Source organism: Puma concolor, chromosome C1 (assembly GCF_028749965.1).
Source record: "Puma concolor isolate L17-30 chromosome C1, mPumCon1.1.hap2, whole genome shotgun sequence".
In the NCBI taxonomy this organism is placed as follows: domain Eukaryota; kingdom Metazoa; phylum Chordata; class Mammalia; order Carnivora; family Felidae; genus Puma; species Puma concolor.
In genome coordinates, this window is record NC_141674.1 from 152,567,194 (window position 1) to 152,693,654 (window position 126,461).

Consider the following 126,461-nt stretch of genomic DNA (forward strand, 5'->3'; position numbering starts at 1 on the left):
TATCTATAACATACTTACAAGCAATAGTGAAAGCCACTAAAATCAGTCTGCTGTTTTATTATCACTGTCCAGTAATTGTAAACAATGTTAGTGATAAAACACTCCTTCCTTCCTGAAGCAAACCACTGCACTCCCAGTATCCCCCACCCTTGGTATACCATTCCATCAGAGGTCAAAAAGTGCTATCCCAGTGAGAAAATAAGATCAGAGTGAAGGGCCAGGTTGGTCAATAAAATTGTATGAGGTTATCTTTATTTGTGAGAGTAAAAAATGTTGCTGTGTGTTTATTATGCAAAGCATATGAGACCAAGTCTAAGACCTTACAATCCTTGGGGCACCTGGCTGGCTCAGTCAGAAGGGCATGCGACTCTTGATCTCGGGGTTGTGAGTTTGAGCCCCCCATTGGGTGCAGAAATTACTAAAAATAAATAAATAAATAAATAAATAAATAAATAAATAAATAAAAATAAAAGACCTTCCAATCTTTGTCTTGTCTCCATCTGTACTCTCTCTACTCATCCTGTGCCTCCAGTTTGGCCCCTGGTATACTGGAATAATCCTGGGACTCTGCCTACAGGCTTGCCAGGCCATGCCACCTACACAGATTTTTCCCTTCATGAATGTGCATATTTCTTCTTGAGTCTTACTCCCATTGTATATGAGAATTTTAAAAAAGAATTGCTGATAATGCTATACTTTAATATAATGAATATCTTAATGGTGGTGAATTTAGGCAGCTTGGCTGAGTGATGGGAAAGTTATGTAATTTCTTTAAGAAGTAGATCTTAAAATAGTAAAAGAACTGAGAGAGGAGACAGAACTTTTGGTAGCACATTTCTTGTTATTTCATATAGGAACCTACTTACTGCTCTCATGAGTAAGACCAGGTCTCTTCGGTTTTCAGGAGATAAATCCTATGTTATCATGAAAAAAAATCACTGGCCTTGACCTGAGGTCTATGTAGTCTTAAGCCTACACATAAATTTCTTTTTTTTTATTTCTTTAGTAGATGGCATCAGGAAAGATAATGATAGCAAAAGATTTCTGGATGAGGAAAAAAGACATTACCAACACAGGCTCAGGTCCTCACTCCAATGTTATCTTCTCAATGAAGCTGAACCAGTTCATTGAGCATCCAACTCTTGATTTCAGCTTAGGTCATGATCCCAGAAGGAGTCCTGGGATTGAGCCCTGTGTTGGGCTCTGTGCTGGTCTCCGTGCTGAGCATAGAGCCGACATAAGATTTTTTTCTCTCTCTCTCCCTCCCTCTGCCCCTATCTCCCACTCATGCTCTCTCTCTCTCTCTCACTCTCTCTCTCTCTATATATATATTAATTGACCCACTTCAATCTCCAGTTTTTTAGTTTGTCTTTTTTTCCCCATAGATTTTACTACTTCCAAATAAACTATAATATGTATGTATGTATTATTTCTATTGTTTATTCCTCTTTCCCCTACATATACCTCCATTTCAGCTTGTTTCACTAATTTATCTTAATAGGAGCATCTGGGCGGCTCAACTGGTTGAGTATCGACTTCAGCTCAGGTCATGATCTCAGGGTTTGTGACTCTGAGCCCCACATCGGGCTTGCTGCTGTTAGCCTGTCACCACAGAGCCTGCTTCAGACCCTCTGTCTCCATCTCTCTGCCCACCCCTATGCTTGCACTCTCCCCAAAATAAAGAAGTATAAAAAATAGATGCTTAATAAATATTGCTGTCTGAATGAATGAACGATATAGATGATTTGGAGCTCACCTGCTACTCACTGTGGGTCCAAGCTAGATAAGGCTCAAGGAGAACACCTCCAGGTGTGACCAGTAAAAGGTCAAGCTCATTATTGTTAAACAATCGGATATTAACCATTGTTATCTAACAATGGTCATTTAATCCTTGTGCTAGTGCTTAAGTGTGCCTTTCAACATGAATTGCGGTTTTGTTCATTATAACATGGAGCATTAGTAATAGGACACTTTACTGCAGCTATTCAGTCTTTTTTTTTCCTGAGAACTGAGGAAAGATTACGAGAACTGAGGAAAGATTACTTTATGAGAAGTATCTGTTTTATGGATTAGTAAAGTGGAAATTAGCACAATTCCATGTCTGCTTCTTTCTGACATTCTAATTAGCGAAATTTCAATGAACATGTAACCTAATCAATGTTGTGTTCCATTCTGATCATTTTTCCAGTAACTTTTAGTTTAACACACACGCACACACACACATACACACACACACACACGTGCCAGAATTGTGGGTCTATTTTTTGACAAGTGATTTGCCACGCTCATGGTGGATGGTTTGGCATAATAATCAGTTTGAACGGCAAAGCTCAGCTGATGTAGTCAAGGAGTTCTTTGGGTGCCTGTGGCCTCTCGTCAATGTTCACACTGGTGAACTATCATGGTAGAGGGGCTTGTGAAGAAAGATGAAGGAAGCAGTAGGCAGGAGACAGGAAGCGCAGAAGAGGGCAGATTCTGTGAAGTCACACAATCTACCACGGCATTAATTTATTGTCCTACAATTTGATGCCACAAAACTGGCTAGAGTGAGGCACGACCTCAAACCTACAATTTCTCTCTTGCCAAATACCGAAAGCTAAAGGAACTTTTTATGTGATATCGAGGCATGGTCTTTTATTCCTTAGTAACCTTGTTCCTACTATCACAATTTTTGAAAAAGGAACAACATTCTGTTCCTCTATATAAATCTCCATCTCCTTTTTTTTTTTTTTAAGTAGGCTCCATATCCAGCATGGAGTTTGAACTCACAACCCTGAGATCAAGAGTCAGATGCTTAACCAACTGAGCCACCCAGGCACCCATAAACTTCTACCTCTTGATGGAAAGTAAAAGAAAAGTCCCTATGTTGAATGCGGGAGGGGTAATGCTTGACTGCAGAGGGTTTGTTCTAGTTTGGCTTTTACTCAACTAATAGAAATAGCCAATGTGTATTATTAGATATTCTCAAATATATTTTCAGGGTATTATCATGAGATATTATATTATCAAATATATTTCAGGTATTATCATGAGATATTACTTATGCCAGAATCTCCTTATCACTGTGATCCCCACAATATGTCCTTCACTAATTGTGAGGTCTCTCTTTTGAAAAACCCCTAGTCACTGACCTCTCAGTGCTGTGTATTGAGCATCACCACAGTGTCAAACCTACTTTTTCACAGAAGTGCAGAAACTTCCATGGTTTGGTATTTCTAACACAGTAGTATCTTAGTTATATACACAATAAAAATACTTAGAAAAAAACATATTTTTTAGGATTAGGAAAATCAATACTCACCTGCTCTACAATTCTTTTCTACTACTCTTCTGAATTTTACCAAGACCAAAGCATCAGCAAGACGAAGAAAAGAAATACTGTCTTCCTTGTGTAAGATTTTACCCAATCTTCTAACCTGAATGTACAAGTTAGAAAATTTTCCCGGAACACAAATCACTTTTAAACATTATATCGCTACAGTTTATATGACAAATAGTAGAATATTTTAGCTATTAAGCCAGTTGTAAAAAACTTCTGTAGGAGACCAAATCAGGTGGAGAATCAAAGTCTCCTAACTCTCAGTTCAGGTCTAAGAACTTACTACCTCATCTTATTTATGGGACTTAAAATGTAGGGAAATGGGAATGATGGCTTCCTTCTTCCACTTCCCCAGGTTGTAATATATAAAAACAATCAATTATTTATGGCTTTGGAAGATCTGGAACAGAGCCATCAGCCATGCTATGCAGAATTAATTGTCACTAACCTGAATGAGTATGCAGGTATATGTGTGAGAGACAGAGATATGAAGTCACTGAAGAAAGCTAAAGCAGAAATAGTAAACGCCAACATCCTCCAGGAGAATAACCTTAGATGTTTGAGAGTCAAAAAAACTTTATGCGGCAGACAAGCCCAAGTTTTAAAACGAGGGGAAATCTAGATTTCTCTCTTCAAGGAAACTGATTTCCCCTTCTTATGCTTCAACCCAATGAGGATTAATCCCATTTTTTGGCCATACCTTTGACTCAGTTGTCCCTTTGGCCTTCGGGGGAAGTGTTATCTAGAAAAAGAAACATAATGCGAGTGAACAGACATGAAAGAGAGGAAGGTTCAGAGAGAGCTCTGGCCTTGTTCAAGTGTGGGAAAGTAGAGTTATAATACACAGAAATGAACCAGAGTCTGGCTGCTGCTTTTCCCTCTTCTCACTTCAAACACTGCCTGTAATTTTGCTTTTGCAGAAGTGAGGCTACTTTATATTCTCTCTTGGGGCGCCTGGGTGGCTCGGTCGGTTAAGTGTCCGACTCCGGCTCAAGTCACGATCTCACGGTTCGTGAGTTCAAGCCCCGCGTCGGGCTCTGTGCTGACAGCTCAGAGCCTGGAGCCTGTTTCGGATTCTGTGTCTCCCACTGTTTTTCTCTGACCCTCCCCCGATCATGCTCTGTCTCTCTCTGTCTCAGAAATATATTCTCTCTTAAACTGGGTTCCCTGGAAACTGAGATGGAGAGATGCAAATAGGGTTTAGTTTATGGGCGGGGTTAGGGGTCGATAGAGGTTGTTCTCAGGACACAATACCTGTAGAGAAAAGAAGGCAGGCCTGAGCAGAAGGAGACACTGACCTGCAGAACAATTGCAAAGGAAGCCTCATTCTACCCTACGGGGACCTCAGGAGTTGGATTGCTCTTCAGGGTTGTTCCAAATGGAGTAAAGGCGGACAGGCTTGTGTTTCCTCATCAGTCTGTCATTTGGTTCAGGCCACTGCCAAGAAGACATAATCCTAGGAAAGGCAGTTCCCCATAGCTTAGGGTGATACCCACAGAGGGAGGCAGCTATGAGCTGTCAGCAGCCATATCCCAGGCCCAGGGGGATGGGTGCCTTGGCCCTGAGGAGGGGATCTGGGCAGACAGCCATGGTGTTTATTATGTATTCTCACAAGTCATTGTTTTATCATATATAAATATATGCACAACTTTAGAGATAAGAAGACCTCAGGGAATTAACAGAAAGTAAGAGAATTCGAAGTTAGGTAATAACTTGCAAGAAGAAAATTGGAACTTCACGTTTAAACTGTGTTTTCTCTATATCTATCTTAAAAACTAAAATGTCTAGAATTGCACTATTCATCTAGCTACAGGTGTCTATTGACCACTTGGAAACGTGGCCAGTCCTAGGAGCCCGGCTAGCTCAGTCGGTAGAGCATGAGACTGTGAGTTCGACCACGGTGGGCATAAAGTTTGCTTTGGGACGCCTGGGCAGCTCAGCCGGTTAAGCGTCTGACTTCAGCTCAGGTCATGATCTCACAGCTTGTGAGTTCAAGCACCGCATCAGGCTCTGGGCTGACATATCAGATCCTGGAGCCTGCTTCGGATTCTATGTCTCCATCTGTCTCTGCCTCTCCTCCGCTCATTCCCTCTCTCTCTCTCTCTCCTTTCTCTCACCCTCTCTCAGAAATAAATAAACATTAAAAAAATGAAAAAAACAAGAAAATGTGGCAAGTCCAAATTGAGATGTGCTAAAAGTATAAAACACACATCAAATATTGGAGACTTGACAGGAAAGATATGACATATATTATTAATAATTTTTATATTGATAATATGTCAATGTAATATAACTATATTGAGTTAAAATACATTATTAAAATTAATGTCACTTGTTTCTTTTAACTTTTTAAATGTAGCTTTTGGCAAACTTTAAATTAGTTATCTGTTTCAAACTATAGTTTCATTGCACAGAGCTGGTCTAAACTAATCTTAAAGTCTGGAAAAAGGGTCATTATCTCAGGCCACAGCCTAAGACAGAGCATTATTGGAAAGGGCCACAGAATCAGGAGTGCAGAACTCTCCCCATTTTCAGAAACTCACTTCCTTCGCCTACTTAGAATGGCAGCCTCAAAGCACTTTATTTAGTTCTTGAGAGGCCAAGACGGCACCTGAGTCATATAACCAGTTTGCCCCCATTGGTAGACTGGGAATGGATGTAGGAAGTTCTTGGGAACCAGAGCCTCTGGGAAATAAAAATGTTTGATTTATTCACAAATCAAGAGATTCTGACTCATTTTAAACCTTTTCTTCAGGACAAGGGAATTGTATCCACCACAGCTCAGTGATCAGTGTGGGTGGATTAGAAAACAGCTGGGGCCCAGTGAGCGAGTTCTTGGGTGAAATAAAAGAGTTATTCTGTATGCCAGGAATATGACCGCATGTGGAATTAGATGACGACCAAGCAGAATTATGAGTCATATTGAGAGCAAAAAGAAGGTAACCTAAAGAAATTTCTTGTATTTGGTTCTATCACCAACTGTGCTGTACTTTTGTATTTATTTTGTTATTGCCATCAAGTCCGTATCAGTCACAATTTTTCCAGCTCGTGATTTTATTTCAACATCTTCCAGCATCACTCATTGCTTCCACTCTCACTGCCAATGACCAAGTCCAGATGTTCATCATCTCAGACTCAATGGCTCCAACTTCCTTGATCTTTTTCCTTCCAATTTTTCTCTCTTCAGTATGATTTAGCCTGCTAACTCCTCGCAGATTGTCTTTTCTACCTGCCACTCTACTGCTCAAAAAACTAGAATGACTTCATATTGGTTACCCAGTCAATCCCAGATTCAGTTTGGTATTCCAATAGATATACAAAACATGTTCCTTTTTCTTCTTCCTTCTTCCTTATTACCTTCATTTAAAGCATTCTTCCTACTCTTCTTCCCTTTTAAATTATTATGAAATATGAACATCTAATATATACAGAGCATTGTTCAAATTTCTTACTCACTCTAATTCAGAAGCTTTTCTCAGTTCTAAAATACCTGTAATTTGTGTACCACGTGATTATTGTATACTCATATTTTTTCTGATTATTTTGTGCCTATAATCATGGAACACTCCGTCAATTTGTTGATGCCCCAAGGTCAGAGATTACATCTTATACTTCAAATTAGAGAAAGAAATTAATATTTATTAAATGTTTTCTTTGTGTCAGTCACCATAAAATATGTTAAACATTTGTTATCTGGAATTCTCTGTAGCCACTTTTCCTTGTGTGTGTGTGTGTGTGCTTTCTCTTCGCTGTTTCCATATTGCCCTGCCAGACTGCCCTGATGCCAAATAATACCAACTGAAGTATGGAAGTAGCATATTCACTGGTGCTTTGGGACAAATGAGGATGGAATTTCCATTGGTAATTTCTACTTGGGCTGTAGCCTCCTGCTTTGCTCCTGAGACTCCCTCTCTCCAACATTTTCTCCCTTCCTCTTTAGTTCCTTCTAACTGATCCTGTTTTATGCAAAAACAGTTTAGCTATTTCTTTGATTCATTATCAATGGAACTATAAGAAGGTCTCATTTTCAAAAATAAACACACATTAGGGGGTTCTAAAACAAAAGTAGTTCTCTCTCTCTGAGGGTTTTAAATCATTTAAAAAATCTAGTATACAGACATTTTCTCATTTAATCCTCTCAATGTCCATTATGTGGTCTTTCATGTAAGGTGGGAATTTGGGTTCAGCTTTTGGCATTATAGAACTGATGGTTGGGATTTAGAAAATGAAAGTAGCTAATTATAAAATATATTCTGTCTTGTTTCTGAATTGTTTGGTTAGAGAATTGGTCAGATGCATTTGAGTCATTTCTTGTGTAAAATACAATGTCTACACATAAGAGTAACTTGATATTTAAGCACTGTAACTTCTTGTGGACTAATTCCCATATTTCTTTAGACATGATTGCATGAGTGGGTCTAGTCTGGTGACAGAAACATCAGGTAAAATGTAAATAAATAACTATTTAATTATTAGTTATTATTATTTAATTATTAGTTAAAATTTAATATAAATAGTTATTAACTATAATGGGATTGGAGTAACAGAAAATTAATTAGTAAGAAGTAAAAAGAACTCTAGAGAATACGGAAATAACAGAGACATGAAGCAGCTGCTTCCCTTGTGGCTGAGATAGATAACCAAGCATGAGATTCAGACCTTATTGGAGAAAGCATCTGTAGGTTATTGGAAGCAAAGAATTTGCCAAGGGGCCGCTGGAACTCGCTGAAAGTCTGCCTTTTGGAGCTCGCTGGAAATGTGCCATCTGGGTCCCAAGGAAAGCTATTCATGGGGAGGGATTCATGGGGACACTGTACACAAAGCTCCTAAGGAGATACTGCTGGCCACTGCGTACGGCTGGCTGCCATCAAGACCTGGGTGCCCGAGAAAGCCACGTGTCCTACAGGAACTGTATACCGGAGAAGCTACCCACACTTGCAAAAGCTTGCCAAAAGCAAGTGCACCAGAACCAGGAAGCAAAACCTTTCCTTTCTGCATTGTTTCTCCAGAACCCTCTACAGGCAAAGTTTAATGTCAATGCCAGCTGGCAAAGCAAAAATACTTGAAGGTCCCAGCTGTGTGTTTAGAGACCAGATAAAAAAAAAATTGAATTTGGAGATGAAAGATAATAAATTGGTAACAGGCATTGTTATTTTCCATTATTTCAGAGACTAAAAACATGCTAATATGAATATTCACAAAAAAATTCATTTCCCAAAGCATAGGGAAGGTGGAAAACACCATTTGTAGTTCAAGCTTCCATAAAACCAAGGGTAAATGAACAGAGGGAGGAAAAGAAATAAACAAGTAAAATCATGTTGATTTACATTATAAGAGGAGGAATCTGGGAGGAAAGTAGGGGATTTCAGAGGGGATAACAGGATTTCAGGAAGGTAATTTCTGAGGAGTTTTGAAGAGATGTTGATGTTGGGGTTCTTCTAAATACAGTATTGTGCTGAGAGAAGTCACAAACAAGACCAGCTTTATTTGGGTGACCATAACATTTTAAAACTTTTTGAGTCCATCAAACCTTTAAACAGTCTGGTTTTTTTCTTTTACATATCAAAGGATAAATACAAGAAAACTTAGTCCAGTATCCTGCACATTAGTATTTATTAAATGATTAGTTCTATATTTGTTATTTCTAAATCAGCCAGTCCCACTACTGCACGGTAATCTTCTTACTCAGTTTCTGATCAGTCACTTTGCATTCATCGAAGCATGTTAAAAATCTTTATCGCTTTCCTTACTTCCCCATGTCCATCCTCAAATCCAAAACCCAACTCAGTAGGTAGCCCAGTGATTGATGCCAGTAGAAAAACTCCATCAGCCTTCTGCTTTTTTACCTTTACATTAAACTGTATCTTTTTTTCATATTTTCTTTTTTCCCCCTGCTTCAGCAGCAGCAGAGGCAACTATCCTCATCTTTTCCTCTGCTCTTTATTTCATCCACTTCCTTCTTCCGATGCATTTTGTAACACCAGTTATGCCCTCCTCTCTCCCTTTGAGTCTTGAATCTCTCCCTGTTTCACAGCTCTTACTCCTCAGCCCGTAGACAGGTTTGAAACCTTGGATCCCCTTTCAAAAATTTCTCCTCCTCATTTTTTTCCCCCCACAATACCCGTTTAAGGATCGTCTAGGCTATTACATTCATTTCTTCACCTCCTGAAAATCACTCTTTGTTGAGGACTATCTATCAGGAACACTTGGTCTATGCTTTCCTTAGCCTAACCACACGGTGCAATCAGATTGAGCACTCATTACGAAGCATATTTTAAAACTTTTCTTAAAGTATTCTAATCATTGGATATTGTGAACAAAGATGTACAATGTACCAAACTAGCCATCCTTCCATCTGTTCCAGACAAAACTATGCTTGTCTAGGTATTCTATCCCTCAGATGATTACGAAGTAGTGACCTTACCTGGGCCAGAGAATGACTGCTAGGCCAGTTGCTGAGGCCTTTATCCAGGATAATGTTGGAAAAATAGGATTGGGTCTCAAGGCATCTTTAGAAAAGGATGGATGTGACCAGAGCACAGGCATCTCACAATCTTTCTCCCACTCCTGTCTCCATCTAGAGAAGTCTATTTTTTTAATTTTTTTTAAACGTTTATTTATTTTTGAGACAGAGAGAGACAGAGCATGAACAGCGGAGGGGCAGAGAGAGAGGGAGAGACAGAATCTGAAACAGGCTCCAGGCTCTGAGCTGTCAGCACAGAGCCCGACGTGGGACTCGAACTCAAAGACCGTGAGATCATGACCTGAGCCTGGAGCCTGTTTCAGATTCTGTGGACGCTTAACTGACCAAGCCACCCAGGCGCCCCTCCATCTAGAGAAGTCTTGACCTCTTCCCATGACTGTTACATCAGAAGCTGGCATCTTTTTTCACTGGTTTCTTTCTTTCTTGAATCCCTTATTGTAGAGTTGAACCTTATTAAAATTAGTTTAACTGTTTTATGATTACTTGGGTAAACAAAGTTTAGTAATATTTTAAGTCAAATGGCATGTTTATCTACAAGATATTTCAAACTTATTATATGCTTTAAACCAAAAATATTTTATTCTAAATACAGTTAGAGTGAATTTTCTTTTTCTAACCATATTTGATAGTAAAATTTTCTTTTATGGATTATCAGGTGTTCTCCTTTTTCTTATTTCTATGTATGATCCATCTTCAACTCTCCCACTCCCAAGATCGGAAAACTCTAAATAGGACTTGAAAAAAATCTCCTGGACACTCCACAATCCAATGCAGTCTTCTATCTTCCATCCCTGTTGGAAGTAATCTCTCCTTCCCTTCTCTTGTGGCATTGGTCATTGTCTTCTGTACTGATATTTACATACATGACTAATCTCTGTAAGTGAATCCTAAAAGCAAGATCCTCATTTTACTCACTATTGAGTAAAAGATCCTCACCACTGGATAAAAAAAAAAAAATCTCTTGAGCAAGATCCATATTTTACTTTCAGTGCCTAAAATATAGTACCTTACAAATAGGAAGACTTAAAATTATTTGATGAGTAGAAAAGAAACAATTGGTCATTTATTAGATGTATCAATATCCCTCAGTTAAATTTATTTTTTCTTCTTCTGTTCTTATTTCTTTGTCTATGTGTTATCATGTGGCTGTCTTTTTAATTTCTTTGCTTCTGTTTCATTTGGCTTCTATCTATTCCCTTTTTACCTTCATTTTCTCTTCTTTTTCTTCTCTTGCATGGAACACAATGTTTTACATGGAATGACAGGTTTTTGTTTGTTTCTTGCAGTTAGTCATTTGAGGATTGCATTTTATCCCAAAATAAATGAGTGATAACAATAAAACACTGAACCAAGTTGTTCATTACAAAATCTAGGGCCTTAAGTGAGCTATCACCATGAGGTTAGTAGCTTTCAATAGAATAAGCCATTTAGTCTAAACATAAGAAACATCACAAGATTTGAGATACACTTGTCAAATGAGATAAATCCTTTGAAAGTTGTGACTGTGAACTCAACAGGTTATCAAAGTTATTGGTATAAATTGTGCAAAGTAAAGTCATGAAATTATAAACCTGGGTAAAATGCAAAGAAAAAAGTGAATTTAGCAGTAGAAACATTGGTGTGGTACTGAAGTGGTATTAATCTCAGGTGGGCAACCCTGTCCAGGATAACACTAAATCAGTTGTTTTGGGCATTTTAGTATTATACAAATCCTTACAGCTTGATGAGTTATGATCATTGTTATGACCTGTTAAGTGAATCAAAATGAAGGAACTAACCATCCAACAGTCCCTTCATGCTACGTGTTTAAAGTACAAGCTTCGTAAGAGACAGCAGAAGACAGTGTTTGAAGGAAATATTTAAGTTGAAAAAATGCTCATCTTTGGTTCAGTATTATTTTATACATACAACTGAATTAAATACAATTTTTTCGTAAGTGTCAAAATCAAGTCCATTTATGAAATTAGTACGTAAAAACTAATATACTTCATCAAACATATTCAACTTAAATAGTGGCCCAAATGTATTCCAACTGCATGGTTAAATATTACTTCCTATAAAGTCTGTTTCTCTTCCCATAGTCCCACTGAGGATCTGGTCTTTAATTTGGATTTTAAAATTATGAACTAATAGGACTCACAGACAATTTCATCTTCAAATGAGATGCTTCTGGGATGATTAATTTATATAAAGAAGAACTTGGTAATACTCTGTGTGGAAAATATCTAAAAATTACAAAAAATATCTGCAGTGCTTTCCATGTGTATTTCATATTTCATATGCTCCAACTAAAAAGTTTAAGGATTTAGAAACAAATAAAAGACAATCATCATTCGTGTTGGACAAAAAATTTCTGTTGACATGCTACAACCCCTCTCTTGCAATTGTTGGGCAGGTCAATACAGCAACACTATCACATTATTCTTGAAGATAAAGATGGGATCTCATTAAAATTGTACCTACATAATAGACCTAGTGAAGTCCTATAACCACTTAATAAATCAGTGCTGATCTTTGTGTTCACGCTGAAACCTGTTTTTCTGTTGGCCTACAGATATGGACATTAAATCTTCCCTCCACTGACAATGAATAGCACATTCAGAACAATCATGTTTCATTACAGCTACCACTTAGCTCTTGGACAAGCCCTCTAGGCTAAATGTTGGATGTGGGAACTCTAGTCCTGTAGGTAACCTACTTATTATCAAACATAAATCTAAAATTTACTATTTTTATGCTATACCTACACCTGTTCTATTACAACTATTGTTGCTCTTCTGGCCACTCTCGCTACTATGTTCTATACATTAATTCCTACTAAATGCCAAATGCTAGGTATGTTCCATGCAATACCCAAATTCTCATGACAGTCCCTCAAGGTTGGTACTAACTATAGTCTCAGAGAGATCAAGTGACTTGCCCAAGTCACAAAGCTACTGAGGATCCAAACCCAATTATATCTCAGTCCATGCTCTCCCCCACAAAAACAAAGATGTAAAATTCTATATCTAGTATGACAAATTAAGGAGAAATTCACAAACTGAAGGAGACTGAAGAAGCTTATGGTTATTTCATGGTTATTTCAAATTAACTTTATAACTCTTAGAAGGAAATGAAATAATTTTCTTGGTTTTTTGTTTGTTTGTTTTACTTTACTGCTGTGACTAATGTAATTGTTTATCAGGCTTTGGAAACAAGCACTTTGTTATGCTCAGGGTGAGTGAATATTATTCCCCCTGCATGTTCTTTCCATTCTAGTTCTTCTTTTTTTTTTTTTTTCTAATCTGCTTCCTTTTGTTTATTTTTTATTTTTTTAAATATAATTTATTGTCAAGTTGGCTAACATACAGTGTATACAGTGTGCTTTTTGTTTTGGGGATAGTCCCGTGATTCATCACTTACATACAACACCCAGTGCTCATCCCAACATTCTAGTTCCGAAAACGCGAACTGTGCTAGATACTGGGAAGTGCCACATGGGTTTCATCTGTGTGGAACATAAAGGATGTCAGCTGGAGAGATGGCGAAGAAGGGAGAAAGCTTGTAAAGACGCACTGTTGAGAAAGGATCAGGGTGCCCAGAAAAGACTGTAGCAGCATCATTTGTCAGGATTTATCAATAACACCCAACAAGCAATTTACTATTCTCTCACTCTTTATTATTCTTTCCCATCTGCACATAAGTGTGTTCGAATTCTTCACATCTTAAAAGCAACAATGATGGGAAACTTTAAATCCTCTTTGGCTTGATGTTCCACTGAATTGAAAATACCACCAGAAGCCTTCTTTTCCCTAAGGCATAACAAACACTCTGAGATATTAAATTGCAGTGTTTTATGCTTTCAACAACTGCTTGTGACGTGTACTCATGGTCCTTTGAGCAACCATTTCTTATTCACTTACGTGCTGCCTCAATGCCTTACATTCAAATGTTTGTATGAACTGTAAATTATTGTATTTTAATTTCATCGCGTCTCAAGTGATCTCAAACTTTTGGTATAAGACCTTGACATCTCTTACCCACAAAGTTGGTCACTGATCTACTGGCTTGGGAATGCGTGCTCTAAAATCTCCTGACACTTTCAGGCCTTTCCGACCCACTTTGAGATACAGGACTCCAGCCAATGGACCTTTCCTGTGAGACCCCCGCAACTGCCTTTTAGCAGATATGAGTTACTTTCAAATGTGTCATATGCCTGCCAGGTATTTAGCCCACAGCTGATATTACCACAAGTCATGAGACAAGGTCTTAAAATGAAAGCAACCAGGGAGCCAGAAGCATAGAGTATGGTAATGCTAGACTTGTAAGAGACCTTTAATACCATTCAATCCAGTCTCTCATTTTCCAGGAGAGGAAACACAGCACCTGTGAGATGAGGTTGCCCAAAGTGCCCCAAATAACTGAAGGTTTCATGGGGACTAAAACTAGGCCTAGGCCTTCCAACTCCAGGTTGATATCTACATGTCATGAGGCTATCCTGTAAATGATATCCAAATACTCTAAGTATTAAACTGTTCGGTAACGATCGATCAAAATGCTACAATTATTACATGCATCATAATTTGAGTTTTCAGGTATCATCACATATTAAGTTTTATACTATTTGGAACACGTATTTCAAAACTTTGAGGTAAAGATAACACTTCTTTATTGAAAAAAAAATTTACTGGAAAACACAGATGAAAAAACCTGATATTTGTTGACACCTCAAAAACAGTCTACATATGTTACAGTAGTACATTTAGCTATTTTATGCATTTGGTTTCCTGCATAGTTTCCAAAATGTTCTAGAAGACAGCAGTACTTTAAATGGAGTCAGCTGGAGGTTTTAAAAGTATTTTAAGAAAACCACAATCTTCTTTGTCCCAAGAGCTCTCATTGGTTAATATTCATCTTTGCTTGGTTCTTATTAAGAAAAGCTAATGTTAGACTGAATTTAATTAATCCGTCAAAACCACAGAAGAATTTTCTTTCTCATTCCCTCCAACATTTTGTTTCTCTTTAGTCACAGAAGGTAACACTTTCCATGCAGCAGATCATCTGAGTAAGTGTGGGTTAAAATGGTCAATTGTGAATCAGTCTCAATCATGTGGCTCTTCCATGGCAAAAGAGGTTGTTTGTCTACTGTGAGAATGTTCTGAATTCTGCACCTTGTGCCTATCTCTAAATAATCATACTTACTTCAGAAAAACTGAAAATATCACAGTCATGGAGAGGTTACCCTTCTACCTGGTGTTAGGGACAAGTGGAGGTAGATATTTTCTCTAATAACATCAAGCATCTGCTCCCTGCTAACATCCTTTGTGAACCCTAGACATCTCTACTGACATAGGTAATCTTACAGGTATTAATAAATAGTCTGGACTTAGCCACCATTCCTGTGTTTATGGAGGGAAAGCTGAAAAAATAAGACTTAAGCTACCTGATGCTGCTTCTTCATAGTACCTTGCCTTTTATGGTGCTTTAATATTTTTCAAAGTGCTTTTCATATGAATACATATATCACTTACTCACAAAAGCTGAGCAAGTGGTATGAGAGGCAGAATTCTTAGACGGCCTCCAAGATTTCTGTCTGCTGGTGTATATGCCCTCAAAATCCTTGAACTTTGAGTGTGGGCAGGATCTATGAATATGAGATAGTCACTCCTGTGATTACAGTTCAGATTTTATCTTAGCAGACAAGAGAGAGATTGTCCTGCTGGCTTTGAAGAAGCAAATAGCTGTGCTATAAAAGGTCTATGAGCAAGTCACATGATGAGGGCAGCCCTACCTGTTCAGAGTGATCCCCAGTGGACAGCTAGCAAGAAGACAGGAATCCCCATCTTCATCTTCAAGGAAATGATAGCCAACAACTTGAAAGAGCTTGGAAGTGATTCAGTGTTCATCCAGTACACCCAGATGAAAAACATTACTTGTTTCATAACTTGATTTCAGTCTCTGAGACCCTGTGCAGAGGACCCTGTCCAGGCCTCTGACCTACAGAGCATGTGTAATAATAAAGGACTGTTGTTTTAAGCCACTAAGTTTGTGCTAATTTGTTGTGTAGCAGTAGAAAGCTAATGAAAGCAAAGGTAAATAATACTATGACGATTTCACCAATAAGGACACTGGTTCAGAAAGATGAACTGATTTGGATAATTTCATCGTGAGGATTAGTGTGACAGGACTGATAGCGGTACCTTGGATGCCTCCTTTATATGCTAGCATTCTTTCCACAGTCCCGTAATGCTCCATACTAATGCGTATTACTGCTAGGTGTTCTTTACCCCTGCCCAACAACAAGATAGATACTTGAAAGCATAATACATTATCTTCCTCCATGCAGCTCAACACCAAGTAAGGCAATGACTTTATTAATCCTCACATCAGTTCTGTAGTATAGTAAAAACACTCATCAAAATCAAAGTAAATGTTAAGATGATAATATTTTTTAAGGAGTCTCAAATCGAATGTTAGTCCTCATCACTTAACAAACAATATTCTGAATAGTCAAGATCAGGAAACGTGATCGGTAATTCCACCCACTTTTTGTATTGTTTCTTCGGTGAATTATTTTTGAAAACCACTACAAAATTCTTTATTTTGAGACAAGGAAAATCTAAGCCTTTGTGCACCATCATCGTTCCCCAAGCCTAGAAAACAAAAGAGAGTGAGGGGAAAAATTAAATGCACATCCAATTAAGAATTCCCTGTGGCCAAAGTAAACATAAGCTCACAGCACTTTACTCACTTGGCCACATATTTTGCAGATAATCTCGCCATTTGTTTGATAGTCTACAAACTTCTTTCGTAGAGCTTTGTTTTCTCTCACAATGTAGAGTTCCCTAAAATTATCAAGGAGTAAAAACATACCTGAGAATTTGCAACAGACAAATATGCAAATTATGGGTACATGCTGTTGGACCTGAAGCTCAGCCACCTGCATGCATATCCCACACCTTATCCCCCTCTCCTTCCTGCCCCCACAGATCATCAGGTAGACGCTCCCTTTCCGCATACATCTCTCAAGGGCCATGTTGCTTTTGGTGGCCTCTTTAAGTCTGTAGATTATTTTAACTAGACTGAAGTTGTCCAAAAATTTGAGAACAAATATGACTACACACCAGACTGATGCACCTTGGACCAAAATGGCTCTGGGGCTCTCCCTTCTCCCCCCGTGCCTCAGTGCAATATATTTGAAAAAGTCACATTTGAAATAGGGATAGAATATGGGGGCTAAAGGAGGAGAAGTTCTGAAAAATAATGAACCTCATTTGTACTATTTCGGAAGAACATGCACAGTACAACCTACTTCACTTCTTATACAGAAACTAAAAATTCAGTGTTCCCAGACCTACTTGAATATTGGTGTCATGTTGACATGGTGCATCTTCTCAATTACATGGATGTCTTCCCCAGAGCAGGCTACCACACCGCAGTTTTTGCAGAGGAAATTTATTAACGATGGGTTTTCCTTGTAATACTTTGCGATACTTCTCTTGATTTTCATTTTCTTTTCCATTATACTTTGCATCTGTAATTCCAAAATCTGCATTGAGAAAAAAGAATTCAGTGTTTCTTTTTTTTTTTCACAGCTTCACTGAAGTAAGTCTCCTGGAATTCAGAGATCTTAAATAGTTACAAAAATGTACACTTGGCCTTAGTATAGAAAGAAAAATAATGAGGCGATAGCCTCCAAAGAATTTTGCATATAATCCTTTCCTGTAATCATGGAAATGTGTTCAGAAAGCAACCTTTTCCATCTTAGACAAGTTCTACTGTGAGAAAGTCCTTAGTAATATTAAAAAAACAAAAACAAAACAACAACAAAATAACACCTCATCCTACCACCTCTCTCCCTTGCCATTAGTTTCAATTCGGTGTCATAAAATAAGTTTAAGCCTTCTTTTACATGGAATCCCTTTGAAGACCTAAACACTATTATGACATTACCAATAGTCTTCTCTTACTTGTGATAAGCCACCCCCCCCCCCCCGCCACCAATTTCTTTAATCTTTTCTAGACCCTTTGCTATCTTAATCTCTTCCTTACACATTTGTGGCAGAAACAGTAGTTTCCCACCCAGAGTCCATTCTTCCTGGGAACAGAACTATAATTTCATCCCAGGTGAAAATATGCCAGCTACATTACAACATTCCAAGCCAGTGGCCAGTGAGACATAAGATGTTGAGTAGAATTTCTAGAAAAGCTCAAGTATCAGATGGTGGCCATTTTGCACTTTCTGTCTTTTCCATCTTCTTCTTTCTTCCATCTAAAATGAGCATGTGACAGTTGAAATTTGAAAAAAAAAACTCTCTTTGACCTGGATAACAGAAACCAAATACTAAGAGGGCAGATAAGAGAGAGAAAGGTCTTGGCTTCCTTGACATCATGGAGCTATCATATGGATCTAGATTATCCACATTTTTTTTTATGAGAGAATAAGACCTTAACTGTGTATTCCAGGCCCTGTGGCTAGTGGCAAAATTTATGTCATAACAGAAACAATGTAGAGACACAAAACTTGAGATAGGCACTGGCCAGGTCTCACACCTACATAACTTCACATTAGGAAAACTTGTTTCTTAAATAATTTACCTCCAAACTAAACCACTCATAGATAGCAAATTTATATTAAAATGTGCAGGATGCCATTGTTTTCCTGAAGGCTGAGGGGAAGTTTGTAGTAAAAGTAAATTATCAGTGCTGATGAGCAAAGCTGAATGGCCCATCTCTGGCTCTCACCTCTGTTTTGGGCTTTGATTCAAGACAGCCATATTTACTACAGAAAGGAGAACTAAACCTTGTAAGCAGCCCATGGGCCATATAATAGTTTAAACAGACAAGTACAAAGACTAGTGTCATGTGTAAATTATTATAACAATATAAAAAATTGAAATATTATGTTCCCTAAAAGTTTAATTAGGTTGTTCCTGCAAGATACTATCATTCACTGAGCTGATAAAAGATGAATTTGGCATGGGATCATGTACATGGCAGGCAATTAAGAAACACAGGTGCAGGGCGCCTGGGTGGCGCAGTCGGTTAAGCGTCCGACTTCAGCCAGGTCACGATCTCGCGGTCCGTGAGTTCGAGCCCTGCGTCGGGCTCTGGGCTGATGGCTCAGAGCCTGGAGCCTGTTTCCGATTCTGTGTCTCCCTCTCTCTCTGCCCCTCCCCCGTTCATGCTCTGTCTCTCTCTGTCCCAAAAATAAATAAAACACGTTGAAAAAAAAAATTAAAAAAAAAAAAAAAAGAAACACAGGTGCAACAGAAAAGATAAAAATAAATCCAAAGTTAGTGTATGGGTATGTAACCAGGACACCAGAAACTAAAAGATTAGTTTTAAAATAGTAAAGAATAGGGGCGCCTGGGTGGCTCAGTCAGTTGAGAGCCTGACTCTTGATTTTGGCTCAAGTCATGATCCCAGGGTTGTGGGATCCAGTTCCATGTCGGGCTCCACACTGAGCACAGTCTGCTTAAATTCTCTCTCTCCCTCATATATATATATATATATATATATATATATATATATACACACATTAATTAATTAACTGATTAATTAGTTAAAATACTAAAGACTAGTAAGGGATTAGTTCTAAAATAGTGAAAAATAGTAAAGAATGTGAATTGGAGGGGCAACAAATGAAAACAAAGCATCATAAATATATGGGAGGTACAAGCTATAGTCAGTGAAAGTCTAAATAAAATGTAATGAGTTGGAAAAGCTGTTGGGTCATTGCCAGGGAAAATGTTTAAAATCTTCACATTGTTTCTAGAAGTTTGATTCACAGGCTATCAGTTATGTACAGATTCTGTTTATGACATGGAAAATAGACCTCACCTTCTGTGTCAAGGCTCACCATTTACTAGTGGCTGTCTGAACATTGTGTTGATACGGATTCTTAACTCAGAAGAAGGGAGTGCTGGGGTCTACCAGCGATGTCTGCTAAGGGAGCTGCACAGAATAGTAGTCAAATGTACCCCCTGCCATCCTTTTCTGAGTTTGTCAGCCTGGAGTAGCTTTAGGAGGGCAGAGCTCTTAGCCAAAGGAAATCTAAAAAGGTAGCCGATTCTGGGGCCCCCAAAGAGACTGTATCTTATTGTAGATATAATCTGGAAAAAATTTGCCTCATAAATTCCAGAGATGGCCTAGAGTTTACCCAAAACATCTGGTCTTGAAACATCAATCTTTGAAAATATCCACTTGATTAACTTTCCAGTGGCATTATATGGTCACAGATGTTTGATTTGACATTATCAAATGTTTGGTTTGCCTTGTATGTAAAGGGGTTTTAAAATATAAGTTTGTGTAGAAACCTGGCCAGGAAACCTTGGAGTTGGTTATAGCAATGCACACCAATTTAAAAGCATCCCTTTCGTGAAACTCTATTTAGGGTAGAGCCAATTCCAATGTTAAGAAACTAACATTCACACCCATATGCAAGGGTGTGAATTTTCTTCTAAATGGATTGTTTGCTATTATAGTAGTTACAGTCTTTAATTCAGTGGTATGGGGGATTTCCTGAAATATTGCAGAAATGCATTCTTCCTTCACGGCATTCCTCTTGAAGCTCAAATGACTCTACATTAGTAAACTGAGATGCAGCTAGATAACATATTATGTATTTTCTTATCATTCAAATCTAACCTCAATGTCTCTATTTCTAAGAGACTGTCCCCAAACATCCAATCTAAAAAGTACTTATCTAATGACTCGTTTCATGTTGTCTTATTCTAATTCTCTAGAATTTATCCTTATGTGATATATTTCTTGCTTCATTTTTGTTTCTTGTTTCTCCTCTTCAACTCTCACTACGTATACTCTAGAGTATAAGCTTCACGTGGCAGAGATCGGTCCGTGCTGTTTGCTACCATGCTCTCTCTTTCTAGAACATTGCCTGGCACAGAGTAGGCACTTCATAAATGCTTCTACAATGAAAATTTGTGTCTGTACTGATTCAACGAAACCAAAATTACCAGGTTGGCTTGAATGGGTGAACTGCACTAATCTTTCTAAACAAGGGCAGATTAAATTTACATCATCAAAATTTATGGTTGGTTTCATTGGAACGGTGGCCTGACAATTTCTGCTCATGATGGATCTTGATTCTTTTTGTATGTGAATCTGGACTAAGTACAGCTCATCCAACTGGAACTTAAAATTCAAGCACAATTTCTGTCTTGAGACTTAGCCACAAAGCTATCAATGGCAACCACATGCAGCCACTTTAAAGTGAAAAATAAATTCGGAGAGGTCCAAAAACAATACCTTATGAGCATACTCCTCTGGGTTCATATTTTGAACATGGTCTATAGCTTTATACATCATTTTCTCTCGGAAATCATTAACTATCTCACGTTCAATAACTCCTGAACCACTGTGGGCAACCAGGACGTAGGTACTCTCATCAGCTCTGGCTCGACCTCGGGCCTGAGAACATAAAGAAATCAAATAAACGAATGACTATGCCTTCTGTCCACACTCTCATCTTTGGTCTGGAATGGTATTCATTGCTCAGTGTGCCAGCCTTCAAGTAATTTCTTTATTCTCAGTAAAGTTAGCTGTTAACCATTTTTTGAAAATCAGTTATTTGAAATTCAAAATGTGCTTTAATGCAGAAACAATGTTCTAGAGCGATGATGGTTAGGTCACCACACCAACCCTCAAAACCCTCAACTGCACAAGACCATTCTGTCCACTTTTTTTGTTCCCAGGATCCTCCTCTCAACCCTGGGAACCGGCACCATTGACTTAGACTGGAATGGCATTCCGGCCTGGTAGGAGGGATAGATGGAAAGAAGGGGCATCTCTGACCTTGACAGCAGGACTACTGAAAATGCAGTTTCTGCTCCTGGTATCTATGTTGGATTTTGAGCACATTTCCCCATGAAAACAGACTCAACATGGTGATAAATTTCTGTAGTCCTCTTTAGAAAGTAATATTTAGGTACATTTTGAGTAACAGACAATGTTATGGCCTGGCCCAGGAACCTAACTACCAGCTATAATATCTGTATGAAAAATGCATTCAGTGTTACAAGCCACCAACAAATTAACTCTTGAAATTCAATTACTTGCTAATTTGATGGTTGTCTGGTTATCTTAGTCTTCCTGACTTGTCTCCCATGCAGGGATACAATTCAATATATTTAAAAAAGATTTTAAGTTAATTTTATGGGAAGAGTATTATATATGCAAATGAAAGGTAACAATTATATTGTTAAAATAGTGTGGGTAAAAGATAAAAGAAAATTAGGACATTTCACTTTTGTTTTGCATGTGTAACTATGCCTCCCTCAACATTTTATGATGAAAAATTCAAAACATACAGAAAAACTGTAAGAATTGGGAGGAGAATGCAGAAATGGTAGGGATCCTTAAGGTTTGTGCATATTGCTTTGTCAGACATTTTTAAGACCACTGCACTTCAGATTCCTAGTCCAGCTGGGAGCTCTCAGACATCCTAGGAATGAAGAGGCCTCTTTTGACTCTTACAGATGGGGCGGGGCCAGTGTCATGTTTCTGAAGAGTCTTGGGACACAGAAATAACAATCAAAGAAGAGTTGTTTAAAAATGCAACAGTTGGGATGCCTGGGTGGCTCAGTCAGTTAAGCGTCCAACTTCAGCTTAGGTTGATCTCAGTCTATGAGCTGGGAGCTCTGAGTCGAGCTCTGTGCTGACAGCTCAGAGCCTGAAGCCTGCTTGGGATCCTGCGTCTCCCTCTCTCTCTGCCTCTCTCCTGCTTGTGCTCCGTGTCTCTCTCTCTCTCTCTCTCTCTCTCTCTCTCTCTCTCCCTCCCTCTCTCTCTCTCTCAAAAAATAAACATTAAAAATAAAATTAAAAATAACAACAAAAATACAACAGTTATCTGATTGTCATACGAATCAAAAACAGGAGTATTCAGCTCTTCAAGATTTCTTTTTTTGAATTGAGGTGTAATTGACATATAACATTGTATTCGTCTCAGGTGTGCAATATAATGAGTTGGCATTTGTATACAATAAGAACCGATTTCTCTTTTAGAAGAATAGATATATTTTTAAAACTGTTCTGTTTTGCTAAAACAATTAAAATAATAACACAAAATAAAAATTTAACATATTAGAGGTATTAAGTGTACCTGGACCATGGCTATTTCATTAGTGACGAGACCATAACGGATAACAATATTACATTCTTTAATATCCAGACCTTCTTCTGCCACTGTGGTAGCGATAAGCAGATTTATTTTTCCAGTGCGGAATTTACTAATGACTTCTTTTTGTTCATTCTGTAGAAACATTTTAATAAATTAAATTTTGTGATGCTAAACACATTATAATCTTCTAATTAGCAGAAGAAATAATAAATTGCAACTGGTCAGTGCAAATCAAAGGATTAGCTCATACATGGATTCACTGCCATCTGTTTTTGGCATTGAACAAAGACATGATGGTAAGACAACATTTGATTTCCAATCTGGGATTACCACACAATAATAAAAATATTTCCATCATCCAGTCTGGAAGTGGGAAGACCATCATTTTTGCCAAGGAAATAAATTGATGGGTAACTTGGGAGGGAGGAAAAAGGAGATGCTTTCAGTTGAGGAGAGGATAAGGCAATGAGAAACTAGAGTGGGCTTTGCTCTTTACTATGTTAACTTCAGAATCTTTAGTATTCAGAAAATAAGATGCAGTGACACTTTTAAAGATTGTTGAATTTTGAGTCACAGAGAAAATAATACAGTCTATGCCACATTTGGTCACTTAAAGAATCACTTGAGCATGAAACCTATAGAATATTTCTGGAAGGATATGTGAAAAATTGAAAATATTGGCTGCCTCCAGTGAGGGAGCCAGAATACCGGAGAGGAGTCGTGTGCCCTGAACCTTATTAATTCTGAAAGATGTGAATATGTTATCTGTTCAAAGAGAAGATTAAATAAAAATGAAATAATAAGTTATTAAAACATAATATTAAAACTATAATTAAATGAAAAAACTCTGAATTTTGAGTTTTTGAGTATATTAATTTCTTAGTATAAGAAATAGGGGCGCCTGGGTTAAGCATCCAACTCTTGATTTCAGTTCAGGTCATGATCTCATGGTCTGTGAGTTCAAGCCTCATGTCAGGCTCTCTCTCTCTCTCTCTCTCTCTCAGACCGTCCCCCCTCTCAAAAATAGATAAATAAACTTAAAAAGAAAAAAGAAAGAAAGAAAACATGCACTCTGGCCCTTGCATAGGAGGGGCAGGTGAACATAAACCCAGCCCCATATGGCCACAGTGGTTTTACTGCCACAACTACTCTTATCAAAGCTGTTGGTCCAGTCTGCCTCTGGTGCATGTTTATGCTGTCTTTTATCCCCAAACATTAAACAAAAATAACATGTCACACCAGCAGTGTGTTTTCCTATCCCCTTCCTTCTCTTCTTAGAGGCAGTGTGTCTTTATTTGACTCCTAAATGCTAAAGCATTGTGCAGAAAAAGCCTCTCTCCAGTCTTCACTGAGAATTTCTCCCTCTGGCACTCATGTCCACTGATAAAGGCTTACATGTCTTTGGATTTTAGCAGAAGATATCTCTGCTATTCAAGAGTACTTTAATAATGAGAATTTCAGACACAGCATCAAACCCTGAAACAGTAGATGCCAACTCCCTCTCCCAAGGAGTAAGGCCAACTCTGTTCACAAGGGGAGGATGTGGGATGTAAGGAAGGTAATTTGGTATGTAGCCCCCAAATCTGAAAGGACTTAGGACCAAAAAGTAGCTTGATAACATACTTTCCTTTTATACCTCACCTCTTTTCAAAGAGGAGCTGAGGCCACATATACCTGAAGTCATAATACGAAAGCTAATATAATAGAAACTTAAAAACATGAGTAAAAGGATACAGATGTATTACTTGTAAGCATTAACCCAGAGGCTGTGGGACTGAACTTGAGTTTTACCTGTGAGCTTCTGGAAAGGTAAGGCAAAAGGGAAACAAATTAAGAAAACTAGTTCTCATCACAAAGGAGGAAGTAAGCTCCTTACCCAAGGAAAACAGTTCTTTCTTTCTCTGGCATAAATTTTAGAGGGAGCTTTAGCTGAGTATATGTAGTGAGTATATTGAGCATCATCATGTAAAATTTCAAGAAGTATTTTTTTTTCAGCAAACAATAAAACAGATAATTTGCTCCATTGGACTGAATGATGATGACCATAACAGAATTCAAGTCTCCTCTTGTCCCTCAAGACTCAAAGTCAATATGACTTCAGAAGAACATTTTACTCTAACAATCCATGCTTGTAATGTCTACAAGTGCCTTTTTTTAATCTCCCATGGGTTTTTACTGTGCACATGATAAGTAGTATAATGAAATGAAAACAAAACAAAACAAATCTTTAAAAGGAAGAGAAAATCGCTCATAGTCCCAAATCTTTTAACACATGAAATGTCTTAATTTTTCCAAGTTGCCTTACAGATCTCATCCTATGCAAACATATTCTACATTTTTCTAATTATAATGTACATACTTTGGTGGGGATTTGATTTTTCCACTCGATATGATATTGTAACCAGTTTTGCATTTTGTTACTAGGTTTAAATGTCAATCATTTTTGCAAAGGAAACTCAATTTCCAAAGTTGCTCCAAGTATGTGAAAAACGTGACTCCTAACACAATGTTCAGCTTATCAAATACCACAGATTAGACTGCTATTAAACTCACATTTTATCTTAAGAACACATGTTTCATCCCACAAAATTATTTGTGGGGTGTCAAGAGAACAAATGAAAAAAGAAAAAGACTACAATGAATTTGGGAAGAGAAATAACAACATGAGGAAAGAAATACAGGAGATGTTTTCACCTGTGTCATGGGCTTGAACTCACTGCTGTGTCCAGCTCCAATTAGATGATGGGCTTTGACGCCAACTTCAGCAAATTTTTTATTTTCAGTAATCCACTGGGAAAGGGCATATGCACTCTGTCGTGTTTTTGTGAAAATTATTCCTCGGGCTGATTCCTCAGTCCTTGTGTATTGTTCCATTATGGTGTTCCTTAATTTGGTCAGCTTCTCATTTTCATGTTTTGGGTTTTCAGCCAGCTTTTTCAACATTCTATTGTTTTCTTTAAAAAATAATTAGTTTGATTATAAAATATGTGAATAATTACACTGGGAGATTTTATGTAATGAGATATTGAGATACGTAGTTGACCTACAGTTAGTCTTGTGCTATATCTAACAATGAGGCTAGCTTAATAAATAAATGTATTGCAGTCTTGTTGATAATAAAACCAGGTGGCTGAATGACTGATCGTGATTACACAATTAATGGCTAATCTGAGCCCATCAATTAGAAGGGGCCCGATATAGGTGGGATTTCTTCTTTCAAAATGAAAGCTTATTTTAAGAGGGCCTTTTGGAGGGTGCCTGGCTGGCTTAGTCGGTCAAGCATTGGACTCTTGGTTTCAGCTCAGGTCATGATCTTGAGATTCTCGGGATAGAGCCCCATATCAGGCTCTACACTAGTAGCTCAGAGGTTGCTTGGGATCCCCTCTCTCGCTCTGTATCTCTCTCTTTCTCTCTCTATAAATAAATAAATAAATAAATAAGTAAATAATAAATAAATACATACACACTTTTTTTAAAAGAGGGCCTTTTGGGGAGCTTTTGAGAAGCAGTGGGCTCATGCCAAAGAGGCACATGCATGAGCATACACCATAAATGTCACATTGATTCTCACCTATAAATAAATCCATGAGAAATCTATCTGTCTTATCCACTCTCAAAGGCTTCTTGTCATCATCCTCATCTTCGTTACCATCATCGTTACCCTCCTCACCACTCTCATCGCTATCATCTTCTTGGACTGCAAACTTCTTTTCTTTTTCATCATTATAGAAAGCTTCCAGGTGATTATAGGCATCAATCGTTCGAATTGTATCATTAATTTGTAGGGCCTCATTGTACTTCCTCAAATGCTCTGCGCAAACTCGGTCTTTGCGATTTCCTTCTCTTGCAGCTGTGAAAGAACACATTATACATAGTGAAATAATGGTAAAACACACCCCTACAATTGTGCTGTGGACTTGAATATGTCTTTGATACTTGTTTTTGAAATGGGCAAGTTAAGGCCCAAAATGCGCCTTGAGCTCTTAAAGCCTTTCAACCCCTGGACTGGCTATCTGAGCTCTGTTACAGCAAGAACACCTACCTGATTCTTGCTGACTCAGAAGAATAGCATGGAAAACATTTCAGTTCAGTTTGCATTTGGAGACAGAAACGTTAATATTTATCTTAATGTGTTAAACATACAATAAGTGAAAGACTCTGGAAATAAAGACAAAAATGGATAGATTGGAGCTTCTTTCCATCAGTAGATAAGAGATTAGAACATGTACATCCGTGTACTACTTCAGAGAAATTCCATCTGATATTCCATTTGCTTTCAGCTTGCTTGAGAATATATGATAGATCATCTGAAATCTCAGCATAAACATGGAAGTGTTAAGTCAAAAACCCAGTTACCTTTTTTTTCCATTTGAATGGTCCATTGTTCATAGGGTTGAGTTCCAAAATCTGACATTGGACTCATTTCACAAAAACTTTGAATCCTGGTCATTATTTCTACAAGTTTATCTTTAAATGGATCCTAAAAATAAATTATACACTTATTCTTACATGTTTATGTTGTTAAAGAAATAACATTACCTTTGTTAACATAATTTCCATGTTATAATAAATTTGGTTCATAATCTTTGTTGAGACAAAGAAGCAAGTTAATCTCTGACCACTTCCTCGTACATTTCTTTCTTATCCGAAACCCACCCTTAAGCCACACACACACCAACACCATGCACCCCCACTGGAATTCCCATTTTAAAAGTTTTACAAAGATAAAACTAATGAATAATAAGAAATTTGAATGCTAAGAGTAATTTTAAAATATGTAAGTTAAAGCAATACCCCAATTATTTAGAGATTGTGATGTAATTTAAGAAACATTTCCATTTGAAGAACTGGTATGATTTCTAGCAAAATAAAAAGTCAAGAGAGACTTGTGATGAGCACTGGGTGATGCATGGAATTGTTGAGTCACTATATTGTACACTTGAAACTAATATAACACTGTATGTTAACTAACTGGATTATTTTTTATTTTAGAGAGACAGAGAGAAAGAGAGAGAGAGAGAGAGAAAAAGAGAGAGAGAGAGAGTGGGAGAAAGAATCTTAAGCACGAGCTAGCATGGAGCCTGATGCGGGGCTCGATCCCATGACCTTGGGATCAGGACCTGAGCCAAAATCAAAAGTTGGACACTAACCCACTGAGCCATCCAGGTACCCCTCTAATGAATTTAAGAAAAAGTTAAGAGAGTTTAAAAAACAAAAACAAGAAAACCGGAAGAGTGCATACTAAATGATTTCCTTTAAATAAAGTTAAAAATCTGTCAAAACCCATCTTGGTGTTAGAAGTCAGGATAGTAGTTATCCTTGGGGGATGAGTGACTGGAAGGAGAAATAAGGGCTTTTTGGGTGTTGAAAATGTTGTCTAGATTTTGACTATACAGATGTGTTCATTTTAAAACAATTCAGCAATCTGTATATTTATGAATTTGTACTTTCCTGTACGTCTGTTATACTTCAATAAAAAGCATTCCCAAATTAAGTAAGTTAAAAAGTAAGATGGCAGCTTTTAAAAATTTATCCTAGGGATGTCGTGGGTTTTTTTGTTTTCAATGATGATGAGTAGAAACATGCATTTAAATTTATCAAGTAAAAGGGAATAAGTAACAAAACTGAAGGAAAATAAAGTATATTCAAATGTTCTAGTTCAGCTGGAATAGATAGTAGTCTTCTTCAGAATTTCCACCAAAATTAATCTACGGAGATTGGTCACTGACACTGGTTTAGCGCCTACGACATTTCAAACACAATATTGTCTATTATACATATTTCATGTCATTTAATCCTAACATCCTATGACGTAACTTTTCAATGACTACACTTATTATCAAGTACATAGAGCTAAAATTTATCATGCTTTTTATATTTTACAAATGAAAGTATTGACATAACATACTGATCATAATATCCAAAACAACTCAGTTGGTTTTTATAATCAGCAAAAATACTCATTTCAAAGGAACCATTAAAGTAAATATTTTACTTCTTTACTACTGTGTGTACCGTGTGTTTTCTTAAGAAAGTAAATGTGCAAATTAGGAATGATTCCCATTATCATTACCAACTGCAATTTGGTAGCAACAAAATTTTTCTGTGAAATGTCAGAAAACTAGTCCTGGAATTCACCAAGAAAGTTAAATGAATAAAATGAACTATAGTAATCTCTCTAGTTTACTTGTATATAACCCTCTCTACTCTCATCCCCATGGCGTCTCTTCATATAAACTGGTAAACTAAAAGGATGGACAAGAGAATTCACAGCAGTGCTTTATCATCTAATAATACAAAAGAATAAAACTAAGTTATTTTGCTAAAAATTTAAGATAATATTCTTCGGTTTGTATAAAATAACCTTTGCATGTTTCAGTTGAGTATGGTATTATTAATCTAATAAATATAAAACTTTAAGCACATACTTCTCTGGTGTCATCTGCGATTGCAAACTTTTTGCATGGCTCTTTTATTTGGCCTTTGAGTTGATTTATATTTTCTTTCACAGTTTTAATGGTACATGCATCAAGATTGGCACATATCTGGAAAAGAGATTTTTTTCAATATTCAAATATTTTGTTTTCCTTTTCAATTGATTCAATGTAGAATTATTTTTTCATATAATAAAAAAGTACCATGACTTGCTAAATATAGCATTTTAGTATTGCTTTACTGTGGATCTGATTAACCAGTACATTTATCTCAACAGACTAAAAAGAAACTTCTAAATCAGTTGGCGGATAATTCCAGAAAAGAAGTGTATTTATTCTCCTTTCTTAAATTCCATTTGCCAGCTGGAAAAACTGATATGGAAACAATATAGTAAATAAAAGAGATCAGCAGAGAATGGTTATAAGATAACCATATTATATGAGACATTTTAAAGGCCATCTTGACATCCCTGGATCAGATTACCACCCTCTTATACCCATAAAAAGGACAATGTAAAGCTAGGAGCAGTTGAAGACTAGATGTGCCTGAATCTAGACTGATGTTAGTCCTTAATCCCATAATAAATTGTATTTTGGAACAAATAATTGTGCCTTTGTCTGTTGTACGTGATTTTACTGAGTCCAACTTAAAGTAAGGGACTTAAAATATAAATGCAATTGCTTTAGTACCAACATACTCCTTGGGTTTCTCTGAATTCATTTAACATTTGAAATCAACAATAGTACTTTATGTGGTGTTACCATTTGGGGTCAGCTGACAAGTAGTACAACTTCGAACAGAGATTTTTGTATCCCCCTTTTCCCATTTAATTTGAATTACTCAGAATCTGAGAATCACATAGAACAACAAAGGCACAGAAGAAAATATGCAATTTTTAAACTCATGGAGTATTGTGAAAATTAGAAACTTTCATCACTTATGCATATTTCTAAATGTTTATTTATCTTTTTCAGAGAGAGAGAGTGCACGTGTGTGCACAGAAGGAGGGACAGAGAGAATCTGTCAGCACACAGCCTGATGTGGGGCTTGATCTTACCAGTCTCACCAACGGTGAGATCATGACCTGAGCCAAAATCAAGAATCAGATACTTAACCAACTGAGCCACCCAGGTGCCCCTTTTATTTTATTTTTTGTTTTAAAATGTTTATTTATTTATTTTTTGAAAGAGATAGATTGCTTATTTCTATATCAAATGGATCATTAAGTTTAGCAATAAGAGTGGATATTTAAAATTAGGTATTTCATTTGCCCCAATTTTTCATTTATTATATCTGCACTCCATAATTTTTGTGACATTTTTATATGCCATAGTAATCAATTAAGGCATATTACTGTTTTGTAGAAGATTGAATATATTTATTTTAACTAAAACACATTGATTTAACTTAATCAATGATCATGAAATACCTTCTGTTATGTACTCCATGGCATGTGGACCTCAATCTACTCAAAAAGCCCAAGAAGCACTGGCATTTGCTTTAGGTTTTTGTTGTTGTTGCTGTTATTGTTGTTGTTGTTATACATAACATATACATATACATATACATATACATATACATATACATATACATATACATATACATATACATTATGTTATATACATAATGGCTTACTTTTAAAATATGTTCTTTGGCTTCAGCTTGCCTTTTGGCTCCTCCAACACCTGGTGAAGCTGTCAGTCCTAGTATCTGAGGTAGGGGAATCACTGGTTTGCATTCTTTCTTGAGTTTATTGTTTTTCAACTTCTGTTTCAAGTAACGCCTCATGATGTTATTATAGACTGCTTCTTTGTTGGTGTGATGGCATTCATCAATAACGATGAGGGAAAAGTCTTAAAAGAAAATCCAAGTGGTTCATTTGTCCATACCAGCGAGGTATAGTGAAGAAAAGTACCTTTAAGTTAGTAAACTGAGGTGCCATAGTGATGTCTTTTCTCGAGCAGAATTCTGGCACAGACCTCTTTTTAAGAGGGCAATGTGACTATGCCAGTAACCTGTACATCCAGAGGTCCATGTATATTAATCATGAAACTATTCCTGTTAGATATTGCCCCTATTTAATAGATTTGTTTCAGAAAGTTTATAAAGGCACAAAGTGTTATGGGACAGAATTCAATCTCTGCCTATATTCTCCCAAATTAATCAGGATTACACTTTTGTTCTTTAATAACACATTTAATTTTAAGTGGCTGAAGGCTTTTTTTATGCAAATGAGAACCATACCATTTAAACAGAGATAATTCTGCCTTGTTTTAACATTGAATTTAATTATTATCATTATTATGATGAATATATATACTTCTTTCCCTTTCTCTCACTTTTTCTTCCCATTCCCCCAAAATAGAAAGGACTGTATTTTATTCTACGGAAACATGGCAGATTTAACAGTATCCATTAGCATATGAAAATAACTTGTTGGTACATAGAAATAAAAAGTAAATAGAAAGTCCAGTGAGTGCTTGATTTAATAATGTATCCTTATGTATATAAAGGGATCTAATTAAAAATATACCAAAATCTTTGTACTTTTCCCCAAGAAAGTAGAAGAGTTTAATGAAAACTTAAGCAATGAAAGACAATCTAAATCAGAGATACTCTTTTAAATCAGCATTTTGAAGATTATTTAACAAATACAGCCTCTGTTACTATCATTGATATTACTACTAATTCTTCTTTTACCAAAATACAAACACTTCAACCAACCTGACAACTGGACACCATCATCTTCTCCTATTTCTGAGTTTAAAAGGGAGTTTTCAAGGATCTGGGCTGTACTGATGATAACATCATAGGTTTTGACAACTTCTGGAAATGATATTTTCAATTGGGTATCACCACTTAATCCAATAGTATGATACCATTTCTTCAAAAATGGTTCAAACTCTTTGCGGAAGAGCTGTTCAACTAGTGGTACCTTTAAAAATGCCAAAATTTAAAAAAAAGAGAGAGAGAGAGCATGGTCAAAGCAAAAGGAGTATTGATCAAAGACCTACTATGTGTCAAGCATTATCAGAGGTGTTTACATTATCAGTGAATTAAGCATAAAGACCTATCCAATTTGTCAGTAAGCATTTACTGAACGCCTATTAGGTGTAGGCATTGTATCTGAGACACAAAATGTTTAAGATATGGCTGACAACTTCAAGGAACAGTCTAGCTAAGCACATAGACTAAGACTAACCAACAAAAAAGCACAACTTATTAAAACACAATATAATAATTCTCTCATAGAAATATATACAAAGTGACAGCAAAGAGGCAGAAGCAAATGACTGCTCAAAACAAAGGTTTAGAAGGAATTCTAATCAAGTAGGCCATGAGTCAATGACGAGATAAATGAAAACCAAGGCTGGATAAGAAATAAATTTTGAATTCATAGATGAGGGCCAAGCTATAAAGGGTTGTGAATACCACACAGAATTTTAAATTTACTATAGTTCATAGGACCTTATGAGTTGTGTTTAGTGTTGATTTATTCCTGCTGTTTGTTTTGGGATGGGGCCAGAGACAATATGCCTAAAAAATTGAAGACAGCAGAGAACCAAAACTGAGGAGGTAAGACATTGCTTAGGAGAGCAGATGTGTGGTGAAGGGGCAGACCACTAAAATGGCTTTGGTGGCTGAGAAAGAACAAACAAGCAAACAGGCTTGGCAAAATAAGTGGAAATCTTTCAGACTTGACTGACATTGTTGAGTGGGAGTATGCTGGCATTGAGGTTACTCAGTGTAATTGGCAATTCACAGTATCGTTGCATTCACTAGCTGGTCAACATGTCACTCTTTTGAAGACCCTGACCTGAAAGACCATCTGGAGATCAGAATATGGAACCCAGTGATAGATACCATAGGGAACATGAATGCCAACATCCAGGACAAAGAAGGCACCCGGACCCCCGCCCCCCAACCCCCCGGCCAGCAAAGATTCATCCTTGCAGGCAAGGAGCTGGAAGATGGCCACATTCTTTCTGACTACAACATACAGAAAGTGTCAACCCTGTATCTGGTCCTCTGTTTAAGGGGTGGCTATTAATTCTTCAGTCTTGCATTCATACTGCCCAATGATGGCATCACTCTGCATTATAGCCATCTGCCCCAATTTAAGTTTAGAAATTACCAGTTTCAGTAACAGCCGAACCTGGTGAAAGTTTTAATAAAAGATTTATTGCATGGTAGTTAAAAAAAAAAAAGAATCCTTTCAGCTGGCTCTCCATATGTCATAGCATCTGCTGAAGGTGGCTGAGTTGATACCTGAATGTTATGCACTGCCCATCATTCAGAATACCTCCTAGATCAAGGGAAAGGAATAACCAGGCCATCTTGAAAGTTATATGCTAGGAGAATTTATACCATGGAAGCCTAGGGATGTACAGTGTGGCAAATAGGGAATTGGCAGGAAGAGTTTCAAGGGCAAGCATCAAAGAATAAGCGTTATATTCCTCATAATGTGATTACCAGATAATGTGATCAATGGTTATCTTTCTATTGGTCTGCAGAACATGTGTTATTCATCTTTTTTTACTTGAGGTGAGTCCTACTTATGTGTAAAATGAGGGCTGGCTGATACCCCTGGCTGAGAACAGTGTAATGACACTGTCTTGTATCATTATTTAGTAGAAATGATGAACTTGTCCAAGAGTCAATGTGGAGGGGGAAGGGGTTAAAATGGAATCTATGAATTTTAGGGAAACAGTGTGGACCTAAAATCAAAAACCAAGTTTGGTTAGTGGAAGAAAATAACACAAGGTGAAAAGACTAAGAAGAGAAACTTTCCGTTAGTATTTGTTTTTGTTTTTGTCAAGGTAAAAGTCTCTGGTCTACCTGCCACAAAATCACTTGAGAGATTTGGAAAATGAAGACTCCTGGGCCCCACCAAAGAACTACTGAATCTAGGCACCATCTCTGGGGACAAAACATTGAAACCTGCGCTTATATGAAGCCTCTCATGTGACAGTAAGGCTTTAAAATTTGAGAACCGCAGCTCTTCTCTCACTTACACAAACACATTTCTGATACATTTTTCTAGAACTACCCTTTTCATTCTACTTATATGAGACAGGGGAAATGATCTGAGGAAGTAAGAGAGATTCTGAAGAAGAGAATGGAAATTAAGCTTAATGGAAGGAGATAGTAAGATCCAGAGGAAAGAAAGTCAGCTCTGATCTGCTTATTATGTGACCTGGGACAAGTTACTGAATCATCTGAATCATCTCAATTTCCACATCAGTAAAATGAGGATAATGTTAGCCCTACGGTAGAGTTGTTGTGAAAATTAAATGAAATAGAGGCTGTCATTTTCTGGGTACTCATAACTCATAAAAATTTCCTGATATTTTGCTAATCCTTTTATTCTAGCTGTACAGTGAAAAAAGAAGGCCAGTTGGCTTCAGAAGGTAAGGATTCAAGTTTCAGCTCTGCTACTTATTGGCAGGATGATCCCTGATGGACTAATTAAAGCCTCAGAGCCTCAGTTTTCTGATGGGTAAAATGAGGATAATTATGGCTACCTCACAGAGTACCTGTGTGGATTTAATGAGGTATGATAAAAATAATTAATATTGTATCACCAAGTGCAATACAATATTAATTATTATATTGTTAATACACATCTCTAATTTCTTAGATTGTAGATTCCTGAGGACAGGATCCGCCTTTGATTTGTCTTTAAACACCCTCATGCTGCTGAGTGATTTAAGAATCTCTGTACCATGGGGTGACAAAGCGACCTGGGGTTCTGCCCGTAAAGGATGAGTCAAGAACTTTCAAAGAAGAAGCATCTTCTGGTCTACAGAACAAAAATAAGTTTTCACAGGAGGTAGCAGGTGTTGGAAGTCCTGATACTCACTCTGGGTGGCATTGACTTCCTACTGAAGGACACAGAGAAAGCCAGATGCAAGTCTGACATGGCTAATTGGGAGGTGTGTGGTCCTCTTGGAGCCTTTTCCTGAGATGTGACAGAGTGCCTGCCAAGACTAATCAAACCCAACTGCTACCCACTTCTGCTGAATCATATGGGGCTGTATTATAGCATCTGAAGGAACCTGGGATTTATCTCTCGTGATGTTGAAGCCCTAGATAGGAAATAGAAAGTCTGGGAACACAGGTGGTGTTTTCATTTCTCCCTGCATTTGAAGGCGATAACTTTGGAAAGCATGGAGGCAGGGAGATGAAAGTAAACGGTGTTAGAGGGGACAGGATTTCTCTTTTCCAGATCAAGGGTGATAATACCATCTATTTGGTCAAATACAGAACTAAGCTTATTTGACATACGGAACTAGCGATTTCCTGACTCGATCAAAAAGAACTGAAGCTCATGTGCCTTTAAAATGGAAAGAAACAGGGTAATAAAGTAAACAATTATGACATATATGGAAGAACCAGTGGAGGGATTTCTGGTAATTCTTAGGGAAAAACAATAGAGAAGCAGATGATGAATTAGACTTATGTCCTTAAATGTCTACACAACAGGGCAGTGAATATGAATAATTAATGAGGATAATTTAACATTCAAACATGGCTGTAAATGTGGATTCATAAGAATCACCTAGTTGCATAAGATGAATGGTTTGTGATGAGCATACAGCACTGAGAGGGAGTCATTAGTCATTATAAGAAGGAGATACATTAGGTGCATACAAAACCCTGAGACCTGCAATGATCAGTCAACATGCAGAAGATGAAGAAACGAATGTTAAGTATTTACACTTAGGCTCAAAAAATTAACTGCACAAAAATAACTTAAAAGGCTTCTAGTCTAACAGATTTTTGGGTAAAAAGAAACTGAGGCTTTTAGTTTATGGCAAACTCCAGATGAGTCTGTGGGTGCCGGCACCGGTGATAAAGGCAAACCTGCTCATGGCTTCGTGTCACATGGGCTTACTGTCTACACTGATAAGACCGTATCTGTAGTATTTTGCTCAACTCTGGACACTGTATTTTAAGAGGTCTCAAAAAGGATGGGCACTCAGGATGATGAAAAATCTGGAAACCATGTTATATGAAAAAGAGTTAAAGGGACTAGGAATATTTATCCCAGGGAATCAAAAGAAAAATGACACAGGAACCACATTTCTGCCTTCTCTATGTGAAGGGCAGTCACAAGGCAGGAGAATTAATACTTACTGCGTGTAATCACAGAGGAAAGAACTCCAACCAATGAGTGTGGATTCTAGAGAAACAGATTTTGCTAGGGCTTTCCTTCTGAGTCAGTTATTCAAAGAATGGATCAAGCTATCTTATTAAAATGGGGACTTTCTGGATATTCCAGCTTACTCAGCAGAGGTGAGAGAACCACCCTGCAATGGATAAGCACTAGATCTTGAAGTTCTCGTTCAGCTCTAATAGTTTATGACCCTGTGGCCTGATAAGAAAAGGGAATCAAAAATATACCCTAGGTGTTGAGGCTTCATGCTTTGGAGGAGGTGGTGTAACTAACAAAGAGATAGATAGAGAGGGAAGGAGAGCCTGTAGGGAGGGTGATGGTGAGGCTGAGGTTGAGGAAATTAAACTGTAGAATATTCAAATGGTATCAAGAACTCCAGCTGAAGTATCTTCAAATCCAGTTAACTCTGTTTTTTTTCTCCAAACCTGGCATTAAGACCCTGTTCAACTAGTTAAGAAGTTCCATTTACCAAGTTTTGGAGGTGAGGAAGAGGGAGGGGAAGAAAAACTAATATTCACTGAATCATTCCTAGGCTTTAGACAGATATCTAATTTAAATTTCAGAGCAGCTGTATAGGGTACTATTATTTTGTTCGCTTTACAGATGAGGAAACTAAAGTGAGAGAAGTTAGGAATTCGTCCAAGGTTGAACTACTGGTAGGAAGAAGTAGTAGTCAAAGCTAGATTCCTTTTATTCCAAAAGATAATGTCCTTAATAAAGACACTACGTGAAAAGCTATGGGCAAGTAAATTCTGGTGCATCACTATTGTCACAAAAGAAATAAAAGTATTCTAATAATAGTCATTTAAGCATAAAGATCTTTTGACTTAGTAGATGTATATAGAATGCATTTGGAACCACATGATAGAAATTACTCAGATCATAGATTCTGAGTATGTTACTTCAGTACTGAAAAGCAGGTTGCAACTAAAACTTTAAGCGTAACAGAAATCCAAAAACACAGGAAAGCTGTATAGTCTGTTGCTATATTTTTGGTAAGGGTCATGATGAAAACTGAGTTATTGTAAGTAATAGAGAAAAGACTATTTTGGCCATGGAAATGTATACTCAATTTTACTCCATAAAAGTAAAAATTAATCCACTCAATATGCAAATTAATAAATTAATAAACTCATTTATCTGAATAAAGCTCAAAAAACTAGATTTTGTTTTATCATAAAGGGGAATTATACCTGTTTATGAAGATTGCTCTTTAAATATCCCAGGACATAAATTACTAGAGGGAAACCTCAGTTACATTTCAAGTAGCATCTTTGTATAATTATTGAAAGTTAGTCATCTATTTTCCTTTTTAACTTGATTTAGATCAGCCAGATATTCACTTAATTTTCTCTTTATCTTCACATAAATTATACATATTCTGGATAAGGAGGATTTACCACCTTTAACTAAGGGCCAACAGTTAAGGAGACTTCAAAAAACAATATTTGATCCTAGATTCCAGTAATATTTTGAGGTCATTCATGTCCACCTACAGTGATAACTTAAATTAGTGCCAGTTAACCTTAAAGAATATCTGGGTAAATGTATTCTTAATACCTAAATAACAGCTATTTGATCTTTGCTCTGGTCTTATGAAGCAAAATCATTTTAAAAGCTAATAACTTAGATATCATTTAACTGTAAAAGCAAAGATATAAAGTAAAATAAAAGATTACTCTTAATTACACTAAATCCGCGCGATCCATTGTTATAGTATCATTTTACAAATGCGTCAGAATAATAAAGTGAAAATAAACACAGTTGTATTATGTGCGATTTGAATACCTTATTGACAAGGACTATAACCTTTCCAGGTTCAGATGCTTTTTTCTTCTTGTCCAAGTGATCCTTGGCAATGTAAACGGCCACTCTGGTTTTCCCACTCCCTGTAGGGAGGCATATAATGATATTTTTCCCCTCCAAGGCTGGTTGGGCAACTTCCATTTGGTAGGGCCTGAGATGCAGTTCTGGCTCAGGGGATGCTCTTTCTGCCACATTTTCTTCCTCTGAAGGAAATTAAAAGGTAGAAAAGTAAGGGAATGGGCAATAAAACAACTAACGCTAGGAAGTCTAAAACCGAACATAGGCTTCTTGTGGTTTAAATTCCCTTTCATGTGTGGTCCAGCGCAATCCATTTTTCTATTTTTCCATACCAAATGGGTGTCAGCTCTCTTGGCATTTGCAGGATACAACCAGGCACTCCACCATGGAAGTGGCCTGGGGGTGTAGGTTCCTGGGGAGGGAATGAACAGGATGGTGGGCAGGGAGGGGAGGGAACAGGGGAGAGTCTTTTCAGAGAGTGAGCAGAGCCAGGGGAAATTGCAGAAAGGGCTGTAGCACAGGATTGGCAGTAACAGTTCTTAATGCGTCAGACTTTCCAATTCTTTGTTGAGCCCTTATGCCCTACTTGTTTCTTTTTAGACTTTATACCTATGAATCAAAAGGAATTGGGAAAGCAGGAGTCGTTAGTTCTCTTTGTTCTGTATCTGCCACTCCCCAGCCCTTACCTTTAATTGCAAAGAAGATATTATGGCTAATACTACTTTCCTTCATTTGAAAAACTTTATCTGACAACCAAATATCCCAGAGCTTGTTTGTCTGTCTGCCTGTCTGTCTATCTATCATCTATCTATTCCCAAACTCTAAAATGGCAAAAAAAAAAAAAAAAATCCTATTTTTGCCATGTGAGGTAGCTAGATTAAACAAGGGTGAAGGGGTAAAACTTCCCATGCAAGCCTTTAGTTGATAGGTTGTCTTTAAAAGATGAAAAATAATTTTGTTTGTTTGAACTGAATTGTGATAAATTTAGTTTTGAATTTTGGTCTTTATCACTTCCTTATATGTATTCTCCACATGTTTGTATTTTCCTGAAACTCACAAGGCAATACATAAAAAAATATGTCCAGTTAATATAGATTTCTGAATTTAAAATTTAAAATTTAAAATTTCTGAACTAATATACATTAATTCTTTGAACATTAGAATAAAATCATTATAACATATCTTGGTTTAAACATGTTTCGTTTAAAAGTGACCAGATTTATCTATATTAGCCAGGGGAAAAAGATCTAAAAATGTATAGCCTATCATGTGGAATGCAGTAAAATAAATATTATATCAATTTAAAAGCCTGTCTTATGCTTTATATAGTCATAAGGAAAAAATGAAATGACAGCACTTAGTACTTCATTACACATGAAGTGTTCTTTCTCTTATCAATGATTGCAAAAAAACTAAACCAACATAATCCCATTAACTTCACAAAAATTGCTGATGGTTCCATTTCAGCAACTGGATGATTCTATTTAAATGGGTTTTAACTTGTTGTGATAGTCCTATCTGCATAGGTAGGAAAATTCACACCAAATACCACTTAGTAAGAGTCATCTACTAACCTGGCAGGAAATTTGTCTTCTGTATGGATGAGTAAACAAAGATGCAATACATTTAAGTTATCATTGGATCATCTGCCGATTCATTTAATATGATTTTCAGGAGAAACTCATTTAAGATCACCAGCATTTAAAAATATGCATTTACAAGTTTGCTCTCCATGCTTGTTTTGAACTCTACAGCAATCATAATGATTCATCTTCTAGTACATTTATGTAAGGTTCAGATTTATTTAAGAATATCATTACTTCTCTAAGTGGCTTTTATAGATTATCAAAATCCTACCATTCTACCTACATTACCAGCATTGATTACCTAACTTCCAAAAGAGCAAGAATATTTGCAAAGGAAGATGTATTTTAAATTGCATTTAACACCAAGATCCAGTTATTTACTTTTGCTAAATTGATATTTAATTTAGGAAATTCATTAAAAGATATTAACAGATTCCCTTTGTTTAATTTCACTCCAGGTATATTTTTGCATGGATTTTTAAAAATAATAAAATTCTGGTTCCCTCGTAGTAGTTAAATGTACTTCTTTAATCATTTCCCCTTTTTATTTTTCACACTTCCTACTATATCCTTGGGTGATACAAATTAAAAAGAGAAATTAGAGCAATTTTCTGTCTTTTTCCCAAGTAATCTAAAACTTATCAAATGAGCACAACATCAATACCGCTTATGCGTACTAGCTATTTATTATACTGAAAAATGTAAGATGAGTTAGGAAGCTAAAAGGACTATCATGTTCAAGATTTGATTCTAGAGCCAAAGTTGTGATGTTTCCCTGCTACTTACCTCATCATGCACCACTAATTCATTGTGCAGTAATTATTCACTAGGTGGCTCTTATGTGCCATGCAGCCCCAGGAATGGAGTCCTTGTCTTCAAGGACTTCAGGGTCTAAAGCACTATATGCTGCGGCCACTAACAATGTCTGGCTATTAGACAGATAGCTCTATTAGCTTCCATACTTTTGAGTCAACTCTAGGAAACTTGATGGGTAGCCCCAAGTTTAAAAGAGAAACACAGAGTGAATATGGAAAAAATCAGAGTTGGATTCATTGTGAGAACAGCATCCAAAGAAGAGCTGGTGAGTGCTAAATATTCAGCCTGATTCTTGCCTTATCACATCCTCTGACATAGGGATGGAAGAATTTATCCACATAAGCAATGAAAAGAGAATTTTCTCTTCTCTGTCACCAGAAGGAGAGAACTGGGCGGGTGTCAAGGAGCCAGGAGCCAATTTCCTTTATAAAAGAAATGTTTGGGTTTTTGTTTGTTTGTTTTTTTGTTTCTTTTTGGCTTGCTTTGAAAAGCAAAATCAATTAAATGCAATAATGAATGTGGTATTTAAAATATGCACAAGCTTTGAATAACACTGTGCCCTTCCTCTACAACAAATATTGATTGAAGACCTTGAAATTATACTATGCCATATAAATGGTCAAAAAATAAAATCAAATAGGACTTAAATAATAACATTTTATTGGAACTACACCATGTGGCACATTTCATTCTCACATTGATTTTGACAGCTGAGTTATTCTTGGAGAGAAAAGGTCTGTCACTGCATGTGTTTGAAATCGACAAAGTATTCCTTTACCTATAGTATGTAACCACGGAAAAATACGCCATTCCAGCTGGACAAATATTAATAGGTATTACCTCGAAATAGTAAGGAAATACTTTCTACATATCAGGCCAATGCGTATTGCCAAAAACATTGCCACTTTGTGAGATGCAGTGTATCTCTCTAAAAATGAGAAACAGAAAAACAAAAAAGCCTTCCCTAGCATAATTAGAATACTTAAACTTTAGGAGCCTTATTAATCGTGTTTTCCTATGATGAAATACTTCCACAAAGGAACACAATGTTATGGTCTTGGGTCACATCCATGAGCCTTATGTCCCATTATGTAACTGTTGAAGGTGGACAAAGGACATATGAAATAGAGTCCCTTTGCTGTCAGCCTGAAAGGTTAAGATATAATCGCAAACACTGTGATGCTTTTTAGAAATTAAATGCATGTTTACCAATTTGCAATTTATCTAAACCTTTTTTGAACTGATTTCTAATTCACTCTACACGATACACCTGAGGGAAAGAAATCTCATAATTTTATAAATTCAGAATTTTACCACCCACTATGCGAAGTAATTCTTCATTTCTAAGCACTGACCCCATCTAGAACTTCAATGGGTGCCCTTTGAAAATGAGTTTGTCTTCAAATGTATTTGCCTTTGAAAATGTATTTGCTTTTTAAAAGTAGGTTGCGTTCAGATTTATCACGTCTTTCATGCCACATTGAGGACTGAAAATCAGTAAATAGTTACATTTGCTAACAGCTCTAAATAGACAAAATGGCCAACACATAGGGGATGCCCATTAAATATTTATTGAATGAATGAATATTGTTGAAAAGCCCTTACTTAGACAAACAAAAATTAGGATGAGGTCCAGAAGCTTAAAACAACCATAAAGATGTTAAATATTAGCTAGAGCACAGTTTGAGTTCTAACAGCAATAACATTTAATAGAAATGTTAATTATTAAATCTAACAGTTGTTTGCATAGCAAGTATAGAAAATTCAAATACAATCCACAGAACTAAGCATAGGGCAATAACTTAATAAACACTGCCTGCAGTGAACAGAAAATGAATTAACCCTTTAAAAGCTTGGAAAGCTTTTAGAGCAGATGACCATTTTCATGTAAATGATTTTGTCCCTTCAGGACTATTCTAGCTAAATTTCTATAATTCTTCAGACAATGCAGGGTAATCTGAAATACACAACATTTTCCAAGTGTTTTCTACAACTCAATCACAAAACAAATGAATACAAAAGTAATTTGTGTTTCTGAATTTGCCAATTTCCTACCGATTCTTAGCTGGCCACATTGCAAAGCATTTTTTGTTTGTTTATAATTTGTTAATTTAATTGTGAGATACTTCAAACACCAGACGAATATAGAGAGGTGTATAACAAATCTCTGAGGATCTATCACCTATTCTTAGAAAATGTTAACATTTTAGTTCAGTAGTAATCATTGGAACTGCACATTCAATCAACAGAAAGAAGCGATATGAATTTGACCAGACTGACAACATTTAGGCAATCTGATAACAGGAAGTATTGCTAAAGTGTGGCATTGAGAAGAGGCGCTCTCGTTCATTGCTGGTGTGCTACCAGCTAATAGAGGGAGCAGTTAGGGAAACGCCTAATAAAGTTCTCATTTAGTGACAAAAGTGTTTTTGCAAACTCTACTCCTATGCAAGAGATATTTAGGGAAACTGAAACTCTCTTAACTATACGTGTCATTTTTAGTTTTTCATTTTAAAAGGACTCTTGTTATCTGCAGCTAATCTACAGAGTCACCATCATCTTATTGACAGTATTAATGGATTTTTTTTAAAAGTATTTTAATTAAAAAAAATAAGGTTTGGAACACATGTACCAAACTGAATACATCATTTAAATGCAGTCAAATTAACTGAAACAGACAGCATAAATAAAATAGATGACATAATTCTATGGAAGGTGGCATATGCATATTCTTATCGACACCAAAAAGATAAGTACTGGATCAAAAATTAGAGAGCTTGATTCTAAGACTTTTATAAGTTGTACTTTTGAAGAAAGTGAATGGCAAAGTTCCAAAACTACTTCAACTGGAGAAAAGAATTGCTTTAATTGCATAAATACATTAGGGAGGGTATGAACAGCCCCCATGCTTTCCACTATATGGCGTCTTATTTCACACTTTTTAAGGTTTACACAACAGTTAGGCAGTACCTGAATCACTTCCCATGGTGCCTGAATCACTGCCCATGTTGCTGTTATGTCCAAGACTTTCATCTAAGCAGCTGACACTTCCTTCTGCCAAACTTGTGTCTGATTCTGCAAAGGAAAACATTTTAAAATATTTTAAAAATATTTCTGAGAATAAACGTATTTTAACTGCACACCTCTACAGCACACAGTACATACAGTTCAATGCAAGTGGAAAAGGCACACCCAGACAATTATGAATAAAAGGTAAGAGTTCCTGGCAAGCAACATTTAAAAAGTCTACTATGGATGAGCAGCTGTCGGGTAGTGAATCAAACACATATACCTACTTGAAGTATCATACATCCGATTCGAGAGCAAATACGAATTTGTAAACACGTGTGACTTTTGATGTCCCCCCACCATGTAAGTTTTGTGCAAGAAGAGAAGATCTAGGCTTGATGGTGGCATTGAGACAAAAAGTACTACACAGAAACCACCGAGTTATTTTAACATAATATGGCAGGGAATTAATAAAGGATAAAGAATTGATAAACCACATGGTTCTATCGATTGGTTCTGAAAAGAACAGTTCAGCGATAAACATTACTTCAAAATCTCACAAAGAATTTGCTCAAAAAGAATATCATTAAAGCCTGGCACTGCAGTTGTAATGGAAGCTTCTGTGAAGCTGGAAATAAATGTTTTCCTTTACTACAATTAAACTAAGCTTCCATCAAAAAGTCACCATGAGGATGAATGTCAAGAGCGTTCCCTTAACTTGTTAATCCCGATTTTTGGTTTTCAGTACTCAGCATCAATTCCTTTGGAAAATCTTTTTTTCCCTCTAGGGAAGACTTCCCTCTTTACAGTTTATTGCCAAGGATTTGTGCCATCTTATCCACAGGGATCAGAACTATTGCTAAGCTGGGAAAAGTAAATGAAAGATGGCAGCAAACGTCAGCCCTGGAATCAGGACTTGTGAAATTTGCTGTTGAGGTTGCTCTGAGCCTAACTTGCCCTCATTTAAAATGGGGCTAGTACAATTCACCCTCCAGAATTTGATAACCAGTAAGTAATATTAGGCACAATAAACTCTTACCACTGCAACTTCAGTGCTGATAATTGGAAAATGAAATAAAAATCAAGTTGTTGATTAGTATTAGGGCAGGAGTTCCATTAAATACCGTTCTTCTTACAACTAATAGCATTTCATAATATTTATACTTGTTGCATAATTATCACTTCATGCTAAAGCTCCCAAATGCACAAAACGAATTACATAAAGTAGCCGTTAGCTATTTGAAACTAGTGTGAGTGCCACCCATTTAGGGCTAGTAACAGAACCCGTTGAAACACACACATAGTATATTATCAATAAAATTTCTCTGGAAAAAGACCATATACAACTCCTCAAAACTACAAGTATCTTCTTTTTCCTTAACCAGCTTTTTTTTTTAAGTTGGTGTATTAAGGTACAATTTAGATAATATAAAAATCATTCTTTTTAGGTTGTTTTTTTTAGGTAGGTTTAGTTTGTCGACACTGACACATGTATATGGTTTTGCAACCATCATCACAATCAAGATTTCTCTATCACCTCAGAAGTCCCCTCAAGCCCCTTTGTTTTCATTTTCCTCGTGCTGCCCCCTAGCAGTCCCTGATTTAATTTCTATCCCTATAGCTTTGCCTTCTCCAGAAAATCATATAAACGGATTCACACAATACGTAGCCTCTGTTTGATTTCTTTAACTTAGCCTAACACGTTCAAGATGCATCCTTGTTGTTCATATCACTAATCTGTTCCTTTTTATTGCTGACTAGTACTCCATTGAGCATCTACGACATCTGCGACATCTCCCTTCCAATAAGCCTAGTTAGCGGGAAATATAATGGAATTATAACTGATGCCAATCAAATATGTAAGATATCTTTTTTTTTTAAGTTCAAAGAAAGCTGATAAGGAATTTGTGGAAAAATTCTCAACGGACATGCATATTGTTTAAGTATATTAGCACAACACAAATATACTAATTTGAAAATACTGTGCCTACCAGTTGTCGTAGATTAGCTCTCAAACTCAGATTTGAGGAATCCCTTATGACTACATGGGAAAACCTGTATATCTCACTGAGAGATTTTAAATATGGCACTTTGCAATTCCCAGAGGTATGCCTTGTTAGAAGCTTAGAGGCGAGTGTGGGATAGAACTGTCAAGCAGAAGAGCGTTTGGGGCAGATGTACTGATGAAAAGAGAATAAGATTTATAAGGAAAAGGCAAGGTGTAAAATGAGATGGGGAAAATGTCATTGCAAGGATAATTCTAGATCTAGAAATACAGACTAGGATTTCTGAAGCAAAAAAGTAAATTTTGACATGCTTTTCATTTGTTGTTTTAAATAGGGTATTGAGAACTGAAGATAACACCAAAAATACCAAAAAATACTAACAAGTGTTATCTAAAATTAACCCTGTATCTTTGTTTCCCATTAAGTGTAATGCACTTGATTTTCATTTGATTCTCTAATCATTAGCAGTTCAACAACAATCTGAAAACTATTTTGTGTATATATAAAGTCAAAGTTTTCCCCAAGCTCTGTTCTAACATATGTAAGTTTGGGGAAGCTATTTAACACAACGTGCATGATTAATTTATAAATATTAAAGAAAGTTGTGACCCCAAATAGGGTATTATTAATTAAGTTTGTTACCTGGATTATTTTGATCTTAACAAACAAATCTGCAGTGTGTTAAGAAAACACTGAGCTCAGTACCTTCACAGATGTAAATTACATTTTAAACCTCAACATTCTGTGTGGTAGATATCCATTGTCACCTCAGTTTTATAGATGAGAAACCAAGGCTCAGAGAAGTTAAATGATTTATCCTGACCACACAGCCATAATGGGGCCGAGCCAGGAGGCCCCAATTTCTGGATCCGAGTCCAGTCACTATTCCAGTGCTTTTTATTTGATAGCACGCAATGGCTGATGCTTTGTGTGAAGCTTTGTAAACAAGCAAACAATCCTATATCTAATAGTGTTAAGTGAAATGAAAGTTGGTTTTTGTTGTCGTTTTAAAGCATATAGACATTTTCATTGTAACGTCGAATTTTCTAGCAATCTTGAAACAGTTTATCTTCTCAAGGGGAAAAAAAGCTAGAGAGATCGTTTTATTTTGCTCACATTTCTGATTTCATCGATAGACTTCCGTTTACTTTACATTTAAACATCCACACTTATTTTTGAAATTTTCTTTTCTGCACATATATAAAAGAGGAACACTTCCATCCTTGTTAAACAAAATTAATTGGAATAATTCTGCTGGAGATAATTATGAAAATGAAAGTGAATATATAGAGGTTTATTTCTTTGTCATTTTGAGGATATATAAAATCTCTACTTTCTCAACACAAAAATAATTTTGTTTCCTAGGCAGCGAATTTTTATGCATTTGATATATATTTTTTTATTTCATAGAAAGAGAAGTACTAGAGGAAATAACTTGAACAATAAAAGAAAATATATTGAAACTCCCATAACATTAAAAATGCCTTTCCCAGAGATTCTCTTCCTGCAGTCACTTAAGAGAAATCATGTTTAAAAAAATCACACACACACACACACACACACACACACACACACATAAGGTCAGATCAAGTGATTGTGTGATGCCAAAATTAAACCAAGCTATTGAGTTTATAAGCCAAGAATTCCTGTAATTGATTTATATAGGATTATTTTGTTTCATCTTTCGTACTTTTCACAGTACGTCAATCTGGACTTATGTCCTGATGAGTAAAGTCATGTGTCTATGATTTTAAAATAGATCAGATAAAATAGAGTAGTCAATTGGAGGCAGGGTGTTGCCATGAAAAGAACATGTGCTATGGAGTCAAACAGATCGGTCTCCAGATCTGAGCTCAGCCACTGCTAACAAGTGACTTAACCTTTTTTTTTCTTAAAATTTTAAAACAGATAGTAGTTTCTATTTTCTCATTTATTTTGAGAATGATTATGTTAGATAAAGGAAATGAATCTTGAAGAGGAACAAATCTTAAATTCTCATGAAGTTGCTACTTAAATGGGCTTTTGAATATTGGAGTTACATTATATAATAAGTTTAGTTAACTTTTATATAGCTGTCATTTCCTCTAGGGAAAATATCAAAGCTGGCTACAAAACAGATTAGAAAATGTTGGTAATTCCTAACTGTTAAAAAAAAAAAAAAGAAAAAAGCAGTTATTTATATCAAACTTTTTTGGAATGAAAGAAAATGATACTCATCCAATTAAAAGATAGGATTTTCTGTAATAACTTTGTAAACAGCACAAAAAAAGAACAGCTCTGAGTACAATGATCCTAAGACCAGTCCGTAAGCCATGGAAAAAATGCCTCATTTTGCAATCACAACTTGAATATTTTACTAATAAAGCAGAAATATTACCTGGAATCTGAGAAATTTCACATTTAACATCTTCTAGACTTTAAATACTTTAAAATATTTTTAAACCATTTAGAACCAAAAATATTGAAGTTAAAAAAAAAATTCATATAAAAAAACCTCTTGGTTGAAGGCCTTTTTAGATCTATTTCAATGTAAAGTATGCCCTCTACTGGCCAGTGCTATTATAACAATTAATTTGTAAGGATATTGTTTATTCAACCTAAGGGCTAAGCTTCATTAGGTAAGATACAGATTGGTTCTTACTTCTATTCCTGACAGGTAATGCCCCCACCCCCACCCCACCCCCATTTTCAATCTAGATGTGTTTCTCACCCCACAGAATACTTCTCTTTTTTTTTACCCCTGGCTGTCATACATTCTCTTTGCCAAAAAGTGGTTTTGTGTTAGAGCAGGAAGCAGTGCAAGGGGCCAGGGCCTGTACTCGTTGAGAAAGAAGGGCACCAGCAGATCCCATTCCCCCTGAGAGGTAGTGCTTACAAGGTCTGCAAATAATCTAATTTCACTTGTCACAGTACTTTGATGTTTATTGTAGTTCTGACCTTGTGGTGCATTTTAGCTTCACCTCTTTAGCTCTTCCCCTTTGCCTGGTTTCATAACCCACGCACCCTGGAATGTCGAAGAGTAGCCCTCAAGATTCAAACACATGTGCATGTATGGGCATGCCCAAAACTACTGCGTGGGCTTCCTAAGTGTGTTTATTTTCATACTACTAATAATACTTATTTAGTTTTTCTTTCTCTCTCTTTCTTTCTTTCTTTCTTTACTTCTTTCTTTTCTCTTTCTTCCCTTCTTTCCTCCCTCCCACCTTTCTTTCTTTCTTTCTTTCTTTCTTTCTTTCTTTCTTTCTTTTTTTCTTTCTTTCTTTTCTTCTTCTCCGTCTCTCTCTCTCTCTCTCTCTCTCTCTCTCTCTCTCTCAGGGTCCTGTCTGTTTCAATAGCTCTTACTGGTACTTAAAAATGAACAACAGTTGAGTATTGCCCATATGGAAAAAGCAGGCTTTTTGTGATGTGTACACTGGGGACTAAGATGAACCTTTATCACTTTCTTTCTTTTCCCTTCCTCTTCTTTGAGGAGCTATACTAGCCAAACCCCTCAAGACCACCAATAAAGTTATTCTGGACTCTCTTCCCACTGTGGGTTCCTTTGACTCTGTGCTTTTCTGTGGGCTCCTATAATTGGATCAGACACATTGCTAAGACCTCTTGTCTTTTTTTTTTTTTTCTAAAATGCAAAGTATCCTAACACTCAAACACTCCTTTTCTTTTGAAATAACTTATCCTTAATCTTTTTTGAGAGGAAATAGATGACTTTTATTTTCAGCTCTATGTATATGGATTTGTGCGTGTGTGTGTGTGCACGCACACACACACACACACACACACACGCTCACATTTTGGTCTGTCAGATTCTGCTCTCCGTGCCAGGGAACATGTGTTCCCGCAGAATGGAGAGAAGCCACCTCCACCCACCTTGCATATTCTCTCCTGGATCCAAGCTTCTAGGAAATGAGTTCCCCAAAGAGAAAAAACTCTCCTAGAGCCACAGGCCCACATGGCTATCCACGGAGCTCCTTGCTCCTGTTTATAGAATTTATACTGCCGAAATGTTTCCGTCAGAATTACATTTGAATTGTGTGTAAGTAATAGTGTTGGCTTAAATCATCTAGACCCTTTAGCCTTTGGACTTGAGTCTCAATCTATAAAGACAGTTATTAAAATACAGGGTTGTGGGGATAACCATATCCACCAGACCCATTCATTCACTGCCAGTCAGTAACAGAGGCAAAAAGTCCCAGAGTGAAAAAGTTATGAGTGAAAAGCTAGATGACCACATGGGAAGTAAGTCTGGGCAGTAACAAGGTTTAGGGATGGCAAGCTAGAAGATGAATTGGAAACTAATTCGGCTGGTAAGCACCCCTTAGGAAGAAGTATTCAAGTTAAGCAGGCTTAAGCAAATGTGAGGAAAGTATGGGGAGATACATTTAAGGTTGTCCCGATAAATGCTCAATGGTCAGGTGTTTGGGGGGAAAAGCCACGATATAGAAGCGTCTGTTAATTTCCATGGTGTAAATATTCCTGCCAGGGCTGATTTCAAGCTCCCAGCATGATGTCACAGAGTGGAGCTGAGGAGAGATGTGTGCATCTGGCTCGTGCAAGCCAGTGGGAGCCGGTTCCAGCTACCCAGAGGATTCATTCCTCCGATTAAGGACTCTCCCACAAACATCATCTAAAACGATCAGGCGTGCATTGTGCTAATATTTCATAATTGGCCAAACGATGAATGATAAACTTGTAAGAGTATTTTTTTTTTTGCCTTAGAAAAATCATTTATAAAAACTATGGAGAAACCCATTAACACTCATTGATATAAGAAGTCTTAGCTCACCCACCCTCCTCCATAAATGCTCCCCTCTTAACTGAATTATTCTCCTACATCCATAGTTATAGAATTTTATTGTGTTTACTACAGCTAGATTCATTTTGTATAGACTTTTGTTGTCAGGGCAGTTTCAGATTCACTGCAAAACTGAGCAGTATGGAGACTTTCCCCACAAGCCCTGCTCCCACACATGCAGAGCCCTCCGCATTATTAACACCCCTCACCCTAAACATACTTTGAACTTTCCTACACCTACTCTCTTGCTCACAGTGCCCATGCGGTCTGAAATGCTGCCTGCCGCTTCTGTGCACAGACCCAACCCAGAACTGGATGAACGGAGGTCTCGCCTTCCTCCTCGGGGAGGCTGTCTCTGCATCTTCCTTCCTTCCCAAGTCTTCCCTCCTCGTCCCTGAACACATTCTCTCTTTCGCTCTGGACAGATAACTGTTTCTCTTTGGGGGGCCATAACTTGTTTTCTGGAACTGGGTTCTAAACTCTTTGAGGGTGAAGGCAATACCCCCAGGACTCGGTTCTCTCGGGAACAAGACCTGACGAACTCACTCTGTGGCTTCTTGTCTTCATCCGCATGCTAAATAGAGAAGGTAAGGCCCGAGCATCAAACTGAAATAAAACCCGCCGCCTTTGTTAAAACGGTGCTAAAAAAAAAAAAAAAAAAAAAAAGTTTTTGGTTTGTAGCCATGAAAGGATGTCAGGAAAATAAATCCAGTATGTCATAGCTGCACACCAGGGATAGCCTTTCTGTCAAAATACCTATGGCCTCATTCCTGAGATATGAACAACAACCCTCGTGGAACTATTAAGCGATTAGAAGTCATATAAGTAACTTAGATAGCTCCAGGTAGGTTTCAAATAAAATAGAAACCCATATTAACCTTTAGCAAACACTAACATCAGCAGGGACAGCATCTCTCTCTCTCTCTCTCTGTCTCTCTCTCTCAGCTCAAATTAGTATTTGCCTTTTAGATTGCCTCAGTAGTATTTCTAATTCTAATAATTAATGTACCTAAATTTAGCAAAATATAGAAGTAAAGGATAGTTATCTGAAGTCAAACCAATCCTGTAATAGTGTGGGTTATTTTGACACAATCTTATTGTATGTTGCTTTATCGATCATCTTTTCCACTGAGGTCTTAAATGCTATATGGTATTTTTTTTTTCTAGAGATTCTAAAAATCTCTAAATTTCTAGAGGCTGGTGCCATAAAACATTATTCTGGTCCTCAAGTGCAAGGATAAATTTTGTGGCATTTTTACAGAAATTAGTATAGACCAAATCTAAGATTGGACTTTGGTCTATAAAAAGGCAAAACAAAACAACAACAAAAAAAGTGCTATAACAGATTGGGCCAGGGAGAAGGAGGCTGTTTTATAAAGGTCAATTTTTAAACCCCTCCTACAGAACATGATCTATGCAAAATATATCCACAATATATTCCAAAGCATAATGTCACCGGATAAACCTAAGGAGTGGAACATATGGGGGAATATGAAAAAGAAGGTATTAAAGTCTGAAAACAAGCAGGTTGGTAAGCTCATTAGCTGGGGTGGAATTTTAAAATCTTCACGTGAACGAATATATAAATCAAAATATACACATGCATTCACAGTCATGCGCACTGTATATTCACACATGGCACATTCTACAGTTACATTATCATCTTCCACACTGGAACAGTGAATCCCATTCTCTTTTTAATGTAAAAGCGCCCTCTGCTGGCCGACCTGAGGTACTGGCATTTTCTAGTTTTCCTAACCAAGATCCAAGACAGAATGATAAAAGAAGTCTGGGAGATTTTATGTGAAATTCTGCATAAAAGTAAGTTTATTACAAATACGCGTTTTATTTTGTTTTGAATCTCATTTTCTTTACTTTTATTTTATTATAGATCATTAATTCCTGAAATAGTATAATGTAAAGGTCGGTGTAGAAGAACCACGTGCTTGTTTTGAGACAGCAGTAACAGCAGACTATTAAAAACAGTCTATTAAAGACTATTAAAAATAGACTATTAAAAATTGTACAACCAATTTTACTGAAATCCTATAGAATTAAAATAATCCAGCTAACTTTGTATTTTCTATAATTAAAATATTTTCAATGGAAGAAAATGAACGTGGGCTTTGTGTTCCTCTGATGTTTTCTTGGGAGTTGGGGGTTTTCCAATATTTTTCTCGTTATGAGAGATGGCCAGTGACTTTTGAAAGCAGGACTATAACATCCAGCATTAAAATTCTACTCATAGTCTGAGAACTATTCAAATATCCTTTTGAAATTACTGGGTTAATTTGGAAGAAGGCAAATTTTAAAAATTGGTATATCTCAATTATTAACCAGTTTTGAATGGGAAGCACAGAGTTGGAAGGAGGGAGGAAGAACAATGCCAGCCCCCAGTGTGGAGTCAGGACAAAATCACTCTCCAGAGCCATCTACTAGGGAATCCTGATACATCACCCCAAGGATGAAGGAGAAATGGGATTCAAATCGGTTTCAGGGTGGGCTACCGTTCCTAGCGGTAGTAGATCTCACCCTGTCAGGTGTGTCAAGGAGTAAAAAGGGCTAACAAACAACATACAAGGAATCTTTGCATTGAAGCTATAAATAATTACCATTTGTATGCACCAAGACTATGCACTGAAAAAATATTTTAGAAACTGGTTCAGAAATAAAAATTAGAGGAGTCAATTTAAAATTAGAGATAATTCAAGTCACATTTTTTCTTTCTGCATATGAAAAATCATATTTATAGAATGTGTGCAGCTTAAGTAATACGTTTCTTTCAATGCTACTTCGGTAGCATTGACTATATTTGAGCTGTATATGAAATCTTAATCCAATATATTAGAATTCAAAATAAAGATTATACATTACCAGTATCGATAAAATACAAAAAACAAAATTATGCAAATGCATATCAGAAACTATGGGATAACTCCTCCTTTATTTTGATTGTTAACTCTACGAAGGGATGACAGGATAGGCGAAATCTTCCTACTGTAAATTTTGCAACAAAAACTTGAAGCAAAAAAAAACATCAGTAGCTGCTTTGGGCTAATGGTACTTTAAAAGTTATTTATATCCATCATCTTAGTTCTGGAGAGCAATAAGAAAATAAACACACACTTGGAATGATCCATAGCATCTATGAGTAGTGGTGTCTAAGGCCTAAGGTTAAGGAACTACATTTTAATAAATAAATTACCCTTCGTTACTTCTCTAAAAAGGGCTAGAATGGATTGGACTGACTTGCTCCCATGTGCACAGGGAAATCCATACGGCATAAGGATCCTACAGACCTGAAGGTCGTTAAAGTCTGTGGATTGGGTGGGGTCGTCAGATCACTGTTAGCGTACTATACTTTCACAGGTTCTCAGACTAGCACATGTTTTAATAGGCTGTACTTGCATTTACTGTATGACTGTTATTAGCACTTACTGTGCAGCCATATAGTGGCTACAGTTTGACTGACGTGCCCATCAGTTGAACGTTCCATGAGAGCAGAAGCCCACCTCTCTTACGTTCCCCCACGGTATTTGCAGTGCTAAACACTGAACACTGCATGCCTGGCACGTGATAGTAGTTAAATAAATATTTGTTACATGAAAGAATCAAAAGGTACAGAGATCAAATGGGAGGGAGGGTGAGAGGGAAGACAAGAGGGGTAAGAAACAAAACAAACACACACAAAAAAAACCCTTTCTGTCCCCTAAGGCCATTATTACGTTCTAGATTTTTTTTTTCACAAAATGCAACTTAAAGTTTTATATGAACTAGTAAGAAAATAGAAAAATGTTAAAGTTTTGCCTTTAATTTTGTTCACTTTGAGACTCAGAATTCTCTGTAGATACATAAACTACAGGCTGATGAGATGCATAGCTGGCAACCTTTGATGAAAAACTTGCATTTGAGATGCAGGATCGTCTGCCAGCTTCAGTCCTGTCTTTGATTCTTTCTAGTGTGGATTTAGAAAGTAGCCAGTAACCCACGGAGACGTCAGGTAGCCTACCAAGGAAGTATGTTAAAATGTGACAAACCTACATTCAGATAGTACATTTTGGCATTCCTATCAGATCATGATTTCTGAAAGAAAGTGCAGCTGCTCAAATGAAAAAAAAAAAAACCCTCTAGAATTCAAGTTTTTGCTATTCTATATATTAAGCCTGACTACCTAACGTGTGGTCCAGGACCAGCAGTACAGTGTCACCTGGGAGCATGTGAGGAACACAGAATCTCAGGCCCCACACAGGACCTACTAAATCAGAATGCATTTCAGTAAGACCGGCTCCCCTAGGTGATTCAGACACACAGGAAAGCCTGAGAAGCATTGCATTAAAAAAAAAAAAAAAGAAAGAAAGAAAGGAAAGGAAAGAAAAGAAAAGAAGAGAAGAGAAAAGAAAAGAAAGAGAAGAGAAGACAAGAGAAGACAAGAGAAGAGAAGAGAAGAGAAGAGAAGAGAAGAGAAGAAAAAACACAAAAAAAAACTATAAACAAGGCACAAGCTTGAATAGCAGGGAAACTATAATACACACTCGTGCTACTTATGACAAGATTGCTATCCTACATGTTTCACATAGTTCATATAAACCATCAAGAAGAATATTAATACACTAACAGAAAAATAGGCAATTAGCAACAACAAAAAGAATAAACTTATAAAAATGCTTTTCATTGGAAATCAAAAAATTCAAATTCAAGTAGCAAGATACCAAATTGGCAAAGTTTGAAGAATTACCTCTTCTTGTAGAAGAGACATCAGGGCAATACACAGTCTCTTATACTCCCAAAGAACATGTAATTTGGTACAAGTTTCTGGAGGTAATTTGACATTAAGTATCAGGCATTTTAATATTGTAGAGATCATTTGATCCAGAAATTCAAGTTATGTAATATGCTTTTAAGAATTAAATTTAAAAAAAGGAATTAAATTGAAACATAGATCTTAAGGGACTTGTTCACAATGTAGAGATTTTTAAACATCCTAAATATTTAACGATTGATTGATTAATTATAAATCATCCAATAAATGGAAATATTATTAAGTCACTAAAAACCAGGCTGTGGAAGAATACCTAGGAACACAGGAGAAATGCCACCATGTATAAAACATTCACTTATGTAAAAAGATTAGAAGGATAGATAACCCAAATGTTAAGAGTAATAGATCTACATTGCTGCAGTATGGGTGACTTTTTCCTTATATGTTTTCACATTTTCCAAGTATTCTGCAATGCAACTGTATTACTTTTCTGAAGTAGAAAATAGTAAACTTTGGGGGGCACCTGGCTTGCTCAGTCAGTGGAGTATGGGACTCTTCATCTCAGGGCTGTGAGTTCGAGCACCACCCTGGGGTTAGAGATTATTTTTAAAAAATGGAGAAAAAATAGTGAACTCTGCAGTGGTGTGATGGAGTCAGCTTAAACGGGCTCGCAAAAACCACTTGTTAAATCTTCAGGAATTTTGTGAGCAGGCTGTCAAACACAGTCATTGTAAAAATTAAATTATATAGGGGCACCTGGGTGGCTCAGTTGGTTAAGCGACTGACTCTTCATTTCGGCTCAGGTCACGATCTCACGGTTTCGAGGTTGAGCCCTGTATCTTCGGCTCCACACTGAGCCTGAAGCCTGGTTGAGACTCTCTCCCTCTCTCTCTGCCCCTTCCCTGCTTGCACACACCCTCTCTCCCTCAAGTTCTAGAAATACATACATACATACATAAAAACATACATAAACATTAGCAAATGAATTATATAAATGTATAATTCAATAAATTGTATTGAAATCAAGGTAATGAATACTTAAAACTCATCACTTCCTTATCGTGTTCCTGAAATTTACTATCATCCGTGACGTTGATGCTGTTTACGCCCCTCGTGTCTGCATCCTGGAAATGCTAACACCATGGTGAGCTCCCTCTTTTCTCTTCTCAACTCAGGGACATGATGTTGGAGGTTTGACACCAGCTTTAGTGGGAGCATTTGCCCTGTGAGGACTGGCAAATGCTACAAGTCAGGACTTCCCTTCTTTCCTCCCAGACACTTGCTTATTCAACATTTACCAGCACACTACAGATCCTGAAAAATTGTTTCTGTTAAATGACTATTTCCTATGAATATAGAATGCGGCCCTTAGGTGGGGAAAGGGGAAGGGAGAAAGATCTTCCTATCGTGAGAAAATTAGGGAAGGAAATGTAATTAAATTGGTATTATTGTTCCAGTGACTTCTCATATCAGAAAGGTGGTCATGGCGGTAAACAGTTCTGTCACCAATTAGTTACTGCAAATCAAGCCAACCCCAGTTTAGCCTCCCCTCATCTGCCTTTCTACAGCCTTGCTTTTGGTGTCTACAAAAACTGAACCTCTCTCAGACATCCCAGTCTATGAAATAAGAAAAAGATAATGAACGGCCTTTTACTTTCTCAGAGCTTTGGATGAATCAAACTAATTCATACATTTGAAAGTATTTGAAGGGGCGCCTGGGTGGCGCAGTCGGTTGAGCGTCTGACTTCAGCCAGGTCACGATCTCGCGGTCCGTGAGTTCGAGCCCCGCGTCGGGCTCTGGGCTGATGGCTCAGAGCCTGGAGCCTGTTTCCAGTTCTGTGTCTCCCTCTCTCTCTGCCCCTTGCCCGTTCATGCTCTGTCTCTCTCTGTCCCAAAAATAAATAAACGTTGAAAAAAAAAAATTAAAAAAAAAAAAAAAAAAAGAAAGTATTTGAAAACTATGAAAAACTATGAACTATAATAAGGTATAGGTATGCTTATAAATAAGGTATGCTTATAAATGCCTATCACATCACAAAGACCACGGATACCTTGTAAGGCAAAATTAGAACCAAATGTGTTCATATTCATCACATATTAATATTGCATTAGTTATGAAAACATTTTTAGCCACAAAGAAAATGTAATCTTGTCTAGAAATAAGATTTTAATAAAAATGCTTGCAAAACCCCAAAGCCTGAATTTTCTCCCTCTGTTTAACAGATCGTGATGTCATCAATCCACCCACTGATTGTTTCTGGAAGTCGTAATTAGTAAAATGCTGTAAAATGTGTGCAGGTTCCAAATACCTGAAGTTACACAAGGATCCGCAAAAGACGATTCCAGTGAGTGAGTCTCCGTGTCCCGACCTTCTTTGTCTGGACTCAGCTGACCCGTGGCTACAAGAACCGCCTCTTTAACTTCAGGGCCATCTTCTTGTGATAAACTCTCAGTCCCTATGAATACAGCATGAGACTGTAAACAATAGTGCAATGCAAGTTTTTATAGAGTCTGCATAACTGTGATTGCTATCCTGAAAACAAAACAGGAGTTCCGAATAGGCATTTACCTGCATAGACTGAAGTACTTTGGAATTCTAAACAGAACGTAAATTGTACGGTAATGCAAGTTTCTACACAATATAAATAGCTGTTATTGTTATTGTAAAAACCAAGTGGAAGTTTCTAGGAGCAATTTGCCAGAATATACTTTCATACTTTGACATTTTGAAAAGCGAAGAACATATTTTTTGTTATGATACAGTATTTCTATTTTTAATGTGGACACAGTGAGTAATTCTTTTCTAATGGTTAAATTTTATCTAAAAAGACAGTAAAATAAGTATTATGCTAGTCACAAAAAGAGCATGAGGATGTCCTAGCTGACCATTACTGGTAGGAGGTAAGCCACGGATGCAGTGATACAAAGTTATATTTAAGGCTGAATTATGAAAATGCAAATTTGGTGGTGGTTTTCTTTAGCTTGCGCTCTTGCCATTTTGTTCCCTCGCTATGTGTTCTATATGAGATGTACATATGCTTTAATGTCAGCCTAAATTCATGTATTTTGGATATCTGGAGATTTTTTAGGAATTCAATGAAATATTCCGTATCGCTCCCTTCTCCTTCCCTCCATTTCTCCCAACGGCCTTTCTTCCTTCCTTCAACCAACATGTTTTGAGTGTTTTCTTAAGGGACTACGTGAGCTACAAAGAAAAATCGAGTTCCTGTCCTCTTGAAGCTACAATCTATCAGCGAAGACTGATCCCATAAATAAAATTGCTTAAAGTATCGTTTTGGATTAGCCCATCTTAAAGAAAGTATGTCTGCGTGTGGAGAATTTCCTAAAGAAAATTGTTGTGACTTTGGACTCTGTTAGATGACTTGGCAATGTCTGCAGGTACACATTTTGTTTGGGGTTCATAATCATAATAATCAATTTATTTTACCCTTATCATATAAGTGCGATAGAAGTGTTGAATCATTTAATCCTCAAAGTAGCCCTAGGTAATAGGTAATAGTATTCTCCCCATTGCACAGAGGAGTAAACTGAGGCACAGAGAGGGCAAGGACTTGCTCTAGAGTTACACATCGAGGGAAGTAAAAGAGCCAGGATTCAAGAAGCATCAGGATCTGGAGCCTAGGCTGCTGTAACAGTCAGCTCAGGCCACAATAACAAAATACCATAGACTGAATGACGTAAGCAAGAGAATTCTACTTTCGCATAGTGCTGGAGATCAGAAGTCCTAGATCAATGTGCCAACAAGGTTGGTGTCTGCTTGAGTTTTGCAGCAGGCTGCCTTCTCACTGTGTCCTCACATGGTGGAGAAAGAGACAGAGATCTCTTCTTACAAAGCCACAGTCCTATCAGATTATGGCTCACCCTTCTCTCTTCATTTAACCTTAATTACCTCCTTGGAGGCCCTATCCATAGAGATTAGGGCTTCAATATATGGATTTTGGGGAAACACAATTTCATCCATAGCAGCTCCTCACCACAAGAATAGTCACAGCTAATGTTACTCTGGTCATTAAAGCCAGAAAAATGCTTAGATTCCCATCCAAAGAGGTACAGTTCAGCAAACAAAACTTAAAGCCCAACTCCTCTGATTGGATGTTCTGAGGAAATGAAAAACTAAGCCCTACTTTTTGGAGTGAGTTGATCAGGAGCAACCTGCCTGCAGTCGGGGTGTTGAGATACTGCACAAATGTTGTCCCAGCCAGGGATTGGTGTTGTCCTTTCAACCCTCAGAGGAAGCTCGGTGACCCCTTCACATGCTGCCCCCTGCCCTCACGGAAGCCCTCATATCTGGGTCAACATGTGTCACCACTTGCAGTGGTCGAATGAAGGAGAAGCCCCAACCACGAGAGGGCCTTGCTGTGGGACCAGTGAGGGAGGAAGGGGGGATGGATAGCTGGTGCCACTGTTTTCTTTTCACAAGGCCTTTCCCCCTTTTACAAAGGGCGTGGCCCTGACCAGCCAAGATATGTGCGTGGGTTTAGTCCCTAAGCCATTCTGAAACAGACACATAAAGACCTCATAAAACACAAAGTCGTGGCACGCAGTAAAGAAAGGTAAGAGGAAGGCATGAGAACACCAGGTGTATGTGACGAGGTGTTATTGATATAGCTATTACCTGGGATTTACTAGATTTACCCACGTTACTCTTGTTCAAAGAATTGTAATTTTTAAAATTACACTACCCTTCTAGCAAAGCTTTTGTCTAGAGGAACTTAAAAATATTTTAGAAAGAAATATGGCCAGACATGTTGTCTATATCAGGGGAATCTAGAAGACACTTTGGAGCAGATCTTCTAGACTCCATCCTAAACAGGAAGCCACTGAACACAACTGTAAAATGCGTAGGTACCATCAAATGTGAGGGATGGATATGACAAGGTCTTGTGACCCGAAAGGCTACCCTTTCTAATATCACTTGATACACTGAGACCAATATTTCCCAGGGAAGAAACAAACAAATGTAGACTGCAGCCACTTTCTCTTTGAAATTTAAGCCCTTGAATGTTTGTCATGGATGGAAATGGTTCCATGAGGTCCTGAAAGGGAACTCATCATGGATGTGTGCGTGTCTGTCTGCCTATCTCTGTGTATATACATACATACAACAGATATATATATCCACAGATATATACACATGTATATATGTGTGTGTGTGTGTGTGTGTGTGTGTGTGTGTATTTGTAACTACTGGGCAAAATCAAGCTATTTTATAAATAATATAGAATAAAAATATAATATGCTGTTTATTCTAATAATTGAGTAACTATCTGTTTTTATTCCACACAAACAACTTAGAAAAGTGTGTACTGTGTATCTTATTCCATTAGAAAGGCATATGTGGCGATAGGAACTTTGCGTGCCTCATTTAAGTCCACATCTATGTCACCTAGAACAGTGTCTCACACTCATTCCATGTTAATTGAACAAATGATGGAATGACTGGATTAACAGAAAAAGTCAAGTAGGCCTGAAGTGACTCTAATCTATTTAAATCATTCATTACCAATTAGCTTTTGATTTATCTTACATATGAGATTTTTTAAAACATAAGATCCACACCCTGAAAAGAAAAATAAGATGGTAGTTTACATTAGATTTAGAAATAATATATGTGCAAGGGCTCTAAAATGTTACTTTTATTATCATATTTGAAGGATCGAAGAAACAGGAATTAATTTGAGATATGCTGGTAATTACTAACCTTTTAACAAATATTTAATAAATTCCTTAAAAATTGATATAAATGTCCAGAAGACTATGCAGCAGAGTTGTAATAGCCACTAAAATATTTTCTTCCAATTTATTGGTTGTCTAATCAATGTATCAATTATTTTGAGTAAAACTTTTAGGTAATCACTGTGTTTCCAATATAGGATGGGTCATAGAAACAGTGTTAGACTAGTGGTCAGCTGCCAATATTCTAGCCCACTTGGCTGAGTTTTGTGACCTTTGGTAAGTTTATTTCTTCCCAGGCAACAGTTTCCTCATTTGTAAAGGGGGAAAAAAAATAGATGATCTCTCAAATTGCTTCCAGTTTTGAAATTTTGATTCTATCTTAGTGCTTAGTGTTGTGTCTACACTCTTCATTAAACTCTCAATCACTAGGAAAAATGTAAACTCTTTCTTAGTAAAATAAGATACCTGCATTGCTTCCAAAGCAAGTGGTGCCTGTTAGCTCCTCGACAAGGGCATAGTTTTCTGTTTGACGCAAAACAGTCAGAAATGCAGAAAACCAGTTTTCTTTCTGCACGATCCTTTTCAGTAGCTCTCTTACACCTGATTCATTTCCATTGCTTTCTGCAGCAGAAATCTGTTTTAAGGGAAAAGGAGGATAAAAAGAAAAAAACATCTTTTTTTGCATTTTTATTTTATTTTTTTATTCTAAAATTTACTTTTTTAAAAAAATATAATTTATTGTCAAGTTGGCTAACATACAGTGTATACAGTGTGCTCTTAGCCTCAGGAGTAGATTCTCGTGATTCATCACTTACACAAAACACCCAGTGCTCATCCAAGCCAGTGCCCTCCTCAATGCCCATCCCACAATTTCCCTGCCTTCCCCACCCCAACAATCCTCAGTTTGTTCTCTGTATTTAACAGTCTCTTATAGTTTGCTTCCCTCTCTGTAATTATTTTTTCTTTCCCTTCCCCCATGGTCTTCTGTTAAGTTTCTCAACTTCCACAAATGAGTGAAAACATATGATATCTGTCTTTGTCTGACTGACCTATTTCATTTAGCATAATACCTTCTACTTCCATCCATGTTGTTGCCAATGGCAAGATTTCATTCTTTTTCATTGCCGAGTAGTATTCCATTGTATATGTATACCATAACTTCTATGCTCATGGATTAGAAGAACAAATATTGTTAAAATGTCGATACTACCCAAAGCAATCTACATGTTCAATGCAATCCCAATAAAAATAGCACCATCATTCTTCTCAGAGCTAGAGCAGAGAATCCTAAAATTTGGCCCCATATAGCCAAAGTAATGCTGAAAAAGAAAACCAAAGCTGGAGGCATCACAATCCCAGACTTTAGCCTGTACTACAAAGCTGTAATCATCAAGACAGTATGGTATTGGCACAAAAACAGACACATAGACCAATGGAATACAACAGAGAACCCAGAATTGGACCCACAAATGTATGGCCAACTAATCTTTGACAAAGCAGGAAAGAGTATCCAATGAAAAAATGTCTCTTTAGCAAATGGTGTTGAGAGAACTGGACAGTTACATGCAGAAGAATGAAACAAGATGATTTTCTTACACCATACACAAAAATAAATTCAAAATAGATGAAAGACCTAAATGTGAGACAGGAAACTGTCAAAATCCTAGAAGAGAAAATAGGCAACCTCTTTGACCTCAGCCACAGAAACTTCTTACGTGACATGTCTCCAAAGGCAAGGGAAATAAAAGCAACAACGAGCTACTGGGACCTCATCAAGTTAAAAGCTTCTGCACAGCAAAGGAAATAATCACCAGAACCAAAAGGCAACCAATGGAATGGGAGAAGATATTTGCAAACGACATATCGGATAAAGGTTTAGTATCCAAAATCTATAAAGAACTCATCGAACTCAACACCCAAAAAACAAATAATCCAGTGAAGACACGGGCAGAAGACATGAATAGACACTCTTCCAAAGAAGACATCCAAATGGCAACAGACACATGAAAAGATGCTCAACATCACTCATCATCAGGGAAATACAAATCAAAATCACAATAAGATACCACCTCACACCAGTCAGAGTGGCTAAAATTAACAACTCAGGAAACAACAGATGTTGGTAAGGATGTGGAGAAAGGGGAACTCTTGCATTGTTGGTGGAAATGCAAACTGGTGCACTACTCTGGAAAACAGTATGGAGGTTCCTCAAAAAATTAAAAATAGAATCACCCTAAGACCCAGAAATACCACTACTAGGAATTTATCCAAAGGATACAGGAGTGCTGATTCACAGGGACACATGTAACCCAACGTTTATAGCAGTGTTATCAACATTAACCAAATTATGGAAAGAGCCCAAATGTCCATCAACTGATGAGTGGATAAAAAGAACAAACATCTTCTGAACAATTTTAAACAACGTTTAAACATTGTTTAATAAGTGAGCAATTAAGCATCAGTGTTAATAAAGGCTTATATTCAAATATGAGAGAAAAGACGAATGTCACTTGTAGCAACTCTGGATTGTAGCGGGGAGCAAATCTCTGGGCCAAGCCCCCTTAAAACTATGCACCATTTTTAAAGCCACTGAGATATTCAAAACTGACGCTTTGGAAATAAATGTTTTACCTCAACCATTCTGAACAAGGGGTGCAGGAGAAAGTGTCTTTAATTTCTAGTTCTGCTATGTCTATTTGCATTAATTTATTTCGGTATATCCAGGGCTTGCTATTTCTTTTAAACCCATGGAGTCTATAAATAGGAAACCAAATATTGCTTGGCTATCACTACTATGAAGGAATTACTATCACAAGACTTATATTCTTGCTAACTTAATATCTGTAATATGTACTCGACTATAATATTTTTCCTAAATTTGTGTTTATTTAGTATTATGAGACAAAGGGATTTGTGCACACATTCCTTTCTTAAAGTATGGGGCAGAATTATTTCTATATCTATTCATTACAACCTTTAGCCTTCCTTTAATGTCTCATTTAGATTAAACCAGCAAATCTTTTTTTTTTTTTTTTTTTTTTTTATTTTTTATTTTTTTTAAATTTTTTTTTTTTCAACGTTTATTTATTTTTGGGACAGAGAGAGACAGAGCATGAACGGGGGAGGGGCAGAGAGAGAGGGAGACACAGAATCGGAAACAGGCTCCAGGCTCCGAGCCATCAGCCCAGAGCCCGACGCGGGGCTCGAACTCACAGACCGCGAGATCGTGACCTGGCTGAAGTCGGACGCTTAACCGACTGCGCCACCCAGGCGCCCCAAACCAGCAAATCTTTTTAAGTGTGGATCATTCACGTAATCATTATCACAGTGCACTTCCCAGGACTTCACACAGCACCAAACATTTGAAGAAAAGGCTAATACAAGCCACATTTAGACCAGAAAGAAATTAGACACCACACCATCAGCTTGCTGTGCCGTGACGCCAGCCACATCATCTCTCTGGGCCTCAGTTTCTGCATGTGCAAAACAAGGCAACTGAAAAGAAATGTCGTGGCTTCTTCACCCAACCTGCACATTAGACACACCTGGGCAGCTTTAAAAAAACACTCATGCCTGGGATCTACCCTCCCTCCCAAAGATTCTGACTTGTTTTGTCTGTGTGGGGAAGCCAAAACGTTTTTTAAGGATCTCTCACTTCTAATTAGCGGCTTCGATGAGAAATACTGACTCACCTACTCTCAAAGGCCCTTCTGAACATTTGTCCACTTTCTACATGTATAATCTGGGTTGATTAGCTAGATTAATTGTTTCTCATTAAATTTGTGTATTTTCTAGTCCTGTAAGTATGTCCCATAACCTTTTAGTGTCAGGTATTAGTTTGCATTTTTGAAACAGTGTCTGACACAAATTCAGTGTTAGTTATTAGTATGGATGACTGAAGAAAGCATCTACCTGTATAAACACTTCACCAGGGGCACTACTTAGTAGAGAAGTGTACAGCACAATTTCTACCCATTGGGTATGTTAGTCTTAATTAGAGAATACTTACTAATGTTATTATAAAGCGTTTGTATATATTAACCCAGAAATCCTGAAGAAGGAGCCAACATTAACCCATTTTACAGATCAGAAATCCAAGGCACAGAAAAATCCAGTTACCTTTCTGGAGCCACAAAGCTAGTTAAATGGCAGAGGTAGAATTTTATCCCAGGCAATTGGTTTCAGAGGCCAAATACTGCCTTCCTGAACTCTAATTATACTTACTAATCCTCTCCAACTTTAAGCACATTTTCCAGCAAGAAATGGTTAAGATGACTACTGGATTTAATTAAATTTAGGTGATTTCAGTCCATCTCCCCCAGAGCATTTTCTAAGCAGATTCTTGCTCATTTCCTACCTTTTCTCTAACTTCATTAATCTCCTATTAGAAACATTTCTTCTATGTTGTTTGTAAATGTCTTTATTATTATTTGCTAATTTAATAATAGTTGCTAAAGATACTAAGTAAGACTGGTTTAAGCAAACTTCTTTTAGGGGCACATGGGTGGCTCAGTCAGTTGAGCAACTGAAACTTGGTTTCAGCTTAGGTCAGGATCTCATGGTTCGTGAGTTCAAGCCCCACATCCGGCTTCACACTATCATAGTGTGGAGCCTGCTCCGGATTCTCTCTCCCTCTCTCACACTCTCTCTCTCTCTCTCTCTCTCTCTCTGCCCCTCCCATGTGTACTCTCTCTCCAAATAAATAAACTAAAAAAAATTTTTCTAGAGCACCTTCTTTTAACTCAACCATTCCTATTTCTAATTACCCCACTCTTTAATCAGCTTTAAATCCATCTGACAGAAGTAATCAGAAAGCATTTCTCTAAAAACAGCAAGTGAGGCACTGTAATGAATATTCTTACTAAAAATCTAAGTATATTATAGGCACTAAATTTTCTTCCACTCTTAATCAGTTAAGTTGATATTAACTGTAGAATTACATTTGTCAAGCTTGTTTTGTCCTTATTGAGTTCAGGCAGTTGAAGATCATTATGCCATTATTTCCTGCAAGTATTTATATTATTTGAATATGGAACTACATATAACACCTGTGCAATTTTAGCAGCTTCATCAAGATCCTGAGTTTTTAAGAAGTTTTCTAAGTTTGGGTGCTAGAAAGTAGATCAATTCCCTTTGAAGCAGTCATATATAAATATATATATAATAATAATAAATAATATATAAATAATAAATAAATATAAATATATATAATATATATAAGCATACATATATAAACATATATATATATATATATATATATATATATATATATAACTTAATTTGTCCTCCTAAATCATACTAAAGACATTAGATTCCAATATTAAGTTTGATTATGGAAACTCTTGGAAAGATATTTAGACTTGAGACTTCAACAGGACATGTAGTGATTCTCACTCATGTTCTTCCCCCAGTGAACACTTTCTCTGAATATGCAGTTTAAAATAGCTATGGATACACTGCTAACTAATTTATAAAATAAATATGAATTTGTGGGTAATACAATTATATGCTTTCACATTCTAAATTCTTTCATCTATGTTTTTTCTTTCCAACAGAAATCAGGAAAGAAAACAGTGATACTTTTCATTAAACACTGGCTTGCCAACACAATTGTAAAGTTTGACAAAAATGTTTTCTCTCTTTCATAAAAACCTTAGAGAGCTATTTAAATATAATGGTAATTTTTTTTTAACACAGCAGACCTTAGCTCTCACACCAGTAAATCAGAAGGCAAAACTCATATGTTAAAAGCAAAGAATTTTTAAAAGCTAGTTCCCCATAAAAACTTAATGTGTTTCTAAATGAATATCTATCATCACATTGCCATAACTAATTTCTTACTAGTATAGTATTTTTTCTTGCTAATAAGCATCAGAATTTACCTGACAATACAGTAAGCTGGGAGAGATGGACTCAGGTCTTTGGCGGTCACGTAAGGACAACTGGACTTGGTTTCTAGCTGCACTCATCACAGTATCTCTGGATCTCCTATGTAAATGAGACATATATGGGGTCTTCCTGAACTATGGATGTTTACTGCTTTGAGCTGGCCAGGATTGGAACATGCACCTCTCTTGAGGTGTTCGGACTGCTATTAAGACACTATGGAAATGTTTATATTATCACCTCTTTTCCAAAATTCATGGCTGTCTAAGTCAATGGATGTGCCAAGAGGTCACTAAGCATCCTTAAAAAAAAGCAGGTCAGTACAGGGGCACTCCCTTTCTATTAGGGATCGTTACATTACAATGATCTATGAAGTGATTCTTATATTTATTATTGGGCCTCCAGTATTTACAAGAGTGCCTTGCGCACACTAGACATTCTTTAACTATTTATTAGATGGATACTGATCCACACTACAACATAGGCTCCATGAAAGCAGAGACAATATCCGCATTATTATCCAGTCTTTTTACCACTAGCATGGTGCCTGGCACAAGACGTCACTCTATAAATTTAAACCGAATGAATGAATAATCAATCCTTTAAATAAGTTTCTTTGAGTACTTGCTGGACACAGAACTAAATCTAGGATCATTTCTAGAGACTCTGATGTCTGGGGCCAGGGGCTACAGTGATGGACATGAGAATCATGAACTAAAATGCCAGACCAAGTAGGAAAATAATTAAACTAATTTTTAGAAGTCCTGACTTCTTACTCAAATGCTACTTTAAGCTGTCACAAAAGCAAGCTTGGGGATCTTGTGTCCATCATCCATCCATTTCCAAATGCCTGGCAAAGCAATTCATGACGTCATGTGTTCTCATCCCTTATCCTTTATTCCAGACAACTGTTTGGAAATAAAACCAATCAGTCAATGAATTCTTATCGAGTACCAATTCTATACCTAGCCTTAGCTAGATTTCTAGAGGTGAAAGACATAGCTTTTGCTTGGAATCACAGTTTAATCCAGGGAATTTAAGCATATCTGAGCTTCAATGTAGGGGATTTACGTATGTCTCTGAAACTTTATTTTCTTTAATTTTTTTAAATCTTTTTTTAAAATTTATTTTAATGTTTTATTTATTTTTGATACAGAGAGAGACAGAGTATGAACGGGGGAGGGCCAGAGAGAGGGAGACACAGAATCCAAAGCAGACTCCAGGCTCTGAGCTGTCAGCACAGAGCCCGGCGCGGGGCTCGAACTCACGGACCGTGAGATCATGACCCGAGCCGAAGTCGGACGCTTAACCGACTGAGCCACCCAGGAGCCCCAAGTCTCTGAAACTTTAAATTCACAGGCAAATGTACCCAAATGAATGATGATAGAAGTCATCATCATCATCATATCAAAACAACTCTTGATAAGACTTTTTTCATAAACATGATTTCTCATTTGCATTCACTAAAGTATTGTGAGTGAGAGGAGACATGATTATGTCCATTTTCATGGGTAAATTTAGGATCAAGGAATTTAAATAACTTGACCCAAAGTAACACACATATAGTAAGAAACAAACATAGATTTGAGATGGGAATGGTTTTCCCATTCCAAATTCTTCATGTTTTTCCCCAGTACGCTTTGCTGTTTTGAGATAAATGGTGATCAATGATCCCCATATCAACATAGATTCCTCTAACCCTAAAGCTTCTTTTCCACTGTCATCAATAGTTTAGTTTTGAGACTGATGACACATTAAAATGATGTGTACAAAGACGATTCCAGAATCTCACAGAGACACTACTCCTCCTTAGAAAGCCTCAAATGCATAGCTCCTCCATCTTTCGGAGCCTCTTTTGAAATATGAATTTGAGGGAGAGTTTGGGTTGCTTTGGCTTTAACTGCCACCCAGTACACAAATGTCCCTTTAGTCTACATCTTCTTTGTGTCAAATCCCAAGCTTTACTGCTAGCTGCCTCCAAGCTTGCCAGAATCAAGAACTTGGATAAAATCTAGCTGGCGGAAATTCAATCCAGGCAAGACAAAAGTGATGCTGATAGGCAGAAGTATTTAGAGTAAATAAGGAGAAGTGCTGTTTCGCTGGCAATCGGGACATCATACCCACCAAACATAAACAGCTTTGTGGTGTTACTGGACTCTGTTGCTTCTGGACTTCCTAACAGCTACTGTGGCTGGAAATGCCATCTTCCATCTCCAGCTGGCTTGAAGGCTGCATACTGTCTTCCAAATTAAGATTCTGCCACAGTGATGTACACATTTGTCATATCCAGCTGGACTACTAGAATGCGTTCTAGCTGGTTCTCAATACACAAAACTACATAAACGTTACAGACAACAGTGTAAAGTAATTTACTTGTTGGGAAAACCAGCCATCAAAATTAGATGCATGCCTGGGTCTTTGGACAGGCCCTATGGCTGTCACGTCTACAAAGGAACACTAACTTTAGTCACTAAAGACCAAGTTACATCACTGGCTCATGTGAGGCCAATGCCTGAGCTTTGTAATGAAGATACAAATAACTGATGAATCTAAAAGGAAGGAAGGAAGGAAGAAGAGAGAAAGAAAGAAAGAAAGAAAGAAAGAAAGAAAGAAAGAAAGAAAGAAAGAAAGAAAGAAAGAAAGAAAAAGGGAGAAACCTTGTTCATTGGGAAACAATGAACAATGAAACATTACATTAAATGTAAAGTTCCCTGTAAAATTCACCCTGTCAAAATGCCACCTAAAAAATCTACTACTTCTTTGCTAATACGAAAAACTGCAATTGCAAAATAAAATGTTTATTTTTTCAATGAATTATCTGCCACTTTTGATTCCCAGAGAATGTCATAACTTATAACTTTGATTAAAGAAAAAGAGTGTGTGTGTGTGTGTGTGCGCGCGCACGCGCGCGTGCGCGTGCGTGTCATAATTTCTCCACTTGGACCAAGATTGAATGGCATAATGTATAATATAGGCCAAAAATAGGCATTTTTTATCTGTAAAGTCCAGATAATAAGTACTGCAAGTTTTGTGAGCTGTATGATCTCTGTTTAACTACTCTTAAAAAGTGCAGAAGCTGTCCTAGCATGTAAATGAACATGGCAGTGTTCCAGGAAAACTTTCTTTATCAACACTGAAAATTTAAAAATGTAAAAACCATGCTTAGTTTTTGGGTCTGCAAAAACCAGTAATAGACTGGACTCAGCCCATGGGTCCATTCTATGGACTATATAAATTAAGACATACACTTGCACACCACCAGGAAGTAGGTCCTTAGCTCTGCTGCTGCTTTCCTGGAACACCTGGGGCAAGTTATTAACCTACCTCAGTTTTATCATCTGTAAAACAAAATTAATAATCTAAAAAATCTTTTTTTAAAGTTTATTTATTTTGAGAAAGAACGAGCAGGGGAGGGGCTAGAGAGGAAAAGAGAGAATCCCAAGCAGGTTCTGCACTGCCATCAGAGAGCCCAACACAGGGCTCAATCCCATGAACTGTGAGATCATGACTTGAGCCCACTTCAAGAGTCAAACACTTGGGGTGCCTGGGTGGCGCAGTCGGTTAAGCGTCCGACTTCAGCCAGGTCACGATCTCGCGGTCCGTGGGTTCGAGCCCCGCGTCAGGCTCTGGGCTGATGGCTCAGAGCCTGGAGCCTGTTTCCGATTCTGTGTCTCCCTCTCTCTCTGCCCCTCCCCCGTTCATGCTCTGTCTCTCTCTGTCCCAAAAATAAATAAACGTTGAAAAAAAAAAATTAAAAAAAAAAAAAAAAAAAAGAGTCAAACACTTAACTAACTGAGCCACCCAGGCGCCCCAATAACCTTAAAAGTCATAATGGATTACTGGGAGCATGTACTCTGATACACGTTTTGCACATGATACCAATTGTCTGCAGTAAGTGCTCAATAAATGTTATCTATTAGTATGCATTACTATTTTGGAGTTAGCTCCTCTTTAGCTTATTTTAGTGAAAGGATTAGAAAAAGAGCTTTTCTTATATTTAAATTTTCAAAATAATGTTTGTAAGTGCCTGACTAGTCTCGAGAATTCTAAAGGAAGGAGGGAACCACATTTACCCAAAGATACCAAAGAACATTTGGAGTGGGGCAAATGAAGGCGCAACCCCGAGTTACAAAACGTCCCTCCACCTGAGAGGACACCTACCCGATTTCTGTCTTCGTTTGTCAACAGTTTCTCCTCCACACACTTATCCAAGACATCTTTAACCAGAATTCTGTCCACCAGGGAGGGCTGAAGGAGGTTCAGCAGCTGGAGACACTCATCATGAGCGTTCTCAGAGGATGGAGAGGGCAAGTCGGTGAGCTCTGGGTTCAGGTAGCGGGCGGCTAAAACGCTGCCTGCTCTCTGAAGGGCCACCACAAATTGTCTAGCCCAGCCCGGGGGCCAGACTCCCCTCTCCACGGTGCTCAGAAGCAGTTCCGCTGCGTGTATGTTCCCAGCGGTGACGGCCGTCCTCTGAATCTGCTCCTTCAAGTCTGCAGGGAGAAAGGTCAGGTAGTCCAGTACGGGCTCCACCTGGATGTACGATTTCACTCTGGTCCTGAAACACGAGAGGAGGTAGCAGAAACTCCTGTCTGCGCAATATCCATTCGACATCTTTCGTTCGTGCTCAGAAAAGGGAGGGGGTTCTCCCAAGTAGACCGACGGTTGCTGTTCTCTCTCTGCTCAACAGGTGAGAGGGGCGCGCCGCGGCCGGCTGCCTTGGCAGCCACAGGGTTCACAGCCAGGTGCCTGACGGCCGGGGTGCGCGCAGGGCCCGCGGGCCGGGGCGCGAGGGCGCGGTCGGTCGCACCCGCGGACGGGGCGGGTTGGCAGGTGGCCGGGCCTACGGGCCTAGGGACGCGGCGGCGAGACGCTGCGGCCGGGCAGGCGCGCTACCTCCGACTCTCTGCAGTGCTCGTCGGAGACCCGCCAGAGACCCGCCGCTGCAAACTCGAGAGGGAGCTTTGAGCCCCGCTTTCCGCCGGGCAGTTCTTGTAGTTTTCCGAACTTCGGTTTCTGTTTCGATTCTCTTCCCCCCCTGCGTCAGGGCTTTCCCGACGTAATCCGCCAGGCGGGGAGTGTAGGTTTCCTTGGGGAGGAGACGCCCTTTGGTTGGTCCTGGCAAGGACCGTGTTTCGGTCGCAGGCACTGTGGGAAACGGAAAAAGAAAGCGAATTCGAATAAGACAGCCCCGGTGGAGCCATGCTTCTTATGCAGGTGTTTTCCCTTCTTTGCAGGGTTCTGCCTCAAAATCAGATGTCTTTCCCACCGCCGTCTAGCATACGTGCAGGGCTTGAACGCGCGTTATGGGGGACTTCCCAGTGCAGAAGCGAAGAGAAGATGCCTGTAACACTGATGCCAACAGAAGGAGGCACCCTTGGTTGGTGCGTACAGGTAGGTTCTGCCCTGACCCGCTGCCCGGTGGTAAGTTGCTAAGACTGCAGGGTACGGGGTGAAGAGGTAAAGCTAAGAAAGCTAAGAAGACATCTTTCCAGAGATGTGTAGACCCAGAACGCCAGGATGAAGTGACCCCTGCACCCTTTCTAGAATACACCTGACTTCCTGTGGGTCCCCCGAAACGACCTCTTTGCTTTTACAGCCTGTGGGGAAAGAGTGAATAATGATAAACACCTTATTTTCTTGCCTCATGTAGTATTTATTTGGCTTTGACCAGGGCCCAGTGACAGACGAAGAGGGACTTTAACCACCAACTCAGCTTAGGAGGAAGCCAAGAATGAAGGTTTTCTATCTCTCAGCCTGTAAGTTCCCCATATTCTTTAATATACAACTTTCCTTTAATAAAACAAAACAAAATCCCCAACAACTTATTTTTGATATAGCTGCCATTCTTTTCTTGGATTCAATACAGAAAGTTTTGGCTGAAGCAGCTAGGAACTTAATTAGCAACTAATGTACCAACTTGTAGTAAACATCAACATTTGTCTATGTCATGAGGGAAAAAAAGACACCCACACTGAAAAATGGCAGCTTCGGTTCAGTACAGAAGCCACATAAAAGTGAGTTCTTCAGGTTGCTACTCATATTCTGCCTCCCTGGGTGGCTGTGGGTAGTAGTGTATATGCTTCACGATGAGAACCTCATGGTCTAGAGTTATGTGGAGGAAGGAGGGGGTCATTTAAGCTTTTAAAAAGATACGTTTAGGAAAAGTAATCTGTTAGCAAAGCACATTCAGTGAAGTTTGGATAGGACAGGGAGGCCTGGTGGTGCTTTGGACTAGGTAAGAGAAATACTTGTTTTCGTCAGAGGCATACAAAATATTCAGTTGAGCTCTTCATTTTATTTTATCTTATTTTATGCTCTAATGATATTATGTAGCTAAGCTTTTTCTTCCTATATGGAGTGTAAGCTGCTTGAAGAGAGGACATATTTACACAGTAACCAGTATAATACAAGCAGTAGGTCCTACCAGTAGGTCCTTGCTGATTATCCCCAATGAGAATTTTATTTGCCTTGACCTTAGCAGCTGGTCCAATGTCAGACACATAGTGAAAGTTGTTGAAGCGAAATGCAACTTTGGCCTTGCAGATGAACCTGCTTTATATTATTCTTTAACGTTTCTTCATAAAACACTACTATGTATTTACTTATTTTGGGGAGTTGGCCCCTTAAATAAAAGATATCAAATTAGATGTCTCTACAAAAGTATTCAAATGATCAATTTTAGTTATTGGCTATATGAAGATATCTTTTAGGACTATTCCAAGAAATTCCCTCCATGCCTGCTCTTCAGGTGCTGTCTGGTTTCACTCAGTATGTTAAGACAAAAACCAACCAACCAACCAAAAATCATTCTGTCCCCTAACACTCATCCCTCTGTCCTTGGGTTTCAAACACTGGAGGATACAAAGGTTTTGATGGTCAAATATGGGGAGATAATGTCATCTTCTTAACACCATGGGACTGCTGTTGGGGTGACAGAAGGTCAAAAGTAGAAGCTTTGATATTTAGTGTTCAGCTTACCTCATTTGTTCATACAATAATTTGAAAATATTTATTAAGTACCTGCAATATGAGCAGTGCTGCTCTTGTGTAGTTAATAAAACTGAACAAAGTTTCTTTTTTTATGGAGCTCACATTCTAATGGGAGTGGGAGGACAAATACCAAATAATAGAGAACAAATGCTATGAGGACTATGGTCAGATCCATTCCTGTTTCTGATACTATAGTAAATGAGATCATTTTATTTCTCTTTCAGATAATTCATTTTTAGTGTATACAGATGCTACTGATTTTTGTATATTGATTTCATATCCTACAACTTTGCTGAATGAATTAGTTGATGAGATCTAATTAGGTTTTTGGTGGAGTCTTTAAATTTTTCTCTGTATAGAATCATGTCGCCTGCAAATAGAGACAACTTTACTTCTTTTTGTCCAATTCAGATGCCTTTCCTTTCTTTTTTCTTGCCTGATTGCTCTGTTCAGGACTTCTAGTACTATGTTGAATATGAGTGGGGACAGTGAGCACCCTTGTCTTGTTCCTGATCTTGGTAAGACCTAGATAATAAAGCACATTATAGTTTCACCGGTTGATTTTCCATATAGACAGCCTCCTCTAAATCACACCATTACCATTCCATAATATCCATCAACAACAATTCATATTTATTCTCAAGTAAGAGTCACTTTGCTGGATGAGGATTGAATGATGAGGACTGAGAATGGGTGGGGAAGCCTGAAGGAAATAGAAAGGAACATCTTTTTTAGGAATCTTCCATCATCTTGATAGGACCCCTTCTGGAAGAAGGAGATTGGGGGTGGGGGGGAAGCCGAGCCAGTCTCTCAAAACATGTCTTTTTTCTTTATCCACAAGTGTGCAGCATGATTTAGTTTATTTTCTGCTTTTTGTTTGGGCGGTTTCCTCTGTCAATTTCCTGATAAGTTTCATTTTCATTCTCCTCCTTGTTGTCTAAATATCAGTTTCTGTTTCCTCTTTCCTTTGGGATAGATAATCTGTTGAATTTTATCTGTTTCCTTTTTTCTAGACCTGCCTTTTCTTTTTAAACCCAAAAGAAACATTTTAGGCCCCATCACCTCATCAATTTTAAAAGTCACTTGTTAGCATTTTGTTCTCAGATACAGTAATTCAGAAAGATACAAGATAACTGACTCCTGCCATTATCCAACTTTTCATCTGAGTTTTGTACAATTGAGAAGTAATTGTACTTTTTTTTTTTTTTTTTTTTTTTTGGCAAACTGGAAGTATAATTTCACAGCTGAATGTGGCTTTAAACTTAATCTAGCAGTATACTGTTCTGATTAAGCATCATGACCCTGAGCCAGGACATCAGAACTCACATCTCAGCCCTGCCTCTATTTTTTTTTTAAGTTCAGGTATTAATTTTGAGAGAGACAGAGACAGCACAAGCAGGGGAGGGGCAGAGGGAAGAAGAGACAGAGAGAGAGAGAGAGAGAGAGAGAGAGAGAGAGAGAGAGAGAATCCCAAGCAGGCTCCACACTGTCAGCACACAGCCCGATGTGAGGCTCAAACTCCTAAACCGTTAGATCATGACCTGAGCAGAAACCAAGAGTCAATGCTTAACCAACTAAGCCACCCAGGTGACCCTCAGCACTGCCTCTTAATTGCTGTGTGTTCTTAGGAAAAATCACCTAAAATTTTGCACTTGTGAAACAAGAACACCAGTACCATGCTATAAGGTTGTTCAAAGGTTAGACCGTAAAGCACTTAGCACCAGTCCAAGAAGCGACTGCCAGCATTGTTATATAAGCAATGAGTAAGAGATGTTGCTACCTCTCAGAGAATGCACAATTTATAGCGGAAATAAATTGGTGACGTATATATGTAAACCTATATAGTAACTAGCCATGTAATTGAGTTTTTAGGCAGTATCACTTTTTTCAAGAAACAGAAGCTGATAGACTGATTTAGCAGAGAAGGTTATTGAAAGTCTACTGTCACAGCTTTATATTTCAAAACAGGAGTTCCAAAACAGAAAGCTAAAACTTTTAGCTAAGTTTATCAGATCCTGATACTCAGTTCTTAATTATTTTTGCCAATTCAGTTATAAAGGTCTGGTTGTAAGCATGCACATGTAAACGTCTTTTTACATAACAAACACTGTTAGAAAAAAAAAAAAATCAGGTATCAGTGAACATTTTTCCAAACATCTGTTTTTCCAAATGTTTCCTCCATAGCTTAAGTCTTTTCAAAAACAGTCACTTGGACATGTTTTTGTTAAAACAACACCTTTACCTCAAAGGCAGAAATTGGCCATGCTTCTTTTACTTGATTTTAAAACCAATGGTTGAGAGCAAGCTTCAATCAGAGGGATTAGAGCGTCATTGTGTTTTTCCTTGAAGTGACGGTTGACATTTAGCTGGTAAACACTTGGGATTAGATGTCTCATCCTGTGTTCATTTTGATTAAAGGGTTGCTGCTCTAATTACTTAATATCCACCCCCATACAATTAGTTAAATATTTTCATTTCACCTGTTCATATTATAACTGACAAAGTTTTGAAGTAGGTGTGCTATAGAATGAGTTATTGAAATCAAATATTAACATAAATTGAATCAATCTATTTGAATTGCTAAATCACAAAGGGTTAAACTAAGATTTTTTTTTAAATAAAAAAGCATTGTCAATTACAAAATACCTTTTATTGTTAACCCACTGGATTATATCAATGACATTGGACAATGTCATTTCATCTTCATCTGATGCCTTACTATTTAATTTGTTTGTATTTTATGATAAATTATTATAGTTGTATACGTAAAGATTTTTCTAAGTGAGTACATACAAAAGTTTATTATGGTCCACGGTCAACTACTTTTAGTAATAAGGAATCAAAAACAAACTCCTTGGAGACCTCAGCTCTAGAGAGCCCAAGCACTAGAGGCTGTGATGAATTTGTAGAGCAGAATTAATATGAGTAGAAGAGGAAGATGTGTAGGTGAAAGGAGAGTGAACGTCAGAAAAAGAAGGACAATTCAGCATTTAGATCTTGGAAGAACATTTCCAATTTCTAGTATTGCTTTGTGACAAATGTCAGTATACTAAGTTAACACATGCAAACTGAATATATTTCATATCATTGCCAGGCATGCAATAGGATATGAAATGTATTCGGGAATTGAATATTTTAATAAAATTAATGTTTCACTTAAGAAACAGTTTATGTTCACTGTAGAAATTTTGGAAGGAAATAACACAATACTGAAGATGATTATATTAATTACTTTGTCCTCCCATCACCCAGAGATAAGCATTATTAATATTTTAAGTGTATTTCCTACCAATATCTTATTATGTAAATATAGGTGTATATGCCTGTGTGCATATACACATCTCTTCAACAGGGAGTGATCTGAGATGAGGAAGAGGTCTCCAAGGAAGAGATCTTCATAGGGAGACCATGTTGACATGCCAAGGGGAGAAAGAGTCTGTGGGAGATTCCCAGTAGCAGGGATGGCCGGGATATTTGGGCAGCAATGCCTATTATTGAATAACAAGCACATTCTTATGTTGCACTTGCTGTACTGACCCTTCTTGGTCCCAGATCTTTCATAAAAGTCTGCCACAAAGAACAGCTTTGTGTTGTGGTGCTTTGGTGAATAAAGAGAGCTGGTGACCCCATGTGGTACAGCAGAGCTGCATAGGAAGAAAATGTATCTGCTGAAATTGTGACAGGGAACTTGGATTGAGAATTCCATCCAAGGGTGACAATGAGAGCATAAGCCCCCGAGGAATCCTCAGACATCTTAGGGATAGTGTGAGACTTACAATGCTCTGCAGAATGGAAAGGGCCATCTCTGTAGGCATGCTTTCAGCTACAAGATGAAGAATGCTAAGTAAATGTGGTGCAGCCAGAAGGATTGATTTTTCTCACATAACAAGAGGAGTCAGTGCATTCATTGATGTCAGAACCCTAGGATGAGTCTCATGGTTGCAAAATGGCTACAGTAGCTACAAACATTATTTCTTCTCACAGCTTCAGTTAAAAGCTTGTTGTAGAGGGTTGGAGCATCAAGTTTCTCCCATTTGCTTCCTCCCAACAGTGAAGGGAAAAAAAATGTCCTAGGAGCCCCCCCCCCCCAACCCTGGCAGCAGAATTTCTTGTATATTTCATTGGCTGGAACTGGGTTGTATCCTTCCCTAACATAAAGTGGTATCTGCTCATAAATTAAACAATCCTGATGTTTAATAGTAAGGCACTGTTTATCCTAGGCGCTCAAACCATTTTATTTAAATTTTAAAATATACAGATGACCCAAGGAAAGCTAGAAAATTTTGTTTTCCAGCTGATTTCCCTACTGGAGCACACATATTGCCCTTGGAGAGCACCCCCGGTGGGAAGTAGTGCCAAAGCAGCCGTTCAATTCTTGTTGTGGCCACAGAGTGAGTTAGGAAGTTGTTCTCAAGCCCGGTGAGCTGCATATTAGACTCACATGGAAAGATGTACACAATTATCCACTGCATCCAAATCTCCAGTGTTGGAACTTTGGTGTCAGTTATTTTCCCTTTCAATTCCACTTGTGATTCTGCTCTCCAGCCAGAGGTGAGGACGAGGTGTTAGGGCCTCTGCTAGCCTAGTGCTGGCTGAGTCCAGCAGAGTCTCATTATTCATGATAGTTTTGTACTATAAAGTTGTACTGAATCACTGAATACAGAACCACTGCTCTTGGGGATATACAGAATGAGGTCACACTCTGCTCACAACATTTTAAAAACGAATCAATATATAACCTTGATTTGTGTGTGTTTCTGTTTAAAGACACCTCATGTAATATGTACTGTTGATTCGTTAACATTGAACTCAATGCTGAACAGCACTATAACTCATACCTGAGGGAAGCTTATCCAATGCACATTTTCTCTGTGAGATGTATCACAGTTTTCCTGTGCTTGGAAACACCAGATAACACTTCAGGACTCTGCTTGGAGTCATTTTAAACAGTGAAATCACCAACAAAAAGCACAAAAATGCAAAAAATCGGCACTAAATATACCATGAGAGGACACTTGTTCATAGTATGAGAGCTGAAACAAGAAGGGAAAACTTCGCCTTGTTCAGCCTCGGCTGGGAACATCCGCATTAGGTGATTCAAATTTTTCGCCACTCTGCACAGATCCACCAATGATTCATCAAAAGTAATGATTTGAGGGTTACAGATAAATTTTAGTGAGTAGGTAAGTAGTTTCCTAGGCTACCTAGGTGAATATGAAAACCTCAGCTGCGCTTTGTGTACTTCCTGGGTCATTCCCTTTCAGTTTAGCTAAAGCCAAGATATAAATGAAAATACATTTTCAGCACTTTGTTCTGAGAAATGTAGTTTGCAACATTTGTCTACCAAATCCATTGACCTGGACATTGTCAGATATTTTCCTAGAACAAATGAAATGTATTCTACATCACAGAAAACACATACCTTCATGGCAGTAGCCCTGTGAACACTTCGGAATGTAAATCTCCAGCAGATATTTGAAAAAAATGGATCATATATAAATTCAACTAAAAAGGTCATCTAATGTGTGTGAACTGGAAAGTAACAAACAAGGGCAGAAAATCTGAACCTGAGTGACGTTAGAGGAATTTTAGCTTATCTTACACCTAACTGTTACCTAAGCTCTGGGTAGTCCCCAACCCATTGGTTCAGCAAAGAGAATCAGCGACCCCTCTGGTTCAAAACAACTGTCTTCCTTATGTTAAGCAACTGGAATTTCTTATACTACTTCTACCATTAAGAGGGAAATTAGGAAGACTATCAGGAAATCCAAGTTTCACACCCAATAAAGCTCCATTGTGTAGCCACTGTTATTCCAAGTCTGTCATACCCTTGGTGACTAATATTCAAACCCTACTTTGAGGAAACTTAATATGACATAGTGATACCTTAGAGGGGTATGGAGAGAGGCTCAGTGGGCAAGGCTCTGGGCCCCACTCCTACTCCAAAGACAGCAGATCATCTTTTATACACTTTATACTTTGGGACTGAGACTAGAGGTACATTTGGAGGAGAAAATCACACTGGTGGTGTCAGAGAATCTGGTGGTCATGCTAAACAATCCACGAATATCTACTTGTACAATCAACTACAGTAAGGACTTTCCTCTGGTCCAAGGAATCAAGTTTTAAATAGGCCTCACCTCAAGTCTTTCTGGCATCTCTGACACAATTTCTTCTGAGGAAGACAAGGGACATTAACTTTTGCCTGATAAAAGGCATGATTTTGAATATGACAGTGGCTGATCCCTGATGACCTCAAGGCCATGACTAGGTCAAGAGACTCATTTAAAAAAAAAATTGTTGTGAGAAAAAAATTCCACATTTTTCCATATATTTGGACAAGCATTTGAAAATTTCTGTGCTGAAAGACCAGAACATGACGTATAAAGAATTCTTTAAAGAAATAGAAATATTGTACCAGAGACTTCTTTTTTTCATTTTATAGAGAGAAGAAGAGAGAGCTCAAGAGGGGAGGGAACAGAGAGAGAGGGAGAGAATCCCAAGCAGCCTTCATGACCAGTGTGGAGCTCTACATGGGGGTCAATCCCACAACCTGAGCCAAAATCAAGAGTCCAGTGTTCAACCGACTGAGCCACTCAGGTGCCCCAAGTAGTACAGCCTTCTTGAACTGTCTCCCAACAAGTCAAAACTCTGAGTTTAGGCTGGGCAGCTGCCTTTGCCCCAGCCATTTTTTCACAGAACCACATATGAGAAAATTTGGGCAAGTTCTGAAAACAGTATACCATATTGTTGAGGGAGGGAAAGGGACTTTGTTGAGGGAGGGAAAGGGACTTCTACGCTTGTTATAAGTGAAAGAAGGCATGAGTAGAATCAGTCAGTGACTCAAAGAATGACACACCAATTCACTCAGGCTGCAAATGATACCACATTTTATAAAGCAAATGATCCTAAAATGTGTAATGATTTCATATTTGTACAAATTATGATTTACTTTTTTAAATATTTTAAAATATCTTAAAAATACTTCTGTAAAATATTTCCTGATTCCTGCTAAAATGATTTAATCTTTCTCCTTTAAATTCCTAATTAGTGGGGCGCCTGGGTGGCGCAGTCGGTTGAGCGTCCGACTTCAGCCAGGTCACGATCTCGCGGTCCGTGAGTTCGAGCCCCGCGTCGGGCTCTGGGCTGATGGCTCGGAGCCTGGAGCCTGTTTCCGATTCTGTGTCTCCCTCTCTCTCTGCCCCTCCCCCGTTCATGCTCTGTCTCTCTCTGTCCCAAAAATAAATAAACGTTGAAAAAAAAATTTAAAAAAAAATAAATTCCTAATTAGGACGTGTGTTTGTGCATTGCATTTGCTTGTCTATAATGCATATTTGTGTTGAAGGTGTATAGACTTAGGGGAGTTTGCATAGTCCTTCCCAACCTTTAGAACTGGTGCAAAAATTTTGGAACTTAGTTAGCACAGATGGTGTTAATTCATTGATTCTTTCTCCTCCAATGCAGTAAAAGATTCAAGAGAGACATATTGTGCTATGTGGGAATTTGTTTTTAGTTACAGAGCGGTCCAAATTATTTTATTACTACAAGTGATGCACTTAAAAATATTTCAAGATGAAGGATTTATGATTTTAATAGATGGATAAATGTAAATAAGGCTGCAAGCATCGATTGCGAGTGGTGTTTGATTTAATACATTTTATAAATATTTTCTTTTTCAGGAACAGACTAGTTATGTGCACATAAATGTACTGTATGTCACTGATTAGGAATTAAGAATAATATTTGGGGTGCCTGGGTGGCTCAGTTGGTTAAGCGGCCAACTCTTGGTTTTGGCGTAGGTCATGATCTCATTCGTGAGTTCGAACCCCACATCAGGCTCTGTGCTGACAGTATGGAGCCTGCTTGGGACTCTGTCTCTCTCCCCTCTCTCTCTGCCCCTCCTGCACTCTCTCTCAAAATAAATACATAAACTTTAAAAAAAGGAATTAAGAATAATATTAACATTTAATATTTGTGGAATGCCACAATGAATTGTAGAGAAAACTTGAGCTTCTTCACAAAATGAATTCCAAAAGCTGACCCAGGTTCTCAGGTGGGCCCAAGAACTGCCTGTGGCTCATGAAGTGCCTGGAACTTTGATGACAAGTAACTCTCTGAGGAGGTGGCAGACTCAAAGCAGCCCAGACCAAGTGGTTGACATTCGGCTGTATCTCCCCATTCTCAGAAAGGTATTCGGAAAGGGGAAGCCAGACCTTGCTTCCTTCCTCAGGCTCTTGTATACAACCTGCTTATAATTGTGTTTCCTCTGCCGCCACCTTGTGGGGTTTTTACTGTCAATATTAACTGTGTCAGAACCGATTTGGCTGGTATCAATTAAGTAAAATCGCAACTATGAACGATATAGAATTTTTAACACATAAAAGAAAAGGTAGGTAATCTATATTTCCCAATGGGAAGATAAAGATAAAGATAAAGATAATTTGGTATAGACTTATTTTATAAAAGCAGAGAACAACATAAAGGGGACTAATGGATCTTCTAGAAGGGAATATCCCCATTTTCCAAAGGAGGAACCAAGATTCATAAAAGTTTTATTACATTGCCCAATGTCACAGAGCCAGAAGATGAACTTGGAGTCAATTATAAAGCTCTAAACTATTTATTGCCCAGTTCTTTTAGGCGTTAGCATAAACAATAATGACTAGTACCAACTGTTTTAACATGTAAATTTTCTTATTTTTCCAGTATGGTAAGGCCAACAGATCAGAGGTGACTGCCATTGGAAAAACAGCTTGTTACAATTTCCAATAAGAGGGGCACATCACCCATGGAGGACCACATAGAGAAATGCCGGGGTCAGTCAAGAGGCAGAAGGAACAAGGGAAGCATGGGCAGAAGCCTTTATTGTGGTTTCTATGGGAAAGGCAATGCGAGGTAAGGTAGGTAGGGTTGGAATTGACGAGTTTGAATAATTTTAGAGGGCTCTGGGCAGGGAGGTTATCTCTAGCTGCCTGTTTTCCAGCCCCGGGGAGATTAATGCAGAGAAGTACTGTCCTTTGGGGTGAAAGAGCCCAGAAAGGAGATAGTTTAGGGCAGGGACTGTGGATTGCCTAGTTTACGTATGACAGTTGAGTCATTTGCTATCTCTAAGAATTGGCTGTCTCTAAGAGGGCCAGTCTCTCTCGAGGCGGAGAGGCCCCAGATGCCTGAGAGTCAGGAATACAGCAAATAAGAAAATATAGTACATACACCAATTAACATATTCCCTTGAACTCACAATGTGTGTGTAAATAAATGAAATCAGTAGTGATAAAGAGAAATTATCCTAACTCTGACATTGGTATTAATTTATGACATTGGTAATTAATTTATTGGTATTAACCACATGATGTGGTTAGCTGATAGTTTTATACATAAATATTACCAAATATCAATCAGGAGGGTATACCAAAATTGATCTAAGTATCGGCTGTTTTTTTCATTATTGAAAAACTATGATAGGGTCACAAACTTAAAGATAAATGTTTTCCTGCAAGGTTGAGATTATACTTACTTTTTTTCAAATTTAGACTGAAAAAGATCTATTTTAGGCACATGCTTTTCCAGCAAAAATTAGTTTTGTTTCCTTCTAAACAGTTTTCACTTTATGTGAATATTTATTTAAAATAATGTGTAGAAAGGTTTTACATCAGAATTTGAATATTAAGAACCACGTGATCTTTCTTTCAATTTTTTTTAATGTTTATTTATGAGACAGAGAGAGACAGAGCATGAGTGGGGGAGGGGCAGAGAGAGAGGGAGACACAGAATCCAAAGCAGGCTCCAGGCTCTGGGCTGTCAGCACAGAGCCCGACACGGGGCTCAAACTCACAAACCATGAAATCACGACCTGAGCCAAAGTCGGTCGCTCAACCAACTGAGCCACCCAGGCACCCCACAAACCACTTGATCTTTCTTACCCATCTACTTAGATATTAGTTCTCTCTGTCCCCAGTCAGAGAGACTGGGTAACTTCTTTGGTAACTTCTCTTTATTTAATTATGCATTCTGATATCACTACCATTTTCAACAATTTATGAGCAAACCGTTTTGTAAAGCTTCTGTTGCTAGGTTACATTCTCCTTTACTAGAATCATGGTGGCTGAATAAAAACTTACGTTCATGTTCGCTCTCTCTCTCTCTTTCTATCTTTTCTATCTCTGTCTATTCCTCTCTCTCCCTCCTCCCCCCCACCTTCTATATAGCCTATTTGTTTAATCATCCCTTTGGATTTAGTTCACCATTCAACATAATTATTCTATAAATATTTATTGTATGCAATTTGCCTGGATTTTTGCCTTACCTTACAGAAAAATTAAATGGGTTGAGTTTCTCATTGAAAAGTTATCAAATTCTGGCAGGATTGTAAGTGTAAGTTGTGGAATTTCTTTTTCTTCAACGTGCATGATATTTTCCACTTGTTCCTGAAGACCCATGCTCTACCCTCTATTTTGCACTGTGCCCCGGGATGCTGACCTTTATGGACTGCATCCATGAACTCTCTTTCCCGCTGGCTTCTGATTGAGATCAGCCAGTGGAAGCACTGACAGGTGATCAGAGGCAGGGAAAAGAGTGAGGTTGTAGTATTTGTTCCCTCAGCTCCTTTCTGTGTAGTTCATCATGTATCCTTCTACTAAAGGTCATGTGTCAGATGGCTGTCTCTGTATAGCTACTCTCTTTAGGTTTCAACACTGCTTCTTTGCCTTGCCCTCTCATCCTAAGGGCAGTAATGGATTCTCATCGTAGCTTGCTCTGAGATGTCCCATCATCCCTTTTTGGTGACTTTTAACTGTATTAACACCTTTGTAAATGGTGACTTTATTGCAGTTTCTCAATTACTATGCTTGAGTGTGCCATCTGCTGTTTTCTGATGGATATGGCAGCAACTGAGTTTTTTGGCTAAAGGCAGGAGAGCAAAACAAATGTCCGAGGTAGGTGAAATGAAGCAAATCTTGGATGGGGCATTAGCTGGGCTTGTTACACCTACCCAGGTTGCTCCTGACACCATTTCTGATCATGAGTCCTCATCAGTGTTAGTATATATCATAATCCCAACCTCAGGGACTATATACACAGAGAGCACCAATTTTTTTTCTTTTTATTTAGTTCAGTTTTTAATTTAGGATAACTCAAGCAATAAAGTTCTACCCAGTTTAATTCTTTTTTTTTAATTGTTTTTTAACGTTTTTATTTATTTTTGGGACAGAGAGAGAGCATGAACGGGGGAGGGGCAGAGAGAGAGGGAAACACAGAATCGGAAGCAGGCTCCAGGCTCTGAGCCATCAGCCCAGAGCCTGATGTGGGGCTCGAACTCACGGACCGCGAGATCGTGACCTGAGCTGAAGTCAGACGCTTAACCGACTGAGCCACCCAGGCGCCCCTACCCAGTTTAATTCTTAGTTTAAGCAACTTAAAAAGCTCTAAGCATGGGACTTCATTCATATATTCATTCATTCATTCATTCATTCATTCATTCATTCAAAACTATAGGAGCACTGTAGGTTGTCATTTTCCAAACATGAATAAATCAGGTCATGTTTTGTTTTAAAAATATTTTGCAACTCTTTCGATCTGTGTCTCCCTCCATAATTCAACTTATTACTATCTTAGTTTCCTCTTAAAATATATTTGGTGCTACTAATTTCACAAGATTTGGAGGAAACTCAAATATGATAATGTCCAAAATAGCTATGAAAAGCATCATGTGCTATATAAATAAATAGGTTGTAGTTGTTAAAATTTCTATTACTGCGTCTTATTCCTACCAATAGTTTCACATTGAAGAGAGACAGGGGCAATCTTATCTTCACACATATGCAAAACAACTAAGCATTAGTGTAGAAATGGAATGATCTCAGCTTTTAGTCTGTAATGTGTTTAAGCACTTTTATGTTTTTGATCAAAATATTTTTGTTTTTTTGTAACAGGACTACTCTAACTTAATTCCCATTGTATGTGAGCAAGTTACTAACCAAGGATAAGCACCAGCTAAAATAAGTATTCAGTAAACATTAGTTTTTTCTATATTTCTATAATTTTGAAAGTATATGATCCCATGTTATTGATATGGAGTCTAATTGATATTCACAAGCATGAAACCTGGATTTAACATGTAAGATGGGTATTTTTCCAACATTTCCTGAGTAACAGATTATTTTATCAAGGTTATTAATCAGTATTGCAGCTTGCGCTTTTACTTTCTTTCTTTTTTAAGTAGGCTCCACGCCAAGTGTGGAGTCCAATGTGGGGCTTGAACTCACGACCCTGAGATCAAGACCTGAGCTGAGATCAAGAGTTGGATGTGCAGTTGACTGAGCCACCTAGGCGCGTAAGTATTGCAGCTGTTTTTGAGGATTTTTTCGTGGACACATTTTGTGGTCAGCATTTTAGATACAGTTTCAGAATTTCTAAAGAAGTTTGCATTGAATCTAGATTGCTTAATAGTGCCTGATGATCCAAGTGAGGAAGTATGTATTACAAAACTACCTTTCTTCACCTCTCTGAAGAGCCCTGTTGACACTTTTCATATATGCATTACTCTTTTTTAAATTGCTTTTGAGTTTGTGCTTCTGCCAAAAGAGTACTTAATATTACGGAAATTAGAAACAGAAAAACTGTTGTTGAAAGCTTAGCTGAATAAGGGCAGTTTGTCAAGTGGCTGGTCTCAGTAATAAAAGACAAATAATATTTACTTCTGTCTTATTTGTGAAGCTTATTTTTCTCTGTCCTCACTAGTGGGCATTAACCCTTAGGCACTTGCAATAGTTTGATAATAAAATTATTACTGGATAGTTTCATTTTATACTGTCACATTTTTATGCCTTGTACAAATAATACATACAGAGCCTTCATTATTGCATACAATATGTTATTCCATAAAAACAATAAATAATTTCCTCAAAAAGTATGACAATTATTGCATGTATATCAATTAAAACCATGGCATGAAATCCGTATGAATACATTTTAGCATAAAATAGATAAACAAATACTAGGGCAGATCTAAGGTGATGACACAACAGTGGACGTTATGACTAACGTATGGACATATTTCCTCTTCCTCACCTTCCAGATTTGGTGTGCTATATAGATGGAACTGTGCCCCCCTAAAATTTATTTGTTGAAGCCCTAAGCCCCAGTGTAATGATATTGGGAATCATTGGATGGTAATTAGGTTTAGATGAGATGAGGAAGGTGTAACTCTCACGATGGGAGTAATGCCCGTATAAGAAGAGACAACAGAGAACTTACTTCCTCTGTCTCTCTCCACCCACATAGTCAGAGGACAGAGCAAGAATGAGGAAGAACCATGTGTGGATACAGCAAGAAGGCGGCCATCTGCAACCCAAGGAGAGAGTTCTGACCAGACACTGCCCCTGCCGGCACCTTGATCTTGGACCTTCAGTTTCCAGAATTGTGAGAAATAAACTCCTGTTCTTTAGGTCAGCCAGTCTATGGTGTTTTGTTATGGCAGCATCAGCTGAGACACTGTGTGTGTGTGTGTAGTTTCTCAAACTACATGGACTTAAAATTTGCCAGAATCATTTTGCATATGTAATAAGCTATACCTTTTATCTACTAGGTCATAAATCTATTTCTGTTATTAATTTATAGGAAAATGATGTAAGGGGTATTCATTTCTTGGGCCCCTCTTATTTCATTACCAGCATTAGCAATTAATTTTCACTTTAAGACCACTTTGGAGGAATACCTTCCACGTCCCACCAAGTTCTTCCCTACCTCCCAACAGTTGCTGCATATGTAACAGGTGGAGAAGAGCAAGGTTCATTAAGATACAGATGCTGGGTGGTTGGTACGAACCATCACTAGCTAAGCTGTTCACTCCATCCAGCCTCTTAGATCAACAACCTACCTCACACTATCACCTAGTTTCACAGACATCCCAAGTCTCACATGGACCGTATTGAGTTTTGATTTGGCCACCCCAAACAACTCTTCCTTGGTCTTTACCATTGGCAAAGATAAACAAAGCAGGACTAGTTAAAGTGGTAAGGATGATTTTAATCCATAATATACTATTTATACTAAATAATAGGGAAATATTTACAATAACAATAATGGGGAAAAATGTCCAGAGTGGATGGAATTCAACTTTGATTTGTACAGAAGTGACAGGGTATTTATTTATTTATTTATTTATTTATTTTCAACGTTTATTTATTTTTGGGACAGAGAGAGACAGAGCATGAACGGGGGAGGGGCAGAGAGAGAGGGAGACACAGAATCGGAAACAGGCTCCAGGCTCTGAGCCATCAGCCCAGAGCCCAACGCGGGGCTTGAACTCCCGGACCGCGAGATCGTGACCTGGCTGAAGTCGGACGCTTAACCGACTGTGCCACCCAGGCGCCCCGGTGACAGGGTATTTAAAAGGGAGAGTGAGAGGGGCGCCTGGGTGGCTCAGTCGGTTAAGTGGCCGACTTCAGCCAGGTCATGATCTTGCGGTCCGTGAGTTCCAGCCCCGCGTCGGGCTCTGTGCTGACGGCTCAGAGCCTGGAGCCTGTTTCAGATTCTGTGTCTCCCTCTCTCTGACCCTCCTCCATTCATGCTCTGTCTCTCTCTGTCTCAAAAATAAATAAACGTTAACAAAAAATTTTTTTTAAATAAATAAAAAAAAAATAAAAGGGAGAGTGAGAGAATAGGAAAGGAGTAAGTGGGGGCTTTATAGTGTCAGGAAAAAGAAAAATTACAAAAAGCAGGAAGAGGGGTTTAGTCGATGTGAAACACATCTGGGTTTGTGTGCTGGCGTTTCTCCAAGTTAGGCTCCTACCCTCTCACAGAGACTAGGAGAGGAGGCCCGATCTTCAGATGTTGGCTGGAACAAACAGTAAATTCTTTTGGCAGGCTTGAGTTCTCTCAGATAAGTACTTTAAAGGGAGCTACAGTCATCCTAGGGATGCAGCCTGGAGCTGTCAAACTATGTTAGTGTTTGTTCACTTCTTTATAGGCCAGGATTAAGGCTTAGTCAAGAAGAGAGCTCAGAAGAACCCGGCTAGAGTTTGGTCAAGGAGAGAGTTATCTATCACCATGTCATTGAAGGGCAGATCTAGGGGCACCTGGGTGGCTAGTCGGTTAAGCGTCTGATTTCAGCACAGGTCACGATCTCACTGTGGGTTCGAGCCCCGCATCGGGCTCTGTGCCGACAGCTCAGAGCCTGGAGCCTGCTTCAGATTCTGTGTCTCCCTCTCTCTCTGCCCCTCCCCAGCTTGCACTCTGTCTGTCTGTCTCACTCTCAAAAATAAATAAACATTAACAAAAAAAAAATAAAGGGCAAATCGAAAACATCAGTACCTTACCTTAAAAATAAAAAAATAATTTCACCACATCTCCCATCTCAGCTGCTTACCCTGGTAAACACCACCATCTCTAAATTACCAACAGATTGCTATCAGATCTCCTTGCTTTTTTTTTTTTTTAATTTTTTTAATGTTTATCCATTTTGACAGAGAGAGAGAGACAGAGCATGAGCGGGGGAGGGGCAGAGAGAGAGGGAGACAGAATCTGAAGCAGGCTCCAGGCTCCAAGCTGTCAGCACAGAGCCTGACACAGGGCTTGAACCCACAGACCTCGAGATCATGACCTGAGCTGAAGTCGGACGCTCAACTTACTGAGCCACCCAGGCGCCCCTGGATCTCCTTGCTTCTTCTATGCTAACCCCCTTCAGTCTATTGTCAACACAGCTGGAAGAGTGATCTTTTACAAATTAAATCATATTATGGTCTGCTAAGGCCCCAAACCCTCAGTGGGTTCTTAATCTCACCCAGAGTATAAAGTCTTTACAATGCCTAATAAAGGCCCAGGGTGACCTGCCCCATTCCCCCTCCTCTGTAACCATTATTAGACTTTCCCTCTGGCTCCATCCACACCAGACTCACTGGTGTCCTTGCTGTTCTTTGCCAGGTCAGAAGGCTTCTGCCTTAGAACTGTAGCTCTAGTTTTGCTGGAACATTCTTCCTGCAGGTTACTACATGTCTAACTTACTCAGGTCAAGTCTTTGCTCAAACTTCACCTTCTCAATGAGGTTACCTCGAGCAACCTGCTCTGTCACCTTACTCCCCCACCCAGCTTTTGTTTTCCTTTTGTTCCACGCACTTATCCTCTCCTAACATACCACAGACTTGATTTATTGTCTTCACTTTTTGTTTGTTCTCTCTGCCAGAATGTAACGTCCAGAAGTACAAAACTTCCTCCAACCCTGGTGTATTTTTTTTCTTATTTAAACCAGTGCCACATTATAGATGTTCAATAATTTTTTGAATAAATGAATCAGTCTAAGTGAAATTTCTTAATGATATAAAATAAGCTCCTGTAATGTTGTTTTTCATTAGTCGGTATGTCTTGTTATAGTATTTAGCATATATAAATAAATTCTGTGAGAGAGGTAGCCTTTGGCTCTGCAACTGAAGTTTGCTGAGGAGCATTAAAATTTTACGCTTGGCGCTTATGTCCCTGTCTCTCCTATCCCTACTCCCCCACCCCCTGTATAGAGGGAAAGAAAAATGAGGTAGCAACAGATAGGAAAGGAAAACATTATTAATTCAGTGTTTGTATTTTACTGGTTAGTTTAATATCTAAATTTATGGTAAGACCAAAGTTCAAGAAGATTAGGAAGAAATACCATAAGTAGACATAATCATGAAAGCTTAATGCTCACCAGAAAACTTGTATCTTGTGTAAGAGAAGTAATTTGATTGGCTCATCTTAGTCAAAACAATGAATTTTCTTGTCTACTTGTCTAGTTATTGGTGTGCTATTTTTCTACTCCTTAAACCATTTTCTCCTATAGTGTAAATCATTTTTACTGTATTTTAAGATGATACGGTGGGGAGTGGGCAGGGAAGGGAAAATGCATTGTTAGAGATTACATTCTGCAGCCAAGGTGGCCTGAGTTCTAATCTCAGCTTTGCTACCAACTATGCAACTCTGGGCAAGTGATATACAGTTTTCCACCATACTTTTCACATTTGTGAAATGGAGATAATAATAGTATATACCTGATGGCGCTGTTTTGAGCAACAGCTCATCACAGCACACAGTGCCTGTTACACAGTATTCACTCTGTAAGCAGCTATTTTTATAGAATAATGGAGTGTTTTCAGAAAAGAAAATGTATAATTTAAAATTGGATTTTTTTTTTACATTTTAGAAATGTAATGTTCTACACTTTTTTTTTTTTTTTACAAAACATTGTGTTTTTACATTTTCATAAAACGACATTGGTCATACAATATTAACTGAATCATGGAGGTAAATTTTCATTACTATATACTTAAAAAAACTTCTTTATGGGCTCATTTGAATTTTTAAATTCCTATACTAGAAAATTTATAATTTGAAATACTAGGTTTAGAGAGATGCTGCAGACAGTGGTGTTCTGTACAAGAGGTAAAGTAATTCTCCTTTCACCTTTCTGAGTTCTTGGCTGACACCCCTGTAATAAAAAACAGATTACCAACAGAATAAACCCAGATGTTTAATAACATGTATCCTCACGTATACATGGGAGATACCCAGGGAAAAATTAATAACTTTCAGAGGTGATTCAAGTTTAGATACCATTTTCAGCTAAAGAGAAAAGGAAGAAAGGTGAGGGGGAGACCAATTGTGGGGAGGTTGCCTGGAAAAGCAGTGTAATCAAGTGTAAGATTTGTTATGCAGATTTATGTCTGCATCTTCTCCATTGATAAGGGTCTAAGTTGTCGCAGGAATCATCTTTGTCCTTCCTGGTAGAGAGGGAGGAAGGACACTTTTGTAAATTTATGGCATGATTTTAGGCAAATTCAGGGAAGGCAGGAGCTTTTCTTGTATCTGCTTCTTCTCAGTTGCTTTCAATTCAAAATAACACTTACGCCAAAGTGGCATATTTTGGAACGGCATCTTCTGCTACCCTTTGGTAGGAACTTCCCTAGGTAGCTCTGTAGCTCCACTGCCAAGAACTGTGAAGGATTTGACATTTTATCTCACTTGTAAGCCAACAAGTAGCCTGTCACAGTTTCATAGAAGTTGCAGATGCATGAGATTCCTCTGTCAGAGACAAAGGATTTTATTATTCATAGCACAACAGGCAGTGTGAGCTTCAGGCTCCCATAGATTCCTCATGCTCCCAAATCCCTCAGTGTGAGCTGGACCTGCTAGGCAAGTGCTGTGCAAGCAGTTAGTTTGTATCAGAATGGAGGAACTGCAAGTTTTGGAATTTCTTGCTAGCAAACCTACCCAAACTTTGCCCTGGAGGGAGAGAGTATCTTTGTTAGCTTGCAACAAATTTCTCTGCCCTTGAGGGAAATACTATCCCTATCTTTGAAAGTAGATTTGTAGCAATGCAAGAGAGCTAAGGAGACTTGATCCCTGATATACACAAATGCAATACAAACGCAGTCTATTATGATGAAAAAAAATGCACAAAAATTCTGACCAGAGATTTAGACTAACACTGTAGATGTAAAACACTCAATCCTTTCTGAGCATTTGAGTATGTAGTTAATCATTTAGAATCAGACCTTGCTATGATTTGTTTTGCTTTGTAATGCATTATCACTTGATGCTTTAACAGTCATATGTTTTTCCTTTTGTCAAGTAGGTTTTATCATCTTTTTATTTATGCCACTAATTTAACTTTATAGCATAAAGTATTTCTTATTGTGTTAGAGGAACTAAACACACACTTTCTCAAGAGTCTCCTGTACATTAGCAATCTTCCTTTCTCTCTGCCTCTTCCTGATAAAATTTCAGAAGGTATGTTTCTTCTTTGTTGTGTAGCTGGGCAATTGTTACTCAGCTTTGCAAGGTTGTTTTCCTCTGCTAATATATATCTAAATCTCATCCCCCATCCTTAAAATGTTAAGATACATTTTATTGGTTGTCATATTCTTCAGATCTAATATCATCCTGCTCTTTTTTTTTTTTTTTCCATTTTTAAGCTAAAGCTACAGCTATCCTGTTCTCTCATGTGTGTATGTGCATACGGTCTTTTTAAAGCCAGAGCTACAAAATTCATTTGAGTTCCAGAGAATAGCAGAACTATCAAATACTGTTACTTAATACATTAAAATAACTTTTTTCACCATGTGATATAAACCAAGTTGTTGGCTAGGTGCATATAATTAAGGGGCATATCCAAAGAGTTTGCCTAAAGGTTGAGTCATTGGTAGAGTTCCCAGAAAATATACAGGCCATCCTGTGTACTAACGTATAAACAGCGAATGTTTCAGTAAAAGTGTATATCTCGTGTGATATTTGGGACCTGCATACATTAAAAAAAAAAAAAAAAGCATCGTTTATTTGAAAATGAAATTTAACCGAACATTCTGTGTTTTTATGTGCTAAATCTGGCAACTCTATTCGCCATTTCTCTATCAAACTACAAATAACCTGGTAAAATTTCGCATGAAGTGGGTTTTAGCTCAGAAGCACTCCCCTTGGGGCAGAGATGATGAAGGTTTCAAAGTTTGATGATGTGACGTCAACATTACGCAAAAATAAATGTGAGTAACTGAAAGTTTTGAAATTCACAAATGTATATTTGGAAGCACAGCTCAAAAAAGTGGAAGAGTAGGTTAAAAGAAACCATGGACTGGCGGGTTTAGGGGTTCTCAGGAAAAGGAAACTTCAACCCGGAGACCCTTGCCAAAAAGAGAGTAAGTAAGTTACCGGAGCAAAGCCTTCTCTGCAGTTTGGTGAGCAGAGAGCGCGAGACCTGAGCGAGCCAATAGGAACTGAGCAAGAGGGGGGCTGGGTGCGTGAGGCCAATCAGAGATGAGGTGGGTGGGATTAGATTCCTTGAAGTCGCGAGTTTCGGTAGCTTGGGCCCCGAAGGACGGGACTCAGCCAATCGGAGCCGAGCAAGGCGGGGTTCGACTCCGGGAAGGGGCGGTCGCAGGGAAGTAAACCCCGCGGCTAGTGCATCTTTCTGCCTCACTTGCTTCTGCATCTGCCCTGCATCTGCGTCGGTTCCTCCTTCTTTCTTCCAGTTGGGCGGACGCTGACTCAAAGGGTGACGGGGGACGCTAATTCAACTCGTCATGGCCTACCCAGGATACGGAGGAGGGGTGAGTCTTGGCCGCTTCTCCGCAGCCTCCGCCCCTGCAAGGTGGAGCGTCCCTGCGGGCGGTGCCAGCCTGAGGGGTCCGCCTTCTGTCTCTGCTTCGCTCGGCTAGTCTCCCGTACTCAGCGGGGCTGAGACTACACTGTGCTGGAAGCACAGGGGAGCGGGGAGCCGCAGGTTTTCTGGTCCCTGAGGGGCACCTTAGGTGCTCCTTGTGGAGCCAGGGATGTGTTGTGCTTTTAGAAATTGCCTTCTTGGTTTAGAGGAACCAAAGCACCCTTTTCCTGTTCAGTGATGTTTTGTGGTGGACCCACACCTTCCCCAGTTTTGCTACACGTCCTCTTTCCGATTTTTTGACCACTTCTTGTTTTCTTCCCTTTAAGTTGCTTATGAATAAATAAGGTATGCTAAAATGCACCTAATTTTTGCTATTCAACCAAGGGCAATCTGTTCTAGATTTTTAGGGGGAAGTGGTCAGGGTTAGGTTACTTTTTCTTACATAACTGTTTATCCTAAATCACCTTTGAGAGTTGGAAGTTGTAATTGTGGTTATATACTCTTTTTAATTCCTAAATTTGGCCTTTTATTGGTCTCTTCTCTTCAAAGAAGTAACTTAAAAAACAAAACAAACAAACAAAAAAGCCTCCATCTATTTTTGTTTGTTTTTTATCCATTATATCCTTTTAACATTTACCGTTTACTTTCTTAATTGCTTCATGATCTAGTCATGCATTTCCTGGAGTTTGAAGTGCATTTCCTGAGTTCCAATATTTCCTCCATACCTTTGCCCTGTACACATCTAGTGATGCAGTTCTTCAAACTATTGGTAGTATCCTACCTTTTTCACTCTTCTCCTCCCCCCAGTTTAGAATTCTTTTTTTCTTTTCATTCTGGCAGTCTCTACTCATCCTTCAAGGATCAGGTCAAGAGTTTTGTTCAAAATGGAATAATGAACAATCTCGATACTTCTTTCTCCTCCAGACTCATAAAAATGCTCAATAAAATGCCTCTCTGAGGTTTTAAAAATGTATAACAAGTTCCAAAGTGAAAAAAGTAGAGAGAAACCATACCGTAGCAGGAAACAAACATCAGACTGTCTACATTTTAACCACGGTCTTACTTCTTACTAGTTTAGGAAACCTTTTGAAGTTTTAGGTCCTCAACTGCAGAACGTACATAGTATTTTCATACTTCATAAAGTTGTTGGAAAATCAAATCACATAACGGAAAGTATTTAGTACCTGGCCTATAAAAAGCTCTCAGTAAATATTAGCTGTACATTATTATTGTCGGTATTCGTATTGCTATTCTTACTAGTTTTGAAGACTGTGGTTGGAATTATCACTTTATCTGTTTATTGATGTCTTTAAAAAAATTTTTTTAAGTTTATTTATGAGAGATAGAGACAGCATGAGTGGGGGAGGGGCAGAGAGGGAGGGAGACACAGAATCCAAAGGAGGCTCCAGGCTCTGAGCTGTCAGCACAGAGCCCTGCTCACAACTGGAACTCACAAACCATGAGATCATGACCTGAGCCAAAGTCGGAGGCCAAAGTCGGACAGAGCCACCCTGGTTCTCCTATTGGTGTCTTTTTAAAAGGATATTTTCTGGGGGAGAGGATGTTTGCACCTTATGCAGTTGCCCATGACTAGTTCACAGTTTCGTTGTATTTACCATGTATTCTTCTGTGTCTGAGGTATACTACTTGTTAGTTTGACTATAGATGACATTTTCTTGTATTTCTTTGCCTTTTGTTTATTTCAGTGATGTTGATGATAAACACTTAAAAATTGTGTGTCATGTTCATCTGCTAAGTTCCTAAAGGTTAGAGAGTACTTTCTCCTGTTACATTTCTTTGATGCCGGACAACATATTAGTGAACTGAATTATGTCCTAATGCCAGACATCTAGGATTTTTTAGCAAACAGCTTTTGTGACAGTGAATTTGGTTGCTTTTTAGGAACTCTTCCTATCCTTGCTTTTCAGTAGACAACTCATAAATATTACTTTAGTGGATAACAAATAATGTTTGCATTTATAATATTAACTTTTTTCACTCTTATAGTTTGGAGATTTTAGCGGTCAGATGCCAGGAATGCAGCTGCAGATAGGACAACCAATGCCAGGAACAGGGCCAAACCTGCTCCCTGGTGGATACCCAGCGTATTCTGACAGTTATTCCTCAGCAGGAGACCACATGTGGACATACTTCACTGCTGTTGCTGGACAGGTGAGATGCTAAATATATTGCACAGATATCAGGGTTTTTGTTTTTGCTTTTGTTTAAAAATTTTTTTTTTAATGTTTGTTTATTTTTGAGGGAGAAGGACAGAGACAAAGAACAGGGGAGGGGCAAAGAGAGAGGGAGACACAGAATCCAAGGCAGGCTCTAGGCTCTGAGCTGTCAGCATAGAGCCCGACGCAGCGCTCGAACCCACGAATGGTGAGATCATGACCTGAGCTGAAATCCGATGCTTAACTGACTGAGCCTCCCACGTGCCCCACAGATATCAGTTTTAAGAAGTGATTGCTTTTTAAAAGAAATGTCAACTCTGTTACTTAGTGTGTCATTTTAAATGTATATGAAATTTGTATTTAAACTTACCTAGACCGATTTTTCTCTTGAGATCAGAGATGAGGGTAGTCATAATTACTTCATTTTTTTAAAACTCTGTTAGTGTGATACCTGACACATTGTTCATTTCACTGAAAGAGGAAACAGTGTGGTATGCTGCATGGTGACTGAGCCAAAGAGGATTGGGGGAAAGAGGTCTACGTGTAAATCTCCTTGAGGAAGCTGGGGCAGAGCGTCAAAAGGAGACTTTTCAATTGTGAATAGTTTGGGAGAGACTTGAAGGTAAAGCAAATTGGGAAAGGGTAAAGAAAACAGGGCAGAAAGGAGGTTCAACTACCACACAAATGAGAAGAGGCAGGTTCACACTGAGTCTTAGTCACAGTCCGTATCTCTTCGTTTATACTTATTGATGAAAACTTTTTGAGTAGTTAGAACTTCACAGAACTTTGATAACACTTTTCATTCGGTATTCTTTCGCTTGAGTGTTCACTAGGTCCCATATACTTGGCTGGAAATAGAGGATGCACACAGAATTATTATATGTGGCAGACACTTTGTTTTCGTGACCCCAATTCCATTCACAACCTCTTTTTCCCTTGTGTAGTGGTAGTTGGAAAAGCCCCAGTGCCATCCCGGACACCTTTGTGATTAGTAAAGGTAGCCACGTGCCATAGGACTGACCCTTGAGATGTAGGTGCCGTTTCTTTAGGACACTTTCCTTTTCTAAGGGAGAAAATCCCTCCTGGGAACTGGTGTTGGCCTTTTTTGCTCCTTATTTCTTGCCTAGAAAGGGAACTCAAAGTTGGGAGGTGCAGCAGTCATCTTGGTACCTTGAGTCAACAAGCTTGAGATAAAGTCCTTTGGATGAGAAACGTGGGAAAATGCAGAGATCGATGGCATCTTAAAGCTGCCTTACAGTCCTGTTCTGCCTGGCCTTGGACTTCTTGTGCAAAACAATGAACCGTTATTGGTTTAAATCTCTTCGGTGGTATTTTCTATTGTTTGCAGCTAACTGTAATGCTAACGGTTACATTATACCATTCCAATCTGCAAAGAACTCGTAAGTACTGTAATGCTGGGAATAAGTCTGTTATATATAACTGACTATAAAATCTATTTTATAAAATTATAACTTAAAACATAGGAACTGGGCATATATATTTAGAGACTTTTATTTGACTTCTGAACTCTTTCAATGTTAAAATCATCAACACTAATTTGCTGTGTTTGTACTGTTCTTAGTTTCACTCTCTTCAAAAAGGGTTAACAAAGACTAACATAATTTTTATACTCCTTAACCCGAATTTATAATGACTTTTCCTGTGTGTCTTTTGAACCTACTGCTGTTCAACTTTGCTTCCTCTGTAATCTTTGTTCTTTCCCTACAAAAGAATTTCCGTACTCTTCAAGGTCCCTTCTATGTCTCTGAATGTATATAATTCAGAGAAATGTCCTCTGTACAGTAAGTGGGCTTTTCCATGAAATGTTAGAGAAGCTCATGGTTGAACAGAAATCATCATCAGACCACATGGGACTGATTTCCCTCATTTTAATTGGATTGGTCAAGGTTTTTAGTAAATGCAAATTTCTCTTTTCTAGAAAGTTTTAAGTTTGAGCCTAATGTTTACACAATGCGTTATTTCTTATAAATGAGAAAACAATTGATGAAGCTGAGTTATTATCACTAATGTTAGTCTCGGGTGGAGTATCATTTTCCCACTTAAGGAAAGTTAAAGGTGATTTATAACCATGTTATCTTAAGCGTACTAGAAGATAGAATACATTTAAAAAAAAAATGAGAGAAAAGTGATTTCCTACCTTTGCTTCTGATTTAATAATTTGTAAAAGATTGTCTTTTAAAATTTCCTGTGCAATAATTGACAATGACCTGGCATTGTGCCATCATTTCATGGAGATATTATTGACAGTGGCAGCTGTAGACTTCCTTGATTGTTTTTGTTTGTTGGTTTGGTGTTGTTTACTGATGATTTCTTCTCCAATCATGTTAGAAGTGTATGCCTAATTTTTCAAAGTCTTGAAATATAATAGTGATTTGATATAATAGGGAGGTAGGCAATTGTTTAAATAAAAATTCCTTCTAAGGTCTTTATCATTGGGAGGAAAAATTTCTAACCTAGCTTTGGTTCTAAACAAATGGTGATTTTATAAAGTACAATTCTCTTACTAAAGAATTTAAAAATTTATAAGAGAAATCTCAAAACTATGCGTGGCAGAGGAAGGAACACTTAGATACTCTTTGTAGGCACATGGATGATCCATTGGAAAGAATGCTTTTTATTCCTGCTAGAACTACTGGAATTTTTTCTTCTACTGAAATTTTTGTTATAAGGAATTCCCTGCTAAAGATCCATTAAGATATGAGTGTTTATGATACTTCTTAGAAGTAGTTTGGAAACATTTTTTTTCATTTCTTGGGTCTCTTACAAAAATGAACGCTTAAAAAGTTTGTGTTTTAAATTTGCCTCCCTGATCCTTCCTCAGAGCTAATTTTTTTGCACTTATGACAATGTCTGTGATGCTTCCAAGTAAATTGCTCTGTATATTTTTATAGAAAATAGGGTGAGGTACTGAAACATGATGAAAATATTCAACCTGTTTTACTTTGGTTGTGATTTCTTGTTTGTGTTTAAAAAAAAAATTATTTCCCACAATAAGTTCAAACAAGAATGTTTGGGCAGTAATCAGAAGAATAACAACAAGATGCCGGATGACTGGGGGTAATGTTGGAGGGGGGAAGGGATTCTCTCCTCCCGATTACTGCTTGAGTGGTTACAAACTCAGTATCCCTTAGAAATAATCCCCCCCATGAAAGGGGCATTAAGGGAATGTGTCTGAGACTGTTCTGAACACATTTTGATCGATTTTCTGTTTTACGTAGAGTTCCAATGACTTTCAACAGATGTTATTTTGACCTACTATAGGTCAGAGTGATTATGTTGTTTCTCAGGAGTAGAGAAAATAGATTGTATTTGAAGTGCTTAAAAATTAATAGAATATAATTTGTGAAAAATTATTTATTTTGTATGCTCTTCTGTAATTTGCCTTTGTTGTCAATACTTGTCTGTCTTAATTTTGTAGTTGATAATAATGTTTTAAAAAATGCATGTCTGTTGATTGGCCTAGAACAGCCAGTCAGCACTTTAATGTGATTTTATACAGCTGTGCATTAAATCAGACTATAATTATTTTTTAACAGGATGGTGAAGTGGATGCTGAGGAACTTCAGAAATGTTTGACACAGTCTGGAATTAGTGGAACTTACTCTCGTGAGATCTCCCCCATCCCCGTATTTAAAATATTAAAAAAAATCTTTTTATCACAGATATACATGCCCATAATTTAAAGAATCCAATAATTCTGCAAAGCTTATTGTGAAGATAACTGTTCCTTGTGTTCCTTGTACATAACTGTCTCCCTGACATTAACTACTCCTAGACGAAATTTCATTCAGCTTTTTCAGGTGACTCTTGAAATTTGCCTCCAGATCTCAAAATAACATACTTTTATCACTATAGATTTTAGTTTTCTTTTTTTACAGTTTATTTATTTATTTTGAGAGAGAGAGAGAGCAAGAGCAGGGGAGGGAGAGAAAAATCTCAAGAAGGCTCCATGCTGTCTGTGCATAGCCTGATTCAGGGCCTGATCTCAGCAACCCTGAGACCGTCATCTGAGCTGAAATCAAGAATCACATAGTCAACCAACTGAGCTATCCAGGTGCCCCCCTTCTATGAGTGTTTTAATTCTGCTATCATATTCTTAAAATCCAAGAGCTTCTCTTCTTTTTTCATGTAGGTGAAGTCTTCCCTTATTTCTCTGAAACTGTTAATGTATTTTTCAAAGTTTTTTCTTCTTTTGTAAACTGTGTTTTCTCCAGTTTTTTTTTCCAGTTTATTTGTTTGGTTGTCTTTCATGTTAGATGCTTTTCTCAGGTGTGCTGATCCTTGTCGTACATATTTAACTGAAATGCAGGCGAGAAGCTCCGAGGTGTTGGTTTGGTATTCACTATAGGCTTCAATGTCTGGTAGCCTGGTGGGGCAGTTTGTCATGCAATAATGAGAATCAGCGTATTTTGGGATTTCCTTTTGGGCTGGTTGTTTGGTAGGAAAAGAGGATAGAGGACCCAGGAGGGTTCTCAGTCTTTGATAAACAGTTATTTAAATACCTTGTTTTTGCTAGATAGGTTAGTGTTAGTGTTAGAGTTTAGGGATAGGGTTAGGATATGTGCCTGCAGTTCAGAGACCTCTCCAGAGAATAAAACCCCAGACTTGCCCTGGAGTGAGAATCAACATGGCAGCCATCTACTGATGAGGCAAGAACGGGCTTTAGGGCTCTAAATACTTCTTAAGTAGGTATTCAGTTGATCCTTCTGTTTTTAGGTCTACCTTCACACCCATTTTCAGAAATACTAGCAACTCTTAAGTGTTTGAGGTCTTTCCCAGGATAACTAGGCTGCTTCTCAGCTTTTTTGTCGTGTGTTTAGGAAGCCACTTTTTCAGATTTAGGGTTAAGATTAGGGTGAGGGTTAGGGTTAGGGTGTGTGTCTGGTATTGTACAGTCGAGAGGCCTCTCCAGATGGTTAGAGTTAAGGTTCAAGGTTAGGGGTTAGGGGCTAGGGGATGGAGCTTAGGGGCTTGGGTATGCCTAGTGTCTTGGAATTTAGAGACCTCTCCAGAGTATAAATTCCCAGGATTTTCCTGAGGTTAGAATAGACATTGCTGACATCTTAAGGAGCTAAGGCAAGGAGGGGATTTGGTGCTCTAAATATTCCATAAATAGATATTCAGTTGGTCCTTCTGTTTTTATCTCTACCTTCACACCCATTTTCAGAAATACTACGAATTGATAAATGTTTGTGGGGTCTTCTCCAGGATAAGTAGGCTGCTTGTCAGCTTTTCTTGTGTGTTCTGAAGCCATTTTCTCACATCAAGGGTCAGGGCCTAGCATTGGGGTTAAGATTAGGGTTAGGGTTACGGTTAGGGTCACGGTTAATGCTAGTGTATGTTCCGGGTGTTTTGCAGTTCAGAGACATCTCCAGAGGGTGGCAGTTAGGGTTTGTTTTAGTTAGTGTGTATGGTTAGAGGTTAGGGGTTAAGGGTTGTGGGTTGTGGATTAGGGGTTCTACTATGTTCCTGGTGTCATGCAGTTCAGAGATCTCTCCAGAGGTTTAGGATTAAGGTGAGGATTAGCATTAGGGCTTCAGAAGTAGGGTTTAGGGATTTGGGTATGGACAAATATCCTGCAGTTCAGAGACCTCGCCACAATGTAAGTACCAAGACTTCTGATGAGGTAAAAATAGACATTGCAGCCATCCTCTGAGCTGAGGCAGGGAGGGGATTTGGGGGCTCTAAATGCTCTTTAAGTAGATATTTAATTGGCTCCATGTTTATCTCTACCTTCACACCCACTTTCAGAAATATTACCAATTCTTAAATGTTCAAGGTCGTCCCCAGGACAAGTATGATGCTCCTCCGCTTTTCTTATCATGCGTTCAGACGCCACTTTCTCTGATCTAAGGTTACAGTTAGGGTTTGGGTTAGGGTTAGGGATAATGTTAGCGCATATGCCTGTTATCCTGGAGTTCAGAGTCCTTTCCAGAGGCTTAGGGTTAGGGACAGTCTTAGGGTGAAGGTTAGGGTTAGAGGTTAGGGATTGTGTGTTCGGTGTGAAAGGTTTGGGTCTTTGCCTTGAATCTTTCAGTTAAGAGACCACTTCAGAGAATAAGATCCCAGAATTCTGCCTGGGTGAGAAGAGACATGTGAGCCTTATATACAGCTGAGCTATGGATGGGATGTGGGGCTGTAAATACTCGTTAAATGATTCTCAATTGTCTTCTTATCTGTAACTTCACATTCATTTTCAGAAATACTACCAATTTTTAAATGTTTGGGGTCTTCTTTATGATAAGTATGATGCTCCACAGCTTTTCTTATATGTTTAGAAAGCCACTTTCTCAGATCTTGGGTAGCGTTAGGTTAGGGGTGTTAGCCTTAGGGTCAGGGTCAGTTTTGGGCAATGTGCCTGGTATCCTACAATTCAGAGACCTCTGCAGACAATCCACAGACTTCTGCTGGGATGATAATAGACATGGCAGCTATCTACCAATCTGAAGCAAGGAGGGGATTTGGGTCCCTAAATACTCTTTAGATAGATATTCACCTGGTCTTCCTGTTTTCATCTCTACCTTCACACACAGTTCTTAAATGTTTGGCATCTTCTCCAAGAGAGCTAGGCTGCTTCTCAACTTTTTGTATCATGTATTTAAAAGGCACTTTCTCAGCTCTAGGGTTATCGTTAGGGTTTGCGTTAGGTTTAGCATTACTGTTCTTGTATTTGCCTTGTATCCTGGAGTTCAGTGACCTTTCCAGAAAGTTTGGATTAGGGATAGTCTTAGGGTTAAGGTTAGGGTTACAGGTTAGAGGTTAGGTTTGAAGACTTTGGGTGTGTGCCTGGTATCCTGCTGTTGAGAGATCTCTCCGGACAGTAAATCCCTGGACTTCTGCTTGGGTGGGAATAGACATCGTAGCCATCTATACTGCTGAGCCAAGGAAGGGATTTGGTGCTCTAAATACTCTTTAAATGGATATTCAATTTGTCCTTCTGTTTTTATTTCTGCCTTTGCATCCATTTTCAGAAATATTGCCAATTCTTAAATGTTTGGGGTCTTCTCATGGATAGCTAGACTGCTGCTCACCTTTTGTTTTTGTTTTTTTCTTCTTCTTTTTTTTTAATCAGAAAAACTGTGCTTAGAAAGCCCCTTTCTCATCTCTAGGGTTAAGGTTGGAGTCAGGATTAGTGTTAGTGTTAGGGTTAGGGGTTGTAGGTTACTGGTTAGTGGTTAAAATTAGAGTTAGGATTATGGTTAATGTTAGGGTATATCCCTGGTATCCTGCTATTCAGAGACCTGTCCAGAAGATTAGTGTTAGAGTTAATATTAGGGTGAATGTTAGTATCAGGGTTGGGGGTTAGGGCTTAGTGGTTATTGGTTAGTGGTGAGGCCTTTGAATATGTTCCTGGCATCCTGAACTTCAAAAACCTTTCTGGATGGTAAATCCCCCAACTTCTGGTGTGAGCATAGACATGACATCCATCTATGGAACTGAGGCAAGGAGGAAATTTGGGGCTCTGTATCCTCTTTAAATAAATCATCAATTGGTCCTTCTGTTTTTATCTCTACCTTCACACCCATATTTAGAAATACTACAGATTCTTAAATTTTGAGATTCTTCCCCAGGATAACTAGGCTGCTTCTCAAAGCTTTTCTTACCATGTATTCAGGAAGCCACTTTCTCCTATCTAATGTTACTTTTAGGGTTAGAGTTATAGTGAGGATTAGGATTAGTGTTAGTATTAGGGGTTAAGGGTTAGCGGTTAGTGTTAGGATTATTATTAGGGTATATAACTGTTATCCTGTCGTGCAGAGACCTCTCTAGAGGGTTAGTGTTAGGGTTAATGTTAGAGTCAATGTTAGTATCAGTGCTAGAGGTTAAGGGTTACTGGTCATTGGTTAGTAGTTAGGGCTTCATATATGTGCCTGATACCCTGAAATTGGAAGAACTCTCCAGACAGCAAATTGCCAGACTTCTGCTGATGTGAGAATAGACATAGTATCCATCTACAGAGCTAAGGCAAGGAGGGATTTGGGGGCTGTAGATACTTTTTAAACAGATATTCAATTGGTTATTCTGTTTTTATCTCTACCTGCACACCCATATTTAGAAATACTACCAGTTCTTAAACATGTTTGGGGTCTTCCCCTGGATAACTAGGCTACTTTTCAGCTTTTCTTATTGCGTGTTCATGGTCACTTTCTCCTATCTACATCAGTTAACTTCCATTCATCTTACTATTTTACAATTCTTTTCCTTTATGTTCTCTTATTCTCCTTTTTCTAATGGTTTATGACTTTAGAAATTTAATTTTTTCCCATTACAATGGGGTATTAAAAATCTATGAACTTTCCTAAAAATTCTTCTCTATTCTTTGTCAAAAATATTTAATCTTCTATACATATACATTCAATCTTATTTTATGATTGAAGGTATGCTTATATGAAGACTCAGTTCTTGCCATTTGTTATCATCTGTTGAGATTCTCCCACATAACGGATGGGTGCCATGTTAACTTGAAAGCAAAACATAACCATTTGCCTGACAAAATGATGGAATGCCATCCAGGGATTGTTCATGGAAACTTTGCCACCCTGCTTCTTCCCACCTGAACAGGATTTGAAGGAGGACTGGGCTCCTGTATTGACTTTTACACTTACTGGCTTTATGACTTGGGAAACTTTATTATTCTGGGCCTCTGTTTCTTCATTTGTAAATTGGGACTATAATACCTTTGTATGTTTATGTAAAATCACAAAATCATGCTACCTGGCTCATAGTGAATACTCATCGAGTGTCTGTTGAATTGTCCATCTGAAAATATTATAACCACCTATTCTAACATTGACACTGTATTAAATAAACATTTAAAGAAAATCAGCTATTTTAACTTGTAGAATGTTTTATGATTTTTTTTCTTAATAGGTCTAAAATTTAGCTGAAATATTTTTTCTCATAAAAATTTCAAAATATGCTAACATCAAATAACAAAATAAGATAATTTTAAGCATTTTTATTTATTCATTTATTCATTTTAAGGAGCGAAGAGTAAGAACTTGGTAAGCTTACCTAAACTGTACTGACGTAATATTTCTTTTATCAAGACTGATATAATAAGTCATGAGGTAAATCAGCATACTAATTCAATATAATTGTGAAAAGGATTAGAAAAATTCTACTTAGTGTGAGTCTTCAGTTATAGTTCTATAAATATGAAAATGTTAATATTTCTAATAACCCATGATATTAAGATAGTTTATATTTATTTTTTCTTCCTGCCTTTTCCCTTGCCCAAGGGAAAACAGCTGCTTCAGATCAGAAGTTCACATTTTTACTTGATTGATTGCAGTAAACTAGCAAATGATTTACCTACATCCGGGTTCATCTTACTTTACTCTGCAGTCTGTTTAATGTAAATGAGTATTTCTGTAATGGAAATTTTAGAATTGCCCCTCTGCTCTGTAAAATTCTTCAGTGACTTCCCTTGGTCTAAATCTTTAGGGTGGCATTCAAGACTTTCATGATCTGACCCTCTTCTCCCTTTAGATGTCATCACAAGCCAGTCCTTCATCTCAAACTTTAATCACATCTCTACATCTTTCGTGTTTTGTGTACTCCGTATATGTCAGATTTCTATTTAAAAACCTGCTCGTTTGGGGCGCCTGGGTGGCGCAGTCGGTTAAGCGTCCGACTTCAGCCAGGTCACGATCTTGCGGTCTGTGAGTTCGAGCCCCGCGTCAGGCTCTGGGCTGATGGCTCAGAGCCTGGAGCCTGTTTCCGATTCTGTGTCTCCCTCTCTCTCTGCCCCTCCCCCGTTCATGCTCTGTCTCTCTCTATCCCAAAAATAAATAAACGTTGAAAAAAAAAAAAAAAAAAAAAAAAAAAAAAACCTGCTCGTCGTTTGTGTTGGGAAGATCAAAGCCCTCCTTTCCCCTGTGACAATAATTTTCAATTATTTTATAATTGCTTATATAACTACCAAATCCCCTTACTAGATGTGAATAGTTTGGAGTAGTAGTAATTTTTATTTTAGTCCTTTTTTTTTTTTTTTTTTTTTTTACTATGGATGCATAAGCATTCAAAGTTTGTTGATGGGGTGACTGTGTATTTTTGGCAATTTTTAAACATTTTGTTTTATAAAATAGTAATTGTCATAATTTTACATAGATAAAATTGGGCAGACTCCAATTCAAATAATAAATATGTTTTACAGCCTTCAGTTTGGAAACCTGCAGAATTATGATCGCCATGTTGGATGTATCCTTGAATAAAAATAGAAAATACTAGAATATGGAATAATTGTTTTCTGAATATAACTAAGCAATTGTTGGCTGTATATGACTACAGTAAATTAGAGACTTTAAAAATACTTTGTAAGATTCTGTTTGAATTCCATGCTCTTCCATTTTGAAGTAGAAATCTATTCATATGCTGAATTTAGCTAACTTGCAGAAGCATACTAATAGTTTTTTAGTCAATGATTTACAGCTTTGGGTCAAGTAAATTCTCATTGGTATCAAAATTTATTTTTATTAATAAAACTATCAGAGAGATTACACAGGAAAAATGAGGTTTAGTGAATTCAAAGAACTTTGGGCAGCTCTTAATGCCTGGAAGCAAAACTTCATGACTATTGATCAAGACCAAAGTGGCACAGTGGAACATCATGAATTGAATCAAGCCATCGCTGCTATGGGTAAGAATGTTAAAATTCTTTAGAATCTATCCAGATAATTGTTCTTTGATGAAATGAATCTTAACTGTTTTAATTTGTTAAGTGACAAAGGAATCTATTATTTCACCAGCTGTTGCCCAGTTTGATTTGAAGATTGTAGATGAATTCTGATTGAAGACTTTTAACAAAACCATTTTATCTATTTTTTTTTAAAGATGATCTTTTTTATACATTGTGGTTGATAAAATTAATTTCTGAATTTCCTCTGTTGAGTATATTAAAATGCATTCCTCTAATTGTGGGTAACCACCATTTATAGTGTATTCTTTTTTAATTTGCTGAGGTGTCTAATTATTTATTTTATTTTTGCCAGATTTTTGGAAGTATTAATATGCAGTGTTATATTAATTTCAAGAATACAGCATTTCTATTCGTATCCGTATAGGTGTTCAACAGTTCTATACATTACTCAGTGCTTATCACAAGTATATTCACCGTCTGTAACCATACAACATGTATTATGATCTTATTGACTCTATTCCCTATGCTGTATTTTTCAGGGTGACTTAATTATTTTGTTTAAAATTTTTTTTAATGTTTATTTATTTTTGAGAGAGAAAAAGAGAGCAAGAGTAAGCAAGGGTGGGGCAGAGAGAGAAGGAGATACAGAATCCAAAGCAGGCTCCAGGTTCTGAGCTGTCAGCACAGAGCCCAACATGGGGCTCAAACTTGTGAACTGTGAGATCATGACCTGAGCTGAAGTTGGATGCTTAACCGACTGAGCCACCCAGGCACCCCTTTTTATTTTTTTTTAATGTTTGTTTATTTGTGAGAAAGAGACAGAGCACAAGCAGGGGAGGGGCAGAGAGAGAGGGAGACAGAGAATCTGAAGAAGGCTCTAGGCTCTGAGCTGTCAGCACAGAGCCTGATGCGGGGCTCGAACTCATAACCGGCGATATCACGATCTGAGCCAAAGTTGGATGCTTAACTGACTGAGCGACCCAGACGCCCCTGGGGTGACTTAATTATTTCGTAACTGGAAGTTTGTACCACTTATCTCCCCTCTGGTAACCACCAGTTTGTTCTCTATATTTAAGGGCCTTTTTTGTTTGTTCCTTTTTTCTTTGTTTTGTTTTTTAAATTCCATATATTTTTGAAACCATATGGTATTTGACTTTCTCTGACTTATTTCGCTTAACATAATACCCTCTAGGTCCATCCATTTGTCGCAAGTGGCAAGATCTCATTCTTTTATATGGCTGAGTAATATTTCATTGTATATATGTACCACATCTTTTTTATCCATTTATTGGTTGATGGACACTTTGGTTGCTTCCATAATTTGGCTATTGTAAATAATGCTGCAGTAAATACAGGGCTGCACATATCTTTTTGAATTAGTGTCTTCCTTTTCTTTGGAAATATTCCAGTATTGGAATTACTGGATTATATGGTATTTCTATTTTTAATTTTTACTTTATTTATTTATTTTGAGAGAGAGAAAAAGCAGGGAGGGGCAGAGAGAGAGGGAGAGAGAGAGAGAGAGAATTCCAAGCAGACTTCCCCATTGGTAAGCCACATGTGGGGCTCGAACCTACGAACTGTGAGGTTATGACCTGAGCCAAAATTAAGAGTCTGAAGCTTGACCATCCTAGCCACCCAGGTGCTCCCCTCTATTTCTGACTTTTTGAGGGCCCTCCATACTGTTTTTCACAATGGCTGTACCATTTACATTCCTAACAACAATGCAGAAAGGTTTCTTTTTCTCTACATTTTCACCAATACTTGTTATTCCTTGTATTTTTTATTCTAGCCATTCTGACAGATGTAATGGGATCTTTCATTGTGGTTTTGATTTGCATTTCCCTGATGATTAGGAATGTTGAACATTTTTTTGTGTGTCTGTTGGCCATATGTTTATCTTCTTTGGAAAAATGTCTGTTTGGGTCTTCTGCATATATTTCATTGGATTATTTGGGGTTTTTTAGTGTTGAGTTGTCTAAGTTCTATATATTTGGATATTAACCACTTACAGGATATGTCATTTGCAAATATCTTCTCCCATTCAGTAGGTTGCCTTTTCATTTTGTTAATGGTTTCCTTCACTGTGCAAAAGCTTTTTATTTTGGTGTAGTCCCAGTAGTTTATTTTTGCTTTTGTTTTCCTTGCCTCAGGAGACCTATCTAGAAAAATGTTGCTTCAGCCAATGTTAAATTACTGCCTATGTTTTCCTCTAGGAGTTTTGTGGTTTCAGGTCTCATATTTAGTTCTTTAATCCTTTTTGAGTTTGTGCATGATGTAAGAAAATAGTCCAGTTTCATTCTTTTGCATGTGGCTGTACCATTTTCCTACACCATTTGCTGAAGAGACTTTTTCCCATTGTATGTTCTTGCCTCCTTTGTCATAGATTAATTGACCATATAAGCATGGGTTTATTTCTGAGCTCTCTGTTCTGGTCTTTTCATCTATTTATCTATTTTTGTGCCAGTACCACACTGTTTTGATTACTGCAGTTCTATAGTATATCTTGAAATCTGAAATTGTGATACCTCCCACTTTGTTCTTCTTTCTCAGGATTACTTTGGCTATTTGGGGTCTTTTTAGTTCCATACGAATTTTAGTATAATTTGTTCTAGTTCTGTGATAAAATGCCATTGATATTTTATAGGGGTTGCATTGAATCTGTATATTGCTTTGAGTAATATGGACATTTCAACAATATTGGTTTTTCCAATCCCTGAGTATAGAATAGTGTTCATTTGTGGTAAGAGCTCTAATTTGATAGCAAAGGCTTATCTCAATATATTACTGGTTTCCATATTATACTCTAGCTTTTCAACAATAAAAACCATGTTTTCTAAATTTTCCTTCGTTTTCTTATGTGGTTAGTATACACAGTGTATGCCAAAATACCTCAGAATGCAAAGTCTGCATTTTAGAGTATTTTAAAAGAATGTAACTTTATTTTTATCCTATCTTTGGTAAGCTGAGGTTCTCAGTCTGCTTTCTTTCAAAAGTGGTAATATAAAATGGTGTTTAACCTGCTTTTACAGTTCATGTAGTATTCCTAATTGTGTTTACCCTTTGATTTTTTTTTACACTCATTTGTAAACAAAATACAGTTGTAAGAAAATTAACCTTTTGAAATTTAAAATCTGAACCCAATGCAAATTATCTCAAATTCCAATTTAAAGAAGCTAAAGCTAGTGATTTGTTTTGCTTTATAATTAGACATTTTAATTTAATAGATGGTCATTTTAGAGACAGTCCTGGACACATCATATATAGTTCAGTTAAAGCATTAATACCTAATGGATTAAACTTGATCCTTAATTCAACATAATGTAGAAAAGGTACTATAACCTTAGGCAAAAAAGAAAACTGCCAGAGTTCACATAGGCATTTGAGTGCCATAGAGAGATATTGTGGATTATTCAAATTTAAGATCTTCAGATACATGTTAAAATATTCAAATTATTTTGCTGAGAATGCTATGGGAAATAATAAGAGTTTTATCATTACACATTCAGATCATAACTCTCTACTAGGAAGCTTAAAATACATTTGTATATAATTACATAAGTTTCCATACTTCTATTAATTTATACCTTTCCATTTATTTATTTATTTATTTATTTATTTATTTATTTATTTATTTATTTTTAGCAAGTTCCCTGGATTGTAGCTACACATAAAATTTCTCTACGTTTATTATTGTTTTCCTCTTTGAGTAGATTGTCCAAATCTGCTAATATAGTAATATATAAAGACAATAATTCTAGGTCAGCATCCTTCACAGTAAAGTATGCACATATTGGAAAGTTGCTAAGAATAGATCTTAAAAGTTCTCATAACAAGAAGAGAAAATTCTGTAACTATATAGGGTGACAGGTGTTAACTAGACTTATTATAGTGATCATTTTGTAATATATGCAACTATGGAATCATTATATTGTACATCTGAAACTAATATAATTATATATGCCAATTATACCTCAATGAAAAAAAAGGCAAAAAGGAAATAAAGAATTTAAGTGATAGCAAAAATCACTAATAATCTTTCCTTGATATTCTTTAAAGAACTATGAAATTACAGAATTGAAATATTGGAGCATTAAAATATATAAAATATTCTAGACATTATTTAAAAATAAAGATATATTCTAAAAATACAAAAACATAATTTTGTTTTTTCTTAGCTATGACTTCATTACAGAGCTAGAATTTAGATGTTTATGTACCACTTAACCATTAGTAGTAAAGCCTTTGATAAGTTTCAATATGAATGTGTTTTATTTTTAGTATATATTTTTATGGAATGAATTTTGGAATTTTTTTTTTGATTGTTTTTAAAGAAAATGCAATGCTGTGATGTTCTTATGGTGTTTGGTTTTAGAAGTTTTAATCTGTTAATTCTTATTTCTAGGTTATAGGTTGAGCCCTCAAACATTAACTGCTATTGTTAAACGGTACAGCAAGAATGGCAGAATCTTCTTTGATGATTATGTGGCTTGCTGTGTGAAGCTTCGAGCACTGACAGGTATTCATCATTTAAAAATGGGTATAGCGTTATGTAGCTATTTTTCTTTTTCTTTTTCTTTTTTGAAATTACTGATTTTTTTAAGTTTATTTATTTTGAAAGAGACAGTAGGAGAGGGGCAGACAGAGGGTGACAGACTCCTAAGCTGGCTCCGCACTATCAGCCCAGACTGATGTGAGACTTGAACTCATGAAACCATGAGATCATAACCTGAGCAGAAACCAAGGGTCAGACACTTAACTCGCTGAGCCACCCAGGTGACCCGTAGCTATTTCTCTGAAAAATATCTCGTCTTCTTCGACAAGTTTGTAATATTACGTATTTTTCACCATTATTCACTGTTAAATTCAATCAGTTTTAAGGCTTTAAAACTTTAGCAATATTGTGAAAAAAAATTAAAAAAAACTTGAGCAATATGAATACTGAAAGATTGTTGTAGCTCAGTTTTGGAAAGTTTTCATGTCTCAGTTGCCTGGGATATGAAATCACTTGATTTAATTGAGTATGAAGAGAAAGAGGGAAGATGGCAGTGGAGTAGAAGGACCCTAAGCTCATCTTGTCCCATGAACACATCTAGATAGCTATCAAATTATTCTAAGTACCCCAGAAATCAACCTGAAGATGGACAGAACAAACCCCACAACTAAAGGGAGAGAAGAGGCCACATCAAAGAAGGTAGGATGAGTGCAGACATGGTTGAGGGGAGAAATGGATCATGGGTGGTGTAGGGAGGAGGAAGCTGTAGTCATGGAGAAGGGTGAGAGAGAGAGGAACAAATGGGAATGCATAAGGAGAATGTTTCCCCAAAGCATTGGCTTGGAAAATGAGAGAGGTTGAATTTCACGAGTTCTTGCAACTAGCAGGGCTTGAAGCTTAGACTTTTGAAGGTCAACAGACTTGACTAGGATAGAGTCCAGAGGGTACTGCACTGCTCCTGGAGAGAAGGCAGGCACACAACCTAGGGGCAGACAGCATGGAAACAGTGATTTGAAGAATGCTTGGGGTTCACAGTGGGGAGAATATTCACTCTTCTTGCACATCCCTGAGAGGCAGCGTTCACAGAGACACCTCTCCAGGAACAAAGGAGCCAGCTGGTGTCATTTCCCTCCCCCACCCTTAAGCATAAGCACATAGCTGCATGTGGGAAGTGGCATAGCATGTACACAGGCTGCCTGATTTCCTTATACCAAACCTGTGGGGTGGTTTCCTTATACCAAACCTGTGCTCTAGCAGGACTCACTTCTCAGTCAAGCATGGCTTAGTCTCAGAATGGCAGGCTCTTTCCCCAGAAGACCAGCACAAGCCCCTGCCTCCACCACATCTGACAGAAGAGTTCTATACAGCCTCAGTTCTGGTGCAGGTGGTATCAGGACTCATTAAACAAGCAGACTAGAGCACACCTAGTTAAAACTTGACATGTTCTGGCCAGCGACCAAACACTGCCCACAGCAGGTAAGTAGAACCTCTACAGATGACTGGCCAGAAGGATAGAGCAGCCAAAACATAAGAGCAGAACTCACACAGCAAACGTCAAAGATACTCCTTGAAGCACCAGGCCCTGGATACTACATGACCTCTTCTTCATAAAGCTATTACTCTCAGGAGTAGAATTACTCTCAGGAGGAGAATTAACTGGCCTTTCTAACACAGAAGAAGACCGAGACTTAGACAAAATGCCAAGATGGAGGAATTTATCCCAAATGAAAAAACAATATAAGGCCACAGCCAGAGATCTAAGCAAAACAAATGTAAGTAACATGCCTGATGGAAAATGTAAAGCAACAATCATAAGGTTACTCACTGGGGTTGAGAAAAGAATATAAGACATCAGGGTGACCCTTGTCACAGAGGAAAAAGAGTTAAAAAAAGAATCAGAGATGAAAAATGCAGTAAATGAGATTGGAAATAGGCTTGATACAATGAACAGCAGGCTGGAAGAAGCAGAGGAATGAATTAGCTATATTGAAAACAAAATGGAAAATAATGAAGATGAACAAAAGAGACAAAGAAGAGTTATGGAACGGGAGAATAGACTCAGGGAACACAGTGGCTTCATCAGATATAATAACGTTCATATTATAGGAGTCCCAGAAGAAGAAGAGAGAAAAGAGGGCAGAAAATTTATTTGAACAAATAAGGGCTGAAAACTTCCCTAATCTGAGGAAGGAGACATCCAGATCTAGGAGGTACAGAGAACTCCCATCAAAATCAACCAAAGCAAGCCAACACCAAGACATACTATAATTAAATTTGCAAAATATAGTGATAAAAAATCTTAAAAGCAGCAAGGCAAAAGAAGTCCTTAACTTATAAGGGACAACCCATAAGGCTAGCTGGAGATTTCTCAACAGAAACTTGGCAAGCCAGAAAGAAGTGGCATGCTGTATTTAAAGTGCTGAGTGGGAGGGGCGCCTGGGTGGCTCAGCTAGTTAAGTGTCCAACTTCACTCAGGTCATGCTCTCACAGTTCGTGAATTCAAGCCCCACGTCAGGCTCTGGGCTGACAGCTTGGAGCCTGGAGCCTGCTTCGGATTCTGTGTCTCCCTCTCTCTCTGCCCCTCACCCGCTCACACTCTGTCTCTCAAACATAAACATTAAAAATAAACTGAAAAAAAAAAAAGTGCTGAGTGGGAAAAATCTGCAGCCAAGAATACTTTATCCAGCAAGTCCATCATTCAGAATAGTTGAGTTTTCTAGACAAGCAAAAACGAAAGGAATTAGTGACCACTAAACCAGCTCTGCAAGAATATTAAAGGAGACTGAGTGCAACAGAGAGACCAAAAGTGATGGTCTTGTCTAAAGACAAGAAAGGATGAGAGAAAAATCTCCAGAAACAATGACAAAACAAGTAATAAAATGGCACTAAATACATTTCTCAAGGACTATTTTGAATGTAAATGGACTTAACACTCCACAATCAAAAGACATAGGTTGTCCAAATGGATTAAAAAACAAGACTCATCTATACATTGCCTATAAGAGACTTGTTTTAGACCTAAAGACACCTGCAGATTGAAAGTGAGGGGATGGAGAAAAATTTATCAAGCAAATGGATGTCAAAAGAATGCCAGAGTTGCAATGCTTATATAAAACAAATAGAATTTAAAACAAAGACTGTAATAAGATATATAGAAGGGTACTTACATCATAATAAAGGGGACAATTCAACAAGACTATCTACCAATTTGCAAATATTTATGTACCCAACATGAGAGCAGTTAAATATATAAAACAATTAACAAACATAAAGGAATTAATGATAATAATACAATGATAGTAGGGGACTTCAACATCCTGACTTACATCAATGGACAGCTAATCTAAACAGAAAATAAACAAGGAAACAATGTCTTTGAATGACACTCTGGACCAGATGACTTAACAGATATATTTGGAACATTCCATCCTAAATCAGTATAAAACACATTCTTTTCAAGTACATATGAAACATTCTCCAGAATAGATCACATGTTAGGTCACAAATCAGGCCTCAGTTATACAAAAGGATTGAAATCATACCATGCATCTTTTCTGACTACAACACTATGATACTAGAAGTCAACTACAAGAAAAACAACTTGGAGAGATCATAAATATACAGACATTAAACAATATTGTACTCAACAATGAATAGGTCATCCAGGAAATTAAAAAAAAATACGTGGACACAAAATGAAAACACAATGGCCCAGAATCTTTGGGATGAAGCAAAAGTAGTGCGGAGAGGGAAGTATATAGCAATACGTGTCTATCTCAAGAAGCGTAGAGCCAGAAAAATTAATCCTCAAATGTTTGTAGAACCACAAAAGACCCCAAATAGCCAAAGCAACCTTGAAAAAGAAAAGTAAAGCTGGAGGCATCACAATTCCAGACTTCAAATTAGATCACAAAACTATAGTAATTGAAACAGTATGGTGCTAGCACAAAATTAGACATATAGATCAATGGAACAGAATAGAAAACCCAAAAAATGACCCCACAATTATGTAGTCTGTTAGTCTTTGGCAAAGCAGGAAAGAATATCCAATGGGAAAAAGACAATCTCTCCAACAAATAGTGCTGGGAAAACTGGACAGCAACATGGACCACTTTCTTATACCATACACAAAAATAAATTCAAAATAGATTAAAGACCTAAACTGTGAGCCTTAAAACCATAAAAATTCCAGAGGAGAACACAGGCAGTCACCTCTTTGAAATTGGCCATAGCAACTTTTTTCTAGATATGTCTCCTGAGGCAGGGGAAACAAAAGCAAAAATAAACAATTGGGACTTGATCACAATAAAACACTCATGGGGTACTTGGTTGGTTCAGTCAGTAAAGCATTCAACTCTTGATTTCAGTTCATGTCATGATCTCATGGTTTCATGGGTTTGAGCCCTGCATCGGACTCTGCACTGGTGGCATGGAGCCTGCTTGGGATTCTCCCTCTCTCTCTGCCCCTCCCTCACTCACATTCTCTATGTCTCTCTCAAAATAAATAAGCTTAAAAAAATAAAATAAAACACTTCTGCACAGCAAAGGAAACAATCAACAAAACTAAAAGGCAACCTATGGGACTGGAGAAGATATTTTCAAATGGCATGCCTGATAAAGGGTTAGTATCCAAAACATATAAAGAACATTATAAAATTCAACATCCAAAAAACAAATAATCCAATTAAAAAATGGGCAGAAGACATGAATAGACTTTTTTTGCAAAGAAGACATCCAGATGGCCAACAGACACATGAAAAGATGCTCAACATCACTATTCACCAGGGAAATACAAATCACAACTACAATGAGTTCCCCACCCCTAACAGAATGGCTAAAATCAACACAAAAAACAACAGGTGTTGGTGAGGCTGTGGAGAAAGGGGAATCCTCTTGCACTGTTGGTAGGAATGCAAACTGGTGCAGCTACTCTGGAAAACAGTATGAAGGTTCCTCAAAAAGTTAAAAATGGAACTATCATACAATCCAGTAATTGCACTATTAGGTATTTACCCAAAGAATACAAAAATCCTGATTCAATGGGATACATACACCCAGATATTTATAACAGTATTATCTATAGTAGCCAAATTATGAAAAGCCCGAGTATCCATCTATTGATGAATGGATAAAGAAGATGTGGTATGTATACACAATGGAATATTACTCAGCCATCAAAAGGAATGAAATCTTGCCACTTGTGACATGGATGGAGCTAGAGAGGTTCAAGCTAAGTGAAATAAGTCCATTAGAGAAAGACGTATACCATATGATTTCACTCACATGTAGAATTTAAGAAATGTGCAAAGGGAAAAAAGAGGCAAACCAAGGAACAGAGTTTTAGCTATAGAGAGAACAAACTGATGGTCAACAGAGGGGAGGTGTTTGGGGGGATGGGTTAAATAGGTGATGGGGATTAAGGAGTGCACTTGTGATGAGCACCTGATAATGTGTGGAAGTGCTGAATTACAATATTGTACACCTGAAACTAATACTCCACTGTATGTTAACTAGCTGGAATTTAAAGAACAACTTTAAAAAAACCTTAAAAACATTTATTTTCATTTTTATTAATTATTTTGAGAGAGAGAGAGCACAGGAGCAGGGCAGGGACAGAGAGAGAGAGGAAGAGAGAATCCCAAGTAGGCTCTGCACTATCAGCACAGAGCCTGACACGGGGCTCAAACTCACAAACCTCAAGATCTTGACCTGAGCCAGAGTCAGATGCTTAACCGACTGAGCCACCCAGGCACCCCTAAAAAATCCTTTTTTTAAAAAATTGAAAATGAAATTAGTCATTTTTTAGAACCTAGGGGCACTAAGCATTTACAAGTATATATTTAAAATTGTAATAAATTTTTGTTTGTTTAAAGATTTCTTTAGGAGAAGAGACCACTTGCAACAAGGGGTTGTGAATTTTGTATATGATGATGTAAGTATTCTGGTATTTACACTGTTTCCTAGATGTGTTCATAACTGTTAAAAAAAATTTAAGAGGTCTCTGGTACCAATAATGGGAATAATATATTTTATAGACCGTATTCCTTTTCTGAATTTATCAGCTAAATGCAAATAAAAGGTTAAATACTTGTATAAATATCAAGTTGACATTATATTATAAAGGTACTTCTAAATTTTATGACATGTTTTTGGCAGTTTACCTTTCAAATCATTTTTAAGGGCAAAGCTACCATTTTTATAAAGAGTAGTTTATTTTTTGGTAATCTTCAAGAGGAAATTTTCATCTATGATGATAAATTATGAAGCTGTTCATTTCTCATTTCAAATGGTTGCAATTAACCTGATTCCAGTGTTTTTTTTTTTTTTTTAATTGAAACTAATTATATTTCACATGTACTTCAATGTTTCAGGGTTTTTGTTTTGTTCTTATTGTGAGGAAGTTAGGGAGTCAACACTTCCCTGCTAGTACATACTGGTTTAAATTACAAACCTTGGAAACTTTAAAAATTTCCCCTCTTGTGAAAATGTTTTCATGGAGTGTAATTAATCAAAAGCAAAAAGCCTTTTGTTGTTACCAGCTGATGATTTTACTTATGTGTTAGTTTTTGCAGGGTACTATGGCAATTTGAATGTCTAGAATTTGAAAGCTGAAGAAATACTGTGAATTTTTTTTACTTGGAAGACATGAACTGGACTACTTTGAATTTAATGCTTTTTTGGCTTTTCCATGTTTCTACCTTGTTATAAGTCTGTCCTATTTCTATGTGTTTTTACTTTAGTGCATAATTTAAAGCAATACAAGAAGTGTTTTTGTATTTGGAATAGTAGTGCTTTTAGGAAAGCTGTTCACTTAACATATCTTAGTATCATAAAACATTGGTATATGATGAATTGATGTAAATACCTTTTAGCCTTAATTTTTAACATTGTAAATCCAGAAGAATGTATTTACAAGATAGATAATATAAGAAGCCAAATGTGAAAGCCTACATAAAGCTAATGTATACTTACCTGAAGGTTACAAATTATACATTGAATTTTTTTTCCTCGTTGTTGGTTTTGAAGGTGAACTAGAAGTCTGGATTTTGTGCCATATTTGTAGAAGGGTTTCTTTATTCCTTGATTGCATAATTTAAGAAGAGAAACTCACTGGTCTTTGCCTATGAAGAAGAAAATCGTAGTTCCTAAAATTTCATATTACGTCACCTTAAGTAGACTGCAAATTAATATATAGAGAAATAAGGCTATAGGAAGCATTTTTTCCTTTATTTTTTTCAGTGTATATTTTTCTTCAATATGCTTTATTATCTTCTGTGGAAAAAAAAGTTCTTAACAGAACATACGTTTTCTCTCTGCATTTTTTTTTTTTTTTTCATTAGTGATGACCTACCTAGAGGGCCTAAAATGGCATCTTCCTTTTAAATCTAGACTTTCTGGGGGCGCCTGGGTGGCGCAGTTGGTTAAGCGTCCGACTTCAGCCAGGTCACGATCTCGCGGTCCGTGAGTTCGAGCCCCGCGTCAGGCTCTGGGCTGATGGCTCAGAGCCTGGAGCCTGCTTCCGATTCTGTGTCTCCCTCTCTCTCTGCCCCTCCCCCGTTCATGCTCTGTCTCTCTCTGTCCCAAAAATAAATAAACGTTGAAAAAAAAAAAATTTAAATCTAGACTTTCTGGAAGTGACACATATTTTTAATGAGATGTCAACATTTCAATGTATTCTATTAAACTAAATTGTTTCATATATAATGCCAACTGTTTACGAAGTTAAAAAAATCAAGTAATCTACCAATTTGTTTAGATAGTCAGAAACTAAGTTCACCTTTCTTGACAACATTAGCCTCAGGTTTTGGCATTGCTAAACTGGCAAGTCGTTGAATGCAGGTGTGTAATGTGGGGGGTACTGACCACACCAGGCACCACACCCTGTTTCAGAGTGGCATCACTGTGGAAATTGCAAAGTGGTCATCACATCCTTAGCATTTCAGACCCCTGATATGAGCTGTTGTAGTTAATCCTGCCCCTTTCCTTGCAAACACTCTTAAGTCTTTCTTAATGAAGATTTGAAACACCATGTGTTTTTCTTACACCTTAACTGAATGTCTTCCAGCTTCAAATGTGAGTACAAATTGATGTAATTTTAGTATGACTGGTGACCAAATTAATTATTCTTTTTAGAAAATTCCGGATTTCTTAAAGGATGGAGGATGAATGGTAGCATCTTGAAAAAAAGAAAAGTTTCGTAAACTTACAGAATTTTAAATCCACTTTTACTTTCAACAGTCCTGGAAAGGAAGTATTGGGTAGTCATTTTGACGTTATATTTTTATATAATTAGCTGTCAGATTCATTTGGTCAGCAGTATAAACGTGTGAATAAATAATCCATATACTTTTGTCCTCTGGCTGCTAATTTTTTTTCCATGAACATATATTTGATAATGTGAGAGGATGTTAACTGAGGTATAAAATAAAATACAGTATTCTAATTAGAAGTGTTGTAGAAGAAACTAATGTAAACACACTCTTACATCATTCATGTTGAATGAGGATGATAATATGACTCAGCAGCCTGGTATCTTAACCTCCAGCTTATAGGTAATTGCATTGCGGTACCGTTCTGACGTCAGTTATAATTTTTCTTACTTGTAGGCTAATGGTTGAGGCTAAAAACTTTAAAAATGATATATGATATTATTCATTTAAGTTTCTGCCAAATGACACTTTGTATTAGAACTCTTCATATGATTCTCTAACTCGTCCTTTTCCAAAGGTGTTTCTGTGAATTTTGGTCATGGTCAGTCTGTGAAGCCATTTCAGTGACCAAACATATTTGGGAAATTCTCACCCTTTTCAGGGAGCTTGATAAAGCCTAAGGTACAGAAAATCCTGTTTACTTCTGTTTGACATAGTTTGTTCCAAAAATTTTTGACCACAGAACTCCTTTCTCTAGCAGAACTAATTTTCCATGCCAGTCCAACTTGTCAGACAGTTCTTTTGCACTGTCCGTTAACTAGATAATCTTATAAAACGTTAGGCATAGAGGATATTTTAGATGGAGTTTTTATACCGAAATGCAACTCACTTTTTGATGCTTTAAAGATAATTGATGTAAATAGACATCCATTACTAAAGTAAAAATTAAATAGTCTTATGATGAACAAGGACTGGAATATGAATATCGTATGGTAGTTTGTACTGGTTAACTCACACCCAGTTTTCTTGTAAAGAGTAAAATATTGAATAATGTACACTCTTAACATCTAAGTGCTTTTATTTATACAGTAAACATGTTTCCATGTCATTTTGAGAATTTTTTAATAAACATTCAAATAGCTTGCTGTAAAGTTTTGTATCATACAAAATCTGTTAACATATATGAGATGCTTCAGTTCAAATAACAGTGCAGTTAATTCACCTCCGCCTAAAAAACTGCCAAATGGTTCAATGTCAGATATTGCACTTCTATTTTGAGTGGCAGTTTACACCTTTTAAATTATATCAAGGGGAAATAAATACTGTTGGAATCTTAATTTGGTCCACTTTAAAGTAATTTCAAGGACTGTGCTCATTTGATCTATTTAAGCATGCATTCAGAAACAAAAAGTAATTTAAAAGTGTCAAATAATATATTTATTTCCAGAAAAGGTATTCACCCTGGAAGAAAGTAGAATTTATTAATGAAGTTCAAAGTCTGTGCAGTTTAAAAAATGACAAACATCAATTTATAATTCTTTCTCTAAGGAAAATATACAAATCAAGTTCACTTGTACTCTTACGGCATTACTAAACTGGACAAACTAAATGAATACAATTTGTCAGAAATGTGCTTTTCTTTTGTACTTTTGACAAATTCACAGATGATATGTTTTCTCGAATTTGTAGCAGTTTTCTGGGAAATTAATAGGAATAAATTTGTGAACATCTGGTAATTAAATCTAGTGAGTAAAAATCCAAGACTTCTTTCACGTTAACATTTTTTCTTTTCTTTTAAACTTTAAAATGCAGCTATGGGTATTTTATTAAGTTTGAAACTTGTATTAAAAAACCACATCTTTTTGATTTTGTAAGCACTTTGAAATAAATGTACAATTCTAAGCTATCATCTAAGAGTATGTCTAGACTTTATAATAAAATTAGATGACACAAAGAAAAAACAAATATTTAAAACTTCTGTTATAGTGATGAATGAAGAGAAGATTTTAAATGAATACTGTTTAGGTAATTTGTAGTATAGAATAAGGTTACAACATCATATATGTCCATATATTAAGTTAAATATTTCCTGTAATTTAGAATACTGAGCACAAAACTACTTTCCAGCAAAACATCAGGACACTTATGAAAAATTTGTCTGGCTCACTATCAACTCATTATTTGGATGTTGGGAAATCTGTGCTTTTGTTTCTTGCCATTTCTTTTTCTACTTGTTTTAAAAAACTTATTTTACCGGCATCTAATAAAGAAAAGAGCCTTATATTGCTTAACATTCCTTTTACCCAGGTAGCTTGGCAATGTACAGCTTTGTGTATTATTTTGTGAGCATTCAGGAATAACTTCAGGTGTGCTTCTGCAAATCTGAATGTAGAGTAAGTAGACATTGGCAGCACTCCTACATTACTATGATGCACCAGACAGTTAGGGGGTGAGGAGGGTCCTTGCCTATGTGCTACTTACATTTCCAACCCTTCCACAACATCAGAGACGGTGGCGATTTGGAAAGCTTACAGGAAATGAGAATTTTGGCTCTGTCATCATTTAATAGCTATATTCAGAGACAAATATGCCAGGAATTAGTACCTTCATCAGATAACACTGTTGGGGGGGGGCGGATCCCAACATTTTCCCTTAAGCATGAAAATATAAATATGTGCTTTACAGATACATGCAGTCATTTGCATTTTAGCTGGCTATATTTAATCACATTTATATTGCTATGATAACTGAAATTTCAAGAGACAACCTGAACAGGTATGTATGTTCCAGAAACATACTAAATAAAGATCCATATTCTTTTGAAAATTATAGGCCATATCAGAAAATTTTCGGGTTAGCCGAACTTTTGGATGCATATTTAATTTCCCAAAGCTATCTAAATGCATCACCCTCAAATCTCTCTTATGGCAAGAGATTTTAAGTTTTTAAATAGCTTATTCATACTTTGCTTCTTTTTCTAATCAGCCTCACTTAAAGATACCAATACATTTGTTTCTGCTAATCTATATTTGATTTGGTTTTTCATTTATTAAATAGCAAAATGTTCTCTTGGCTTCTTAAACCTAAAAAAATGAATGGTGGAGAATCTAAACCACTAAACGGAGTAAATAGTCCTTAGCTTAGAAAATGCCACATTATGACCAACTGATTTTGTGGAAAAGGTTTCTCTGAAGATAGATGCTTTTTCTTAAATAATAGATAAATGATTCTAGGGGAGGAATTAGAATATATGAAACATAGGCAAATGAAAATAATGTTATCTGGATATTTTCATTCTTGACGAAAAAAATGAACCATCCACGCATTATACCAAATGTGTCCCATGTAATTTGAAGCCTGCTCAGTTATCAGAAATTTTAAATAATGGAACGGTAGACGTTTTAGTCAATTACCACTGTGTGCTTGACAGTCAATAGTAAGTGAAATGTTTTTACAGTTCTTTAATTTTAGACGTAATGCTTTTACCACCCAGTCCAGTTTACTAGTGTCCCAGTGAACTCCGTAAAACCGCAGTGGCACTGTTGCAATTATGGGATTTCGTGAAGTACATCAGCACCACCATGCCTGTATCTAGCACTCTACCTAGTAAAATGTTGGAAATAGTTGGCTTCTCTAATAAAAGCTAGCTAATGAGATTTACTTTCTTTTTCCCCAAAATAATTTCTTTTACAAATTCTTGAATTTTCATGTATAAATAGATCAGAAAGTATATGCTTCGTTCTTAAATTATGTATATATACTATATTTTCAATACAACTTGTACACTTTTAGCTACCAAAAATCTGCAACCATTTTTACATGAAATTTACATTTTTCTTATTTACAGTTATTTGTAGGTTATTGCAAAACTAGTTGTGCAAGTAGATTACACTGCCAATACCACATACCAATCTTTTGAAGAAAATATTTGCTAAAAAATAAATATATCCGCACAGAGTATTTCAAAAGCGTCATGATTTCATGCTACATTATGTGCATAAAGACTAGGAAAAAGTATGTGTTTTGGTAGATTGTTTCATTACATTTAAAGCATTCCAAGGTACTTACTACTTAACCAATGTGAGTGAACTTCTTTTTATCAGATGACTGACATTTTCAAATGATTACACGCATTATTTTTTGAAATGTATTATTGAACTGGCAAACATTCTGGTGTATATTTTTCTATCAAAATCATAGAATGCAAATTTCAGCTAGAAGGAGGTGTGTCTAATTAAAGTCAGTAGGTACCCCGGAGATGAAAACTAGGGTTTCCTCGGTGTTTTTATGTTTGGAAAAAGGGTGCCATATTCAATGTTATTGTAACATTGTATCTTCTGAAGAGACTGTGGAGGAGGTAAGTATAAGATGACCAGTCCTTAAATTTTACTCCAAAATAAATGAGGTTGATGAGATGGTGTGGAATTTTCTTACATATACTCAGAATACTTAATACAGTGTCAATACAAAAAGTATATGATTTAAGTGCTAACAGGTGTGATTATTTTTCATTTAAAAATGATGCATACAAGGGAAACACCAAAAGTGAAGGTTAAACATACAGTGTTTTAAAACCATAGGTGTACCAAATTATTTTGTATCTCTCAAAATATAAATTCACTAACGAAAGTCACAAATGTCATGACTTCATGACTACCAGTTAGGAATTCAGCTAAGTTTTGACATTAGCTTTTCAAGAAAAATCATGTTAAATTTGCCACTTCTCATAATAAACATTTTATTGGGAGCATTTCTCTAATACTTGCTACTCATTTAAAAGTTTGATTTTGATTGCTAAAACAATGAAATCGGTCAGTTGATCATATGGTTCTGTGTTCTTAACATTGCATTCCTACAGATGTTTCATCCTATTCATAGTGATAATGTATTTTAAAAAATGTCTTGTTAGTCATCTCTCTCAACCTCCACTTAATAGTTTATATAAATAGGCCTTGTGATAATTTCTTTTCATGCTGTCAATTATTAATAATTCATGTCTTCCGTGAATTTTCTGTATCGTATATTCTTAGAGCAAGTGTATTTGTACTACAGAACATGTAATGAATTATTCTAAGGTTGGGCACTGATCAGTCACAGCAACTAATACCTTACAAAGCATTTTAAAACATCCTTTTAGTTTTTAAAATGGTAACATCACTTTGTTGTAAGTTAAGTGGAACCCAGAGACAGAAGCTTTGAATGAGAACACTTAAGAAGTGAGGGGGTAAGGGGTAAAGTACTGCATACCTAGAAGACCATCACAACTCAAATATAGAATTCTATGGATGTTGGACACCGACAATTTTTGACAAATACGGGGATGCTATAGCAGAGGATAGCTTTCCTAAAACCGGTGTTCTCCTACTCTGAGTAAATAGATCTTTGAGAGCCGTGTGAGAATCACTGTATAGATTTTTGTCAGAGTGGGAATGCTGTCAGTGTTGGGTAGGGGGAGGAGCCATGGAAGGTTTTCAGAAGACCTAGGTCATGCTACGGCACTGCCACCATAATGACACTGTATTTGTGATGATGCACAAGTCACATAAAGAGCTTATAGTTAACACGGTGCTTTATGGTTTACAAAGCACTTCCGTATACGTACTTCAGAGGCTCCCCAACACTCCTCAAGATATTTAAGACATTGCCTTCATAATTTTGGCTACTGGGGTTCACCGAGGGTTTGTCCTAAAAGTGGAGAAGGTAGGATTTTAATTCAGGTTTATGACACCAAGTCTCTTGCCATTTCTACCATTGCACACTGGACTTAGGCAGGCAGTCTGTTTAGCGTATCTGTGCATGATGGTGTGGGCCTAGAAGCCTGCAAAGGACCACTACAACTATAAATTCTATTTTCTGAGAAAATAGAAAGTGTATTCTCTTTCAACACTATTTTGAAAATGCATTTCCAAATACCCATCTGGGAACTACGTTATGGATCTAAAGAGGGGCTTCCCCAGTGAGCCGGTCTTTACAGACCACTTTTTAGTAGCACTGAATTCAACAGATCACTGATTCAGAGTACACAGGTTTGTAACAATGACATTCATACTCTCACTATCATTATAAATAGTATTACTTTAAAGCTAAAAACCTAATAGTGCAAAATGCAATTAGAGAAAACAATAACTACTCTTGTGTCTTCTGAATCAAAACCTTCAGTCTTGTTAATGGCTATTTAGCTGGAGGCATAGCACATTACAGAAAAGCTTTATTGTGGAAAAAACTTTTTGTCTTCCTGATTGTTTTTAATATCGTGGTCCTGGATGAGAATCAAAGAATCTAGCATTTTAGGGGCACCTATGTGTGCCAGGCACTTTACTATATGTTATCTCACTTCTTCCTCAAGCTTCTTTGAGGCAGGTACCATTATCTCATTTTTACAAATTCAGGAAAAAGACTCAGGGAGGTTAATTAAATTGGTCAGGGTCACACAGCTATTCATGAGAGAACTCCTGAGACCCACGTGGGTCTGACTGCAGAGCCCATGCTCTACGTTAGTGATTCTCAAAGTTCTTGTGTTTATGGAGATCATATAGAAGAGGGCTTGTTAAAAGATGATTGCTGGGTTCCACCTCTAGAGTTTCTGAGTCAGTAGGTCTGGGTGGGGCCCATGAATATGCATTTCTAGCATGATCCCTGGCTGTTTTAGTACTGCTAATTCTAGGCCTACATGGGAAGACATCATCATCTGTCTTCCAAGTGCCTCTGAACTTACATGATAGACACATTTTTCTATCGTGCAAAAATCAAGATCTGAAATTTTTTGTAATTTATAAAAATTTTGATTTGCAGTACGAATCTCCTCAAAGACATTGATCTACTTTTGGTTTCAATCATGGATAAGCAATTTAAAGACTACTATGTTCCAAATCAGTGTTGCGACTCATTTTTAATAACTAGATCTCCCACATTCCTTTTTTTAATCATGAAAAGCCTTCAAGGGAAAGATTTTCC

The 126,461-nt window shown here is 37.4% G+C and overlaps 2 protein-coding genes across 21 annotated transcripts; one reads left to right on the plus strand and one right to left on the minus strand.

Annotated features, from left to right (window-relative positions):
* Nucleotides 1-14,427: 14,427 nt before the first annotated feature.
* On the minus strand, nt 14,428-71,921 carry IFIH1 (interferon induced with helicase C domain 1). 3 transcript variants are annotated; one of them, XM_025912737.2, is made up of 16 exons: nt 71,075-71,920; nt 61,493-61,661; nt 57,640-57,786; nt 43,735-43,839; nt 38,327-38,547; nt 32,083-32,293; nt 30,994-31,211; nt 29,352-29,468; nt 27,280-27,403; nt 26,495-26,773; nt 25,618-25,877; nt 22,906-23,055; nt 21,054-21,215; nt 17,141-17,331; nt 16,534-16,627; nt 14,428-16,435 (listed from the first exon to the last, which is right to left on the minus strand). In XM_025912737.2, exons 1-16 carry the CDS (start codon nt 71,525-71,527, stop codon nt 16,256-16,258), a joined length of 3,081 nt encoding a protein of 1,026 aa, XP_025768522.1. In that variant the 5' UTR covers nt 71,528-71,920; the 3' UTR covers nt 14,428-16,255. The 3 variants fall into 3 exon arrangements, with proteins under 3 accessions (XP_025768522.1, XP_086574887.1, XP_086574888.1); XM_086718761.1 differs by lacking the exon at nt 29,352-29,468 and having other exon boundaries at nt 71,075-71,921; XM_086718762.1 differs by lacking the exon at nt 22,906-23,055.
* Nucleotides 71,922-72,036: 115 nt separating this feature from the next.
* On the plus strand, nt 72,037-121,416 carry GCA (grancalcin). 18 transcript variants are annotated; one of them, XM_086718772.1, is made up of 16 exons: nt 72,037-72,307; nt 72,588-72,672; nt 80,352-80,506; nt 82,613-82,801; nt 84,734-84,837; nt 85,834-86,018; nt 86,124-86,234; nt 87,185-87,322; nt 96,030-96,194; nt 99,757-99,826; nt 106,380-106,423; nt 106,715-106,862; nt 111,268-111,381; nt 113,032-113,129; nt 117,231-117,289; nt 117,921-121,416. In XM_086718772.1, the coding sequence occupies exons 8-15, from the start codon at nt 87,203-87,205 to the stop codon at nt 117,270-117,272; spliced, it is 801 nt and encodes a 266-aa protein (XP_086574898.1). In that variant the 5' UTR covers nt 72,037-72,307; nt 72,588-72,672; nt 80,352-80,506; nt 82,613-82,801; nt 84,734-84,837; nt 85,834-86,018; nt 86,124-86,234; nt 87,185-87,202; the 3' UTR covers nt 117,273-117,289; nt 117,921-121,416. The 18 variants fall into 18 exon arrangements, with proteins under 18 accessions (XP_086574898.1, XP_086574890.1, XP_086574889.1 ...); XM_086718764.1 differs by lacking the exon at nt 80,352-80,506 and having other exon boundaries at nt 86,121-86,234; XM_086718763.1 differs by lacking the exon at nt 80,352-80,506.
* Nucleotides 121,417-126,461: the final 5,045 nt, after the last annotated feature.

Coding starts and splice junctions, on each gene's coding strand:
- GCA (XM_086718772.1), top strand. CDS start 87,203: ATGAGGAAGAACCATGTGTGGATACAGCAAGAAGGCGGCCATCTGCAA. Junction 87,323..96,029: donor GACCTTCAGTTTCCAGAATT/GTGAGAAATAAA, acceptor TCACTCTTATAG/TTTGGAGATTTTAGCGGTCA. Junction 99,827..106,379: donor AATTAGTGGAACTTACTCTC/GTGAGATCTCCC, acceptor TATGTTTTACAG/CCTTCAGTTTGGAAACCTGC.
- IFIH1 (XM_025912737.2), bottom strand. CDS start 71,527: ATGTCGAATGGATATTGCGCAGACAGGAGTTTCTGCTACCTCCTCTCG. Junction 32,294..38,326: donor TTATAGTCCTTGTCAATAAG/GTATTCAAATCG, acceptor GCATTTTTAAAG/GTACCACTAGTTGAACAGCT. Junction 27,404..29,351: donor TCGCAGATGACACCAGAGAA/GTATGTGCTTAA, acceptor ATTTATTTTTAG/GATCCATTTAAAGATAAACT.